The following is a 130,211-nucleotide window of genomic DNA, read 5'->3' on the forward strand; positions in this document are numbered from 1 at the left end:
CTAAAGAGTTTATAAAAGAAATGAAAATATGAAATATGGAAATAAATAATGTCGAGAAGTGGCAAAGAAGGTGTTTTGTAGTCTCTTTCGCTCCACAAGGTGGCAACTTTTACATAAGTCGGTTCCAAGGAACACCCAATCTGGTAAAGCAATCAAGCAAGGTCCAGTATTATTATTATTGATTGATCCTAAAACTGCTGTAGGCTTGATATCTAACAGGAGGTTTGGATCTATAGCCCATTTCCCAGCTAATTTAGTCTGCGTTGTGCCACTGCTGTGCAGTCGCATAGAATATGTTCTGCTGTTTCTTGTGCCTCTTTGCAGAGTCTACAGGAGTCGTTTTCTATCGCACGTATCTTTTTCATGTATTAATTAAGTTTACAGTGTCCTGTTGGTAGCTCAGTGTAAAGTTTTATGGTCCAGTAAAAACTATGGTTTTTAGGCCAATGTTCTGCCTACTGTGAGTAAAGATTTTATGTTTGGGCCAAAGCTGCCGAGCAAATAGGGAGATGGGCTCCCACACACTACGTTCCCACACACTACGTTAACTCCGAAATCTTTTCGTTAGTTAGCTGACTTGTAAGGGGATACCTGGTGTGCCCCTAATGTCAGTATTTGGAAGGGGACTACCAAAAAGAGTCAGCACGTGAGTTTTACAGTTGCGTTCTATGGTGCTATAACTAAGAATCATTGGAATGTGCCTAGTTTCAGGCATCTCAGCAATCTCATCACTTTCGAAAGCAAGGAAGTTTTTTTTCAAGTACATATTTGATAACCGCCTAGCTGTCAATGAAAATATTAGATTTTATAACTCAGAATTATCAATCAAGTAACCATCTAATCAGCGTTATTATCTGCAGCATCAACGTCCGATTACGTTTTCGAGTATTTGAGGTTTTACTACCTCTTCTTCTCTTCTTAATTGGTGGACGAGCGTCTCGCAATAATCCGCATCAAAGCGCAATTTTTTAACATCTCGCTAATTTGCGCCCACGCCCCAACGGAAGAGAAGGACGATGCGACCAAAGATTCCTTCTATGAGCGCTTGGAACGTTCCTTTGAGCGCTGCCCCCGCCACGACATAAAAATCGTGTTTGGCGACTTCAACGCCAGGGTGGGCAAGGAGGGAATTTTTGGTCCCACAGTCGGAAAATTCAGCCTGCACAACGAAACATCCGGTGACGGACAGGGGCTGATCGACTTCGCCGGGGCCCGAAACATGGTAGTCTGCAGCACCAGATTCCAGCATAAAAAGATACACCAAGCTACCTGGCTGTCTCCTGATCGAAAAACGCGAAACCAGATCGATCATGTTGTGATAGATGGAAGACACGCTTCTAGTGTATTAGATGTACGCACGATCCGAGGACCCAACATCGACTCGGATCATTACCTTGTGGCAGCCAAGCTGCGCACCCGCCTCTGTGCAGCAAAAAACGTACATCTACCTACGCAAAGAATGTTCGACATCGAAAAGCTGCAATCACAACAGACAGCCAGAAGATTCGCCACTCGACTCTCACTCCTGCTCTCGGAGAGCACTGCCCAACAAACCGGCATGCGCGAGCAATGGAGCAACATTTCTCGTTCCCTACGTACCGCCGCCGAAGAAGAAATCGGATTCCGGCGAGCCCGAAAAAACAATTGCTACGACGAGGAATGTCATGCTGCCGCAGAAAGAAAGGATGCCGCCTATAGAGCCACACTGCGTTCGGGCGCAACGCGAGGTATGTGGGATCGCTACAGAGAGCTGAAAAAGGAAGAGAGACGTATTATCCGACAGAAGAAACGAGAGGCCGAAATACGTGAGTGCGAGGAGCTTGAGATGCTGGCCAATAGGAACAACGCCCAACAATTTTACCAGAAAGTTCGGCGGCTTACAGAAGATTTTAAGACCGGGGCGTTGTCGTGTAAGAACAAAGAGGTTTTACTACCAGCTCTACTAAAATAAAAAGAAATAAAATAAAAATTTGAAATATTTATTTATTTATTCATTAAATAATCTAAAAGTTCAGTGGTTCTTGCAGACTATAATTAAAAGATTAATGCCAAAATATGCAATTGAAAATAAATTAAACCTATAATTTACTTATTTCGTTTTAATGCAGACAATGTGACATTTCCTAAAGTTTACAAAGAAATAGTTTAGTGATTACTTAGAAACTAGTTAAACAATTCATTTAGTAACACTTTGAAGTGGTACTTTGAGGAAGAATTTGATTTGCAAGCATATTAAGTTTACTCAAAGTGCTAAAAATCGGAACATAATTTGTTCTAACCATCCCTAACCAGAAAATATCACGATTTTGTAAGGTTCTCTGAGAAATATTAAAACTTATTTTCTCGAGTAGCAATGGGATGTGAATCGACCCACTTATCAAATCGAAAACGACAGTGAGGAAAGGAATAGTGGCCAAATACCGTGTGGACCACACCCTTTGCCTTAAGACCTGAGCAGATTTTAAGATGGCACCACCCGTTGCACTTATGGCACCTAACCGAGAATACTTTTGGTCCAGGGTTGGGTTCGAAACCAGCCCTGAAGAGAAATATTTGGAGCATAAATGCTATGTAGGATTGCTCCAGTGACGATAGATTGGGGGTGAGGTACGGTACACCAAGCAGGGCTAGTTTAAAAAACCGAGTCATTCCGGTAACGTAAAACCGGCTGTCATGGGAATGAAGAGAATAGTCCTTTTAGATTAATGAGCAAGCACCGATTTTTATAGGATGGAATTGGATCAATGAAAAGCAAAAACAAAGACTTTCTGGACACGATCAAGCCTACTAATATGGCAATACAACACCAAGATAAATAATTTCACCTCGATTGGAAAATATAGAGCCACGAATGCGGTAAAAAGTAGGTATAAGAGCACACTATCCATGGCAGTTGGTTCTACATTACCGGAACGAGCCGTATTTATGTAAGGCTAAGGAATGTCACGTCAGCAGAAATCGCCAAAAATTTATGGGGAATATTTATGTTGTTATAACAGCAAATTCTTATTAATATATGGCAAAAACAACTACACTAACAGAGCATCGTTCAAAATATTTTTCTTTTAGAACCTTGCTGACATTTTTTTAAAATAAAATTATTTGGTTAAATAAACCTATTCACCTATTCTTTGAAAACTCTAACAGGTTTGTTAGGCTCGTTCTGGAGACCCCAAAAAACTTAGTACCGTAACCAAACAATCATATTTTCTCTCAGTGCATTTCATTTTCCAGTTGCAAAATAAACAACAAACACATACCCATTAACGCACACAAAAGAAAATAAACTGAAATTTCTGCGTCAACTCTCCCAGCCCCGCCTGCATTTCCCCTGCAGGAAAATGCCTCTACGCTGAGACAAGCGCAGCCACCGCAACACTCGTAGTGCTATGCGACTACGTGGCCGTCAGCCAGAGGGAATTGGAGTTGCCGAAAATAGAGCGGCGCGTGCAAAGATAGGCAACCGTTGAGTGATAGTGACGCTCGGCAGCTAGCCAGACGGGGCCAACATACCAACAACAACGCCGGCAGCAACAGTGCTAGTTGAAGATGCAACGACACACAGGACCCCAACGAACAATACAAACAACAATAAAAGCAACAACAAAACACTGACATCGCGCATTGAACTACTTTCGATTTGATGCTGTTGATGGCATTTTTTTTTCTCTTGTGTTTCACATTTTTTTATTTTTTGTTGCATTTTTTGTCATTGTTATGCATTTTTTCTTGTTGTTACTTTTGGTAGATGATAGCGGCAGTGGCGTATGGCTATCGGGGAAATTTGGTGCTGCGGCTGTTTAGGTGAATAGATAGGGAGTAACTGTAGCTGCGGTTGATAGTTTTTGTTGTTGTTGATGGCGTTGAACTTGATCAGTTATGTGGGTACTTGGAAAATGTGTGAAAGTGAATGGGTGAGATAGCGGGTGAGTGTAAGCGCATACAAAAACGCAAATGTATGTGTGTACGGGTATGTACTGTCATGTGCTTCTAAGGGAGTGAGAAGGCGGAAATGTATTAGGAGAAGTGAGAATGCAATTGAATGATAAAACTAAGATAAGAAAAGGTTGATTTTATAATCCACTTGGAAGGTGTTAAAGTGTGACAAAATATGGGGATTTTAAATTAAGAATAGGAGAGCTGCTCGAACAATATTGGAATCTGCAAAAGCAACAACAACCAATGTTTCTTTCTATTATCCACCTCTTCTCAGCAGATTTGATTTTTTTTTTTGAAATTTGAAAAGTCGAGCCAATAAGCACCGAGAGATTTGGTAACTCCTAAAACACTCAGGCTAAAAAGTCTATTGTATTTAAAGGCAGCAGAGGTCGCGGTCGACCAAACAACACTTGGAGAAGGTCGATGTTGCGTGAACTAGCAGATGCCGACATCTCATGGGACGGTGCAAAAACAACAGTACAGAACCGTGCACGATGGAAGGATCTTGTCGAGGCCCTATGCTCCTCATAGGAATGATCAGGAAAAAAAATTTAAAGCTCTGGAAAATGAAACGGTAGATACTCAAGGAGAAAAGAAGATAAGTAACAGAAGGAAAAAGATAGGATAGTATAGAGGAATTGAGGTAGTTAGACCTGTGAGAATTTTCCAGATTCTTTGATACATCTGAAAATATCCTTCAGTTTGAGAGAACGAATTTTACTCATTCTCACGACATCGGAACCTAAAATTCATAGCCTTGCTCTAGTAAATGCGGGACACTCACAAAGAAAATGCTCAGTGCCATCCGCGCCTACTCTAAGCAAGACAGGCAAATCGGGTCCTCAATAATTGCAATGGTGGTCATTTGTTGACCCCGTGGATTGTGTCCTGTAATAATACCGACCATTTGACGCACGTCTTTTCTTCCAAGTTTTAGAAGAAAGTCCGTCCATTTGCTGTTCGGGCTAGTCACAAAATTCCTTGCAGTTCTGCGTCGTTCCAGAACGGATAATCGCTCTTTATGTAAATTTCACACATAATCGCTGATCCAATTCATGATTCTTGTAGAAGTGATTCCGATTACTGGCTCTGGTCCTTGTGGGAGAATCGCTGATTCACAGTTGGGCGATTCATCGGCAATTTCATTCCCTTGAACCCCGCAGTGTCTTAGGGCCCATATAAGTACGAGCTTATTCTGTCTTGCAACAGAATTAAGCTTCCTCTTACATTATTGAACAATCTTTGAGGTTTACTTTACGTTCTCCAGAGCCTCTAGTGTAGCCTGACTGTCACTAAAGACTCCAATCTGTTTTCCGCTCCATCTCCTCTCAATTATCCATTCTGCTACTTTCGGAATGGCAAAAATTTCCATTTGGAAAACAGTTGCCATTCCTCCCATAGCGTAGTGATACTTAGTACTCTCATTTAAGTACTATCCAGCGCCAGAACCTACTTCATTCTTGGACCCATCAGTAAAGAAAATATTCGTCAAACCTCCTTGAATGCACTCTGGATTACTTTATTGCTCACGCAATGGATATCTGACATAAAATTTTCTTCCTAAAGTCTAAATTTTCATGTCGAATTCTAAAGCCCCAACGGACTTCTAAAACCTGATCCTTCCACTGCCTGCCGCTGCAGCCGTCATTTCTTTAAGTTTTGAACCAAGCAATACTGGATCTTAGTTTAGATGCGATTAGATTGGTCATAGAGGGGCAATACACCTTGAAGTTGCGGCAAGAATTGTTTTAGGGCAGCAAACATCTATTACAGTTGTTACAAGTTTTCACTGAACCAAGTAATATTAAACAGCCTCGGAATGATTTTTAGTTCTAGTGATTTCAGCTACGGTGATCTTAGAAAGCGAAGTCTGGGCTGCATATTTACAAATTATTTGATTTTCCTACATTTGCTGGTTCCTACTTTTCATCTTAGTTAGTCTTGTTAGTTTCAAGGTAGTGCGAGGACACCTCGCAAGAATATCTGTAGTACCCATGTACCCATGTATTTACTTTGGCCGGTTATCCATAAATGGTGCACCCGCTGCTTGAACGCAACCTCTATTAGTAGTTGGAGACGGTCCGACGCAAGCTTGGACGTACACTCATGTGATTTCAAGGCTGTCTTAGGCATAGTTCTATGGCATGTACCTCAGCCTGCAAAAACTTAGTTACCTTGCCTTGCTGGTAAATAGGATCCTTCTAGTTTATATGCCACAAAAGCCATGCTAAGTATTGCAGCTGCCATATCCTTATATCATTTATGACGGTGATGATAAATGGTTTACTAGAGAGGGCTAGTTTATGACGGTCCTCAAGGTTCCGTGACTCAATTGGATCTATTTGGGAAGCAGGTCTTATAATTGGGAGGGAAATTTAACTTTGTAAATCTTCGGTTATTTCTTCTGCTGAAGAGTGAGGGGGAAGGGTTGTATTAGTTCTTTATCTTGTGCATTTTATCCAGAAATGAGTCTTTCCTGATTACGACATGCAGAGGAGGCAAGCTTAGAAGCATATCCAGAGTGGGAGTGGAAGTTGTCTGTTAATTATTGTCTGAAACTAAATTGTGGGTTTAAACTGGGCCCATACGGAGTTAAAAAAAATAATTCCCAAAATAATGAAACATAGAAGAGACCAAAGAATCAAAGTTAGCATAAAGACACTTCCAGTCTTTCGCATATCGCCCTATTCCAACTACAGCGGATATCACCACTTCTCAGGGAATAAAAATTTCCTGATCGTTTCTCAGCCCAATTCTATCAGACATCCGGACTTTGATTCAATTTTTTCCGACAACTTTTCTATTTATAATTTCTCGGAGATGCAGTTTTCGCATGCGATTTTTTTGTATCTTGTCTTGGAAGTGACGATTTTGAACCCCAGTGAGTTGAAGTCTAATATTTAGCCGTCTCCTGCTTATATCACCTGCAATCCCGCACAAGCGTAGAATTAAGCGCGAAGGCACCCATGCCTGGCTACTACTACAGATGAATACATCTCCTTCGTGAGGTTAATGTACTCATGAAAAATTGCTCAAATCTCAGCTTAGATGACGCTTGGCAATTGCGAAGAGAATCTTGAGAGTAGGCGTCGCATGTTAACCATAATTTTTAAAAGAATTTAACCTCCACTTTATTATACTAATTTAGTAGACTATAAAACCTCTTACTCCAAATTATGTTAAAAATTCTTTTTTTTTTAAGTTTGAAATTATAATCGAAATTTGTTGATTTTGTTTTTTTATTTGAATCTTAAATACATGGTTTTTGTAGAGGAATGCACTATATTTTCATAAAAAAGTAGTAAATTTAAATAAAAAACAAATAAAAAAATTAAAACTTGTCAATAAGTCCCTGCGCTATTTATATAATTGGCGCTAACACCCTTTTTGGGTGCTTGGCACAAATGAAGGGACCTACAGTTTCAAGCCGACTCCGAACGGCAGATATTTTTTATGAGGATGGCATTGCCTGCCAAGGGATGGCCGCTATTAGAAAAATGTTTTCCTTCATTTTGTTGTTTCACGGAGATTCGAGCATACATACCCCATATTCGGAATGGCAGTCACGCACCAACCACTTCGGCTACGGCGGACGCATTTAAAGTTTTGCTATCGATTCCGGAGCGCCCTTTGTTAATTGTTGAATAACTCGAAAAGTATTTGTCGGATTCACTTCAAATTTTTACACAATATTTTTGAGATATTAAACTTTAATAAAATGCAAAAACAAATCTTTTTTTTTTAATTCTGACTACCCCTAACCCCTTAAGGTTTTTTAAAAATTGTAGAACATTCTGGGTTTTATTGTTCCATAATTTATACGCAACACCGCCAAGTTGGTGTAGCCTTTTTCTGCCTAGTGCAGGACATTCACAAAGAATGTGTTCTGAAGCTTTCCACTTCATACAATCGACAGATGAATCGGCGGAGAGACCAATTTCGTTTAAGCGATATCTCAAACTACAGTGGCCTGTAAAGTAACCAGTTAAAAGTCTCAAGTCTACTATGCTGAGCGAAAGTAGCTTAACAGGAATTCCTCTTTCCGGCATGGGGAATTGTTGCGCTATACAGGGCCCGCTATGCGCGGGCATCAACTGTCTATTAGTTGGCTTAATGAAGTATTGTTTACAAGCGCGTGGAAGTAAGAAAATGAACAAAAGAAAATCAGTAATGGATTTCAAACGTAATAGTCGAATTGCATTATATTTGGTTGGAAAATCACAACCAACGATTGTTCCTGAGCTCGAGCACCTTAAAGCAAATAAAGTTTTTGTTTATCGCACCATTACTCGTTACAATGATACTGGTAGCATCGCGAAACCTCATGTAGGTTCTCATCAAAAGACTGCTACGTCACGTGAAATGGTTCAAAAAGTGAAGAAGCGACTTGAGCGAAATCCCCGACGAAGTGCCAATCAAATGGCGAAAGAGCTGAAAATATCTAACCGTAGTATCCGGCGCATACTGAAAAATCAAATCAAATCTCAAAGTGAAGCCTTACAAAATCCAAAAAGCGCGTGATCTCACACCAAAGCAGCAACAAGTCAGAATTGAGAGAGTGAAGGAGTTGCTTTGCTCGGCCGAAAGCTGTCAATTTCCGTGTTTCGAATATTGTGTTTTCTGACGAGAAAATTTTGCAAATTGAGCAATTCGTAAACTCCCAAAACGATAGGGTTTATTTAACCGATCATTCATACAAGAATTGGAGTCATCGATTGGCCACCAGTAGGCAGCATCCGCCACAGGTAATGGCTTGGGAGGCTGTAACCGCAGATGGGCGCTCGCCAATCGTTTGTTGAGCCTGGCGTCAAGGTAAATGCGGAATATTATCGGGAAAGTATTCTGGAGAATGATTTGAAGCCGTGGACAGACAAATATTTCGGTGGCAGACCATGGAAGTTTCAACAGGACTCAGCATCGTCTCACAAAGCTCGAGTGAACCAAGAATGGCTAAAAAACAACGTTCCGAACTTCATAACTTCCACACAACGGCTCTCAAATTCCCCAGACGCGAATCCGATAGATTATTCTCTTGAAGCCATTTTGGAGAGCAAAGTCTGAACTAAAAAGTTCACCAGTCTCAAGACGCTGAAAAAAAGCCATTCTCCACGAGTGGGCCAACATACTTGCAAGTCACATTCGGCATCTTGCGACTCGTTTCTGGACAGTCTCAAGGTCATAGTCAAGGCAAAAGGTGGTCATATCGAGCAAAAATAAATTGATTCTTAATTTTGTATTATTTTCACACATGTTTTACTTTGAATTGAATAACAGTATTTTCCAAACGAAATTTATGGCCTTCTTAATTGGTCACACTTCGAGTGTCCGACCCTATAGTTATTTAACGCAATGCCTAATTATTCTCTAGAACAAGTTCCACTTTAGTGGAGATTAATCCATACTGATTTTTATTAAAAAAAACAAATGATGCTTACCAGTTTGGTCCAACACCAGTTTTACTTTAGGTCCACTCTAGTTAATGTTGTTTACGAGTTTTTTTTTTATTTTTTAAATAATCTTAACACTAAAACTTTTACACTTCCAGTATTATCCACGAATTTTTGGCGCGTGTATCTTTGGTGAAACTGAGCAATAAGGAATTACTTAAGTATTTATACACATCTTTAGGAACCTTTTGTCATACGTTGGAAATATGATTTTTTTGAAATGAGAATTATTTTTAATTGAACTTTCTGAATAACGTATTTCTGTACAACTCACGCACTATAATTTTTTTTTAAGTATTTTTTTTAAAGGATGGTCTCGAATTTTATGTTTTTTTTGTTCAATGTATCTCACGAACCACATATGTAGGTATGTATATATCTTTTTGTATATATAAATTTTTATTTTGTTGGTATGTGTTAGAAAAATGTTGTAAATATGTTTAGCCAGCTTTCTTAGCACAAAGGTTGTTTTATCCGAGTACGCAACTGGAGGCACAGCTACTACTTTTGCGAAGTAGTTTGAATTTGTGTGTTTTTTTTTTTTATAAATTTCACTCAACGTTTTCGATCTAAGTATAGTTTTTACGATCACTTATACTCTTTTGAGACATTCCAAATTTAAATTTAAATATTCATTCAAAAATCCACACAACAATTAGTCACCGATATCTCACACGATCAATAAATAGCACCCCGAAACTGTGTATACCGATCGCAAGCGTGCGCATCAACGAACCAATTTGGAATGCAACAATCAAAAAGTGGACTCGAACTAAAGAACGAATATCTACTATACATGCACATGCATAGGTACATTTGTATATACATCAAGTATATGCGATACTAGCAGGAATCACAGAAGCAGCACATCCGTTAAACGATCGCAGCGATCTTGACAGTCGCCTGTGCTGCTGGTAGCTGGTGGCTGCTGGCACAACAGCAACCCCCCAAAGTGCGTGCGTGCGTGCGTGCAGTATTGGCACGCACCACGAGCAGACGGCGACGATCACATCAGTAGCAGCAGCCGCAGCAGCCACAGTCACCGCAATTGCATCCGCCGCGGCAGAAGCCACACAGTAGCAGTGATGGTGGCAATGCTCGCAGCAGCGTAATCCCCTAAACACGCAAACTTCTTCTGCTCGCTTGTTGCAATGCGTTTTCTAGGTCCGCCGACTAGAACAAATGCAGCAGCCGCCCAACATCCCTGTTTTCTTACTTTTACGACTCTGTGTATGCATTAGACACTTTGCCAAATACCAAAGTGCCAAAAATAGTCCAAAGCCATGGGCCAGACGTTGGACAGACATTTTTTCGTCTAGCTGGACGACGACGGACGTGGAAAAGAATGCGATTTGTCGTGCGCAATGGAAATAGCGGACTTTGGAATGTAGCAGCCAATAAAAGGAGGAAATTAACAGACACAAATTTTGCTGTAAAAATTTTGCGAAGAGACGAATTTCTTTTATTTGGAATAAAAATATATGCAGTAAACTGCGAGCATTGCCTTCTACTGTATGCTTCCAAGGAAATTTGGGCTAAAAGTAGGGACTATTTGGGCTAAAATTAGAGACTACATCTAAAGGTGAATAAATAAGGTGATGGCGGCGAAAAAACACCTACGAGATTTTAAGGACGGACAAACCCTGTTGACAAAACAATCTTCTATACGATATTTTTCATAAGATCTTCTACATGTACTTACATATACAGGGTCCAGCCTTCGAAGTGTAACCAATTAAAAAGGTCTTATATTTAGTTCGGAAAGTTACTTTTATTCAATTCAAAGTAAAAATTGTGTGAAATTAATACAAAATTAAGACTCATTGTACTTTTGCTCGATATGACCACACTTTCCCTTGACTATGGCCTTGAGACAGTCCAGAAACGAATCGCAAACTGAATGGATTAAAATTCGAATTGTTGGAGCATCTACCGCATTCACCAGATTTGGCCACTAGCGACTTCCATCTGTTTCCTGACCTAAAAATTCATGCGTGGAAAGCGTTTTTCATCAAATGATGAGGTCCAACAGCTGTGGAAGCGTATTTTGCAACCCTTCCAGATTTTCACTTCAGGGATGGAATTCATAAATTGGAATCTCGTTGGAACAAGTGTATTGATACTCAGGGAAACTATACTGAATAATAAAGTGTATTTCAATCCATAAAATTGTGTTTTTCTTATCCAACCACAAAACTTATTGAGCAACCTAGTATGTAAATGCTAATAATATAATGCACGTGTTCCACTTCTACATCGCCGATAGCTATGAGATCATCGCTCTTCTCCTCAACTTTCACCGCTCATTATTGTCCTTAGTTCGTTCACCTCAACTTATTTTCATAATTGACACAGACAACTTGTCATTGATGCAACTGCAGTTTGCTTATGATGTGCGTATGTATGTTTGTATGTAGTATCCATTTAATCACGTGACAACAACTATGACTTAAGCGGCAACCAGCGACTACATGTGCCCATATACACACATACATACATACATACATATGCATGTGCAGCGGTATAGTAACTATACAGTTTACGTATCCTGCAGTTCATTCACCTTCTTGTAGTCACCAGCTGAAAACAACAACACACACTAGTTTGTGCAATTAAAGGAAATCCAGAAAGAAAAACAATAGTCAGGATTAAGTGAAATTAATCACTGTTTTTTTTTTCTTAAACTATACTTGTATTGCTTTCTTTCTTCTACACTTTTTCATGCTTCAAATGGCAGCATAAACAGGAACAGGATAATGTAAGATGTCGAAGTCACGCAGGCGCAAAACGTGCATCGAAGAGTTCATTCACCTGAGAGTAAATTAAAAACAACCAAAATAAGCACCAGTTGACATGCGCGCGCAAATGAGATACAAGTAGACAACATCCGCGCACACACACACACACACACACCCGAATATTTGGAAGCCAAAATTTTGTGGGGAATGAAACGAAAAAGGAAATGCGATCAATAAAGCGCCAAGTACATATATTTGTATGTGTGTAAATGTATGCACAACGTGCAACATGCTGCCTCAACATCCGCATCTGCGCCCTAAATGCATAAAATCAAATACAACAGAACAACGAAACCACCACGTTCGCGACTCAAGATCAGTCACAAAAGTGTGTAGCAAAACAAATATTTAAAATCCAAAGTCTCACCAGACTTGCGTGACATATGTATATTGATTTCTTTTAACGCACACATACACATATACATAATTCTAAAACTGAGGAAAATTACTTACCCCACGCCACCTCATATCTGAAGGTGTGAATGATCCACCACCACCACCACTGACACCACCTTTGCTGTTACTCGCTCGATCGCCACAGACTCAAGCGCGATGTTGCTAAGCGCTCTTCAAATACTCACTCTTTGAAACACAGAAACACACAATCAAAAAGCCACGACTGTATTGCTGTTTTTTTTTTGCTTTGGTTTTAATTTTCAATCGAGTGTTTCAAAAACATGCATCCATTCTTCGGTTGGTCGTTGACAAGCGGCAACAGTTGCTCACTGCAGCAATCACTTTCGCCACATGTTGCTCTCAACTCATAAATTCGGCGCTTAAGTGATGCCGAGGTGGCAAAGCTGGTGAAAGAAACCCTAGGCTGGGTATGTAAGGGTGCTTTGTTGGCAGATCCAGCTTGTTATTGCTAACGATGCATATGATTTGTGACAATCTATTTGACAGACAGCTTCACTCAAGCTAAGCAATTAAAAGGCGAAAATGCGCAATAAGGGAAGTCGCATACGAGTACAGAGTAGCCGTGGAAGCTGGCGAATGGCTTCCCACATAACTCATTGAACTGATTTTGGAGGAGGAGGAAACTGTGGGTTAACATGATTAATATTGGAAATGTGAAAGGCGTAGTAAAGAGGTAGATGAATGGAGGAGGTTCGATATAGCAGTTTGCTGAGAATTTACGAATAGAATTATAAGTGTAGAAAGTACAGTCTGACCAAAGCGCAAATGAAGCGGAAGATATGGTTGTAGGGTGCTAACAAGTTAGATGAGGTCCGGTTAGTGAGCGAAGTGAATTGAAACTGGAAGATGTCAGAGGTTTAAAAAAACATTTCTTATTTGCAAGAATGTCATAATTAAGTATGCACAAATGACCAGCCGCTCGCCTTTTATGCTGCTTGAAAAGCCGATAGGGATATCTATAAAGGAGAGGGTAAAGTATTTTAACTTTTTTCCCCCTTTTTTATTTTTACACTTAAAAGAATGCCGCCAGGGTGTGCATACGTGCCTTCAGCACTACGCCCGTAAAAAACATTTTGGCAGAAGCGGGTCTACCAACATTAGAGGAAATAATACGCGAAATCCATGCTCGCTTGGTACCTAAAATAACATTTCCATCAGACTCAATTAAAAACAGCCAAAGTATTCCCTCTACCTTGCACCTAGTTCTTAAGAACGTAGAGAACTTAAATCTACCAGCGGAAAAATGGGCGTTTGGTACACGTCCTCAAAACGCAAATACTACCAGACATTGTATCTGCGTTCACCGCAGAAGCGACCACCATCCGCAGCACAATCATCATGGCGTTAAAGACCGCTTTCAAAGTCCTCATATGTACCAGCAGCTTGTCGGTCCTGAGAGCAGTCCAAAATCCAACCCATGCCTCGATTATATATACAGTAGACTCGCGGTTGAGGGAACCCCGGATTGAGGGAACTACTCGGTTGAGGGGACCACAAAAATTCTTTCATTGTGTACTCTGTAGAGGGAACCTTCAATGTAATAAGTACCGAGTAGAAGGAACCTCAAAATTTTTATGCAATTTCAGTTATTTTACAGTTATGTTACAAAGCGCATATGATTGGTATATACATATACATATATGCATAATGTGTACATTGTCCAGTGTAAAGCTATTTAGTTCGGTTCAGTGCGTTGAAGCAATTGTGCGAAATAAGATAGTGATAAAAAGATAAATTTACTTTTGCTAGTTAACTATGAAAGCGAAAAGGTTTTTACCCCTCAAAACAAAATCTCGACCATATCACGTATAAAAAATGGCAAAAGAAAGATTTTAAAAGCATCGACAGCGTGCAGCATTAAACGGAAGTCTCTGAAGAAGGGTGAGTTTGCTAATATGGAAACTAAGCTCGTATAAATGGTTCATCACTCAAAGAAGTCGATATATTCCAATATCTGGAAACCTTATTAAAGAAAAAGCTAAAGAACTGCATACAAAAATTTATGGAAATGGAAGAGGCTTTAACGCAAGTTCGGGCTGGCTAAATGGATTCAAGGCTAGATTTGGAATTAGATTGTTGAAAATTTGCGGTGAAAAACTTTCTTCTGATCAAGAAGCAGTGCCAGCATTCAAGGCAAAATTTTGGCGACTAAAAAATGAATTACAGTTGGATGAAAACCAGGTTTATAATGCTGACGAAACTGGATTATTTTGGAAATTACTGCCAGACAAAACATACGTTAGCCCAAATGAAAAAACTGCGTGTGGAAGAAAAAGTGAAAAGGCGCGAGTCACAGTTTTAGTGTGCACTAATGCAACTGGCAAACACAAATTAAAGCAATTAGTAATAGGTCAAGCCAAAAAACCACGATCATTCAGAAATTTTCAGCCTCCGTTAAACTTCTTCTTCTTCTTCTTAATTGGCGCGATAACCGCTTACGCGATTTTGGCCGAGTTTAACAAAGCGCGCCAGTCGTTTCTTTCTCGTGCTAACCGGCGCCAATTGGACACACCAAGTGAAGCCAAGTCCTTCTCCACCTGATCTTTCCAACGCAGAGGAGGCCTTCCTCTTCCTCTACTACCACCAGCTGGTACCGCATCGAATACTTTCAAAGCCGGAGCGTTTGTATCCATTCGGACGACATGACCCAGCCAACGTAGCCGCTGGATCTTTATTCGCTGCGCTATGTCTATGTCGTCGTAAAGCTCATACAGCTCATCGTTCCATCGTCTGCGATATTCGCCGTTGCCAACGTGCAAAGGTCCAAAAATCTTACGCAGAATCTTTCTCTCGAACACTCCAAGCGTCGCTTCATCGGATGTTGTCATCGTCCAAGCTTCTGCGCCATACGTCAGGACGGGCATGATGAGAGTCTTGTAGAGTGTTAGTTTTGTTCGTCGAGAGAGGACTTTACTGCTCAGTTGCCTACTTAGTCCGAAGTAGCACTTGTTGGCAAGAGAGATTCTACGTTGGATTTCAAGGCTGACATTGTTATCGGTGTTAATGCTGGTTCCTAAATAGACGAAGTCCTTTACAACCTCAAAATTATAACTGTCAACAGTGACGTGGGTGCCGATACGCGAGTGCGCCGACTGTTTGTTTGAAGACAGGAGGTACTTCGTTTTGTCCTCGTTCACCACCAGACCCATTCGCTTTGCCTCTTTATCCAGTTTGGAGAAGGCAGAACTAACAGCGCGGTTGTTAAGGCCAATGATGTCAATATCATCGGCATACGCCAACAATTGTACGCTCTTATAAAAAATTGTGCCTGAGCGATTAAGTTCTGCGGCTCGTACGATGCTCTCCAACATCAGGTTAAAGAAGTCACACGACAGCGAGTCACCCTGTCTGAAACCTCGTTTGGTATCAAACGGCTCGGAGAGGTCCTTCCCAATTCTGACGGCGCTGCTGGTGTTGAGCAACGTCATCTTACATAGCCGTATTAGTTTTGCGGGGATACCAAATTCAGACATCGCGGCATACAGGTAACTCCTTTCCGTACTGTCGAATGCAGCTTTGAAGTCGACGAAAAGGTGGTGTGTGTCGATTCTCCTTTCATGGGTCTTTTCCAAGATTTGGCGTATTGAGAATATTTGGTCGATGGTAGACTTTCCAGGTCTGAAGCCACACTGATAAGGTCCAATCAGTTGGTTGACGGTGGGCTTCAGCCTTTCACACAATACGCTCGCTAGAACCTTATAGGCGATATTTAGAAGACTAATCCCGCGGTAATTGGCACAAATTGCAGGATCACCCTTCTTATGGATTGGGCAGAGCACACTTAAATTCCAATCGGCAGGCATGCTTTCATCCGACCATATTATGCATAGGAGCTGATGCATGCACCTTACCAGCTCCTCGCCGCCATGTTTGAATAGCTCAGCCGGCAGTCCGTCGGCGCCCGCGGCTTTGTTGTTCTTTAGCCGTGATATTGCTATTCTCACCTCGTCATGGTCGGGTAACGGAACGACAATTCCGTCGTCAACGATTGGGGTATCGGGATCTTCACTTTCTCGGTGACATGCGCAGTTGTCACTGTTTAATAGGTTCGAGAAGTGTTCCCTCCATAATCTAAGATTGCTCTGTACGTCAGTCACCAGTTCGCCGTCTTTGTTCTTACAGGAAAACGCCCCGGTCTTGAAACCTTCTGTAAGCCGCCGAACTTTCTGGTAGAATTTTCGGGCGTTGTTCCTGTTGGCCAGCATCTCAAGCTCTTCGCACTCACGTATTTCGGCCTCTCGTTTCTTCTTTCGGATAATACGTCTCTCTTCCTTTTTCAGCTCTCTGTAGCGATCCCACATGGCTCGCGTTGCGCCCGATCGCAGCGTGGCTCTATAAGCGGCATCTTTTCTTTCTGCGGCAGCATGACATTCCTCGTCGTACCAATTGTTTTTTCGGGCTCGCCGGAATCCGATTTCTTCTTCGGCGGCGGTACGTAGGGAACGAGAAATGTTGCTCCATTGCTCGCGCATGCCGATTTGTTGGGCAGTGCTTTCGGAGAGCAGGAGTGAGAGTCGAGTGGCGAATCTTCTGGCTGTCTGTTGTGATTGCAGCTTTTCGATGTTAAACTACAGGTGCTCAAAAAGAGCATGGATGACTGCGGACATTTTCGAAGAATGGTTCCACAATTTCTTTGTACCAGAGGTAAATTAAATTATTGAATCATAACATAGGTAAATAATAAATTGAGCTAAATACATTTTTTTGTTTTTTAGGTTACCACATTCCTAATATAATACACGAGGGTCTACCAGTCAAAGCTGTTTTGATGTTAGAGTTATTAAAAACAGAATGTGGTTAAATTTTCGTTTTATATTTGCCACCAAATGTAACACCCCTTCTCCAGCCGATGGACCAGAATGTAATAAGGTTAACCAAGTTGCACTACAGAACAAATTTATTAAAATCAGCTATTGGTAAAGACGAAATAGCCGACTTAAAAAAAAAATTACTTTGAAAGATGCCATTTGATGTCGATGCCGACGTTATTAAAAAATGCTGGTGTCCATTACATGACTATAAACATCCGATAGACAATGATGAGTGAATCGAGATTGATGTGCCTCTCAGTGTTTTAAGACAGCAGATAGTTGCACAACATTCCGAATTAGAAGAATTACTCAATTTAACTGAAACTGCATTTCCACAGGTACAAAACACAATCATTACAGTTACACGTGCACTTAATATGCCATAATTTTTTTATTTTAGTCAAACCCAAGTGTCAACGAACTAAGAATATGGACAGGAATAGATGACAATTGCGCTAATGGTACTGAGGGCCTCTGATGAGGATGAGCATGACGAAATAAACGGCGACAAGTGTACAATAGAGGCAGCTGAAGCCATTAAAATTTTTGACAAAGCAATCCATTGGACCAAACACAATACGTTTCCACGACAGTCGGTTCTACGTTACCGAAACGACCCGGATCTATATCCGGCCAAGGACTGTCACTCCAGCAGCATTCAGCGTATGTAAGTATGGGGAATGTTTATGCTGCTACAACAACAACCAAACACAATACCAACTCGCTCGAACACATCATTTTTCTTAACAATATCAGGGATATTGCAGTGAAAAAATCACTGGAAGCTAAGAAAAAACAAAGTACTATATTGGACTTCTTTAAATAATAAGTATTAATAAAATATTTGTAATCCGCCCACTTCTGTACATGTATAGTTTCAATCTGAATTGAAGGGAAAGTTTGGGTTGAGGGGAATAACCCTTGCACGAATTAGTTCCCTCAACCCCGAGTCTACTGTATATATTATATATAATTGGCGCGTACACCCTTTTTGGATGTTTGGCCGAGCTCCTCCTCCTATTTGTTGTGTGCGTCTTGATGTTGTTCCACAAATGGAGGGACCTACAGTTTCAAGCCGACTCCGAACGGCAGATATTTTTATGAGGAGCTTTTTCATGGCAGAAATACACTCGGAGGTTTGCCATTGCCTGCCGAGGGGCGACCGCTATTAGAAACCACTTTGTCTTAATTTTGGTGTTGCACCGAGATTCGAGCCTGTGTTCTCTCTGTGAATTCCGAATGGAACCAACCCATTCGGCTACGGCGCACACTGGGGATTTAGCGGAAGAAAGTCAAATTTGCAACATACCACCTACGCAATGTTTAATGGTATTTCTAAATTCCAGAATAGAACCAACAATAAAATCAAAAAGAATTACTAAACTCCGACTTACAGTTTTTTTTTATAGATATGTCAAAAGTATAATTTTTTTATAGTATTGAACTGGTGGTTTTTTGTCTTTTTGCTTGAGCCGACTTCCAATTTTTTATTTTTCATTTAGGGTACGATATTTTTATATATTTTAGAAGAAGAAAGGCTGTAAAGCATTTGATTATCTATTTATAATTAATTTTACGAAAAAAAAAAATCATATTCCTTCATATTATCATTGCCAAAAAATAATCAGTGGCGCCTGGTGGCACCTGGTGGCACCTGCAATTGATTAAAACTGAAAGAGACGCTATTAAGCAACACGTTGATACTAGTTTCTGACCGTAGGTAAATGTAGCTCAACTTGCAGATCCAAGAATATGAAGGAATATGATTTTTTTTTTTCGTAAAATTAATTATAAATAGATAATCAAATGCTTTACAGCCTTTCTTCTTCTAAAATATATAAAAATATCGCCCATTGCTCTGTGAAAATCATATTCTAGGGATCAAAATAAGAAACTTTGCCGAAGGAACCATACCTCTAAAACGAATTCTGATGTCCCCCAATTTGGGTCGAACTTTTAGTTTCTCTTGTGGGGAGGCAAAAATATCGCCCATTGCACTGTGAAAATCATATTCTAGCGATCAAAATAAGAAACTTTGCCGAAGAAACCATACCTCTAAAACGAATTCTAATGTCCCTCAATTTGGGTCGAACTTTTTAGTTTCTTTTCTCATGTAAAGGTCAAAAATGGTGATACTTTGAAATTATTGTATTATATATGTATGTATAACCCCCCAGGGGAGTTCCAAGGGGTGTGCCACTGGCATGGGTGGATCGGCCGTCCAAAGTTAGTGGGGGTCGGTCATACATTTGGACTCGATTAGAGCACTCTAAATGGGTCAAAGTGGGATTTTTCATTCGACCCAAATTGGGAGACATCAGAATTCGTTTTAGAGGTATGGTTCCTTCGGCAAAGTTTCTTATTTTGATCCCTAGAATACGATTTTCACAGAGCAATGAGCGATTTTTAAATCGACCCGCCCTTATAGGTATATACCTATACAGAGTGCATAGGGTATTTAAGGGCATGCATATATGGGGCTACAACTTTCTGATAACATTATTTTTCTTTTCAGACAACTCAACTCAAGAAATGAAGAGACATGCAATTATCGTCGCTATATATGCAAATCTCACCGATTTAAAAGTCTCTCATTTTTTTAAGTACGCCCGTTTATCCGTTCATAAGAACCAAATTTTGACCAAGACCAAAAGATCAACCACAGAAATGACAGGTGGATACGTACCAATCCTATATGTAGAGGTTCCTGTTGTCATGTACACGAAGTTTCCAGCCACATCCATCGCTTCGAAAGCCATTTTTTTGCACAGTACTTCTTCACATAATTCACCAGGAATCCTTAGGAGCTTTTGCATTTTGTTTTAATTATTAATCTTAAAATAAAGAATTATACGACTTATTTACCATTTTTCAATTTTCAATATTTTTCAATGAAAATTTAGAGAAATATTGCTCTAACATTTCGTTATTATATGGAAATTTACTGCATAAACCAACTCTATTTTTATCGCCCAAACTATTCCGAAAACATGACTTTTTCACCGATAAATCTTACTATCCCTTCCCCTTGAATAGTGTATCATTAAATGAAGATGCCATATGTCTTTATTTTTACTTAGAGAGGCATTCCAAATAGAAACGTTGGAGGCCGTTTTTTCTCGAATTTTTCTTCGTTTGTTTTTTGGCTACGATGTTCTTGAAGCACAGACTCCCCAACTGCCGCTGAATTCTTGATATTTCAAAGTTATTTAGCTTCGGCAGAGGGAAGCCAGTTTCTTTTAAGGAGTGCAGCGAAATAATCTGAGATTCGTAGTTAGATCGTGATTTGATTATTAGAGGTCAAGGGCTCTTGATAAGCTGCGGTGTATTGCTGCTGTGGGGAAGAGTTTCTTTATCATTTCCAAGTACACGAATTGTCTATAAATTTATTTCATGAGTCTGTTGGATATTCTAGCGATTTAGTGAAAGTAACGAAATAATAAAATTATTATCCTCATTATTGGGAAGCCTAAAATACTATAAGTATCTATATGGTTCAAGAATCTTCTAAGCCTCCTTGCGATACCTCAAAATGTATGAACGAATTTACGATATTTGGTTCATTCCGCTGACAAGCAGGAATTGCCGATGGTAACGATTGCCAAGTAAAAGGGAACATTAGACGCATTTTCTATATCTAGGTATCAAAAATAATGAACAAAGCTGGAATACAATTAAAAGTCCGATAATCACCTCCAGTAATGATTTCTTTGAGTTTAACATAAATTCTAATCAACTGTTGTAATATAGCGGAGACCTATAAGTGAGGAATGTGCGTCAAATTTTTTCGAACAAAAAAAGGGACGATGAAAAAGACTCTGGTTTAACAGTTACATCCAGCAATTTAATGATGTGGGAATGAAAGAAAAATGTGATAAAATAGGGAACTATGCAAAAAGGAAAAGAGTGTTTATGAGTTTAAAATTAGGTCATTAAAATCAACTCATAACCTCAGCTGTATGTTGGGAAACAGCGAACAATTATTCAGCTCCTAAGAACACAAGAGACTGTTCGTAGTTATACAGGATGGCCCATCTGGCATTTGGAATTGAATTAGACTGTAAATAATAGACGGATAAAAACTTTTCAATTAATTTTTTTAATTGAAATTAGTGTCATCGCCATCGAGGTGGATAAATTCGCCTTGGTTGTCATTAAGCATGAACTACAATCTGATTCGAATGGAATTTCATGTATTTATTCATTTTTTAAATACTATATGAAGAGTTATAAAGGGTGATTTTTTAAGAGCTGTAGGAAAGTTTTTCAAAAAAACACACGTAAAATTCAGAAAAATGCATGAAATTTTTATTTAAATCGATAGTACAGTCCATATAATTTAATGTTTGAAGATTATTTCATGCAAATGTTGACCACGACTGCGTTTCAAATGGTCCATCCGCTTAGTCCAATTTTGGCATACTCTTTCCAATGTTTCGGCCGGTATCTCACATATAAATACTTTAATGTTGTCTCCCAATGCGTAAATTGAAGCAGGCTTGTCTGAATGAACACGAGCTTCAACATAGTCCCACAAAAAATAATCTAAAGGCGTTATATCGCACGATCTGGGTGGCCAATTGACAGGTCCCGAGCGTGAAATAAAATGTTCATCGAACTCGTCTCTCAACAAGTCCATTGTTACGCGTGCTGTGTGGCATGTGGCACCGTCTTGCTGAAACCACATGTCATGCAAGTCAAGCTCTTGCATTTTGGGTAAATAAAAATTGGATATCATTTCACGGTAGCGCTCACCATTCACAGTTACGTTACGATTCGCAGCTTCTTTGAAGAAGTACGGTCCAATGATAACTCCAGTCCATAAACCGCACCAAACTGTGACCTTTTCTGGATACATTGGTAGCTCTTGCAATTCTTCTGGCTGATCTTCACTCCAAAATCGACAATTCTGCTTATTTACGTACCCATTGATCCAAAAATGAGCTTCGTCGCTGAACACAATTTTTCGATAAAAAAGTGGATCTTCGGCCAACTTTCCAAGAGACCACTTACCAAAAATTCTGCGTTGCGGTAGATCGTTCGGCTTCAATTCTTGCACCAGCTGTATTTTGAAAGGCTTCACACCTAAATCCTTTCGCAAAATTTTCCACGTAGTTGAGTAACAGAGGCCCAATTGCTGCGAACGGCGACGAATCGATAATTGATGGTTACCATTAACACTGACCGATACAGCTGCGATATTTTCTTCAGTTCGCACTCTACGTAAGCGTGTTGGCGGTTTGATGTCCAATAATGTAAATTTGATTCTAAATTTAGTCACAATAGCTCGAATAGCCGCTTCAGTGGGTCGATTAAACTGACCATAAAATGGAAGAAGCGCGCGATAAACTTTCTTAACAGAACACGCATTTTTATAATTTTTATAATAAAATTCAATGATTTGCAAGCGTTGTTCGGTTGTAAGACGATTCATGATTAAATTATAGACCAAACTGAAGATGTTTGACAGTGAAACAAAACACGAAACGTGCGTCAGCTGTTTAAACCAACTGTTTAAAAAGATAATAGCTAAAAAATCACCCGTTAGTTTCGAGCTGGGGTCATCCGATAAAGTACTGCTCCCCATATTTGAAGTAAATCGGTTCATTAGAACTCGAGATATCTTTACCACAAATGGGGGGGACCTAGTGTTTCAAGCCGACTCCGAAGGGCAGATATTTTCACGAAGAGCTTCTTCATGGCGGAAATACACTCGAAGGCTTTGACATTGCCCACCGAGGGGCGGCCGCTGTTAGAAAAAAACTGCTGTAAAGTAAAGTAAGTAGTAAAAAAGTCGACAGTTCAAATCCCATTAAATGGACTACCCTATATATTAAATCCAATTCTGAAACCCCTAGATGAAAAAAAATTGTAAACATCTTTAGGATCTCTCTTTTATGTATGTAGTTGGATTTATTATTACTTTTTTCTTGCTTTCATAAGTTTTTAATGTACATATATAGTATTTTAATATATATATATGTATATATTAAATATTTCTATACACTATATATATGCTTATATACCATGTATGTGTATTTAAGTATATACGAATCATTTTTGAAAAGTGGAACATAATAAATTTGCTATTCAATATACATACAATTTTTTCATAAATTTTTCAAAAGTATGTCTTCTTGTAATGCTATTTTATTTATAGTTTCTTCCATTAATTACTTCCCCGTTAGCTATTCGAATATGAATTGATTTCATTTTTTTCTTACTTTGGAGAACAATAAAAATACATTTATATACTAAGAGTTTTTAATATAATGAATTATTTATTCATAATTGAATTATAGCTTATTTGACAAATAATAGGGTGTTTTCACACGTTCAGCTTTTTTTATATTTTTTCATGTTTTTAATTCATAAGTGAATGATATTAATTTTCAAATATGTGCGATTTTTTAAAACACTTGGTTTGGATGAAAAATTGTAGTCCTCCAATTTGGTGTTAGATATAAAATGGAAAAATAAAAAAATTAGACAGAAGTATAAATAATTAAAAAATATAATAAAATTAATGAAAGAAATAAATGGGCGATAAAATAATAATTCAATAAAATACAATAATATAAATTTAAATGAAATTTATTAGTGCCGTTTATGAGTATGGCATCTCAATTTAAAGCTATCACTGCATATTTTTATATGTAATATATGTATGTATGTAGATACAATTTCCGGAACCCTAATTGGACGTTATGGCTGCACTACGGTTATTTTTTTTGCAAATTTTTTTAGGTAGGAAAATATTTTATTATTTTTGTTTTTTTTTTTGTGAAAATAAGGTAAGGCAAAATTTTTTAGGCAGGAAAATATTTTTTTTTTTTTTATGAAAATAAATATTGTATGTAATATAATGGAAATACCAATCCCGAAATCAAACTCCTACAATTAACCCTTTGGGGACGAAGCCGCTCGATGGGCGAGCGTCGCTGAGAACGAAAGGTATTGGAGTGCGCAGTAAAGAAAATAAATACGTTGAACGTGATAAAAACTAAGGTTTTATTTAACACAAGAAACATTTTTCATAAAATCAAAAAATTATTAAGCATCTGCCAAACTGCCATCACCACTAAAGTTAAAATGCCTGAGTGGATTCCCTATTGCACGGATTTCACTTCCACTTGACGAAGTAATGCCGTCATCTTTCGTCTTATCAGATTCAAAGTAATATTCGTCAGAACTGTCACTATCTAACGTATCATCTCTAGAGGCTCGAAGGCTAAGCGTCGTGCGTAGGATAAAATATATAAAAGAAGCCTGCTGGTTCCTTTGTTATTGGCACTGAGAAACTGAATCGAAAAACTGAAATTCGTTCTGACTCTACCGTCGCCTTACAACGTAAGTTTACATTATAAGGAAGATAAGACTTCATCGCTAGTGGCTCCTAATGTCTTTGAATGAAAACGTGACTCTCTTCTTTATCGCTCAGAACGACAGACGTCGCGAGCCTTGCAGCTGCGAACTAATTTGGGCGGCTAGATGCTGGCACGCTTCCGGAACGGTAAAACGACTTGGGCGGCTATATGCCGTCACTCGTCCCCAAAGGGTTAAATGCAACTTTTTATGCATACACAGAACTGTTTCATATATCTCAGTGGTTCAATTTTTAATTCAAGTGAATTATATATTTTTATATTTTATAATCATATAAATATTATTTATGGATAAGTGTATTCGAAACCCGTATTTCTTCATTTTTTTTTTATATGTTATGGTCTCAAAATGTTTCGCATTCACATAAATAAAATACATTTTTTCAATTTTCGACGAATGCAAACAAATAAAATGTCGGTACATGTCCCGAAATTACGGGACTACATTGAAAAATCCCGTACCAAATAAATTTGTAAATATAAGCAAATAAAATTTCGGTGCCAGTCGCGAAATTCCGGGATTACGTTGAAAAATCAACAAATAAAATTTCGGTACTAATGCCGACACTTCGGGATCACGTTGAAAATGGAATCGCAATGGAATTGATCACAAACGTGAAAAATTACGAAACAGTTATCAAATTCATAAAAGATATGTTCACTTTCGATTGTGCATCAGACGTTAATAAGTCAACAACACTATGAGGCACCATCATCGATTTGACTTTTTCAAGACACATTACACTCGAAACACTCCCTTTTATTTCCTACTTTTCCTATCATCGTCCTATTCTCAACAGAGAAATGGTTCATTACCATGCACACAGGAAGAAGGCATATGCAAATACAAATTCATATACATATGCGCATATACATACATACATATATATGCTCACTCAAGTAGGAGAGAGCCAGATGTCGAACGTTGCCGAACGCGGGGGCCGATTGTGTCTCTTTGTCGTTCGTTCCGCGCTCTCGCTTGAAGTTCAAGCAAGATAACGACGCATGAGCAAGATAACGCCGCATTTTTTGGTGCGTGCAGCCAGTTACATCGAATTATAAGACGTTATCACTTCAATATGAACTAAATTTTCAACAATATACCCAACAGGTTTTAAAGTGAAACGTTCGTAACTGAAAAAAATCGAAAGAAAAAGTAATTAATTATAATATGTACTATAAACTGTGTGAATCATTCTGCATATACTCGTATAGTTGCGATAGATCGAATATGGAGCTACTCGTGTGACCTACGCATACTAAAGCCACGGGTTTAGGTTTCGTGCTGTCATTGGTTTATCTGACTTAGACTATCTAAAATGCACATATAAAATAGGGTTCCCGAATTTCGTTTACACATTTGCCCTCTATACAAAAGAAAGCGTGCGTACCTTGTCATTTTGTGTTGCCCAATTTTTCAGAATAAGAAACTTTGCCGAAGGAACCATACCTCTAAAACGAATTCTAATGTCCCCCAATTTGGGTCGAATTTTTTGGTTTCTTTTCTATAACTCACTTAAATTAATTTTTTCATTTACATACATATGCTCTGACTAAATAAATTTCTTAAGAGAAAAAATAGATATTATTATAAATAAATAATAAATATTATTATAAATAATTAAATATAAAAAAAACATAGCCATTTAGCGTATTTTTTAATGTAAAGGCCAAAAATGGTGATATTTTTAAATTGGGGGAAATCAGAATTCGTTTTAGAGGTATGGTTCCTTCGGCAAAGTTATTTTGATCCCTAGAATACGATTTTCACAGAGCAATGAGCGATTTTTAAATCGACCCGCTCTAATGTACGCGTACACTCTCTGAAGTTTTATCTCCACCTAAGCACTAATAGTAATGCGCCTAAAAGATGCAATATAAATGTAACAATGAATAGAGAAAATTCAAAGACTCAGTGGTAAAGTTTTGAAGCCCGAATAAATTTGAATATTCCAAAATCTTGGGGGGTCTTGAATTGATAATAGCGAAAGGTCTGGATTTTGGGTTTTTCTAGTAGCGTCGTCTTAGCTGAAAACTTTAACTATAGATCGTCTTGAAGGTTATAGTATTGATGGCATACAACGATTGGCTATGAAACTCAGACTACACTTGCAAAGCTTGAAAAACTGTGTTTTAAAAGATTTTAGATATAACTAATTAAAAACTTTGGACTAAAAGGACTTGGCTTCACTTCACAAATCAAAAATACAACTTTAAATTTAGAAAAAATAATAACACTTAATTTTTAAAGGGAAATCAAAATACCAATAAATTGTGCTGCCTTCTACGAAATAATATAGTTTAGTTTTTTGAGTAAATAATTATTATTCCAGCATCCTCTATTCCGACTACTGCATTTTGACACAGCATTTTTAAAGCTTACTTTCACAACATTGACTTTCATTTTAATCTAAAAATGAAACTGCATAAAATTCGTATTCTTAGCATCTTCCGCTGGTTGAACTGGCTTAAGGCACCTTTCTGGTCTAGAGACGTGAAAATTAAAGGCGTTGAAAATTGAAGAAAAACAACCGGTATTAATTGAAAATCGTTTTTATTCATTAGATCAATTCTTTATTTACAAAAAGAAAATTTTTTCAATGACAATAATAAAAAAATTGTTTTCCCTGACGTAACACATGCCACTAGCGTAACTGATTGGGCTGCTCAGGTACGTCTGAAAAAAAAAAATTCGGTCAATTACTCATCAGGAGATATGTCGCTATGGTGGGTAGCAGATTTACAAAAAAAAAATTTTTTCTAGATATTTTATCTGTTTATTGGAAAAACAAGAAAAATGATTTTTTCACGTTCTCGCTCTTAAAAAAATAAAGAAAAATTTATTATAAACTTATTTATAATTCTGCTACCCGCGAGAGCCACAAGTCTACTCCATAACATAAAATTCAAATCAATCGGCGTAGTACTTTTTGAGAAATTACCAACGCCAACTCGGAAAAAATAGTTTCGAGAAAAACACGGTTAACGCGCTTATACCTGGGCGTCGTACTCCAAACCGGTCTCGTTTTAAAGGACTGTAAGGTCTAAACTACAACGAATTTCAATATAAATATTTGCAATCATATTTTTGAAAGTATAAACTACCATAACATCAAAAAAATGGATTTTTTCGAAATTCTAGACCAGAAAGGTGCCTTAATAAACAAATAGCATATCAATTAAAAAACGATTCATTAAAGGCAAAATTCCATTGCAATAACCAAAAATTTACTTTTATTTGGGAAAAAGCGCAGGAATCCCGGTATTCGGAATGCTGTCTGCCGGTATTAGATGCCTTAATCAGTAGCTAAGTGATTAAATATTACTTTTTGGCTAACTATTCATTCGTTTAACGTTTTCTGGCGATCAAAATTTGAACGACAAATTTTTAGAATCTCACTACAGTTAATACAAATTTTAAAAAGCACAATTAACGGGTTAGTGAAATTAAATGGAAATGGAATTTTCACATATTTTTCTATTACCCGTAATAGCCGCATTCTTTCTGCAAACTGTACCCGCCGCCTTTAGGAAGCTTTCGCTACACTTCCATTTTCTCTGCATTATCCAAAATGCTTCGTACTGTGAAAAGAAATTTTAATTTCTTTTTTTTTGGCTTTTTTTTTTATTAGAATGTTTTTTGTTTAGGTTTTTTTCAGTTGTATGTGATTTTATTGAATTCAAACAAACTTATTTCAAATATGTATTAATGTATGTATGTACGTTTACATAATATAGCACTGTTGTTTTTTTAATAATTACTTTAAGTAAATGGTATAATAAAATATGTATGTATTTGTGTAGTTTATTGGAATATCATTTTTTTGTTTCGTCGTATTTGGATTAAATAACACTAACATCAGCATTCATTGTTGTCACTAAACTTAAGATGTTTTTTTTTATAATTCTTTTTAGTTCTTCTTGTTTTTTTTCTTCTAAGGTAGTTAATTTTTTTTATAAATATTTTTTATAGTTATTGTAGTATTAACTTCATTAAGAACTACTGCTTGCAACTTTTTGCATTTTTTTTTTTTTTTTTTTCATATATATTTATTTATTGTAATTTTATATACAATACATATAAGGTAGTTTACAGGATAAGAAGTAAGTGTGTGTATGTTTTTGTGTGTGCTTAGCATTTGAAAGGCAGTCGAACAACAGGGCGATTAGGGGGCCGAATAAAAGTGAAAAAGAAATGATTTTGTACAATTTTTGTGTTTTTGTTTTCATACAAAATATATGTTTAATATGCAATTAATGAAACCAAACCGCTTGAGTGCAAAAATTGAGAAAATTTAGACACAGCTCAGTTTTGCCTTAACCCTTTACCGCATATGAACCCTTATTTGGTATTGCAGTTTCGAACTATTTTAAATTATGTATTTAGCATTATTTACCATCAAATATATATTTAGCAATAATAAACCGTCTATGATTTTATGACATTTCGGTATAACCTCACTTTTGTACAAGTGGCTGAAAAAGCAGAATTGAAATGCGTGTGATTCATTTACAAAAAAACGATAAGAGTGTGAAACGTATGTGCTTTTTAACAAACAAAAATATTTTCACGGCGTCGATTAACTCATCTTTCTCGTCGGATAATAATTTTTGCGCTCTTCAACTGTTTTCTATACTTTACAACTAGTTTTTATACATCGTACCGTAACAAAAAAAAATTTAAAACGTTTTTATTATTTTTCTTTTAATATGTCTTATTGGTCATTAAATTAAGCTATTTTTCCACGGTATACACAAATATTTTTTTTTTCAATGCTTCATTAATTCATGCAGTAAAGGCTTAATTCGTTATTCTCTTGAAACGGCAATAGTTAGCGCATGACGAATTACAACAATAACGAACTCGGTTTAGATATTGTTATTTGATAAAATTTCACACAGTTGGTTTTTTACAAATAAAAGTTAAATTTATAAAAACAAAATATTTTGTAAACAATTTTATGCAACATTTGCCTTTCTTTTGGTTTTTGAAGTACTAAAAAAACTGTTTGGAAAATTTTCGAAAATTTTTTGTATTTATTTTCGAAAATTTTTACATTTTTTTTCGAAAAGTTTTAAAATTTGTATTCGAAACTTTTTTAAAATTTTTAAATTTTTTCGAATTTTTTTTTAATTTTACAAATTTTTTTTTAATTTTTTGAATTTAATTTCGAAATTTTGTTTTTATTTTTAAAATTTTTTCGAATTTTTTTTTATTTATCTACATTTTGCTTTTTATGATTTCAATATAAAAAAAATGTGGTTAGTAAACAATTAAAACTGCTGTGCTTCTGCCTCTACTGCCAACCTCCTCACACAATCGGTTTTTAAGAAAAAAATTAAATTTATAAAAATAAAATAATTTGTAAACAATATTATGCAACATTTGTCTTTCTTTTTTTTTTTGAAGTACTAAAAAAACTTTTTGAAAAATTTAAATTTCTTATTTGTTTTCGAAAATTTTTAAATTTTTTTTCGAATTTTTTTTTAATTTCCCAAATTTTTCGAAAAAATTTTAAAATTTTTAAGTTTATTTTCGAAAAATTTTTTAAATTTTTAAATGTATTTATGAAAATCTTCTTAAATTTCCTTTTTTTTCGAAAATGTGTTAAATTTTTTTTTTTTTTTTAATTTATTTTTGTTTTAAATCTTTTAAATTTATGTTTTTTTTTTATTTTTTTAATTTTATTTTTTTTTTACTTATATTTTGCTTTTTACTATTTCAATATAAAAAAAACATTGGTTAATAAATAATTAAAACTGCTGCGCTTCCGACTCTACCGCCAACCTCCTTTCCAATTCTGATCGTCCTACAATGCCTGTGTACTGCCGCCTTAAATATGCATACGTATAAGAGTTGCTGAATTTTATTTATATAGATTTTTACTTTGAAAAACTAACTTCTAAACAATTTTACAAATTTTGGAATCTTTGCTTTTCACAGTGCTGCAAATGAGATATTGCAAAATTTATACATATTTATAGATAAATTTAATTTTTTTTTAAATAATTCTTAATTAAAATTAATTTCAATTTAATTTTTAATTTTTTTTAATTTTACAATACATTTCTCTTATTGATGCGGGTAAAATGATAACGGCTCACTTGTTTACTTTTTTGCTTCTTTGTGTTATTTCTTACATTTTTTTCTTATTTTACACTGCGTGTTTCTTTTTTACTCTAATTGTATGTTGCTGTTATAAAAATGTTTCGTTATTTACGGCAATTAATTACAAATTTGATTAATCACCAACGCAGTGCTTAGTATTTTTTAATTAATTTTTTTATTATTTTTTGTTTTCTTTTAAGGTATGAAGGAATAGAATAACGCATATTTTTTGCCACTACACTTTCATATTTGTTTTGGTGGCCCCATTCAATTGCAAATTCCATAAAATAAGTTACGAATTGAGAAATTTCTAATTTTATGAAAAAAAGTTATTACATTTTTTTTTTATTTCCAATTTAAATTCATTTTTTACTCAAAATTTAAGCAGAGTGCTAAAAACTTTCAAGACACATAATTAAAGAAAAATATTAAATTAATTTCCAGTGTAAAGATACTCAGATATTAAGCAGTTTCTACTGCTCGTGAAAAATTTCAATAAAAAAATGTTTCAATTCTAAAATTTCGCACAGTTGTATTATATAAAAATATACAAATTAAAAAAGTTTCTAGTTGAGTAAAAAATTTACATTAAATTTTTTCTAATTTTCTGTGCAAACGATTGACAAATTCAAAAAGAGTTTATAAATGTCAAAAAGGTGGACTCGATGGAGCGGTATTACTCAGTTGCTCGAAAAATATTGAGCTCATGAATAGCCATCACCTGTTCATAAAAATCTTCTACACACTTTGTTTTTAATTTAATTTTTTAATACACATGGAATATTTGTAAATAAATTAAAAAATGTGGAGCAAAATCTATTGATTTAGGATTTAATATTTCCTTTGTTTTTTTTTTTTTTTTATTTCATTTTCATATAAATTTATTGAATAAAATTAAAAAATCTGCCATACAATTTAAACATTTTTAAATGGGAATGAAATTTTAATTTTAAAGTTCACTAAATTTTTTTTTTTTTTTGTAATTTTTGTTAGGAATTTGGTTGAAGTTCGATGAAGTATGGCGTAAGGAAAAATAAAAATAATTTTGAATGAATTAAAATCTTAATACTTTGCATACATTTATGTTTTATTTTTTATAAACTTCGTTCGGTTTAATGTAAAAAGCGAAAAATGACACACAAAATGCGACTAATGCATACATACAAGGTGGCGCAAAATTAATCACCCAGTTGGAAAATTTACGCATTTTGGAACAACATTAAGACGCACGCCACAAATAGAAGAAAGAGCTCGGCCAAGCACCTAGCAGAATTGTACGCGCCAATTATTTATTAATTTTTTTTATTGGAAAATTTACGTAAACCATTTTCGACACTTGTGAACTAGACAGCTGCAGTACACAAGCAGATAAGCAACGCGCAAAGGGCAAAATAAAGATTTCCATCACTCAAATCGTTTTTTTTTTGTTTCTTAATAAAAAAGTTTTTGAAAAGCAAACTTAGATGATTAATTTTGGCATCTTGTATTTAAGAATGGCTTTTAGTTAGAATTCGTTGTGTTAATAATTTTGTATTTCAGCGACAAATCAGTGGAGATATGAAACACTCACTCACTAAGCTAGCATAGAAGCCTATAAAGGATTTATGGTGAAAGAACTTTTTGCAAATACTCATATTTTGCTTGCCATACCATTGATGCGCAGGAAATAAATATTTATTCATATGCAGGCGTTTCTACAGCGTTTTATCGCGAAACCAGCAGTTCGAAACAATTTCTTACTGAACGAACCAAGGCGCATTCATTAAGGGGTTACATGGGTTTCGTGGGTTCAAAAAATCGATTTTTTTTGTCTTATTAATTTCTACAACATCTCATGAATATTGTCCTAAATTTTCAAGTCGATCCGAATAATAGTTTCGGAGATACAACATTTGGAAGGTGTGCGCTCCAAGCCACTTTTATTGCTACTCAAAACTTTAAACGCGGAACCGTGTTTTCAAAGTTGGTTGTCAAATGTTCTCGAAAACTACTCAACCGATCTTGATAAAATTTTGCACAGGTGTTCGAGATACAATTTACTCGTGCTTGAACTAAGAACTTTGTTGTTTTTTTTTTCAATTACAACTATTTAACAAAAAACCAAATGTCCAGCAAATTTGACCGAAATTTTCTTTTTTTTTTTTTTTAAATGTCTGCCAAAATTCCAATTTTTACTTTTTTTTCTTTCTTTCGATCAAGCACGAGTTTATGGTCTTAATTAAAACACTTAATTTTTTTTCATTTTTGATGATCCTGTCAGGAGTTATGCGGACAACGCGGACGCACCTTTTTTCGAGGGATCACCGAAAATGACGTCACAATGGAGGAGTTTTAATTTTTTTTTTTGAAAATTTCAGAAACTATTCTTTAAATATGTATCTATAAGACAGAAAAAATTTGAATTAAACAAATAATTTTATACATAGAAAAAAAAATTTTGAAAATAGGCCTTTTTTACCCGACGAAACCCATGTAACCCCTTAAAGGTAGTGGCACTAGACCAACAACAATGTTTTGATGTTTGAGCAAAGCAAAGTATTGGGAAACTAGAAAACAAATAGTGAATTCGCCTTGTTTCATGCTGAGCTGACAGCCAAAAGCAAAAAAAAAATAATCAGCACTGTTGGTAAACCTTTAAAAGATTCAACTTGGAACGAACTGCTGAATTTTTTATTTTCGAATGCTGCCAAAAGACAAATTTTATAGAATTTCAGGCGTGATTGTTTGCATTTCATTAGGTAGTGATATTATACATAGGTATGTGTGTGCATGTGTGCAGCTCGTACTTGCCTTACAAATACATTTATAAAGAATTTATTTATATTTATAAAAATGAAAAATACGAAAATTAAGCGTGAAGCAAATTGCTTAAGAAATATACAAACCAATCTTGTGGCGAATTGTGAAAAAAAATATTGTATTTGAAATCTGAGATCTCTAAATTTTTTTTTGCATAAATTTGGAAAATTTTTCTAGCATAAATATTTTTTTTTTTTTTCATTACTGTTAAAGTGCTCTTCCACATATTACTCTAACTGCACTCGTATATATGCATGTGTGTTTATAAAATTGATTTATTATATTATTTTGCATGTATAGTATGTATGTATGTTGCTGTAATTTTCACCAATTAAAGCAGCACTACAAAATATTATAAAGAGTAGAAGTACCCCATAAGAGCAAGTGTTCGGTATCGAATATCAACAGTTTAGCGGGCAACCGGACCGGCAGCCAAGTGAATTTCCTTGCCTTTGTATTAGGCCAATTATGCTTTCAACTCTTCCCTTCATTTCAACATCGCCAGCCAAAACTTCCAAATTAGTTAGAATTTTTCAGCTCAAGCTGCTGTTGATACTTTTCAAACTTCAAAAAACGCGAGCCTTGCTTTCATTCGTATCCTCCTCGCATCTCACATTAATTTACTCTAAGCATTGGTTTTAAATCGACTCAGTGATTTATTTAAAATATATTTTATACTAATTCTAAATTCTTGTGGTTTTTTCTTGTTTTTATGTACTTTAAAAATATAAACAAATTTCATAAAAGGAAAAGTAGTTCGCAAATCACAATACATTTAAAGTATACACATGTAAATTATAGTGTAAAGTGTGTAGGTGTGTTTTAGTAGTATATATGTATATATATATATATTTTTTTTTTGTGGTGTTGTTGCTTGCTATATATTTCTATGCATATTGCAGAGAAAATGGTTATTGAATATGTGAAGTTGATGGACGTTGCTTTATGAAGCAATTTTTTTTTGTTTGCTTTGATTTGCGCATTGTTTCTGATTTTTGATTCTTTGCTGTTGGATGCGTCTAATATTTTTGGTTTACCATATCTAAAAGAAAAATACAAATAAGATTAAGTACAAAAGCGTTTGAATTAAGAAAGCAGCAAATAAAACATGTGGCAAGTTGTATATGTGTATACAAGTATGTATGTGTGTATATATGGGTGTATGTGTATATGTTGTATTTTTGGTAAAAAGAAACAATTCGGCTGTGCTTTTCAAATAAATAAAGATTTTTTGTTTGTATAGTGTATTATTTCTTGTTGAAGATGAAGGGATGAATGAATTTTATTAAAAATCGTTTCGAATACAAAAAAAATGTGACGCGTTGCCGAAATTCGACATATTTGTGGAATGCCTAGAAATGCATGTCTGTATATGCTCATATGTAGCTAATATTGCGTGTTTTAGTTGAATTTGTATATTTTCTTTTCTCACAACAACAAGCTCCGTTAAGCGTAATTTAGTGGTTAAGAATGAATTTTTGTGAGAATACGTAACCTCAAGCAAACAAAAATTAAAAAAATTAATGTTGAAAAAAAAACGAATTAAAAAAATTTATTTTTGCAAAAATAAATAAATGTTTGACAAAAAACAGAATTCAAAAATAAATTATTTAAAAAAAAATTAATTAAAAAAATAAATAAATGTTTGAAAAAAGGAATTAAAAAAGAAAAACAATTATTAAAACAAAAATGAAAAACTATTGTAAAACCTAAAAAAATTAATGCGGAAAAAAAAGAACTAAAAAATATTTATTTTTGAAAAAATAAATGTTTGAAAAAAATGTAATTAAAGAAAACAATTATTTAAAAAAAAATTAATTACAAAAAGAATTAAAAAATTATTTTTTGAAAAAAAAAAATAAATGAAAAAAAAGTAATTAAAACAATTTACTTTTGAAAAAGTAAATCTTAAAAAAAAACCGAATAAAAAAATTTTTTTTTTAAATTAATAAAAAAAATATTTAAAAATTATCTTTGAAAAAATAAATAAATGTTTGAAGCAAAAGAATTCAAAAAAATAAAATATGTTCAAAAAAATTATTTTTTAAAAAAATAACTAATGGTTGAAAGAAAAGAATTTAAAAAAATATGTACATTTAAAAAAAATTAATTTAAAAAACAGAGATTAAAAACAGTATTTTTGAAAACAAAAATTAAAAAAACTATTTAAAATAATTAATTTACAAAAAAACAAGAATTAAAAAAAAATTATTTTTGAAAAAATAAATAAATGTTTGAAAAAAAAGTTAAAAAAAAAATATTAAATTATTAAATACTAAATTGTTAAAAAGATAAATTAAATATTCAAAAAATAAATAAATGTTTGAAAAAAACGAATTAAAAAAAATTAAAACAAAAAGAATTACAAAATAAAGGATTAAAAAAAGTTATTTTTAAAAAAATTAATAAATGTTTGAAAAAAAAAAGGAATTGTGTGAATGTTAGTGTAATATTTAATGAAAAACAAATATTTATGTACTCATTTGTAGTCGAAGTAAATTATTTCAATATTCAGTTTCGATTGGATATGATTTACAAAATATTGAATGACATGATATTATTTCCACTTCAAATTAAAAAATCGGCATTGTTTTAAAATTTCGAAAATCGCTTAGTAATATGATTTTAGCCCAACTAGGAAAGGGTAGACACTTGCCGACTCTAAGCGACCTAGTGAAATGTTTTCCTAAAATGAACTGAATAATATAAAATAACAATTTTTAAAAGTTCGAAAATTTTCGCATATCAAAATCATTTAAATCTGATGAAAAAAATGGAAGATGCTTAGTGTTAGAAAATATTAGCTAAAAATAACACTTATGTGCAATCTTCGAAAATTTTCGAACATACAATTTGTTTCAAATTCAAGCAATCAACCACAAGAAAGCACTAAAATATATGCGTTTGGCAGTGAAACATTGCACATGTAATTTCGAAAATTTTCGAAAACACAATAATACCTTGTCTACAAAATATTCTTCCAATTGTTTTGTTTAACTAAATTAAGCAGTAAAAATTAAACAGGTTTACGATCTTCGAAACTTTTCGAACATTATACCTTGCAAGCAGATTGATGGAAATAGTGTGAAATATTAAAAAAAAAAACAGTAAAAAGTGAACAAACAAATTTATAAATCGAAGTCCTTAAAAATTTTAAACACATTGAGTAATTATGATTTTTTTTATGATTTATTGGAGCTTAAATACCTTCAGACAATGAAGAATGAATTAACGTAACCATACATTCAAAGTAATTTTTTTGCGATACACGATTTATTCACAAAATGTACAATACATATATATTGTATAACGCTATTATAATATTTTAAATATACCATATATGTATGTGGTAGTAATAGCTAAAAAAACTAGAAATTTATATATTTTTTTTTTGTTTACGATGGAATGAGCCAATGGACACATGTAGTGGCACAATTGAATAACGTAGAAATTTCTTAATTATGTAAATATGTATTGTATGTGCATATGTATGAGTGGATACATAATAAATACATATTTTTTTGAATAAAATTAATTGACAATACTATTTTTTGCTACAGAATGGCGGATGGTTTTTATGAGAAGCTTTTTCATGACAGAAAATCGTACTCGGAGATGTGGCGTTATTGCCTGCCTGCCGAGGAGCGACTGCTATTAGAAACAAATTTTGTCTATAATTTAATACTTCATATATGTGTGTCGAATAGTTAATATATTGGAAAACAAAAACTTGCAACTATTAAAAAGATTTTTTTTAGTCCTAATTTTTTTGTATACGCCTTGACTTGGGAATCATTCCACTGAAGTGAAGTTGAATAGTAAGTAATATATTAAAATATATATTTTTTTCAATAATATAGCTTAAGCCTAATGCGTAATCATAAAAATGTTTAATTTTTAAAAATAAGTAGATGAATCATTCAAAGTTAACATTTTAAAGAACAAGAAAATGTTTACATACAAACTACTTCACATCAATGGCCTAACCAAATGGATTACATATAATACTGACATATGCATTATTCATAACCCTGTACACAAAGTTTTGGACCGTTTACGCCCAAACGCCCGAAAACACCCGCCCGAATCCACACGCCCGAATGTATATTTCCCCGAATTGACAGTTTCCCGAATTTTTTTGCCCGAACGTCTTCGCCCGAACCCATTTGCCCGAATCCTTTTACCCGAAAAGAAAAAAAAATTTAAAATAATTAAGAATTAGTATACACTTGAAGTACATGCAAGAAAAGAACAAAAGAGTGCTATTCCTTTATTTATTCATAACAAATGTTGTCAAAATTCTTGTGTCAAATTCATCAGTCAGTCATTCGTTCTTAATTATTCATAAAAATGGAAGAAATTGAGGAAGTGGGACAACTTGTCGGAAAAAAATTAATAATCGGAGGATACATTTATGTCAGATCCAAGCCGTTGAAAAATAATCAATTCTATTGGGACTGTCAATTGGTTCGAAGAAAAGAATGCAAAGCGCGGGCAATTACATTGCAGACAGTTTCTGAGTTAATAGTTTTAAAAGGCCCTAAAAAATCTCCTCATGAACATCCGCCCAATCAGGATACAGCGAAAGCGGAATTAGTGAAGGTTAATTTAAAACGAGTCGCGGAAGATCATCCGGAATGCCCTCCAGCACAAGTACAAAGTTTTGTTTATTTCTATTTTTGTTATATTTTTTCCCTCTTTTGGTTTTTTATACTCCCTTTATATTTGCTACATGTGGTTTAATTTTCAACAGATTTTACGCGATAATCTCTCTACTTTGAAACCTGGTGTTTTGGCCAAACTACCAGAGCGTGAAAATCTTAAGAAATCTTTGAGACGAGAAAGAAGACGTGCACTGCCCCCAAATCCAAAAAGTTTGGAGGAAATAGACGAGTTACCTCAGCGTTATCAAAAAACATTGGCAAGCGATCGCTTCCTTTTTTATGATTCTCGGGACGATGAGAATTTTGGTGAAGGTCGCGTATTCGCTTTTACAACTCGCAATAATTTGGAACGTCTTGCTAACAGTGACTCCTGGTTTCTCGATGGCACCTTTAAAGTTTCACCTTCCATTTTTACTCAAATATTCACCGTCATTGGCAAAGTGATAAAGCCCAGCAATCAAGGAGAAGAGCCAACCGTCATTGCTTTCCCTTTTGTGTTTGCTCTATTATCGTCGAAGGAAACTAAACAATATGAGGCAGTTTTGAGAGCAATAGATTCTGCAGCTTTATCAACTGGAATACACGGTTGTAGACCCCAGAGAATTGTTTCCGATTTTGAAATACCTATTATAAATGCTTGTCGTTTAGTGTACTCGGAGACTACAATAAGATGTTGCTTTTTTCATCTTGGACAGGCGATGTACAGAAAAATACAGAACGAAGGATTACAAATTAACTACAACGACCCCAACGACGACACGATACGAAAACAAACTCACATGATTTTAAGTCTGGCATTTGTTCCTCCGTCTGATGTCATTGATGCTTTTGAGGAATTGTCAGATGAAGTTTCGGACGATTTATTGGAGGTTTTAGATTACTTTGACCGCACGTACGTTCGCGGACGAAGAGGTCAAGGTCGACGTCGTGCTGTGCCACCCCGCTACCCTCCCGAATTGTGGAATCAGTATGAAGCTACCCTCCAAGGACTTCATCGGACAAATAACGTAAGCGAAGGGTGGCACAACCGCTTTCGGTTGATGGTGAATAAAAACCATCCAGATTTATATGCATTTTTGACGCAAATACAGAAAGAACAACAAGACACTGAAACGAGCCTCACAGAGCTGAGTCTTGGACGCAAAGTTAGAGCGACACCACGTCAAACCTGGATATCACTCCAAAAACGATTACGCACAATAACGGAAGAATACCAAAGATATAAAGAAGAAAACAAAATTTTGGAATACTTAACTAATTTAGCATACAACATTCAAATATCCTAAATTCACACAATTCAATTTCTTTCACACCATGCCATATAATTAAAACTTGTTTACAAAATTTTGAATTTTAATTATTTATTAACATTTTTATATAAAATTTATTTTTATTTTTTCGGGCATTTTTCGGGCATTTTTCGGGAAAATTAATAAGATTCGGGTATTCGTATTCGGGCAAATTTATTCGGGTAAATTATTTTCGGGTGATTGGGTTTCGGGTGAATGCCCATTCGGGCATGTGTTTTCGGGATTTTGACCTGGAATCGTTTTGGACATACACACACACAAATTGTTTTAAATACTGAAATTTAATTAGTGCAATAGACCAGCTTGACATATATTTTTTTAAAACATGTAAATGTGGGAGAACTAAAATCTAAAAATTATGTACTTGCCCTGGCCACAATTAATTCGTACCCCTACGATTTTTTCTCACATACACCCCGTTGCAAAAGTATAGGCACACCACAATTTTTTATGAAAAATATAATTCGTACTACAAGGTGGCGCAAAATTAATCATCCGATTTTATTTCTGAATAACTTTTTTACTAAATAATATTTTACTTAATATGACTGACGTACGACGCCATATGCAACAATTTTTAAAACTTCCTATAGGATGATTAATTTTGTGCCACTTTGTGCAACGAAAAAAACTTTGCAAAAATTTTTAATCTTCCTATAGGATGATTAATTTTACGCCACTTTGTGCAGCACAAAACATAAAACACATAGAGACTAAAATTTTGTACATAGTTTCTCAAAATTTTTAAAAACTTTTTAAAATTGCATCAAAATATTCAATTTCTTAACCAGAATTTTGGTATAACAAAGAGAAAGTTTCAAGAGACCAAAAAACACCGTTGGAAGAAGTTAAATAGTCGTTACATTTGGCAAAAATCCTAGCGTCGTTTTGGAGCAAAATAGATGGCAGAAAGGTCTACAATTCTCATACCATTCATACAATTTTTTTACAAATGGATCCAAAAGGCAGACGGAGTAGGAGCGGCTGTCTTTTGTGCGCAATTTGATCTCCAAAAATCTTTCAGACTCCCTAATTACTGAATTCTATGTAATTACTGAAATCTATGCCACCAACAAAAGCAGCTAAATTAGCTCTGGCATATTAACTCCTCTTAATACCTGATACCCGGCCGCCGTAGCCGAATGGGTTGGTGCGCGACTACCATTCGGAATTCACAGAGAGAACGTCGGTTCGAAACTCGGTGAAAACACCAAAATTAAGAAAAAAAACATGTTTCTAATAGCGGTCGCCCCTCGGCAGGCAATGGCAAACCTCCGAGTGTATTCCGCCATGAAAAAGCTCCTCATAAAAATATCTACCGTTCGGAGTCGGCTTGAAACTGTAGGTCCCTCCATTTGTGGAACAACATCAAGGCGCACACCACAAATACGAGGAGGAGCTCGGCCAAACACCCAAAAAGGGTGTACGCGCCAATTATATATATATATATAATAACTGATACCCAACTAATAAAGCAATTATGCCTCCTTGCACTAACTCAGAATGTGTGCAACAGTGCAGAAGCAAAGTGGATGAACTCTTCGGAAATGGGCAGGTCACTATCTACTGGATACCAGGACACAAAGGAATAGAAGAAATGAGAGGGCAGATGAGCTCGCTAAGGTATTCGCTTGCCGAGATTGAGCACGTCAGGCGCCTTTCTGAAAACGGAACTAAATGAGAAACTAACTCTAACTAAATTATGCCATGCTAACAAAACTAAATTATGCCATGGACTTGGAATACGAAAATTGCAAGCTTTATTTTATCACTGCCTAAGAAAGGCTGCAAAATATACTGACAGGACACTGTCGCACTCCACATGGCACAGCCAAAATGGGATTAGTTCAGAGTAATGCGTATAGCACGAGGCGACTGCGAGAGGTACTTTGGAACATCTACTGCCCTGCTCTATGTAGGACTCGACAAAAATGTGCCTAGGTTAGGTTAGACTTGGCAGCTGCACATAGAGACAGCGATGCCACTTAGACCACGAAATGGATCCGTTGGAAGCCGCAGGGGGTGGGCTACATTTCCCTTTCCTTTTGAACCATCCTGAGCTTTTCACAAAGCGTAAAAGGTTGTTGATGCCTAAAGTGTATAGATTATCTATATTCATTCGCTTCCTACTTCTTCCGCTTCCTGATTCCGGCTAGAGCCGGGCATGTGCAAAAAAGGTGTTGAATTGTTTCCAACTTCTCCTCATTCCTGCAGCTACGACAGAAATCATGTATGTAAATGTCTAATCTCCTTGCATGATTTCCCATGAGACAATGCCTAGTGAGGGCTGCTACTAGGGTCCTAATTTGTGGTCTACTTAATTTGTTTCAAATATTCGTGGACAGACGTAGATTTAGCCTTGGCTATGTTTGCCTAGCAATTTCACATGTATTGGCACTAATCCATCTTTGATTGTGCCTAGGATTAACATATTTTTTATCCTTGAAGGGTGAAATTGCGGACAAAAGGCTGAACGGCTTGTTAAAACGCGCGAAGACGTGCATTAAGAATTACGTAAAATAATATCTTCGACTTCAAATGCATAGCACTGGCAACACAATGGACACTAGAGGTCTTAGTAAGATCTTTTTACAGATCAGCCAGGGCATTGTAATATCAAAATTCCAACTTGTACTAAAATTCAATGGGCTATAAAACTGCAAACTGCTCCACACCAGCAGCGCCGTCAGAATTGAAAAGGACCTCTCCGAGCCGTTTGCTACCAAACGAGGTTTCAGACAGGGTGACTCGCTGTCGTGTGACTTCTTTAACCTGATGTTGGAGAGCATCGTACGAGCCGCAGAACTTAATCGCTCAGGCACAATATTTTATAAGAGCGTACAATTGTTGGCGTATGCCGATGATATTGACATCATCGGCCTTAACAACCGCGCTGTTAGTTCTGCCTTCTCCACACTGGATAAAGAGGATAAGCGAATGGGTCTGGTGGTGAACGAGGACAAAACGAAGTACCTCCTGTCTTCAAACAAACAGTCGGCGCACTCGCGTATCGGCACCCACGTCACTGTTGACAGTTATAATTTTGAGGTTGTAAAAGACTTCGTGTATTTAGGAACCAGCATTAACACCGATAACAATGTCAGCCTTGAAATCCAACGTAGAATCTCTCTTGCCAACAAGTGCTACTTTGGACTAAGTAGGCAACTGAGCAGTAAAGTCCTCTCTCGACGAACAAAACTAACACTCGTACAAGGCTCTCATCATGCCCTTCCTAACGTATGGCGCAGAAGCTTGGACGATGACAACATCCGATGAAGCGACGCTTAGAGTGTTTGAGAGAAAGATTCTGCGTAAGATTTTTGGACCTTTTCACGTTGGCATAGGCGAATATCGCAGACGATGGAACGATGAGCTGTATGAGCTTTACGACGACATAGACATAGCGCAGCAAATAAAGATCCAGCGGCTACGTTGGCTGGGTCATGTCGTCCGAATGGATACAAACGCTCCGGCTTTGCAAGTATTCGATGCGGTACCAGCTGGTGGTGGTAGAGGAAGAGGAAGGCCTCCTCTGCGTTGGAAAGATCAGGTGGAGAAGGACTTGGCTTCACTTGGTGAGTCCAATTGGCGCCGGTTAGCACGAGAAAGAAAAGACTGGCGCGCTTTGTTAAACTCGGCCAAAATCGCGTAAGCGGTTATCGCGCCAATTAAGAAGAAGAAGATAAAACTGCATACAGTATAATTCCTCTTAACCGGCTTCGCATTAACCGGTCGACGGATTAACCGGCCTGTTTACAACAGCCGAGCGCAATGCAATATTTTCCAAGAAATTCACCGGCGAGGCGATGCGGCTGGGATTTCCCCGATATTACGGGGAAGTAAACTATAAACGATGTTAGATAGGATTTTGTCGTTTGTATCCGTTGTACGAGAAAAAAACCGATTTGCGAAGTCGTCGATGAAGCTTTGTGGATCTGGTTTCTTCAGGAACGTCGAAGAGGTACACCGATTGGCCGCCCAATTTTGAAAGAAAAAGCTTTGGCTATCCACCAGAAGATTAATATTGGAGGTGACTTTGTGGCAAGTGGTGGTTAGCTTAATCGATGGAAGAAGCCACACGGAATTCATTTCGCACATGTAAGTGGAGAAAAAATGTCTGCTGATACTTCTGGTGCGACAGAATTCAAGACTAAGTTTGGTGAAATGGTTAAAACAGAGGAAATATCTCCAGAACAAGTCTATAATATAGACGAGACCGGGCTAAACATTAAAATGTTACCAGAAGCAACTTTTCTAGGCAGTCATGAACAGTCTGCCTCTGGCTTCAAAAAGAACAAAGAACGTATTACAGTGGCCGTTTGTTCGAATGCAGGAGGGACTCATAAAATTCCTCTTTTCATTATTGGCAATTCTGCTAAACCACAGGCATTCAAAAACTTGAATCCATCTTCCCTTCCGGTTTATTATAAGTCACAAAAATCAGCGTGGATGAATTCAGACTTATTTAAAGAGTGGTTTATTTTGGAGTTTGTTCCAAAAGTCAAAAAACATTTAAAAAGTGTAAACTTGCCTATTAAAGCAATTCTTGTGTTAGATAATGCTCCAACCCATCCTCATGACTGCGCTGTAGATGACATAAAATTAGTTTATCATCCTCCTAATGTGACAAGCTTAGTGCAACCAATGGACCAAGGAGTGATCAAAAGCTTAAAAAGACGATACAGGCGTAAACTTGTTTCTGAAATCCTGCAACATTCGGAGAGTGAAGACAAAGGTCTTAGAAGTCATCAAAAGTATCAATATCAAGGACGTTATCTATATGTTAGCTACAGCATTTCAAGAAATGCCCTCTTCAACGTTTGTTAAGTCTTGGAGAAAACTTTGGTCAGATGTTGAGAATCTAATTGTGATCTCGAATATTGCAGGGACTGAAGAAGAAGAAAACAAATCTACTTTACAAGACCTTCAAAAGTTATCGGGTAACGAATCATTACAGGCAGAAGATGTGGAAAATTGGATGATAAACTGTGACGAACACCTTGAAAATGAATTTTTGAATGATGACGAAATCATAGATTTAGCAAACAAAGAACAAGAGGAAGGTGATGACGTTGAGGAGGAGAAAACAGTTTCTCATGAAGAAGCCAAAAATGTGATGGAAATTGCATTGAAATACATTGAGCAGCAACATGAGTCAACAGCATTAGACGTTTTGGTGATTAGAAAATGGAGGGATGTCGCATTCAGAAATTCACTGAAGGTTATAAAACAGAAGAAAATCACAGACTTTTTCAAAAAATAATTATTACACTTATATTTTATTGATGTAACACATTAACATATGTAAATATGAAATACATAAATATGTAAAAAATGTTTCTCCATTTTTTTATATGTATGTATACAATATATTATACAAGTACACTTCGGATTAACCGGCCAAAACGGCAACCGGCCAAGTATGCAGTCCCGAGGTGACCGGTTAAGAGGAATTGTACTGTACTCAAAAAAAGATTGGAAATTCTAAAATACAAAAATACAAATTAAAAAAAAAAAAAAATTATTTTAATTTCAGTAAAACTTTCAACTGTTTTTAATTTTTACAATTTCTAGACTTTTTTTTTTTAAATCGTATTTTTGTATTAAAAAAAAATTAATTTTGTACGAAGTTTGAAACTTTGCATTATATGGATTTTGCTGTAACATGAACTATATTTTATAAAAAAAATTAAGGTGTGTTTATAACTTTGCAACGTGCTGTATGTGAGAATAAATCATGAGGGTGAGAATAAGTGACTACGACAAGTAAGTCTAAGCAACGCCTGTGTATGTATGCGTTAGTCGCTTTCGGTGTGTTAGTACCGGTGGTGAAACACTTTTTGGCCGGATGGTCATTAACGCTTTAAAATTATGGTATTTTTTTAGATATGATGCATGCTTTTATGAAAAAATCGCCACCCCAATTGTTTTTTGCAATGATTTTAATTAATTTTAATTGCCTTTTTAAAATACAACAAATATGAGTAAATATTTTCGTTTTTTTGTTTTTTGTTTTTCAAAAACAGCAATCGAATATTTTATATATAATAGGAAGGTAATTAATTAATAATTAAATATTTGCCTATTGGTATTTAAATATAAATTTAGTGAACGGCTTAGTTTTTATTTATTTTTAATACATTTTAGTGTTTAGTGACTTGTATAGGGGTGTACGTGTGTGGTTGTATGTGTGTGTGTGTGTGAGCTGATATAAAAGGATCAAAAAATGGAGCAGTTGTTATTTCGATTTCAATTTTTTTTATTTTAGTTGGTTTTCCTTTAGGTTGCGCAGGCCGTGCATGCTTTGTCCATACGTTTTGTTTGCTTTTCTCCTCTCTCTCTCTCTCTCTCTCTTCTTAACTGTTTGCTGTCATTCGTCAAGTAATACCACCATCATTGTTAGCAATATATAAGTAGTTTGTAGTTAATAGTAATTATGATCTTTTTTAACATCATCATTTTCAAAACCTTGAAAATGTTCATCAGCTTCATTATTAATATTCTTTATTATTATAATTTTTTTCAGTTTTTTTTTTTTTTTTTTTTTCAAGTTAACCACTAAATTAGTTTTATTTGTCTTATATACCTGGCGTATATGTCGGCTGTTCTGTAGCATTGAGCGATGTATTCTCCGTTGCGGCGGCTACTGGTGCGCCTGTGAACGGATTCACGCCAGTGCCACCGGCAGCTTGTGGTGGCGGTGGCATCGCGAAAGCGGGTTGCTGCTGTCCACCGGCGCCACCAACGCCTGGTTGTTGAGTTTTTGGACCGGGGCCTAAGTTAACATCATCCAAATCGGCATCCTCCTGCAGATGAAAAAAAAACAAAAGCAAAAGAGAAAAATAATTAAAGATTTCATATTTTTTTTGTATAATACAATTATAGGGTACAGAGCGAATAAAAAGTGAGCTATGATTGAGTGTAGAAATGAAAGTGATATTTGAAGAGAAAACAGGCTTAAATGTGAGACTGCGCAAGGACGACAAAATAATGGTCGTACGAGTATGTAAGTCGACAAAGACAAGTATTCGAAAGCAAACAAATTTTGGTTTTTAATTTACGAAGACGAAATTAAACTGAAAAAATAGGTAATTTTTATAATAACATAAACATATGAACAGTAAAAAAGAAATCGTTATGCGGATGTGTTATACAATTTTTCAATTATTAATAATTAATAACTGAGTCTACAACATCAAAATACAAGTACGCCTAGTTATCTTTTTGCACTAATTTATTTTACACGAGAACTTGATTTGACACGAGTTAAATTTTTGTTTACACGAATTGTTTTGTTTTAACACGATTTTGAATATTTTACGAATTTTTCTTGAATCTCATAGAGGAAATAGAGTAAGATAGTCTCAAGAAAAATCTCTGAGACTCGGTAGATTTTGCGCTCGCCATTTAATAATTTATTTCTTATAAATATTTAATAAATTAAAATGTGTAAGCACGAAAAAAACTCTCACCTCTAGCACTTTCAAATTTTTAATTTTTTTTTTTTTTGCTTTAAAAATTCATTTATTGTGTTGACAACTAAGTAATTGCGGATTTTTTTTTTAGAAAATTAAAGACAATTTTTCCAAGGAACTAAATAACTTTATTCTGTAATGTATTGCCCATTTTGATCAATGACCTTTTGCCATCTGTCAGGCAGCATCATAATCCCACGTTCATAAAACTTATGGTTTTTATTAGCAAAAAACTGAATCAGGTACGATTTGACATCATCATCATTATTGAGATGTTTACCATTCAAGGAGTTTTGTTAAGATCGAAACAAAAAGTAATCAGATGGTGCAAGGTTTAGGACTATATGATGGATGTAATAAAACATCGAACCCAGCTAGAGTAATTTTTGCCGAGTGGCCAAAGATGTGTGTGGCCTTGCTTTGTCGTGATAGAATCCTTTTTCGATTTGTCAATTCGGGCCGCTTTTCTTCAACTGCATTGTTTAATTTCGTTAGTTGTTCAATGAAGACATCAGAATTGATCGCTCGGTAATCCCACCAAACTGATAGCAAAACCTTCTTTTTATGTATATCAGCTTTTGTTGTTGTTTGAGTTGGTGTACCTGGCCTGCTCTACGATCTTTTCCGCTTGATATTGTTGTAAATAACCCATTTTTCATCGCCAGTTATCAGTCGTTTTAAAAATGTATCATTTTCATTTGTCGAATATAACTCAAAAAGTAGTCAAGATATCAACTCACATTTGGCAGGGATATTCTATAACTTTTTGGCCTTTTAATATTTGGCCTCAAAAATTATATTAATTATCACTAAAAATATTGTTTGGATTAATTTGTTTATAAGAAAAATCATAATTTTTTTTACTTTTCACTTCAAATTTTCTTTTTTTTCGATAAAAATAGATAACTGCAAAGCGGAATAATTTGTTTTAATGAAAAATTATTGACTGGTCGATTTCAGTTGATTACAAGAGGCTGTACATTCCACGGCGCAAATTAACGGGTAACATAGGGCAGAATTTTCAAGAAATCGATATTCCGAAAGTATAGTATCTTAAGAATATATAGTGTGAAATTTTCAAGCGGAAATTCCCAATATTATGGCTTCTACAGTCCATTAACTAGGTAGAGAGCGGTCCGCGCGCTTCTGTACCTCAAACTTTAAACTCGTGAAACCACTTTTTCCGGCACGGACTGCATGATAACTCATTCAGTTTTTAATATTTTTTGATGCGGTTTTTTTTTTCTAAATATTCGAAAGTGTTTTCTCTATAGATTTAATTTTTGATGTTTTTATTAAAAAATTTTATAAACATAATTAAAGCTTGACATTTATGACGTAAAACGCATACTGTTTTTTTAAATGCCGTAAATTGCAACATTTTTTGAAATTCAAAAGTCCTGCTCGACTGATTATAACTAAAATTTATTTTACAAGAATTTCTTTACTTTTTACAGATCCATCAACATTTCAAGGAGAAATGATGCAGACCGTGGAGCAACTTTTTTTTCATTGTACTTTGGGTGACGTGATTTTTTATATTCTAATTTTTGTAAAGAAAAATTAGAATAAATTCTTTTATAAAGTTTAAGTACTAATAAACAATGTATAGCATTTTTTATATTTATTTCTATTGTTATTCCATCTAAAAACAGTTTTTCTTTTAGCGCATTTTTGGCGCTGCTGGCCCCCTGAAAGGAGCCACGTTTGAGCAGATGTAGCGCCGCCATTTGTTTTTTTTTTTTTATTGAAAAAAATTTCTGTACACTCACTTAAGCATAAATATTAATAGTTAATTTATTTTATGATAATAAATACTTTCAGTTTTTCGCAAAAAATAACTGAAAAACTCGTTGTCTGGAGGAGCTGTCTTTAAAAAGGAGTGAACTTTAAAAAGAATTTTTTAATACTATTTTCACCTAATTCTATTTACGCGAATTTATTGAGCACGTAACTACCGTGTAAAAAGAGAATTAGGTGTATATGCATATGTACAAGGTGGCGCAAAATTAATCACCCTCTCGGAAGATGTACAATTTTTACAAGCGGCTGCCGTATGTCATTCATTTGTGTCGCTTGTGAATAAAGTGGATAGCTGCCGCAAGCAATGGAGAGCATAAAGACCAAAAGAAAGATTTCCATAACTTCAAACTATTTTTTTTTTCTAGTTAGGAAAAAAAATTATTCAAAAACAAACTTGGATGATTAATTTTAATTAATTTATTTATATATTTATATATAGACACATGAACAAAACGTAGGTATATGTAAATATCCCTCTTTTTTATGTTGTTTAAAAAATATAGAAAATGCCAGTATCTCATTAGATAAAAATGTCTTTATTTGAACTTAAGGAACCATAATAAATTGGGTTTTTTGGTATTACTCATGCCGCAAATGTGTGAAAAATGTATATACGCACATACATATATGCATAGAATTTTAACAATTACTGCTCTGAGAGATAGAAGGTACTTGGTAGAACTGGCAGTCGGTCTCTAAACCAACTCACTTAGACCGTTGCCAATCCATTGTGAAGGTACTTAGTACCAAGCAATTTTCCATCAGAAAACTTATCTTGAAAAATGTGGCATATTTTTAGGCGCAAAATTTATTTTCGATGCCAGTTTAAAAGTGTTCTCGAAAGTCTAAAAATGTTCCGAATTTTTCGAAACAATCTGACACATTTTAAAACTTTTGTAATTGAGCTTTGAAAATTAAGCGTTACAAATTTCAACAAGAAAAATATGTAAATTAACCTAAATTTCTGTAAGGGCATTTCTTGTGTATAAAATCAAAAATTATAACATATGACTGAGGTAAGAGATAAATCGTTCTACAAAAGTGGTATTGAAATGTTTGAGCGGCGTCTGAATGATTAGAAATTACGTTGATGAATAAAACTAATTTTGAACAAAAAAAAAAAGCAAAACGTGTTTTCTTTGTTAAGCCCGGGACTTTTCAGCCCATGTGTTATAAGTATAGAAAATAAGATATGGACTGCATATGAAAAGAGCAAAATTTAAAGGAGATTTAATTGAAGGCATGAAAAATCAAAATTTTCGAAAATATGATATATTGAGAGTAAACTACAGAGCACATTTTAGATCAAAAATTGTAATGCATTAAGGGATTATATATATACAGTTAAAATTTTCAAAAAACCGATTTTTTTTTCAATTTTTTTTTTTCTTAATGTACATATATTTAAGAATACACACAGAAAATTTAATATCGTTCCGGTGAATATTTTCGAAGTTACGCGCAAATTTGAAAAGGCGTTTCAGAGTGGTTGTAAAGTGCTTTTCAAACTTTTAACGCGTTTTTCTCAAAATGTATTTTCACAGTCGGTGACCAGCATTACTCGAAAACGGCTAAACCGATTAGTCTCAAATTTTAACACGAGCTGCTTAAATATATTTTTTAGTAATCGAAGATTTTTTCTTACCGATAAATATTTTTTTTTACAAAAAATGTTAGGCCGAAATTTTGGTCAAAAATCGTTTTTTTTTTTGAGAAACCGGCATTTTGTAAAAAAAAATATTTTACTTATTCCTTCGATTAATTACTAGATTTAGCATAACTTAAACAAAATCTGTTTGGTTTTTAATTTCAGAGGATCCAGTTCAGAGACACAGTGGCCTTCGCAAAACGTCTGTTTTGAAAAGAGCTACCGGAGATCAGCTGTAGCTCCTTTCCAAATAAATATTTTTACTAATACCTCAGTCTTAAAATATAGTTAAAAGATAACATAATATGGGTAAAAATTTTGAGGTCAATAGACTTAAAAGTTTTCTCAGAAAAAATTCTGGAAAATAGGCTTTTTTTCGGCCTTAGAAAATTCTAGCACATAGTCGTGAGTACGCTGGGACCAAGCATCGGAATAAAGTGCCTATAAACGTATGTTTTCTCGAATTTGAAAAAAAAAGCCCAAAGTTTACTTTCACTCTGGCAAAATACATTATCACTCAATCATACTGTTGGACTGAAGCGATCCCTAAAGTAGTAAGTAAAATACTCAATTGTCAAAAGGATCTGCGGTATCCGATTTTTAAACGCATTGATACTGGGTACCGAAAAGTACTTGAAGGACTTAGTGCTGCACATAAAATTAAAATTGTGATTATTTTCGAGTTGCTTCCTCTCCAAATTGAAGACCTTGGAGCCATTCAAAATCAACAGCTAATGCGAAATAAAGTACCCGATTTTTTATTTTCTTTTTTTACCGTCCACTACTTTTTGTTTATAACAATAAAAAACCACAAGCATACAGACGACTACGATAACTACAACTTTATTTTACAAGAATTTTTTTTTTTTACTTTTAACAGATTAATCAACATTTCAAAGAGAAATGATGCAGACCGTGGAGCAACTTTGTTTTCATTGTACTTTGGGTCACGTGATTTTTTATAAACTAATTTTTGTAAAGATATAATTTAAAAAAAAAATTTATAAAGTTTAAGTACTAATAAACAATGTATAACATTTTTTTATATTTATTTCTATTGTGTTCCTTTCTAAAAACAGTTTTTCTTTTAGCTCATTTTTGGCGCTGCTGGACGTATGTAACCCCTTAAAAAAATTATAAAATTTAACTAAAGCAATATTTTTTATAATTTAATGAATACAAATTACTTTATTTTATTTTAAATGATATTATTATTAAAAGAAAAAAAATCTGAAATAAATTTTCTAAACGGGCATGAGCATCGGACTACATCCTTAAAGAGATTCTTATCATCATTGGGCCTGCTTTTACTTGCTCTATTTACTTTTCAAAATAACCGAAATCTTTTTATTTTATTATTTATTTATTCAAATTATACGTAGCAAAAAAAACGGATAAGAGTAATCAAAAGACCCCGCTCTTTTCCAATAACAGGTGTTACAGGTGAATGGATTGCGCTATCGAAAGACGATTTTTTATGGCCGGAATTGGATGGACAACGTTTATTTTCAACAAGACGGCGCTACGTGCCACACAGGTAACGAAACCATTGATCTTTTACGGGAAAAGTTTCCGGACCGTGTTAGCTCTCGAAGAGGTGATCACAATTGGCCACCGAGATCTTGTGATTTAACACCTTGGGTCTTTTTTCTTTGGGGCCACGTGAAAGAGAAGATCTACGTCAACAGCCCAGGGTCGATTCCAGACCTCAAACCTGGAATTCGTGAGGCTATCGAGGACACAGGGCAGCCACTTCGCAATTCGGTTATGGAAAGTTTCATGAAAAGTATATTGTCCTGTAAGCGTGGTCGTGGTGGTCATTTGCCTGATGTTATTTTCCACTATTAACGGCATACCTTCCTCTTTATAATAAAATAAACATCCGATCATTCATATAAAAAAATAGCATTTTTCTTTGAATATCAAAATAACACCTCTTATTAAAAACCCCTTTAAATAACGATAACAAAAAAATCCTCTTCGATTTCTCTCAAATTTTGCACAAACAAATCATGACTGACGGAAATGGATTTAAAAATAATTGCGAAAATTTGTCCACAGAAAAAAAAGTAACTAAAAGATTAGAAAAATTGCACTCAAATGCTTTCCAAACCCTTATATGTAATTATGTAATTTATAAGAGTTTAATTTTATTGAGCAATTTTTTTTTCTATCAAATTCTATTTTGTTTTTTTTTTTTTTTTAATTTGGTAAACAGTCATAACTTCTGAAGCTTCATTTCGTTATCATATCTTATTTAAAACGTAATTTTTCAATCTAGTCTTAGTGGAAAAAATTCTTGGAATATAGCACAAAATTTTGAAAATTGAAGAGTAGAGCACTTTAAAAAATTATTTTGTGGGAAAAATTATGACGACAATCGAACTAAAATACTGTCGGAGATATAAACTTTGCAACGATACCTCATTTATGCAAAGTGATTTAAAAATTTTTGATTCATACCACGCTTTAGTGCTTCTTTTTAGAGGCTCTTTTGATTTTTGTCACCTCGACAAATTTTGTGAAAAAAATTTCTATGTTTTTGAAGTGCATTTCCGGCAGTTTAAGCACGAATTTAGCGCTTGCGCAAAATTTTAGCGAAATCAAAAACAGTGTTTTTTTGTGTGTTATCCTTATTTACTTTATGCGCTTAGCCCAGAACCTTTCGATTGCCTTTAAGGAGATCCGGTGGTCTAGAAATTTCAAGAAATCGATTTTTTGTTTTTTCGATATTTCGAATGTATAGCATAATAAAAATATACTGTGAAAGTTTCATGCGGAAATTCCCAATATTATAGCTTCTACAGCCCATTAATTAAGCGGTCCGCGCACTCCTGTACCTTAAACTTTAAACTCATTTATCTCGAAACGACTTTTTTCGGCCTGGTGTTGTCAAAAAAACTTTTCAACCGTCTGAAACTTTAATATGTTGTTCACAACATCAATAGCTATCGCCCGCACTAGAATCATATTATTATTTCAATTATTTCGTATTTTTTTTATTAAAAAACTAAAACCCCGCTTTTTAGAGTCAATTTTTTTCACCCGGGACATAGCTACAGTCACACACAGTTTCGTATTTTTTTTTTTTTTTTTTTTTTTTTATTAAAAAACTAAAACCCCGCTTTTTAGAGTCAATTTTTTTTTTTTTTTTTTTTTTCACCCGGGACATAGCTACAGTCACGGCTGGCGAAAATCCTCCACTGAACCCGCCCAGAGGGTGCCGGCTGGTAATAGGTACCACAGTAGTCCTGAAATAGGAGATACCTAGCTAAGTTAATTATACAAAGTTTGGTGTTCGCTACTCCTCAATAGTACAACATCATTCGGAGTATCTTTAGCATGGTCGGGGGTAAAGGGCTGGATCAAGGTGTAATGCGACCCGTGCCGAGGATCTGTCAGGCTGGGGGCCCTTTTCAAAAATAACTCAGTCGTAAACGGAGCTTACGGATACCTGGCGCCCTCCGTAATAGCTAGCCTTACCTACGTACCTGGAGCTATGCGTAGGCGGACTTCTCCTTCTCCAACACTCGTGGGTCCAAAATGAATATTGACAAATTTAATAATAAAAATTCTAGGGAGACCGGTTCCTCCGCTAAAGGACCGGAAGGAGCTTCCAGCTCTGCAAAAAGGGCAGCGTCCTTGACAAGCCTCTCTTCAGCCCCAATTGCGACTGAGGCCAAGCCTAGTCAAAATTCGGGGGCTAACAAATCTACGGCTGGTAATTTGGTCCAGCCAAACAAGCAACTGTTGCGACAACCGAAAGTTGGTCGCCAAGATGAGGTGACTGCGACCTCAGTCAGCGCTAAAAGCAGTTCTCAGGTCCAGAAATGGCCTACAATAAAAATTTCCGACCCGTCAAAAGCTGGGTACCAGGAAAGGCGCAATGCGGCCAGGTTACTCACTAGAGTACACTCAACGCCACCAGCTGGGGAAGAACTCACTAAGGAGTTGCAAGAAGCGATCGAGTGGGCGAAGGCGGTACTACCCAATTTCCAGATTGAGCGTCCGGTGCATCCGGACATATCTAAGCGTCAGAGGTCAGCCGAGGGGGACAGCTCGCAGGCGAAGAAAATGAGGTTGCACAATGTCACGCCACACAAGTCTTTTGCGGAGGTTGCAAAAAACCGCATCATAATAGGCGTTGTAGACGAAAACGACCCTGAAGGAAAAATCCCCAAGAACCAGTGGAAATGGGTGAATGCTGCGCTGACGAAAGTAGCGATGGAAGTTATGACCAGCAACCCTGGGCCTCCTCCTTCCTGTACAGATGCAGGGTGGTATCAGGGGCAAATAAAGATAGTTGCTTGCGACGACGAAAGGTCGGTGCAGCTTTACAGGATTGCCATCTCTAAAGTTGGTGAAGTATATCCCGGTGCCAAGCTGGCGGTGGTCGAGAAGAAGGAAATTCCGTCTCGTCCAAGAGCAAGAGCTTGGTTACCAACTACTCCATCAGAGCCTGAGGATATCATGCAGCTGCTAAGAGCATGCAATCCTAATCTTCCAGCTGACAAATGGAAATTTGTCAAGTCTTTTGAGGAGAAGTCAACCACCGAGGTGGAGTCGAAAAGAGCCACTATGCAAGTCATGCTACTGCTGACTGAGGACTCACTAGAGCCATTGGCGAAGAGCGATGGCGAAGTCAATTATGGCTTCTGTAAGATTAAAATCAGGACATACAGAAGCGACATGTTAGGCCAGCTTGCTGATGATGAAGAGTCGTCTAGCGAGATGGACGTGCACGAAAAGGAGTCAATAGGCGATGTCGACAGTATTGGACACGCTTCTTCTGGGGCGGATTTGACAGAAGACTTTGCTAACCTGTTGTCGGAGAAAGAGCTCCTGGGTGAGGTAGACGCAGACGTAACCAATGAGGCTCCTTCAAATAAATCTGCACCACAGTAAAGCAGCTACAGCAGCCCTTGTTGAACTAATGGCGGTAGAAAATCCTGACATTGTCCTCATTCAGGAGCCATGGGTGAGACAAGGGCGCATATGCGGATTGAGGGCTCCGCACTACAAGCTTTATGCTGCCAGCTGTGCAGGTAAAAGTAGGACATGCGTATTAGCTAAATCTAAACTTAACGTTTTCTTAATCCCAAAATATAGCAATGAAGACTTCACGACGGTAAGCTGGGAAGCAGGTGACATCGAATTTCGTATGGCGTCGATGTACTTGGCCCACGAAGAACCCGTACCACCACAACTGTTGGTGGATTTGATAACGGACAGTGAAACCTCCAAAAGCAGACTAATACTGGGTGGTGACGTGAATGCACACCACTCTGTATGGGGAAGCTCGGATATCAACGAACGTGGTGAGTTACTTTTCAATTACATTTTATGTACTAAATTGCTGTTATGTAATCGTGGGAACGATCCTACTTTTATAATCAGGAATCGTCAGGAAGTTCTTGACATCACCCTAGTCTCAGATTGTTTAATAGATAAGGTGGTTCAATGGAGAGTATTAGAGAAGCACTCCTTCTCAGACCATCGCTATATTGAATTAATATTAGAAGAAGAAATCCCTCAACCTACTAGCTTTAGGAACTACAGGAAGACCAACTGGCAGATGTATAATTACGAGTTGGAGAGAAATCTTCCCGAAATTCCCCCTTACTATCCAGAAAACGAGGAAGAATTAGATAAGCTAGTCAATCTGTTCTCCGGAACATGTTGCAAAGCGCTAAATAAGTCTTGCCCTCTTGTCAGGCACAAGGGGAAGACAAAACCCCCATGGTGGTCCTCAGAACTTAGCCTTCATAAGAGTGTATGTAGAACACTATTTAATAAGGCGAAATACTCTAATTCGGAAGACGATTGGGACTTCTATTATGAGCAACTCAAAGTCTATAAAAAAGAGTTGAGGAAAGCAAAAAGATCTTCATGGAGGTCGTTCTGTGAGGATATAGAAACTACAGCGGAAGCTTCTCGCTTAAGGAAGGTCTTGGCTAGATCAACGACATCTATTGGCTTTTTACAGAAGCCAGACAACGGCTGGACGACTTCTACCAAGGAGTCGCTAAGTTTACTATTAGATACTCACTTTCCGGGGAGCTCTGAAGTCTATAACTCGGGTCCTACCCGAACTTGCAACCCCAGAGTATCAGAATTTCAGATTAACTCAGATATCTCAGACATAATCAATGGAACTAATATTACTTGGGCTATAGGAAATTTTAAGCCGTATAAATCGCCAGGCCCTGATGGGATAATACCGGCACAACTTCAGCAGCCTCTGGCTCATATCACAAGGTGGTTAGTAACCATTTTCAAAAGTACTCTTCAGTTAAATCACATTCCCTCAGCATGGAGGGAGGTTAAGGTCATCTTTATCCCGAAGGCAGGTAGAAGCTCGCATACCAAACCTAAGGATTTCAGACCGATTAGTCTATCATCCTTTCTACTGAAAACATTAGAAAAGCTGATCGACTCAGTTATCAGGTACAGCGTACCCCACTCACGTATTTCCAAATCGCAACATGCCTACTGTAAAGGAAAATCTACAGAGACGGCCCTAAACTCACTGGTCACATCAATTGAAAGCTCATTTGAAGTTAAAGATTATTCACTGGCAGCCTTTTTAGATATCGAAGGAGCTTTTAACAATATCCTGCCTAAGGTCATAACGAACACGCTGTCAGACCTGCGCATCTCCGGAACCTTTGTGAATTTCATTGAACAGTTGCTTACGAGCAGGTTCGTGAATTCGACGTTGGGCTCTTCGGTGATGCGCAGATCTGTCTGTAGAGGTACTCCTCAAGGCGGGGTGCTTTCTCCTCTTCTGTGGAATCTAGCTATGAACAAGTTGTTGCTGGATCTGGAGGAGAGGAGAATTAAGGTTGTGGCCTACGCGGACGATGTAGCTATATTAATAAGGGGGAAGTTTCCAGACACCCTCTGCAGTCTAATGCAAAGAACCTTAAAATATGTGAATACTTGGGCCAAAACATGTGGTTTGAGCCTGAATGCGGCCAAAACGGAACTAGTGTTGTTTACAAGGAAATATAAAATTCCCGACTGCCGGCCTCTGACACTCAACGGAACTCTTTTGCTGGTCGGTGAAAAGGCCAGGTACTTAGGTTTAACCCTTGACAGGAAACTTTCATGGAAGCTGAATGTTCAGGAAAGAATAAAGAAGGCTGCTACGGCGCTTTATTCCTGTAAGAGAACTGTAGGCTTAAAATGGGGACTAGCCCCCAAAATAGTTCACTGGCTATATACGGCCATTGTCAGACCAATTATGACCTACGGAGTCCTGGTCTGGTGGCCATCCCTTGATAAGAAAACTTCCATTAAGAAACTAGATAGTATTCAGAGGGCGGCAAGCCTCAGTATCACTGGGGCGCTCAAAACAACGCCAACTTCGGCTCTAAGCGTTATGTTGCATCTACTACCAATTGACCTATATTGCAGACAGCTGGCCGCCAAAACGGCTCTAAGATTGAGGGAATCATCGATGCTCAAGACAAACAAATGGGGACACTCGCGCATACTTGGGATGTTTCCAGGTATTCCTAATACCACCGACTTTTGTGACTCGGTGAATACATACCTAGACAGGCCTTATACAGTCCATTTTCCATCCAGAGAGGACTGGGTGAATGGGTTAACAAACAACGAAAACGTGGTTAGTATATATACGGACGGCTCAAAACTCAATGATCAAGTGGGAGGTGGTGTATATTCGGAAACTATTTTCGCCAATTTATCCTTTCGCTTACCTGATCATTGTAGCGTATTCCAGGCCGAAATCCTGGCAATCTCAGAAAGCCTTTTAATGCTAAATAAAAGCGTAGTCACTGTTAGAGATATCTTCATTTATTCCGATAGTCAGGCAGCTCTGAAATCGCTTCTATCAAGCAAACACTCGTCGAAGACAGTAAAGGAGTGTTACAAATTATTAACAACACTTGCACAGTACTTTTCTATTAATCTACTCTGGGTGCCAGGACACAGTAACATTATAGGTAACTGTAAGGCAGATGAGTTAGCTAGATTAGGCTCCTCGCTCCAAATTAGTCAGGACAGGCTTGACATACCTATGCCCCTGGCAACATGTAAACTTTTGATAGACAGATACACCATTAGTGCTGCTAACTCCAACTGGAGGCAGTTAAACACCTGCGCTATAAGTAGGCTAGCGTGGCCCGAATGGAACATGGGTCGAACTAAGAGTCTACTTAAGTTAGGCAGGAGGGATCTAAGGATTGTAGTAGGTGTCCTATCTGGGCACTGTCTAATAGGAAGACATGCCAGTAGATTAGGGGCACCATCTAATGGCTATTGTAGAAGCTGTCAAGATATAGAGGAGGTAGAGACAATCGAACACCTTCTATGCGGGTGCATGGCTCTGTGTAGAAGGCGGTGGAGATTGCTCGGTTTCGCTTATCTGGACAGCATTGCAGATGTTGCAAATCTCAAACTATCTAGTATAGCTAGCTTTTTAAAGGCCACACAATGGTTTAGAGAGGACCAAGTTGAGTAGGATAGGACAGTTCCGGTGGTATCACAAGGGGCCTCTAACTGGCCTAGGTGCGTCGTAGGACAGCCACTTCACCTAACCTAACCTAACCTAGCTACAGTCACACTGATTAATAATTTTTGTGGTTCTTGTGTTTCAGATAAATAGAAGAACCAAAATGGACAACACCGTCCAGGTCCAATTTTTGGGGAGGGTCACTTTCAGCGCCATTTGTGAAATTATTAAAATGAAATTTTTTTTTCATTTTTGTATGTAAAAGAAGTTAAATAAAAAGACTAAAAAACTTTAATATCGTTTTTAACTTTTTTTATTATAAAAAAATCCTGAAAATACCCCAAATTTTGGCTCTAAGCTACCAGGACCCGTTGTTTTTTTTTTTTTTTAGAAAATTAAACATTTTTAGGAACTTTCGTAACAGAAAAATTTGGATTTTTCATGAAAATGTTGTTGTGGTTTTTCCTTTTTGTTTGTTTTTCTGCTCACAAAAATCAGTCTTACTCTCGAACCGGACTTTCGAATGCCTTCTAAACTCTTTCAAACTTTTAACGAACTCATGAAACAGTTTTTGTCGAAATTTTAAGCGCAGGAGTCCACTGCATATTTTCCACATATTCTTAGGGGACCATTTAAAAAAATAGGTCCATGTAGTACAAATTTAATTTAGTCTTCTTCAAAGGAGGAATTTTAGAGTACATGCAAAAATATTTTTATTTCGAAAAAAAAAAAATTTATTTCGAAAAAGAAATTAGTTTTAGGTAGGTAGGTGATATTAAAAACTTTCTTAAATCGCAATGAGTAAGAATTCTAAATTGAATGACCTTTAAAAGCTTTTCAAGCAAACAATTTTCAATTTGTGAAAATTATGAAAACGAATTTGACATTCAGAATTTATTAAGGAATATTTTTGTATTTATTTATTTATGAATTAGAATTTAAGGAATATTTTATTTATTTATATACTAGTGACATATCTATAAATAGTAATATTAAAATTACAAGACACACTAGCGACAAGGACTATCGGCTTACAATTCTTTTGCCATAAAAGCGACCCATTCCAAAAGCCACACAAGCCACAAGTATCAATAAATATTAAGGCTTATTTTTGTATTTTTGGAATATTTTGGCGTTAAAAATTCTAAAAATAAAAAAATGTTTTTACGCACGACTGTTCGTTGCATAATAATTTTCGTTCCCCAAAATTTAACTTCGGACATCTTAAAATAAATTGATCTTTTTTTTCATATTCCTAAATTTATGCCAATGAATATTCAATGAAATTCATTTTTATAACTAAACAAAATTTTCATCCTTTGTAACACGATTTTTTTTTTAATTATTATTTTCATATTGCAATATTCGCACGCATCAACATGCCAAGGCGGCATACAGACTTCATTGATTTTCACATTGCATCTTTTAGGCGCACGTTTTATTTATTCTCTGGATGAAGACTCAGGAAGTCGCATACTTAACTAAGTCGCATATTAATTTAGAATTTTCAAAATGTAAATTTGAATTATCATTTGTTGAATATTACAGTGTTTTAAAATGAAAATTTGGCAAATAGTATTAATTTTGAATTATTTATTTTTATTAATATATTTTTGTACAACGGAATTTATTTATAATTTTCTAGGTACAAATACTGTGGTTTAAAAATCAAAATCCTACATTTTGGTTCCATTACGGTGGAGTTGATTGTTGCTAATTATGATTTAAAAACAAACAAAAAAAAACATAATTTTAGTTTACACTAAGATACAAAATTATAGAAATGATAATGACGAAAACAACGAATTACGAACGTAATGACAAGTGGGATATATAACTCAATGGGAAACATTCACAGACACTGAGAATTTATAGGTACATGCAGGATATTTCAGCAAGAGATTTCACTATATTTTACATGCTTCAAGCTCATAACATTTCCTTTAACATTTGGAAAATTAAACGATTGAATTTTTTTTTTTTTTTTTTTTTTTGGGGGGTTTTTTTTCGAAGTAATCCGAGCTTACTACGTTCTCTGAGCTTGTTCTTACTACTGACAGGATATTTGTCGCGTAATGGGAATATTGAATAGTCGAACTAACGCACGGCATGCCGTTACTATTGGGAAATTCACAAAATTAAGGCAATCAGCGCAAATACAACGATGAAGACACTTTGTGCACTCAATGGATTAGTTCGTTTTATGCAAGTGAGTATGCGGATGTGTATATTTGAACGCGGTTGATGGGTTTAAGTCCACGGCCAGCAATCCGGAGCAAATGAAAAAGTTGCGGTTTAGCAGTATTGGAATTTGTAGTGACCGTCAAGCTGCACTGAAAGCCCTCGCTAACCCACGCTGCTCTTCGATGTTAGTCGGTGAATGTACGACAAAACTGAATAGTGTTGCAAATCACAAAAAAGTTAAGTCTTATTGGGTGTCTGGACATTCTGGTATTACATGGAACGAGTAAGCTGATAAACGGGCTAATGAAGGCTCTGCAAGTATGGCACTAGGCCCTAGACACCCGTTTCTAGGTGTCAATTCTGCATCGATTCAACTATGGATTGTCGACTTCATGAGGTCTACCCATAGAGGACGTTGGTCTGGGTTGAACTCGTGCAGAGTTGCCAAGTGCTTAGTGAAAGAACCAAACAGGAAAAGAGCTAAAACTCAGCAGAAAGGACCTGAGAGTACTGGTGGGTGTAATCACAGGGCACAATGCATTATTCTGTCATGAGGATGACGACACTGCAGAGGCGTTTTCCATAATCAGACTTAGGATAGTGGGTTGCGACATACTGAGTATGGATAAAGTTCATACTCTTCCTCTTCCGGATCTCTTAAGATTCATCAATGAATCCAAGAGATTTGTGGAAGAGTGACCTCGAACTACCACCCACAATCTTTCCTATCCCTCTATTCTTTCTACTGAAATCCACCGGGTGTAGTATAGAGTTATTCAATAGGTGCGCTTCAACTTTTTTTCGATAGGGAGGGCGAACGACGCAATATTTTTTATTTTTCGCTTGTCATTTGTAAACTTCATTAGTATACATTTCATCATGGAACGCTACACACTTGAGCAACGATTGCAAATCGTGCAAATTTTTTATGAAAATAATCGTTCTGTTGCTGCTACTTTAAGAGCATTACGGCCATTTTACGGTCCATTTAACAAGCCGTCCCGTTTTGGGGTTATGTGAAGTCATTGGTCTACAGTAACAAGCCGGCGACGATTTTTGAGCTCAGAGCCAATATTGAACGCGAAATTGCTGGAATTTCGGCCGATTTATGCAAAACAGTGGTCGAAAATTGGGTTCAACGATTGGACTTTGTAAAACGTGCACGCGGTGGTCATGCAAAAGAAATCGAATTTCATACTTAAATGTATATGTTCAAACTCGATAATAAAAAAAAAAATTAGTTAAAAAGTCAAACCGTTTGTGTTTTATTCAAAAAAGTTCAAAAGTTGAAGCCCTCTTACTGAAAAACGCTTTATTTGGTAGGTAGGCAGGTGAAATGATTGAAGTACCACTCTGGCACTCCCCAAGTAGCACTAGAGCGCCATTTAGATACCATTGTGAAACTTCCAACAGGCAGACATCCACAGTCATCCATAGCTGTTGATGTAATGGAGAAGATGTGATGGGATTTAGGTTGGTGCACTACTGCCACAGGCTGTCGAAGAAAGCAGTACTTAATGACCTTAATCGTCTGGCTATCAAGCCCGGACATTTATAGAGAAAGTGCTCAACAGTTTCCTTCTCTGAAAGGTCCCCACAGCTTCTGCAATGGGGGTTAAATGGTAAACCTAGCTTTTTCTCGAGTGAACCAATGACCGTTAAACACGGTAAATGAATTTGGAAATTGAATGACGTGGAGTTCCAAGGATTTTCTGAGTCATTTGTCCATAGTACTGGAGCCACAGGGTTTTCGAAATAGCACATGAAGATATGAAGTTCTATCTTTACTGCGCTTTCCTGAGATCTTACTTTTTTTTGTTACTCCTATCACTTTTTTTCAATACTTTGCTTTGACAATCAAAAGTACAAAGTACAAAAAGTACAAAGTACAAAAAAAAAAAAAAAACAAAACGGTTACAAGCCGTTGCCTCGATGTAAAATATATTAGTACAGTATAGGGTGCATATGTAGGTATCATATGTGCGAACTTTTCACAAAACAACTTAAGTGAACTTGGCATTTTCTAACTGTTAATCACTAAATTACTGGGTTTTAGCAAGATGTAAATAGTTAATGACTGAAAAATTTAACTTAGGAGTATATTTTAATAAAAATATAATATATAAAATTTATGTGAGACTTATTAATCTAAATTTATTAATCTAAAACCTGTTAAATCCATATAAGTTGCTTTGGCAAAAGTACACAAATACACCTGTGAATAACGTGTGAGTGCCAGAGATACAATGGTTACAATGATAAAAATATGATAACAATGAATAATGAACAATGAATAAGATCACTCCCACCAATGTTCCGTGTAATATTAAATGGAAAAAGGAACATTTATGAGTCCACCATTTAGTCGTAGTCCAACATCAAACCATACAACAAAGCTTTCCACAAAGGAGACAAAATTAAAAACGAAAAAAGGCAAAAATAAAAATCAATGCTTGGCAGAGCCTTTTGAACAAGCAGCCATGATTTCAAAATTAGAGGGTAGAGTAGTTAAGCAATTATTAGACAAAAGTACAAATTTAACTACGTTTCAACTACATTCATATTTATTTTACAAAAGTTAGGATGAATATATTTGGATTACTTACATTATGCGCTGTGGCCTGTATCCTATTTGTTGAATTATCACTAGGTTCTCTATCCCCTTCGCCACGCTACAACATGAGTTTTCGAATCGAAATCAAATCGAACGTATTTTTTTACGAGAAAGTTGAGCATGAGCCAAAAAAAAACAAATAAACGAACGAGGGTAAACGAATAATAATACAATAATAATAAGTATACAATAAATAAAAAACTATATCAATATAAAAAAGGAACTAGAGGGCATAGAATCATAGAACAGAATAGAAGAGTGAGGAAAAGTGAAAGCAGCAGGTGTGTGGGAGTAGTGGTAAATTGGTTTGTGGATTAGGCAGTGGTAGTGAAGTGGGGATTGAGTGTGACAATTGCAAGCGTGTGCGGGTGTGCAAAGCGCAGCGAACACCAAAGTGTAGAGGAAGAGTTAAAGAGTGGGGCGGCAAAAGTTATTTACAATGAAAAAAAATTTAAAAAGCAAAATTAGGTGCTCAAAAGGATGGCAAAATGAATTGATGAACAAAAAGATACGCATTGGTGAGTGAAAGTTGGCAGAAGGCAAATGTCGCAAAATTTTTTGCCATATTGAGGATCTAACTAGAATCGGCAATATATGAAAATTTGCTTGTGTATGCAAAAACAAGCAAGCAACTTCAAAAGTTACAATCAATTATTGAAGATGATTGAATTTCTAACTAATTTTTTTTTTTGTTTTTGTTACAGAAAGGCATGAATGGTTACCCAAAGCAAAGGAAATTTGATGATTTTCGTCAAGTGCTGTGAACTCTGGATATTTTTGGGAAAATGTGGAGAAACAATCTCGGTTGTGTGATAATTTGTGAAAAAAAATACAACAACGAGCAATTGCATGTAATTTCATATTATATTAATTGTGAAACAAATTAGAAAAAATTATAATAATTTTAATTTTTTATTTACTTTTTTATCTGTTTTTTTATTAAATTTTGTATTTTTGTTTAATTTTTTCATTTTTTATGTTGTAATTGAAATTTAATTTTTCACTTTTTGGTGATATTTAAAATTTTTTTCTTTTTTTGCGAAATTAAAAAAAAATACAACGAGCAATTTAATGAATTTTTATATGAAATGTGAAATAAGTTAGAAAAAAGTACAACAATAATTTTAATGTTTTTATTTATTTTTTTAGCTATATTTTTATAAATTTTATTTTTGTTGTAATTGAAACTTTTTTCAACTTTTTGATAAATTTGTTTAATTTTTTTTTTCTTTCTTATTTTGCGTAATTCTGTATTCTATTTTCTTTGTTGTTATTTTTAGTTTTCCTCTTTTTTTACTTTTTTTCTCTTTTTTATTTGTTGTTTTTATTTTGTTCAATTTTTTTTTATTTGTATATTTTTATATTTTTTAATTTTTTATATTTTTTATATTTTTTATATTTTTTATATTTTTTATATTTTTATATTTTTTATATTTTTTTATATTTCTTTATATTTTTTATATTTTTTAAATCTTTTATATTTTTTATATATTTTTAAATTCTTTATATTTTTTATATATTTGTAGGTATTTTTTTCATATATTTTATATTTTTTCATATTTTTTCATATTTTATCATATTTTTTATATTTTTCATACTTTTTTATATTTCTTTATTTTATTTTTTATATTTCTTTATTTTAATTTTTATATTTCTTTATTTCATTTTTTATATTTTTATATTTCTAATATTTTTTTATATATTTTAATATTTCTTTATTTTATTTTTATATTCTTTCATATTTTCTCATATTTTTTATATTTTGTTCTATTTCTTTTTTTTATACTTTTTCATATTTTTATATTTTTCATATTTTTTCTTATTTTTTAATATTGTTTCATATATTTATTTTACATCATAGTTTTTATATTGCTTTATTTTTGTTATATTTTTTCATATTCTTTCATATTTTTTAAATTTGTTTATATTTTTTCTTTATTTTATTTTTTTATATTTTTTTATATTTTTTCTTTATTTTATTCTTTATATTCTTCATATTCTTTCATATTTTTTATATTCTTTTATATCTTTTATTTATTTTATTTTCTTTTTATATGTTTTTATTTTATTTTTTACAGTTTGTCATATTCTTTCATATTTTTTCTTTATTTTTTTTATTTTTTTATTTTTTTTATATATTTTTTTATTTTATTTTTTATATTTTTTATTGTATTTTCTATATATTTTTATTTAATTTTCTATATATTTTTATTTTACTTTTTATATATTATATTTTTATTTTATTTTAATTTTTTAATTTTTATCTTTTATATATTTTTATTTTTGTTTTATATTATATATATTTATTATTATTTTTTTATTTTAGTTTTTTATAAATTGTTTTCATTTAATTTTTTATATTATATGTATGTATATATAATCTGTAAGCGTGCGATTTTTCTGTGATATTAATGCTAAATATTAAAAACAAAAGGGCTCGGAATGTAATTTAAAAATACCTAAAGCATTTATGTACATAAATTAAAAAAAAAAATCTAGAGAAACAAAAACATCTAAACAAACATTAAAAAGTAATTTATAAAAAAACGACTTAAAAATTAAACCAGAAAATAAAATAATTGTATGTAAAAATTTCAGTTTATAACTTAAAATAAAATCAATAGGTTCGAAATGCAGAAAGGGTACTTTATTATATCCAAGTATTAGCAAGACGCTCTTTAGCATGAGTTGTTTTAATATTTATTTATAATTTTTTTCCAGTTAAAAAAACTTATAATTACTCTTTAATTTAATTTATTTTTTCTTTTTTCGCAACAATGCTCATTATATTTTCCATGCAAAGGATTTTAACTCTTAATAAAGAAATATAAACCTTAAATATATTTAGAGTGGATAAAAAGTTTTCATTTTTTCAAAATGAATAAACAAATTAAATAAAAGATTAATTTTTGATTTCAAAGAAAAATTATTGGTACGAGATGGTTCCAAAATTTAATAATGCATCTAATTACTTAAAAAAACATAAAAAACGAAAAAACGCACACTTTTAAAATCGATATATAATATAAATAGTAGCCATGGGACTCTGGAACTCCAAAATGTTCAAACAAAAAAAAACACAATTAGTAAGAATGATCTCAAAGGAACCAAGTGACTTTAATATTCACTGCAGACAATTAATTTAAAAAAAATCTAGTGAACAGAATGCCGCTAGAAAAATGGAAAAAAGGTCAACAGCATTTTATATTTACACGCATACATATAACGTGGCGGATATTTTATTATTAGCAAAATTATGTGCCAAATTTTTTTTTCTTCTTCTAGTAACCAATATTTTTGCGCCTAGCAATGTTGTCAACAATGTTAAAAATACAAATAAGACATTTTTCCATGGCTATTTCAAGCAGAAATTTGGATGTTGCATATTTTTAGGAGTACTATTTACCAATTTAGTATGTTCGGGTCTAAAATAAATACCGAATTGCTTCGGGCCATTTATTGCTTCGGCAAGCAGCTGCCCAAATAATAATTTTTGCGAAACGAGCTATAAACAAAGTTTGACATTTTATGAGTTAATTTTTTCAATACTGGATCAGATGTTGAAAACGCGGATGGCTTCAAAAATAAAGGTATACTTTTTTTACTTAACAGTTTCAACAAGTTTTTTATCAATAAATTATTGCAGAGGAAATTCTCTATTAATTAGCTCGGACCTGTTATTAATTTTAACCTAATATATGCTGGCATTTGCGCTATATTTCAGCATTTCAGATCATTAGCTTGATATTTCGCACGTACATGAATATAATTTTTTTCCATACATTTTTATAAAAACTAAAAAAAAATGCATACATTTTTATAAAAAGTTTAAAAAAATTTAAAAACTTTTCCGTAAATTTACTAATTAGGTGCTAAATTTATGAAATTGTATACTGATATTTCACTTTTATAATCTTTTAACATCTACGTTTTAGACTCTGTTCATTACTTTGCTGTAGATTAAAATATCTAAAAGTTTCTTATCCTGACTTTACTTACATTTTACAATTCTTTGAAAATTCATAGAACTCGGGCAAGTCCCGAAATTCACTTCCGAGTAAATTTGTGGCATTTCATTTACATTGAAATTCACTCGGAAGTGAATTACAGAGACACTCTATTGAGGCGCCTGAAAATATGCTAAGCACCCTTGTACTGCATTCCAAATCTGCCTAGAGAATAAATATCTCTAAAGTCAGATAATTACAGAACATAAAACCTACGAAATAAAACAAAAATCTTCCCTAAACTTATTTATTGTAATAAAAGCAAAATTTTAATAAAAGCAAAATTTTCTTTAAACTAATTTTTATTGTAATAAAAACAAAATTTTAATTAAACAAAAATTTTCTCTAAACAAATTTTTATGGTAATAAAAACAAAGTTTTAATAAAACAAAAAATTTCCCTAACCTAATTTTTATTGTAACAAAAACAAAATTTTAATATCTAAAAATTTTGCCTAAACTAATTTTTATTGTAATAAAAGCAAAATTTTAATAAAACAAAATTGTAATAAAATTAATAATTTTCTCTAAATTATCTTTTATTGTAATAAAAACAAAATTTTAAACAAAAATTTTCCCTATGGTAATAAAAACAAAGTTTTAATAAAACAAACTTTTCCCCTAAACAAAATTTTATTTTATTTGAGATTTTATTTCTCATGATAATTCATTCCAAGCCCTTTTGACGCAAATAAAACGCAAACCAACCAAAACTCAACTCTAAACTTTTGCAGATTAATTTAAATGTATTTAAAAAATCTTATATTTTTTACTGATTACCTTCAGAACGTTGCGACAGCACCCAGAATGCACTAGAAAAACATTCAGTAAAGTACCGGTGAGTGCAAATAAATAGAAATTTGTACTACTGAATGAGGAAATTCAACAAAAAAAAAAAACCCAGAAATACTGTGTGCACCGATAGCTTTAAAAATTTCACTTACCTGCCGCAGTTTCACATGAGACGAAGCTCTTCATACGAAGAGCGAATGTGGTAAAGTGGGCAATGAGTTTGGAGAGGGGAAATAGGGCAAGCAAACACGCGAGTTAAGGTGTAATTTGTAATAAAAATTAATTAGTTGCGAAATAACTAATTGCATGCAAACTCGTGGAGCAATCAATGTCATCAACAAGTAACGAAAATCAAGTAACAAAATCAAGTAACAAAACCAATTATATGAACTTATTGAAAGGAAAAATAACAGAAAACAGGAACAGAAAAAAGAACTAGAATTCATTAGCATGACAGGCAGTGAATAGCGCGCAAAAGCACCACAAAAATCATCAAAAATTAAGACTTGAGCGCTGTTGAGTTGTGATGGGGTAAGATAGTTAGCAAAAGCAGTGTTCAAGTTGCACGACTGAAGGATAGGTATGTCAATTCGTTGCAATTTATGGTTTTCCAATGATGTTAGAAGGTAATTGCTGGCACTCACAATTGAGCACATTTGAGAAAATCTGACTTGCGCCACCAGCCAACGCTTAATATGACACAATTAATAGCGTAGAGAGGAATGCAATGCAATGTATGGAATAGTCAATAAAAATTGAGGTTAGTATGCGCATACGACATGCAGATGTTGATGACAGTTTTAAGTGTACGAACAAATCGAGCAAGTTATTTGCACTGGCGTCTACGATTTAATGATTATAAATCGGAAATGGTAGAGTTGACTTTTTCTCAAATGGGTGAATGACAGTAGATGCAGTAAATAGCATTTTCTTCGAGTTACAAACGCATTTGTCGTCACATTATTTGGTGTGCACATACATTTTTGATACCTGTTTTCTTTGTTTTTTTTTTTAGATACATAGTTTCCTTTCTTTTGCCTTATAAGATTCCTAGCACTTTTTCTTGTGTTTTTTTTTTTTCTTTTTTTTTTCAAAACACCAACCGCATCAGAGCAAAGTATAAATGTGAGGAATGCGAAAAGGAAGCACTAACATAGAATTCTTTACAGACTAATCTTCATTACTTACATTCAAGTGTGCATACTGATCGTGCGATTCGTTCGCTGGTGGCTTAAATTTGCCACAACAGAAGTTGCAGCAGCAACAACAGCAGCAGCAACAGCAACAGCCAGTCAAAATAGTGCAGCAAATAACAAGCGCCTGAAAGCGAAAAAGAAATCGTATTACAAAATGTATCAGAAAAGATATTTAGAATTACAAAACTAACAAATACTTTCAGAACAAGCTAATATGAGTATTTTTTTACTTTTTTTACATTTTTTTCAAAATTCATTTTCTCAGCAACAATTTCAATTGAGCCAAATTTTTAATTTTTTTTTTCTGAAAGTTATTCACTAATTTTGTTTTTCAAAGAATTATCCTCTGCTTTTGCATTGTCTCGCACCTTCACCGCCGGGGATGTCACAACAAAGTAGGCATTTACATTTTCTTCGCCAAATTGTTCAGCAATGTAGAGACCCAATGAACCATAATTATCGTAAATATTACGCTTCGTCTGATCGCTCAATATAGAATGAGCGCGATTCACTTCCTTGAACTGTGAAAACAAAAAAAAAAAATGGTAAAAAGAAAGATGAATAAAGGAATAAAATACGTATACCAGTTGGCGCAAAATGAATCACCCTATCGAAAGCTGTATAATTTTTGCAAATGGCGTCGTACATCAAACATATTTGACGCTTGTGCACTAGACAGCTGATAACTAAAGGTAAAATAAAAATTGCCATAACTCAAAATCATTTTTTTATTTTATTTAGTAAGAAAGTGAATCAAAAACCAAATTGGATGATTAATTTTGCGCCTTGTATAACAACCAAAATAAAAATTATATTATTTGGTTTGCAGTATTTTTATACATATGTATTTCATTTTGAATACGAAGAAAACAAATGCATTTTAATAAAAAAAAATTTCTGAAAAATTAAATTTTTGGATGATTAATTTTGCGTCTTGTACAATCAACATAAAACGGATATTATTTAGTTTGCAGTATTTTAATACATTTCGAATACGAGGAAGACAAATGCATTTAAATACAAATTTTTTTTTTTTGAAAAATATTTTTTTTTAATTTAAATAAAATTTTTTTCCATATCGAAATTTTGAATCCTTCGATCAAATACTAGCTTATCTGATAGTTCATCTAAATCCATTCGATTTTGAGATAAAATACTGCAACTATTTACATACATACATATACATGTATGTACTTATAAGGGAGAAGCCTTATGCCAGAAGCACGGGTGTGTAAATTTTCTAATTCTAAGTTAATGTTGTTGTTGGTGTTGTAGTTGCTGTTGGTGTAGTAGCTGTTGTTGTTGTTGGTGTAGTAGCTGTGGTTGTTGTAGTCGTACTAGTTGTTGTTGTTGCCGTAGTTGTGGTTGTTGTTGTATCACTTCACTAGGGGCCCCTGACAATGCGGCGTAGTCTCCGATCTTCATCGTCTCACTCATTCAACGGTAGGATCTGGTAACGTGCCAACGTCCACAGATTGGAACCAGAGGATTCTTAGTTAATGGGTTGACTTGATTAATCTTTGGGCGCTCTATGATATACCGAAACCAAGAATACCATGCGCACGAGTAAACTACAAATAATTTGTTTATGTCTGAAACCAAACCTTCCAATTTGCATAGGGCAAAAATTCTTCAAACTTGATTTTCCCAACATTTACATTTTTACACATTCATGTTTCTGGCATAGGAGGAACGATATGCATTCCCAGTTATTACACCGAATTTTTAATTACAATATTATTTAAAATAAAATAAATATTCTTTACAATAAAATAAAAATTCTCCAATTACTTTAAATAATATATTTAAATATATTATTCTTATGAAAAACAATTTCAGTTTTATTAACAAACAAAAAATGTATTTTACGACAAAATGGCATGTTGTTTTTGTTATAGCAGCATAAACATTCGTTACTCGTTCCGGTAATGCAGAGCCGACTGTCGTGGGAACGAAACCTATGCCTTCAAAGAGACTGCTTCATACATACACATTGCATTTACGCACACCTATCGACAAAAATAACACCAGGCTCCCCTTGTGATTATACATTTTTGCATTTAATTTTAACTAATTTTCAAAAAAAAAATAGTTCATTCTTTAACAAAAGTAATATGAATCAAGGTTTCAGACTTAGTACGAAATTCAGCAAAATACATTAAATTTCCATCAAAATTTCTAACTTCTTAATGAACATTTTAGAAAACTTTTCAAACCATTCAATTTTAATCATAATTTTTTCAAAAATAACGCTGATTTTGGACGCTTTTTTTTGTGTGCGGCGTTGAACTTTACCTCCATATAAAAATGTGTTTTATATATAAATATATTTTTTATTAAAAATGTGTTTTATAAATAAATATGTTTTTTATGAAAAATGTGTTTTATATATAAATATGTTTTTTATAAAAAAATTGTTTTATATGGAAGAAAATGCAAAAACACCAATAATAAAAAAATGGTTAAAAATCAAAGCGATTTTTTGTTAACACTAAAATTGAAAACTAGTTAAAACTAACTAAATTGAAAACATTAAATTTCGAAATTTATAAGACAAGAGATGTGTGGATTTTTTGCCGACGAGTGTGGATATGCATGTACATTAGGCCGGGTCGATTTGTGGGGAGGCAAAAAAATCGCCCATTGCTCTATGAAAATCATATTCTAGGGATCAAAATAAGAAACTTTGCCGAAGGAACCATACCTCTAAAACGAGTTCTGATGTCCACCAATTTGGGTCGAACTTTTTAGTTTCTTTTCTCATGTAAAGGCCAAAAATGGTGATATTTTGAAATGATTGTATGGGGCACCCCCCAGGGGAGTTCCAGGGGGTGTACCATTGGCATGGGTGGATCGGCCGTCCAAAGTTAGTGGGGGTCGGTCATACATTTGGACTCGATTGGAGCACTCTAAATGGGTCAATGTGGGATTTTTCCTTAGACCCAAATGGGGGGACATCAGAATTTCTTATTTTGATCCCTAGAATACGATTTTCACAGAGCAATGAGCGATTTTTAAATCGACCCGCCCTAATGCACATATTTGTAAGTTCATATATCTCGTATACTTTTTATTACATATTCATATTATATAATTTTTTAGCTCCTTTTTGGATGCACTCACCTTGTCGGCGGCATCGGTATTATTTGGATTTTTATCTGGATGGTATTTCAGTGCTAGTTTTCTGTAAGTCTTCTTAATATCATCAGCCGTGGCTGTTTTAGGAAGTCCCAATATTTGATAAAGAGAATCGCCCGAAGTACTGGAAAGAAGAGGAAAAACATATTAGATTAACGAGAATAAAAATAATAATTAATATTTATAAAAATTACAAAATATGTAAAAAAATATTCGGGACAATCGATTATATGGGCCGGCCCATAGATAGGTTTATTTATTAAATATTTGGTTATTTTGACTGATGATAATTTCGCAATAGAAATAAAGATTTATTGCCAGCCAGTATTTTATCCTCAAAAAAAAAATCAAATTAATTGCCGCATTTTCGTATCAGTAGCCCGGATGTGAGGAACCAGTGATTTTCCAAAGGGAAGACACAGACATTTTGATTTAATAAAAAAAAAATGTATTAAAAAATTATTTTGATGCGGACTTTGGAGTGATGGCATCATACGGCTATTTTTCAGAAAATGATGTTTGAAATTAAGAAGAAGAACGATAACCACTGCAATGAGACTGATATTGAGGAAACAGATATTAGTATGACCCGCAATGCGGCACAATTCTTCAAGCAATCGATATTTGGCGCGGTAAAGTTGGTGATCGTGGTTTTTGTTGTAAGTGTAGTGTAAATCACCGGTCGTCTTTGTCTACTTCATCTAATGGTAGGCCCAGAAAACTTGCCGTTTCGACCGGTTGGATCCAGTGGTAGAGGGGTGTTAGATGGGGCATGTGAAACGGTAGTTAGTGTCGTGCGGGGTGCCTTCACATGCCGGACATAAGTTTAGTATGTCGGGGTCAATACTGGATAACCTGCTACAGTATTCAGAACGTAATTGTGCCAAGGTTACGCGCGACTTTCGGGGAGTTGGAGCTCTTCGACTGCAATTGGTGGTGGTTGGACTCCGATGACGGCATTCGGGGGTCGGTAGCTTAAGATGGTGGTAAGGGTCTCCCGATGAGTGTCGTTTATTGCCTGTCGAAACACTGTCCAGTCCAGTAGTTGTCTATTCGTTTTATCCTGGATCACGTCGGCGTAGTTTAATAGGCATCTCCTGACGTGCCTGGGAGGCGGCTCTGGCTCAAGCAGGTGTCTGCAATGGTGAAACATGCGGTAGCACCTACTACTACTTCCTGAGCAGTTTGTTGTGCTCCATTACACCACATTGTGAAGGTGTTGAAGAGCGGACATCGGGAGGCAATCCGTCGCTGTCCGAATGGCAATATTTTGGCATGTCTGGAGCTTTATCCACTGCGTGTCGCTGGTTTAAGGCGACCAGACAAGCACAACATAGTTTAGAACCGGCCGGCAAGCGCTTCTGGACTTTAGTGGCAATTGCGGTTGTGTGCGCAGAGAAGGAGAGCAAACTGTCAAAGGTTGCACTCAAAATTTTGGGATTGTTAACAGTCGGAATTGGAGTATCATCGACTTTTACCTAAGTTGCAGTTAGACCTCCTTTGTCCAGGTGGTTAAGAGGGTCGCCGTAGACTTTGTGGGGAAAGTTGGAAATTCCTCGCAGTGAAAAACCGAGAAAGGACGGTGAGGTAGGTGTTCACTATGGCGCACAGGCCATCAATGTCATTGCCCAACGCCATTAACATACAGTAATCAGCGTATGAAACCAGGGACACGCTCTCTAGTGGTTGGGGGAGCTTCGATACAAAGAAGTTGAACAGCAAGGGTGAGAGGGCATCGCCCCGCAAAACACCTTGGTGCTCGTGTTATCAGCCGCTTTGGTAATGTCTATTTGTAACTTCGGAGCGCCGATTAGCCCCATTTTGGCTTCTTTATGCTTGTTCGAAAGATTGATTATACGCAGATAAATAAGAAATAATTCAGGTCCCTAAGCTGACTGACGTCTAAGCCATGTTATGTGACAGACCACAAACCGTCAACAAGGTGTTGGAAAATATGCTTGATAAGAGGAAGTGCCACTGTGAAGACAGCCGTGGTAGTCACATCACAGAAGCTTGCACTTCAGTTAAAGACTTGGAATATAGTTAAGGACTTGCTTGAATTGCGATGAATATAAAAATTTATTTTTTGAATTTAATTTTAGGGTAGTTCTTGACACTATGTTAATACTGGACTGACTGCCAACATATTTGACAATCGTATTTACCTTCTGCTCAAATATGAACGAGACGGTATCAATAAAACGGTCCGCGGATGACATATGGCAAAAATAAATTTTTTGTTTTTGGTAGGACTGTTATAAGCTTACATGGCAAATTTCAGCGTGATATGTCACATAGTTTGTTTTCTGTGCTACTGTAAACAAGTCAAGCTCGAGTGTGTTCTTCGAATTTAACGATGGAAATTCAAAGAATTTGTTTGAAATTTTGTTATTCCAACAAAATTTCGACTTCAGACGCCTTAAAAATGTTGCAGACAACCTATGGGGACTCTGCTCTATCGCGTGCACGTGTTTTCCAGTGGTACAAATCGTTCAAAGAAGGCCGTACATCGGTTGAAAACTTGCCTCATGAACGTCGTCCAGCGACATCAGTAAACGACGAAAACATCGGAAAAGTAAAGGAAACTGTGCTTGATAATCGCACAAATCGCTAAATCGGTTAACGCTGAATATTATTTAGACGTTTTAAAGCGTTTGCGCGAGAACATTCGTCTTAAAAGGAAGGAATTGTGGGACAACAAGTCATGGTTCTTGCATCACGATAATGCACCAGCTCACACATCACGTCTTGTTCGCGATTATTTGAACAAAAATAATGTTAATATCGTTCCGCAAGCACCGTATTCGCCTGATATGGCTCCATGTGACTTTTTCCTGTTTCCCAAGCTCAAGTTGCCGCTCCGTGGAAAACATTTTGAGACAATTGAAGTCAGAAAAGAGAATTCGAAGAACACACTCGAGCTTGACTTGTTTACAGTAGCACAGAAAACAAACTATGTGACTATCACGCTGAAATTTGCCATGTAAGCTTATAACAGTCTACCAAAAAACAAAAAAATTATTTTTGCCATATGTCATCCGCGGACCGTTTTATTGATACCGTCTCGCTCATATTTGAGTAGAAGGTATACTTCTACCTCATCTTACCGTTTTAGGTACACTACTTGTATATTAGTTTCTCTGTTTGCTGTTTAGGAAAAACATGTTTATCTTTTGTTATTCTTAAAATACATATGTCTGATTTATTCAGCCCTGCATGATTATACTTACAATTTACTTAACTATTTTTATTTATTATTTGTGAATTAAATCATTCTTTAACTCTTTCCAATAATGCCATAAGAAAATACAGAGAAATAAAGGATTTTTAACGCACATACATTGAACACAAGAGCTTCAAATTAATGGTCAAATAAACTAATTAGCAGCAATCGCCTCTTTTAGAAAATTAGTTTGCATAACTTACCAACTTCCAGCCACTATACAGTTTATTTATAATATGCAGCAATTACAAAAAAAAATACAGTGCACTCGCGATAACTCGAACTAATTAAAACAGGCGCTGTTCGATTTATCGAATTTGTTCGACTTATCAATTGAGTGTGCTATGTTAAAAAAACAGTCATCGATATCGATTTTTTTCAATTAAATTTATTTATTTATTTACATATGGATATGAACATGAATATGTTTAAAATAATTAATTCGTTTCAATATTTTTCATCAAATATTTGGCAGTCTTTGTGTCAGTTACACAAAAAAAGTCAGCTTTAACAGAAAAGTTAGGCCGAAAAGAAAGTTGTAATGTGTGTTTTTCTTTTCTTGCCTGCAGCAATGTTGTAGAGTGTTAACCTTTGCGGGGCTTACTTGTTCAGTTGTGGCCCACTGAATTACCTTATTGATAGAGCTAACTGCCTCCTCAGATGATATCCGCTCACATGTCTCAGTTGTGTTGTTAAACTCAGACTCAGAATCACTAGTTTCAATTATTACTTCTGTGTCGGTAAATTCGGCACCATCATTCCATTTGTTAACATCATAAAGCGTAAATTCGACCTGTAAATTATGTTTTTCATGTTATGTTCTTTCAAGATGAGTCCACTTATTGGGTAATTCTTTTTTCTTTGGGACAGAAACCATTTGTATAAAGCGGCTTTCATTTTAGGAAACTCAGAAGCTTTTAAAGTTCTCCTCTTCCCAGGACCCAAAATCGTGTTGTTTACTGCTTTTAAAATTGCCTTGTCTTTCTTTTTTATAAGACTTATGGTGGACTTGGCTACCCCATATTCCTTCGCTAGAGAAGTAACACTACATCCACGTTTAATTTTGTTAAGGACTTCAGCCCTCTCTTTTAATGTTAAACACTTCAACCTTTTACGATCCATTACTCACATGCACTGATACACTACAAATGACAAATTTAAAGCAATTTGGTCAATGCAAGATGTTGTTCCCAGAAAACTAACGGGATATTAACGTCGAAATATTCATATGGACAATACACTAGTATACATATAATTTATATACATATACTATTACATATGTATGTATGTACAAAATGTACATGTTTGAAAAGAATGTGTGTACAAATAAATTTGTTTTTTTGTTCGAGTTATAGCGCTTTAATATTGTTCGAGTTACAAACTAGTCAATAGGGAAAAAAATGTGTTCGAGTTAGCACGTCGTTCGACTTAGCGGCTATTCGAGTTACCGCGAGTGCACTGTATTTGCATACATATACGCCTATATGCATATGAATGAATGAATGTGTGTGTGAGTGTGTGTGTGTGTGTGTATGTGTGTGTGTATGTGTGTGCTCCCAAACAAAACAAACGCCCTGCATGTGCTTGACTTTCAGCATAGCTTTTTGCGCTTTGAAAGGTACATAAACAACATAGGCATAACCACATAGACATATAAACATGGATCAAAATACATTATATATAGAGTAAACAAAGCGAAAAAATGCAGAATTACAAACAAATCCATGTAAGAGTAAAATCGTATGGAAAAAATTTATTTGCCCAAGCATCAACAGAGAAGCAGATATGGTGCATGGTGGAACGGCAGCTGGGAGACCGCGGAGTTGATTAACCGCAAAAGCCGCAAAGACTCTAAGCAAAGGGTGAAAAGAGCTAACGATCACGCTTGAAAACACGCTCTCTACAGAGCCTATTTGAGATATAAATAATTTTTAATCAAACATTTCTTGTTTTATAGACAAACAGTCACTAAAAATCCTCATGTTTATCTCATTCAAACAAAAAATGGTAGTAACTCAAATGCACTTTAGTTGGAAAAATTTCACGATTTGTCATTTTATAAGGAATTGCATTATTTTTATTACTTGACACAATTTCTTTCGGGCTATCGTTTAGAGCAGCCGTTCCCAAATTGGTCTTCACGACGCCCTGGCGCGAAATGGATATACTACAACTGGCTGGTTAGCGTTTGAAACGAAGTTGCTATGGTGAAAAGAAAAATAGAACTGGGGCAAAAAAGTACTGAAAGTAAAAATTCATGGCTAAGCTTGCAATATAACATTACTTCAATATGACATTAGGTATCCATTTTACAACGGATTCTTTAGGCAGTCTGTATCAAACCGACTGCATAAGAAATCCATTCAAATCAACACACCATCATTTACATCTTCAATAGTGAATCAGCAGCAATTTACAAGAACATCGTGCCCCCAATACTACAGCTTTGAACATTTTTTTATCGTTTGATACAACGTACCTAATTGAAAATAGTTGCTTTGCAGTTGCAGTAATTAAACCGCAAGATCAAAAAGCAATGGTCGTTGGCACTATTTTGGATAATGCAGCAGGTTAAACTCCTACTTATCCAGAAATGACCCCGACATATCAACACTAAATACCTTTTCACATACCCCATCAAACCCACTTTTCTAACACCTCTCTCCCTCTGGACCCAAAACCTGTCGAAACAGCAAGTTTCCTGGGTCAACCGTTAGATGAGCTAGACGAAGACGACCGGTGATTACACTGCACTTACAGCACAAAGTTACTGCTACAACAACAACATCAAAAATCAATGGTAAAAAAGAAATACTTATAACTAAGCAAAATTTTAAGCTCGATTTGAGAATTTATGAACAAAAAAGCAAGCTTATCCTTCTCATTGATAACACAAATCTATAAAATTTACTGTTCTTTTTATATGAGGCTATTTTCCCATGTAACTTTGTACGCTTAATAAGGTTCTGAGACCCAAAGGTGCCCATCACGTTATAGTTCTAAGAAAATTGGAGGGTAAAAACACCGAAAAATATGTGCCCCTTTTTACCCCTCTTTTTTTAAAACTATGCCTTGCTAGACCCTTATATACCGTAGACCCAACCTAAACTCACATTAAAGCTTGTACTTTACACTAACATAATAACCAGGTTTCAAAAATAAACGATTTAGAATAAATAGCATAAAAATATATCGGAAACTCCTTCTCACGATTCTACGATTTCACAATTTACGGTTCTACGTTTCCGGAACGACCCGTACTTATATCCGGCCAAGGACTGAGCCTCCAGCAGCTAAAATGCTGCTAAAACCACAATAAGAATAATAACAACAAAAACAACACCAAATACAAAAAACAATAACAACAACAATATCGGAAACCTATCTCATATCAGAAACAAAGAGATCTAGATCTGTGTTATGAATAATAAGATAACAGTTCCATTTTTTGAGAATTATATTTTAATAAAAAATAAAACGATTCTCCTGTCTAATATAGCCTAATCAGATATTAGTACATTCTTTTGTATTCCCGTCGTAAAAAAAATTAATTTTACAAGGGAAGTACCAGTTCTAAAAAGGTTGGGAAACCCTAGAGTAATAAATTGTATTTTGTTTTGTCTCAAAAAATTGGCCAACACGGCATTAGCCATGCTTATCAGCGCTAAACATTTGATATATTGCCTAATTTTAGCGTAAGTGAGCACCTAATCATACATACATACAAATGAACACGACCCATAAAAGAGGTATAATAGCATACAAGCGCCACGAGACAGTAAAAGTTCACGCTAACCGTACACGTAAAAAGTCAGCGCACAAAGATGGCGAGCATAGTAGTGAAGAGTCGTTGGAAACGGTTTAAAATGTGCGCTAGAAAATTAAAAAAAAATTGTTCAAAATTGTTATGTGGTTAGGTTGTTGTAAAAGCTTAGAAATTTCTCCAAAAAATATGAAATGGTATCACTAATGTGGGATTCATTAGTTAAATATGAGAACATTTCTGACTCTTCATGAATATGTTTTTCTAATTAAAGACGTGTACACTACAGCCCCATAACTTTGTAGCTATCGAAAAAGATCCTATTTTCCAAATATAATATCTTTCAGCAGCACTAACTGTTCACCAAAAGCCGCAGCACGTCAATATGATTGTCTCTTACCATTATCGAGCGCTTACTGACAGTTCGGTAGTCAGTCATATAGTGATTTGTAAAGCGTCCCACTCAGTACCATTTCACAATCGAGCTTTATTCTGGCACTGTGCCAAAAAACCCCAATTTCATGAAAATTACTAACATACACTACACTCGAAGTGTAACCAACTTCAGACCGATCGCGCAGCTGTCTGTTAATTGGCTAAATGAGTATTGTTTACAAGTGTGCGGAAGCATTTGGCCGGGGGTAAACGCGAAAAAAGAAATTCAGTAATGGATTTCAAAAAGATCCTATTATATAATAGTGTGATTGCATTATATTTGGAAGGAAAATCACAACCAGCGATTGTTCGTGAGCTCGAGCACCTTAAAGTAAAAAAAGTTTTTATTTATCGCACCATTACTCGTATTATAATGATACTGGTAGCATCGCGAAACGTCATGGAGGTGTTCATCAAAAGACTGCAACGTCACGTGAAATGGTTCAAAAAGTGACGAAGCGACTTGAGCGAAATCCCCGACGGAGGGCCAATTAAATGGCGAGAGAACTGAAAATATCTGACCGTAGAATCCGCCGGATACTTAAATCAAATCTCAAAGTCAAGCCTTACAAAATCCCAAAAGGGCGGGATCTCGCACCAAAGCAGCAAGAAATCAGACTTGAGAGAGCGAAGGAGTCGCTTCGCTTGGCCGAAAGCGGTCAATTTCCGAACATTGTGTTTTCTGACGAGAAAAATTTTCAAATTGAGCAATTCGTAAACTCCCAAAACGATAGGGTTTATTTGAACGGAGACAGCACCGGCCACAGGTAATGGCTTGGGCCGCTGTAACCGCAGATGGGCGCTCTCCAATCGAGCCTGGCGTCAAGGTAAATGCGAAATATTATCGGGAAAGTATTCTGGAAGTTGCTTTGAAGCCATGGGCAGACAAACATTTCGGTGGCATATCATGGACGTTTCAACAGGACTCGGCATCGTCTCACAAAGCTCGCTAAAAATCAAGAATTGCTAAATAACAATGTTCCGAACTTAATAACATCCACACAATGGCTCTCAAATTCACCAGATGCGAATCCGATGGACTATTGGGCCATTTTGGAGAGCAAAGTCCGAACTAAAAGGTTCACCAGCCTCGAGGCGCTGAGAAAACCCATTTTCCGCAAGTGGACCAAAATACCTGCAAGTCACATTCGGGCAGCTTGCGATTCGTTTCTGGACCTTCTCAAGGTCATAGTCAAGGCAAAAGGTAGTCACATGGAGCAAAAGTAAATTGATTCTTAATTTTGTATTATTTTCACACATTTTTTACTTTGAATTGAATAAAAGTAATTTTCCAAACTAAATATATGGCCTTTTTAATTGGTTACACCTCGACTCCCGGACCCTGTACTATACTTTATTTAGCTTTTAAATACGCTCTAATATATAAACTAATTTGTGCGCTGACATTTCATGTCTAGTGTACATAAGAACGTGTATTTGTATGTACTGAGACAAAAGTAGACACAAGTGAAGTCTCTCATGACTCACTTTCGAACAGGCATTGCAAGGCTATAATGTTTTGGAATGTGTTTGCACACAAAAGTAAATAAATTAAAAGAAAACTATAAAAAGTAAATTTGCTTATCGATGTTAGGAGAGCAGCCGACAACAACTTGCCTGGGTATAATAGAAAATACCTATGAAAATAATTAGTAAAATTCTAAGAATTAATACACTGAAAATAAAGAATGCATTGCGCCACTCGCTGTCACAATAATGCAAAGTTGAAGCGGAAGAGTTGCAAATGGCAGCGACCGCAGCAACGGCAAAAGTATTGCATTTTTTTCTTTTTCTTCGCAGTTGTACGCTAGAACACGCTACGTGGTGACGGCATTGATGACAATGGCCATATTGGCACCGCCTTCTTTTTCCTGCCTTCTATTCCGCGAACCCACGACCTTGCTGTAAGCATAGCATTGACACTGAAACAGGCGCCGTTGGTGTGCAGAAAGAGAGACATTGCAATGACAGAAAACGGCATGCGTGTGCACAATATATTCCAGCGAGAGCAATTTTATTTTATTTTCGAAGGGTTTCCAGATGTGCCCCTAAATTATACGAGTATGTAGATTGTTAATTCTGTAAAAATAGAATGAAGATTCGAAATAAGAATCTTAAACGAAAAAATTAAACTCCGTTGCTTTACGCACATTCCATACCCGCTTTTCCCACTTAAAAGTGTGGTCTAACACAAACTAGGTGGCTAAAACATGTTGCATGACTGTTAAGGATTTAAAACCTTCCAAAGTCGGTTGTGCTGTCAAATAACTTCAAAAAACCTCTACTGGGCGTCAAATGAAAAACGTCTAAATAGTCTAAATGGTCTAAACTAGCGAATTGAGAAAGAAGCTCATCAGCTTTTCACAAAAGATAAAAGGTTTGGGAAATGTTATACGCGTTTACATCAACAAACAGTATCATGAGGCGTGCACACCCAACAGGTGCACCGCTATCCACTAATCATTAAATTGCATATATGTATTACTCACTAAAGGAGTACATCACCTCTCGGATGCATAAAAAAATATGATAATGGTAACCCAATGGGCATACATATGTATATGTATGTACGTAGGTACAAACACATAGAACCCTACATATGCGTGCATTGAATTAATCGCACTTTATCAAAGGTCACATGATTATGTGGATTTTGAGTGGTAAAATACTGCTCAAGGCCATGGACAAGCCACTTCAAACAAGTAGTATATGCACGTCACATGTGTAGGTACATCAATAAAATCCTCTATTTCTGTGGACTTTCAATAGAGAAAACAATATAAGGCAAATTCTATACCACAGTGAACAATTTCATAATTGTCTGTCAATGTTTGCATTATTCTTAGTAGAATAATTACTTGCATATGCAAGTGCGATTATTTATATTCCTAAAGGGGTATTTTTGGAGGGGCGAGTCATAAGGGACTACTGCTTACACGAAATATTTTGCTGGTATTTGTGCTATTTTCGTGGACAAATTGATGCGCGCACTGAACAGCGATAAGCCAACACAGAGCAATAATTGTTTAGACGCTAATCTCAACGTTTATATTTTAGTTGCTTTTTTATTACTCATACCGTTGCGGCGATAGCGTGGACAAGAATATTGGCCGGAAAGTAGTATTAAAACGTGTAGGTATAAATATGTAGAACAAAAAAAAGCGAACCGCTTTTGTGATAGCTAAATTAGTGCAAATATTTCATGCGATTAGGTATCAAACAGTGAGAGATACGTTCAATGATTAAAAAAGTTGAAAGCAATTTAAACTAGCAGAATGTTATTAGCTGTCAAGAGAATCTTAGATTATATATTCAAAATAGTTTACAAAATTAATCACTTTTTTCGATTCTTACAGAATTGGTTTTTAATTCGTACATATTAGCAGCAATTAATGAAAATTGTAATCAGCACATTTATTAAAAAAAAAAAAATAATTGCTCCAGCCCGTCATGCATTTCCCACCCTCATTTGCTTAGCGTATCACGATTTTTACAAATGCCAAGGTTGCCCATTCATACTACATTCGCTTTGCACTCTTGCCACGATGCCCGTCGTCCATAATATTATTCTATTTTCATTTTTCCGCTTTCTTACTTCGTGGTACTATTTTCCAACCATATTATATGCTTTCCCAAACTACCATTAACTTCACACGGTTATTATGCTTGTTGTTGTTGCTATGAAAGCCTTCGGAATTTTCTGCTTTGACTTTTTTTTTGCAACACGCATCAGCGCTATCGCCACCACCAACCAATCGGTCGACCACCCACCCACCCGATCACCCATTCAATTCCCAGTTAGCTAGTCAGCCAGCGCCAGCTTGTCAACAGTCATCTTCTGCCAACAAACGTTTTTAACCGCACATTCATATGGAAAATCAATTAAAGTCGACGTCGGCGCCGACTTTCGTAGCGCTCAAGAAAGTTCACTACCTCAGCTCTGCTCTCTGCAGCATTGCGCTTGGGCTGCTCTTTTTTTGCCTTTTCTTTTATTGTGGCCGCAAACAGCAGCTGCAAATTTAAAGCGTACTTCTTTTCAATTCTCTTTTCATTTTTTTCACTACATCCGCATCGTCGCAAATTTGTAGCTGCAACTGCGTCGCCGCCCACCAAAGTCAAATACTTAGCGAAACAATCACTTTTTTAACACATTGTTCTTAAGTTGCTGCATCGGTCGCGGTCGTGGTCGCAGCCGCAATCGCTGCCATTGCTGTTACTTCCCCATTTCTCTACTTACGACAATTTTCTTTTCTCTCCCATGCCACCAGCACTCATTTTGTTCTGTCGTTAGTTTTTTTCTTGCGCTTGCAAAAACTTTAATTCCACAGATATTAAACAATTTATATTGTTTAATATGTTGACCACGTTTTAAAGTAATACACTCTTTGGTATAATGTTGATTCACGCGAATTTCCGAATGGAATTTGAATTCTTTGTATATTTTCTGCACTTATGGCTGGCTGCGAGTGATTCTATTTTATCGTTCGCCTGCGCCCTGCGTTTGACAAGAGTGTAACCAGATCAAACCATTCTTGAGAAACAAAAAAAAGTGTTGCTGTACCTTGAGAAAGGGCTAATTGCTTCTTAATGTATTTCTGAATGGAATTAATATATATATTATAGAAGCATATAAACCAATGAGCCATTTAAACGAATCCTATGCAGGACTCAGATCTGGTTCATTTATTAAAAAAAAAAAAAAACTAAATGTATTTATTCCTACGTCTGTAATCATCGAAGAGATAAACAGTGTCTCAATTTGTCATTTCAAAAACACCGGAATGATAACTCTTTTATGAAGAAAAAAATCCTACGTTTATTTTGGAAGCTTTTGGATAGTATAACTCGTTTTATATAAAAAATTGATTCTAAAATGCATACAATATTTAATATATAAAATTAAATATTCATCATTAACAATATTTTTAGCGTGAGCGATCTTCAACCACGCTTCAAAAACAAACCCATTTCAGATCAACAACGGCTACGTTATCTCCGGTAATCCTGCGAGGAACTCTATTTAAAAAAATTATAATCAATTATCATTATACTCCATGTAAATTAATTAGGATAATCTCTGAATTTTATTGGTGGGCGAAACCCTAGACCCCCTTGAGTCTAGCACGTACTTTTTATATATCTATTTTCCATTGCATTTCATTTTGCATGAATTTTAATATTTTCTAGAAACTTCTCTTTTTGATGTCAATTAGAAGTAGTAGGGTTGCAATATTGATTTCTTTCTATTAAATTAATCTCTAAACTGTCAACTTTTGTTTGAGTTACTCTGGACTGCCAATCTTTGCTTATAGATTTTGACATTCTGGGTACCAAAAGCAGAAACGAAATACATTACTCATGCTATTTTCGCTCTACTTCTTCTACTTGTTTAATAATATGTTCACATATAAGTAGGTGATCTACTTTTTCGTGCTTAACTCCCAATCCATACAAAATTTCTCTCCCAAAATCGGAGATTGTAAAATAATCCTAGATCATAACCATACTTTTGACATACAACCCTGTGTCTTCTGTGTAATAAGAAAAACGTCAAAGTAAAAACTAAATAAAATGGATGCCGGCAAAGAGAACAGGTTTGTAGACATAATTCTAATAAAATGATTGTTAGGTATTATTATATGCATTAATATAACAGAAAAAAAGTGTGTGTCCATAAATGTGTGTCATCTTATTACTTATAATAAAATGTAATATCGAATTTCGAATGCGTATTGCTGCCATCATTTTTTGGAACCTCAGTAAACGTCATTTACGGATTTCCTTCAACTGTGTATTATTAGCATTGAATTGCGTAATTAAGTTAGCTATTCCTTCTCCTTGTTTTTCCTTCATATCGTTAAATATAATTAAACAAACCAAAAACACCGAAATATTCCACCAAAATAATTTCAATGAAGACAAACTTTCACAACAGTATTGACAGCTGATAGTCAATTTTGCAGGTAATCTGCCATATGTGAACGAGTAGAATAATTTTGTGGATTTATTGGCAATTAAAGCATATGTGAACGTACTTTAAAGTGCTTTGGTTTGCACACACTTCCACGACTGAAAATTTAGTAAAACTTATATGTATTAAAAACAGCTCAAACAATAGTTTCTTGTCATTATACATACTAAAAGTTAGCGAAGAAATGCAAAGTTAATAATGTAGAACGAAAAAATGTAAAATTTGATGAGCGAATTGCGGGTTTTATAACTTTTAACCCAAGTTACTCAGAAATTATGAGGTTTTGTACGAGAAAAGTGGTACTACTTCCCTACTACCCCTCTTACACATAAAAGCACTCGATTCGAGTGCCAATCCAAAAAGACATTCTGAAATTAATTTTATTTAATTAAATACAAGATAAATAAAATTTTAGTCATACATATTGAAAGTATAAATTTAATTTATTTTGCCTCTGGCCCACCCTGTTGAGCCAAGCCGAAAAGAACGCCGTTCCAATTAACTTAAACGGCATCTGCTACCAGCTGTCACTATAGTCAACCAGCAATGCGCTATCGTCCAAATGTCAGAAGTTTCACGTGTTTACGGCTTTCACAAGTGCTTTTCTTGATTCTCAAATTATTTAGTTTTTTGAAATAATATTAAAAAAATGGGTAAAATCAAGAAAGAGCCTGTTGACCTAGATACCACAGTTATTTCCGAGGCAAATGTTACAGTCAAAGAAGAAGATACTTATGACGATAAGCTAAAGTATGTGAATAGTATTTCCAAGCCAATGGCTTCACGCAAATTGGCCAAAAAGTGCTATAAACTTATTAAGAAAGCGATGAAACACAAAACGTATCTGCGTAATGGCCTGAAGGATGTACAAACACGTTTACGCAAAGGCGAAACTGGGTGAGCGAGTCTAATGAAAATAAAAAATAAAGATTCAGATAAAATTATTATAACATTCTGAATTTGCTTGATTGTTGGTTATATGTAATTGTATTGATATATTTTTACTTACAGCATTTGCATTTTTGCTGGCGATGTGACGCCCATCGATATCATTTGTCACTTGCCAGCCGTTTGTGAGGAGAAGGGCATACCCTATGCGTACACACCAAGTCGGTCTGATTTAGGAGCTGCTATGGGTGTGAAACGTGGCACCGTGGCTTTGTTGATCCGTGAACATAACGACTATCAAGATCTGTACGATGAGCTGAAACAGGATATATCCAGCTTGGGGGTGCCTATTTAAAGCAAACTGCTTTTCGTGCTCACTGTAGGTTAAGAGATTTCCTATGTCTTTATATTGATAAGTTAAATAAAATAAGAAAGTATATAAAAAAAACTATAGTTGTTTTGATTAGAAGAAAATATAAATAATATATATAAATCTCCAATATATTAGAAGCTGCTCATTTAAGGTGTGCAACGTAGCATCGTAGTCCCTCTGTTGAAATTATAAAATGCCTTGTTTTTTTGGTTGTCCCTGCGGGATCTTTTTTATTTGCAAATTTGCAGTTTTTTTCCTTTTGCTTAATTTTTGTTATAATTATATTCTTTTACTAAAATTACAGAAATCCATATAAATAGTATTTTGTAGCTATTCTTACATTTTTTTAATTATTTATTTTTTGTTTTTGTTTTATTTAAATGTTTCATAATGTTATAAGTAATTGTATTTTTTTTTTGTTCAATATTTGCATTTTATATGTACGTGTATATACTAGTATTCTTCCTTGATCTAAAACTTTTACATGTACACTCTGCTTGTATTTTTTTCTTTTGTTTTGTTTTTTTATTTATTTATATGCATTAGCGTTTTAAATTTTATAACTAGACACAATATTTAATATAGCATTTTCTTCTTAAAAAACTCGCATCCAAAAGCCATTCTCCATAGTTTAATTTGAAGGGTACGAACTTGCCGTTCTTTGCTCGGAAGTATTTTTTGTTTTTTACATTTTAAATGAAAATTTCAGAAATATTTTCTGTTTGGTGTTTTTTAACAACTGCACCAAAAAACTAAATGATTTAAAAAAGGTTTAAGGAGTTTTCTTTGCAAATTATGATTTCACATTTGTTGCGCCACAATTGCGTTTTTTTTTTAATGCCTAGATTGAAAATTAAAGAGCGTTAATTTAAAGTTTTTTGGAATATTTGCCTTAAAATTTTGTAATATTGGATATTTTTTTAAAAGGGTCTCATTTGAATGTCTTTCTTGAGCCTAGCGGGATGTATTTCTTTAGTTATATTTTTTGTGGATTTTGTATTTTTCGGATATACTCACTTCCAAATGAGGAAACTAGTAATTGAAAATAAAAAGGAAACAAAAATTTTTATTAAACAAAATTGTTTATTCAAAAAAAAAAAATATTAACAAAAAAAGAAAAATTAATTAAAAAAATTAAAAAAAAGTTTATTAAAAAAAAATATAGTTTATTAAAAACTTATTAAAAACAAAAATTATAATTTATTAAAAATTTATTAAAAAAAATTATAAAATATTCTTCCGTATATCCTATGAATTTACCTTTCACATAACTTAATTTCTTTAATTCATGTGTTGATAGTGCCTAATAATCGTTTCCAGAAAATTAACTCTCTAATAGCTTAACTTTTGTAGTAAAAAAATAATCTTATTAGAGTAGTGAGCCGTAAGCCCTGGCAGCTAGTGCTCCTTTTTTATTGTAAAATAATAATTTATTGTTATTTTCCAAATATTAAATAAATAAATAAATAAATTTCTTAAAAAAATTATTATTAAAAAAAAAAATTTTTGATTAAAAACAAAATTTTATTAAAAACAAAATTTGTTAAAAAAAAATTTATTAAAAAAAACTTTTAATTATCAGATTCAGTATTTAGCAGCTTTTGAATAAATGTTTGTAAAAGGATCTTTTGGATTTAAAATATTCGTTATGAAAGAATGATGCAAAAATTTATGATAAAAAGTCTGAAATGCACAAGAATGTACATACTTTTTTTAATATAAATTTTTATTAATGAAAATTTCCGTGTTTGTTTTTATTTAATTTTAAATTGAAAATATCGTTAAGAGCTGTAAATGTAGGATATAATTTTTTTTGCAAAAAAAATACTATTTAATAGACATTTTACACCGCATATTTCTTGAATTTAAGCCCCCCATTTTTCTAATTGTACGCTTTGCCATAAACAAGTGTGAGAGTTTCAAATTTCATAATAAAAACAAAAAAAAATTAGTGGCATATTCTGGTAGTTTCAAAAATCTAAATGCTTTCTTTCTTGAATTTTGTAAAATATCAGCTTAAACGGTGTTCACATCCTTCCACACGAAATCCTGCTGAAATCTGATATGGCTCTTTTAATGTTAAAATTTTGAAAAAATGAATTCTTGAATATTTCTAGTGGAAAAAATCAAACGTCCATCCTGGCACTTGCGAAAAAAAAAATCTAAAAAGAATGATTTTTAAATTTGTGATTTTTTTTAAGTCAATTAAATCGTTTAATATTGGAAATTTGTGATATTTTTAAGTGAATTTTATCGTGTAATAATGGAAACGTATAAAAGCCGATTTTAGAAATTTTGTTCCACAAAAAAAAATTAATTCTACTAAAAATGTTGTTGTTGTTGTAGCAGCATAAACATTCCCCATACATATATGCCGGGAAATATTGCTAAAGTGATAGTCCTTTTTCGGATATAAATCTGATTCGTTCCGGTTACGTAGAAACGGCTGTAGTGGGACCGATTATACTAAAAATCGATTTATTTAACCAATGAATTTTTCATGCGAAGTGGACATGTTTTTATTTTTGTTTTTTAGTTATTTTTTATTTTTTTAAATTTTTTTTAATTAGTATTAACGTTAGTCAATTTGGCGGGGGGAAATGCATAAAAGCTTGCAAACAGCAGTTTCGCTCTCAAAAAAAAAAAAAATCTTTTTAGCCGCAGTTTTTAAATTTTTTTTTGTATTTTTTTTTTTCTTGTTTAATCAGTTTCACTACCCTTCCCCTTTCAACACTCACTGCTCTTCACTCGATGCGTTTTGTTTTTTTTTGTATTCTTTTCTTTTGTATTTTAATGTTTCATTTATTTGTTTAATTTCCTTCTTACTTCAAGCAAATGACAATAATTTTAAAAATCTTTAAATTTTTGTTGTATTTTTGCTTTTAATAATAATAATAAGAGTTATACTTTTTATAATTAATTAATTAATTAATAATAATGTAAGAAATTGTAATAAAGAACGCATTTAATTAGAATAATAATAATTATAAAAAATTATAGATCGTATTTTTATAAATGTATTTTTTTAATTAAATTAATTATAATCAATGCATGTATTGGTGTTCTTGCTACATATATACGTTATTATAATATTTATAATAATTAAAGTATGCGTGTGTGTGTGTGTATGTGAGTGTGCTACTTATACCTGTGCTTGTTGTTGTGTGTGTATGGGTACGTGTGGTTTGTCCAATACAAAAACAAAAAATAGCGTTCAGCGCGTTTGGCGAAATTCGCTGCACATTTGAAATAAGAAAATAAAATTTAATATTATTACATTTATAATTAATTATATATTTATATAGAACGTAGTTTTTAATGTATTTATCATTTCATTTAAATTTTATATAAGTATACATTTTTTTTTTGTTTTGTTTTCATATGCACATTCGCATACTAACATATTTTTTTGCTTGCATTTTCTGTTTATTTTGTTTTTGTAACTAGTCGCTAAAATCTTTTCCTTTTACAAATTCAAGTTAAACAATAATTTGCTTATTCATTTTCATTTTTGTTTTTTTTTTGTAATTTTTATAATTCATAATCTTTTACGCCATTACTGTCTTAGTAATATTTTTTTAGTTTATTTCTTGAAAACTTTTATGAAAATTTACGCTAAACTTATGTGTAATCATTTATAAATTTTACAGCAGTTTTCTCTTTGCTTAATTTTTGTTTGTGTTAAGTGTTAAATTTCTGTATTTCTTTTTGCAGTTTTTTTCTGTTTCACTTTTTGTTTTGTTTTACATTTTTTTGTTTTTGGTAATTTTTTTGTTTTTCTTGTAATTTTTTTAAATCTAAGCTTTTCCAAATGACGACACGTTAAAAACTTACACATATACATTTTTTGCTCACGTAAAACGTAAATATTCTCATTTGCTGTTATCTTTAGTTAAATGTAAGTATGTATTTGAAATAGTATTTTTGTTGTATATATAGGCTTATAATTTATTTTAAATTTTATATTACACACTTAGCATTCGTAAATTATTTTCTATTATGCAAGTTTTTTTTTTTCTTTATATATATTTATGCAATATTGAAATCGTTTGCTCTACTGCTAAAAAATTTCGAATCGTTTCTGTCTTCACTACTTTTTTACATTTTTTTGGGGTTTTTTATGGTTTTTTTTTTTATCAAATTATGCTTATATCTTACATGTATTTTTTGTAATATTCTGAGTAGTTACTTGCAAATAAATATTAAACTATTTTTTTATTTAAATTAAAAATTAAATTTTTTTTTTGGATTTTTTATTCACAATTAGGATTTTGCAATTTCTTTACTCAATTAGTATATTTTTTTTGTTTCTTTGCTTTTCATTGTATGCACATCATCAAGTAGGCAGGCAAGGCATTGGCGCAACGAGCGAAGGGTAAGGAAGTAAATTGAACTATTTGATTGCTATCAAATTGAAAATTGCAATCATTAAACATTGATTTTAGGAAAAGAGTGCATAAATTCGAATTGCATTGTTTCTACTAGGCAAATTTTACTTCGCACATTCCAATTTTTGATTAAAGAAACTCTTTGGGTAGCAATGAAAACGGCATAGGGCAGTTAATACATTCCCATGGCCGACAACGTTACCGAAATGACTCGGGTTTTTCTCGACCAAAGGCCCTGTCTATGGAACCGTTTATCAGGGTAGTTCACAATTCAAGTTCAAACAATCTGGCTCCAAGGCATTTGAAAATCATCATGACAGCACAGCAACATATAATGTATGGGTATATTTGTCAGCATAATTTGCCAGGCCATTTACACTTAGTTGTGAATTCCCCTAATGATAAAAACGCAACTTCTTTTTTTATTTTTGGAAAATTAATTTGAAAAATGTTCGAAAAAAAAATCAAAAAGACAAAACCACCTAAGATGGCATAAATTTTTAATGTATGAAAAAAAAGAAAAATGAATTCAAATTAACTACTTATGGAGGTTAGGTAGTATTGACATATGTATGTGTGACATAAATTTCGGTCCTTCACTGTCCTTGTGTAGTGCTTTAACCACCCGTTTAATTGTCCCACTGTCGCTGAGCTTTTTAGCAGACATAAACGATGTATATTTTGTTACAGATTTAAATTTTAAAGAATTCTAAGAAAATGATGCGATGAAAAGGGTAAAAAAAATATTAATATAAATATAACTAAAAAAGCTTGAGATCATGGAAAGATATATAAAATCTTGCAAACATTCTTTAATTAAGTAAAAAAAAAGCAAATCAATAAAAAAAGAAAATCTATAAAAAAAAGAACATCAATAAAAAAAAAAAAACAAATCAATGAAAAAAAGCAAAGCAATAAAAATAAGAAAACCAATAGAAAAATGAAAAATTTAAGCAAATTAATAAAAAAAAATGACCAAAAAGGGAAATTTAAGAAAAAAATCATCAAAGAAAAAAGGCAAATTAATAAAAAAATATCAAAGAAAAAAGGCAAATTAATAAAAAAAATCAAAGAAAAAAGGCAAATTAATAAAAACATCACCAGAAAAAAAGGAAAATTAATAAAAAAAAAATCAAAGAAAAAAGGAAAATTAATAAAAAAAATCAAAGAAAAAAGGAAAATTAATAAAAAAAAATCAAAGAAAAAAAGCAAATTAATAAAAAAAGTTACCAGAAAAAAGACGAATTAATAAAAAAAAAATCACAAAACAAAAGAAAATTAATTAAAAAAATCACCAAAAAAGACAAATTAATAAAAAAAAATCACCAAAAAAAGGCAAATTAATAAAACAAAAATCACCAAAAAAAAGGCAAATTAATAAAAAAAAAACCATCACTAAAAATAGGCAAATTATTAAAAAATCACCAGAAAAGAGGCTAATTAATAAAAAAAATTACCAAAAAAACGAAATTTAATAAAAAAAAAATTTCTGGTGAGGCAAATTAATAACAAAAAATCAAAGAAAAAAGGCAAATTAATAAAAAATAAAAAAAGGCCAACTAATAAAAAGAAATAATAATAATAAAAAATAACAATAATAAAAAATTTATAATTGCAAAAAAGCAAGCAAGCGCCAGAAATGCAGAGGAACTAATAATAGATTTCTCATTTTGAAAAAAAAAAAAAAACAAAAAAAATATATATATATACATATATGCTAAATTTGAAACTACCTCTTTTCCATCGAATCTTAAGAAAAATAGAGTATTATAAATTACAACAAAAACGAAACCCCTTCATGCTTAAAAAAATGAAATGAATGCAAAAATGAAAAACCTTGCACCTTTTTAAGCTGACGACCAGTGATGGAAAAATGTTCAACTATTAAAGTAATTCAAAACTGCTATTTTACCACATTCGAGTCGAAATGAGAGTGGATTTGCGCGTTCCCACGACAGTCGGTTCTACGTTACCCGAACCGGAACGACCCATATATTTATATGTATGGGGGATGTTTTTGCTGCTACAACAACAGCGGATTTGCGAAAAAATGGCGGTCGGTCGCACGATCCTATCTGCCATTCATTCTACAGGGACCACAACCAGTCGTATAGAGTTATTCTTGTAACAGTTTATAACATTCGCCATATATTTTTGGGGCATACCGCTGGCATGTCAATGCTCAGCCAAATAATTTCTGCAACATTTCGTCGAACTCACGTTCAACGTTGCCGGAACGAGCAGCAGCAGCATTCCTTAGAAAATGAATGTGTATTTGTTGTTGTAACAATACAAGAAATTCTGCATAAATGTTTTTGAAATGCTATTGAACTGTCCGCACTTTATCGGATATAAATTGTGGAGTTGTTCCGGTAACATAGAGCAGCCTATCATGGGAATGAAAAATTTATAGGTAATATATTTTTTTGCTGTTACAATAATAACCAACCACTGTACCATTCCTACGACAGGTGGTCTTATTTCACCGAAACGACTCGAATTTATATCCCTTTAAGGTCTGTTACCGCAGCAACAACATCTTAGAAAATAATGAGTCATCAGAGGGACAACTACTACCCCCCGTTACCTCCCCCCACCCATAACTCGTTAGCCTTTCTTCCTTAATTGCCTCGAATCGTACAAACAATGCATACACATTCGCTGAGTGTGTTTTCGTGTGTGTGTGTGTGTGTGTGTGTGTCGTCATCGTGCTAAATTAATTTAAATATAATATTTACTTAATTATCTCACATACAATACGTACATATACACTATTACATACTATGCATATTTCACATTGTTTATATTTATAAATACATCAATATATATATATATTTATATATATATATATATAAATGTTGATATATAAGTCAACATGCATTGTTGTGGTAGATCCTCGCAGTTAGGTTGAGGAATGGAAAGAGAGAGTGAGAAGTGAAGTGCAAAACCTTTGACTAACCTCTCTCTTAACCTCAATTTCATCTACCTATACAATTTGCATACATACTTTGATACAATTTCTATTTTTTTATTCGTTTTTGTGTGTTTTTTTTTTCTTTTCTTATATTCTTGTTATTATTCATTCAATTATACATATATGTATATATACACATATGTATGCAATATATAATATTTTAAACTACAAACTAGGCATTATTATTTATATTTATATATGTATTTTTAAATCAAAAGGGCAGCGGGTGTGTGTTTGCAAAATGTCACCGGAGGCAGGCAGTGCAGTGCATGAGGTGAGGTGTTGCGTTACCCTGTGTCTAACAGTCGATTCGGACAAATTAGGGGTAAGAACTGCTGGAATTGACGAAAAACAAAAAAAAAAAAAAACAATCCTTTGCGCTTATGAGTGTTTCAATTCTGAAAATGAAATTTCTTCTTAAGCACACCGTGCTTTTACGCTCACACATTACCAGAATTTCGTCCATACACAATTTCATGCTTCCTCTCCTTAGATTGGCTTTTTACAATTAAATTAATTAATAAACTTAATACCCGCATTCATTTAAAAGGCGGCAAACTAAACTTAAAATTAATAATAAAAAAAATACATACATATACAATAGAAAAATAGTATGAGATGGAGGGAAGATGAGCGTGTGTGTGTGTTATGAAAAAGAGCAAGGATTACTTGAGTACACTACTAAAAATGCTAGGAAGGCAACCATAATGGCTTTAAATGCGTTCAATTCTCAGGGAAGCAAGGAACTAAAGGTACGTGAATGGTGAAATGCGAAAAGAGGCGAATGGTTGGAAGAGTTTGGACTGCAATGAGGTAGGAAAAAAATGTATAGGCAAGCTCCAACAATATCTGAGTTGTCACATTAATAATTAATGTATGTTTCTAGCTTAAAACTGTCGAATTTTAACTGTGCATAATTTGAGGTTAAGTTGAATTAATGTCGTTTTTGCCAAAATGTCAGCTAAAATTAAATGTGCATAAGAAATTTATTTTACATAAAATTAACGGAAGGTTAGCAGGTGACACTTTCGATTTAAAATTAGTCAAATGAAAGTTGAGCTTTTTAACGCTACGTTGGACACCATTTTTAAAACCTTCGGTTGGGCACCCGGGTGTGGCCTATTTCGTTCTGTGCGAGGATCCTTTTTAAAAGGAATCGTTAGAAAATTAAATTTTAGAAAGCTACCTGGTAGCTCAAGTCGTTAGCTATAAGGGAAATATGCTAAATTCACGTCCAAAGTCGAGAAAGGCTGACCAAGCCCGGGTGCCCAACGGAGGGTTAAAGTAAGAAATTCGAAATTGAAGTTAAAAAAGTTAATTTGAATTTTCGTAAAAAATTAATTGAAGTAAAAAATTCGAAATTGAAGTTAAAAAAGTTAATTTGAATTTTGAAATTAATTTTCGAGCAAATAAAATTATTTTCGTAAGCAATTTAAAATTTCATTCAAAATTTAAATTTGAATTACGCACTCAAAAATGTATTTATTTCTTACAGGCCACATCATTTTTAAAAAATTTATATAGCTTTTTTTAGCAGCCTGCATATGCAAATATTCGCAAATCTACGCGCCAAACCGCAATTTATTTTCGTGCAATTTAAAATTCAATTCAAATTTTATTTGAATTACGCAATTGAAATTTCTTTTTTTCTTTCTAAATTTATATAGTTTTGTTTTGTAGCAGCGAAAAAAATTCGAAAATCAATTTTTAAATAAACCTGCATAAGCAAATATTCGCAAATCTACGCACCAAACCGCAAATTATTTTCGAAACACACATTACATTCAATTTACAAAATTTAAGTTCTCTTCTTAATAAATATTTACTGGAAAATTGAATTGTGATGCTCTTAAATTATTTGCGAAATGATAAAGCGAAATTGAAATTTTAGAAAGTAACTTTTTAGTTCCGTTCAATTTCGATACAAAAAATGTAATATATTTTTAGCGCTTTTCAGGCAGTTTTTGAGTGATGAAATTTGAATGTAAAGTCCGACCGAAACAAGTTAGTTTTTAAATGCCATCGCTTTTTTGCAGTTCGCGATTTAGAAATAACCCACCTCCAGCATTACATTTAGGTGCACTTCTTATCGTTATTGTGGTCACCACTCTACCAGCATAGTCTACAATATTCATTTACATATTTTCACCTGCGCACCGCACTGACTGCCCAAAAACATTTGCACTAGTACACGCGTCGCATCCTCATGCACTATTACAGCATTACGCCCATGGTGCTGTGCAACGAATATCGCCTACGACTCATAAACAAACCAATGCTTCACTCAAACACAACAACGAAAAAATTTCACTACCGCCATTATTTGAAAAAGCAAGAAGGAAGAAAAGCGTGGCCATGATTAAGCAGCGGCAAGGCAAATCAACTTATTGAAAATAATTGTAGAATCCATTCGTGCCTTGACCTAGTTCACGTATGGCCGCAAAGAGGTCCTTTTCCACTTCAATGCTACCACCACCACCAGTGCCAGCGCCCCCAACACTACCGGCATTACCACCAGCGCCACCACTAGTTGGTGTTGATGACACTCCGCTAGTCGGCGGCTCGGCATGGTGCGGTGGATGATGATGATGGAAATTGTTATGGTGTTGTTGTTGTTGTTGCTGCTGTACTGCATGATGCTGTTGTTGCTGATGGTGTTGCTGTTGCTGCTGCTGATGATGCTGCTGTTGTTGTTGCTGTTGCTGCTGGTGATGTTGACCTTGGCTAAGCACTGCTGCATATGTGGTACTGTTGCGATTATCGGCATTGTTGTTGTGATAATGCACCTGATGATTATTAACAAGCGGTGCATCGCCAGCGCCACTATTGCTGCCACTAATATTGCCACTGGCACCAATACCTCCGCCTCCAGCACCACCACCACCGCCACCACCCAACTGATGGTCGCGCATAAATAAGTCCAATTCATATTTCTTCGCTGTCGCTGCGGACGAGCCATAAATGTCATAATTGTTGAACATCTTTTGAAATGAGCTACTGTTGCTGCCGCCACTCGTTTGCTGTTGCTGTTGTTGCTGCTGCTGCTGTGGTGGAGGCTGCTGTTGCTGTTGCTCTAATCCAGTGGTCGTTGTAATTGTGTTATTCGGCACCGAACTGGGCGCTGAACTGGTTGTTGAATTCGTTTGGAACAGCGCTTCGATCAGATTACTTGCACTCGTGTTCAGACCGGCTAGAATGTCAGTGGTGCCACCGGTAAGTATGTTGTCAGGCGGTGGCAAAAGATGCCCGCCAGCATTGCCGCTGCCGCCGCCGCTTGTCCCGGTATGGCCGCCTATGTTATTGTAGCTGTTGTGACTGCTACTGTGGCCGTGGCTGTGGCTTTGGCTGTTGGCGCTAGCACTACCGCTATTGCCGCTTGCATTGATGCTGTTGCTTAAATTATTGCTCAGACTACCGTTGCCCATTGCTTGACGCCGATATAAGGGCACACTTGAGCCACCGCTCAGCATACTGTCATCGCCGCCACCCAGCAAATAGTCTTTGCTATTCAACAAGGAATCTAAGGGAATTGCAAATGTATTAGTAAAATATGTTTTATAAGAAAAACAATTAAAATGGGAGTGAAAAGAATAGACGGATACAAACAGAATAAATATATATAATTTTCTGTCTTAGGATAATCATTTCAAAATTATTTAACATTTTTTATTATGAAAATGTAACCGAGAGAACTATTTTCATAAATGATTTTACGCTTGAGCGCCTAATTAGTGCATACGTATTGAATTTTTGAACCAAGCAATAACATAACCTCAATTTTGAATTTCGAAAACTAAGTTTGAATTTTATTTTGCATGAAGTGAACAAAATGCGCAGCAGCTTCTACTTGACCTAATATTTTTTTTTAAATTCACATTCAAATTAAGGGAGAAATGCTGCAATATTTCGGTTATTTTTCCAAAAATGCTAACTAATTGTGTAAGTAGGTAAATTATTTGACATTTTAAAAACACTCAAATTCAATTTTCTTTTTCAACTAATTATTCAAACTGGGTGTACGCGCCAATTATATAAAGGGTTTTCGAACCAATAACAGGTGTTATTGGTGAATGGATTGCGCTATCGAGAGATGATTAACGATTTTTTATGGTCGGAATTGGATGGTATTGATCTGGACAACGTTTATTTTCAACAAGACGGCGCTTCGTGCTACACAAGCAACGAAACCAAACCGTTGATCTTTTACGGGAAAAGTTTCCGGATCGTGTTAGCTCTCGCAGAGGTGATCACAATTGGCCACCAAGATCTTGTGATTTAACACCTTCGGACTTTTTTCTTTGGGCCACGTGAAAGGGAAGGTCTACGCCAACAGCCCAGGGTCGATTCCAGACCTCAAACCTGGAATTCGTGAGGCTATCGAGGACATAGGGCAGTCACTTCGCAATTCGGTTATGGGAAGTTTCATGAAAAGGATATTGTCCTGTAAGCGTGGTCGTGGTCGTCATTTGCCTGATGTTAGGTTAGGTTAGGTTGAAGCGGTTGTCTTGTGGGACACACTCAGGCTCATAGCCCATTGTGATGCCGCGTGGGGGAGCTTTCCCTATTTCTCCTAAAACCATTGTGCGCTTTTCAAAAATTTTAGAAGATCTCCTATTTCTGTGGAACTGAGATCTTCCAATTCGTTAAAAAATTGTTTGCCTAGAAAAGCAAATCTCCGTCTGGATAGAGTAGGACAATGGCACAGAAGGTGCAAGATTGTCTCCTCCTCTTCCTCATCAAGACAACTTCTACAGAAGTCGTGTGCTTGCACACCCATCCTTTGGGCGTGCCTACCTATTAGACAATGTCCCGTTATGACTGAAATCAGTGTGCTAAGATTGTGTTTATTTTGGCTTAGCAAATATTCTGTGCGTTTAGCACTAAGAGTCGGTCACAGTTGATGGGCGATTTTGCAGGTGGCTTCATTGCGCCATCTTTCGTTTGCTTTCCTTACGATTTCTTCAAGGATAAGTAGCTTACATGTTTGTAAGGGAATGCCTATGTCATTGTCTATGCACTCATCGGTCAACTTGGTGCCGAGTCTCGCTAGTTCATCGGCTCTACAGTTACCCTCAATGTCGCGATGGCCAGGAACCATTATTATCCTTAGGCGAAATGACTCAGCCATCTCGTTAAGAGATGTGCGGCATTTCATGGCTACCTTGGAGGTTGTCGATTGTTTTGTGAGGGATTTTATCGCCGCCTGGCTGTCAGTGAAAATGTAGATGTCATTTCCGGATATCGCATCACACTGTACCAGTGTCGCGGCTTTCGTTATCGCCATCAGTTCGGCCTGAAAGACACTACAGTAGTTGGGGAGCCGAAAACTGAAGGAGATCCCCATATGCACTATTAACGGCATACCTTCCTCTTTATAATAAAATAAACATATATATTAGGGTGGTCCAAAAATGCATGGAAGTAAAAGTAATATAAAATATTGTTTTTCGATTTTTTCTTAGATGTTCGTTTTATGGGGGCTTTTTGGGGTTCTATAAAAAATAGTTAATACAAAAAAAATTAATTATTTCATAATTGGTTGTTATTCCCTGACCAATTATGAAGAGAAACTGAGGTATCCGGTTAAAATATATTCATTTTCCAGGTTTTTACATGAAATCTACGAAAAAGTATTTTTTTCCCATGCAAAATACATGGGATGTTTCAAAGCCCCGGCGGCACCATTAAATATGGTCTGATTAAAAAAAAAAAAATACGGGTCTTTTTATTTTTCATTCTTTACTATTTTGGGGGGCGGCAGCATACAAATTTTTTTTGGACCACCCTAATATATATATACATATATATAAAGAATAGCATTTTTCTTTGAATATCAAAATAACACCTCTTATTAAAAACCCCTTTATAATGATAAAAAAAAAAATTCCCCTATAGCTAATTTCGAATTTTGAAAATTTGCGTCAAAACTTGAAATATTTTAATTTAAATTTCAAAATTGTAGCCGTGAAATCTGCCAAAACAAATTTATTTGAAATAGATTCACATCGTTTCTGATTAGCTGTCAACTACTGCAGATATTTCAAAATCTTATTTCGTAAGTTCATAAAATTTTTAAAGCCTCGAAAAAACTGTAGTGAATTTAATTTTGAATTATTAAACTAATTTTTTTATTAATATTTAAATTTCGAATTCATACTGAATTGATTAAAAAATATTGCTGACTTTAAGTTTAGAAACTCGTTGGCAACTTTCAAATTTAAATAAGTTTTAGAAATATTATTTTTTCAACTTTAGCTGCTAAGGCTATTGGCTAAATTTTAGAAATAAATGTTACGTTTCAAACGAAAAACGCGACTAACACAAATTTTCCAAATACAAATTTTTGAGTTTATTTACATTATCAGGACTATTTTTTTGAATTGAAAGGCCTGTACTGGCAGTTAACCAGTTTTACAAATTTTCATCGAAAAAAAGTTCGTTAAAAACACATTTTTTCGAAAATCATGCTCTTTTAGAAAAACAAAAAAAACCAACAACAATTTAGTGTTTTCAAATGGAAATATTCAACAAAGCTAAAACAACGAATTTGCAGTTAAGGGTTTACAAATAACGGTTTACTCACTTCCTCCCAAGAAACTACCACCAACTGGCGGCTGCTGCTGCTGTGGTGGCTGTTGCCCATGCATGTGCTGTTGTTGTTGTTGCTGCTGATGTTGCATAGGCGCAAACATCGGTCCCTTCTGCATATTGTTCAACAGCGGTTGCTGCAAAGCCGAAACCAAAATATTTCCACCACCCAAATCACCTGCGCTGCCGCCACCGAAGCTTGAAAACAGTTTCATTTGCTGCTGCGGTGGTGGTGGCTCATGATTACCCAATCCACCGGACGCCGATGTGCTAGTGCTGACCAAAGAGGTTGTCGATGTGTTGGGCGCCAGCAGAAAGTCGCCACCATTCATTAGACTGTTGTTGTTGCCACCTCGACTACCCGTGTTGCTGAAGAGGTTGCGTAATATTGGCTGTGCGTTGTTACCATTCAACAGCGTGTTGAAGGCCAAATCGATTTGCTGATTAAAATTGATGCCATCCAATTGCGCTGTATCGTCTGTTGGCGGCGGCAGCAAAGAGGGTGGCGGTGGCGGCTGCGGTGGTCCTTGTTGATTACCCAGAGCAGCGGCTGCTAGTGGGTTCATTGGGTATGAGTGATGCATACCACCGCCAATCAAGCTGTTGCGCTGCTGCTGCTGTTGTTGTTGCTGCTGCTGCATTGGGGGCTGTGGTCCCACGCCGCTGTTGCCGCCGCCCATCAAAGCGGGAAGCATATATTGCTGCATAAGGTCGCGTGGCAGCAACTGATTGACGTTCAGATGTGGCGGCGGCGGTGGGGGCTGCATTTGCGGCCCACGCGCGTTCATCTGTTGGACATGTTGTTGCTGCTGTTGTTGCTGGTTTAACATATTTAACACTTGTCCAAGACCTTCGGTGAATTTGTTAACCGCTTCCTGGCCGTGTGTCTCGAGCAACTTTAGGCACCACTTGTACTGCGATTCCTTCGGTTCGAATGCCATGTCGTAGATGCTCATATTGGGTGGCAGTAGCGCCGCATACTCTTGCGGCTGCGGGAAACGGGGCGCTGATGGCGACTGCTGTTTGTTGTTTCCTGGTGCTGGGGGTTGCAACGCTCCGGGTGGTTGGAAGAGATTATTAGCACCACCACTGCCACCTCCTGCTCCGCTGCCGCCTAAATTCAGTTGAGGCATATGCACATTGTTGAGAAACTGAAAGTCCTTGTTATCCTTACTCAGCGCCGAGATGTTATTCACACCGCCAAAGAAGTTTGTCGCTGACTGCGGCCCTCCAGCCTGAGCATTGCCGCCTTGCCCTCGCTGCATATATGGATCGAGTGGACTTATGGGTCCATTCGGCATGCCGCCGCCCAAATTGCGTTGATTCAACAATTGTAATTGGCTTGGTGGTGGAGGCGGCGCGTTGCCACCAACATACGCCCCAAAAGTGCCGTGTGGTGGAGGCGCCTGCTGTTGTGGGCCACCAGGAGCGGCATGTGGTCCATAGCCCTTTTTCGCCAAATAGCCCATGTCATTCGAGTTGGCGCGTAGCTGTTGTGCATTAGGCGGTGGTGGCTGTAGCGGTACACTTCCACCACGCATGCCCGCACCCGCTTGTTGCTGTTGCTGCGTGTTTGGAAGTGGTGGACCCAATGGACGTACTCCTCCACCGGCACCCACATTGTTTGGTGGTGGTTGAGGCGGCATCTGCGATTGCTTGTTAGGTAATGCGCTCCAAGGATTCGATTGTGGCGGCGGCCCCCAAAGGCTTGCGTTGGGGTTCTGTGATTGCGGTGGTCCTTGTGGTTGTGCGCCCGGCGGTGGGTAGTTGCCGCCTGCGCCACCGCCCCCTGGTGGACCACCACGTAATTGTTGTTGTGCTTGTTGCCACGGCATATATTGTGCGGCGAATTGAGATGGTGGCGCACCAGCAGTACCAGGTGGAGGCGGTTGTGGCAAATGTACGGCGGATGGTGGCGGCGGTGGCCCCCGCATGTTATACTGCTGCCCCAACGGTCCCGGCGGTGGCGGCCCTGGCTGTTGTTGTCCACCCGGTGGATGTGGTCCTAACGTGCGCATATTCATGTGGTTGGGGCCGTGAGTTGGACCAGGGAAGTGATGTCCACCAGCACCACCCTTGCCAGCGCCCATGCTCTGATTCATCATGACTGCCGCTGCGGCGGCTGCATTGTAGGCTGCTGCAGCAGCTGGATGCTGTGCGTACATCTGCATTTGCATTTGTTGTTGGTGGTTGGCAGCGGCGGCCATGGCGGCATGATGCGGCTGCATTTGTGCACCGCCTGGACCGCCACCACCACCAGCGGCTGCTGCTGCGGCCAACATACCGGCAGCGTGTGGCGGCAACGGACCGCCTGGATGATGTGGTCCCGCTCCGGGATGCGGCCCGCCGTGGTGATTGTTTGCATTAACGCCAGCCGCGCCCATCAAGTACATAGCCGTTTGATCACGCAAATACGCTTCCGGTTGCATTGCGCGCGGTATAAATTCGGGCGCCAGAGGATTCAGCACATAGCCGCGCTTTAGCTCTACACCGTCCAATTGTGAACGCAGGTATGACCACGTAATGCCAAATAATGATTTGTTCTCGTCACATATTTCGATAAAACGCTCCCACACTTTGCGACAACGACCTATCGAACAGAGCGCCACTGGATCGCCAACAACAGCGACCAAACTTTGTGCGCGTGTAATCGCCGTATTTAGCAGCTTAGAATTGCTCAAGAAACCAAAGTCGGTATCTTCTGCTGGCACGCTACCAAGTGCGCCCATATGACCGCCCATGGCGGGATGCATACCGCCAGGCCCGACAAGGGCGTTCATCATTTGCGGCAAGCATGTGGCGCGTGTGCGTACGGTGGAAAGGAAGACAGCACGAAATTGTTTGCCCTGCACGTTGAGTACACGCTCCACTGATATGCCGCCCATGCGACGCTTACGCAGTTCCGAACGTATCCGAAACACCTGATCGGCGTAGGGCGTCATTATACCGATGCTGGCATCGTTCACTTTACCCCAAGCAATGGGCCATTTACGCCGCAGCTCGGATACTCGCTCCACCACCTCATAGACTTCTGCGTTGTTATAAAATGCTGTTGAATTCTTATCCTGTACATCTTCACCACGCGTTGTAAAAAACGTAAGCGGATAAAAGCGTTCGTGACGCGGCTGCTTACCGGAAGCAATCAATTTTTGCTCATAAAACAGTTCGGATGTAAATTTAATGATTGCCTCATGAGCGCGATAATTTTCACAAAGCAAAATTTTACATGGAAAATTTGATGGGTAATGATCGTAGAGCCGTTCGAGTAGTGAGATGTGCAGTTTTCGTTCCTTTGCAAAGGCGGAGAACAATTCGGGACTCATTTGCATGTGATCACCGGCCAAAACGATACGTGTGCTGTCGTTGGCAAGAGCCAAAGGCATTATAGCCTCGCATTCCATGGCCTGCGCGGCTTCGTCGAGAAAGATGTGAGTGAAATAACCTTTGGGCAAGCCCAGATTGGCCAGCTCCATGGAAATACTTAGTGTTACTACAACGATTCGATGTTTTTTGATGTCTTCGACAGACGGACGTCGAAAATTTCCCGCGCCATCTGTTATGCAGTACTGCAAACGGGAAGAGGAGAGGTGAAGAAGAGAGTTTAGTAAAATGTTTGAAAAAAGGAATATTTGAGTATTAAAAACTTAACAGCTTTAAAAAAGGCGTATAGTTCAAGCACATTAACTAAGTTTCGGCAGTTTGTAAGCAAAACACAAACAAATTAAGTTAGTACATTCCCAGGGCAGACGGTTCTACGTTACCAGAATGACTCAGGTTTTTTTCGACCAAGGGCTGGCTCCCCAGCTTGCACTGCGACCTCATGGTCTTTTGTCGCCTCTATTCGTCACAGTACCTCATCCGGACCCTGTTCTCTTATTAAACTTCAGATAGAGCTGGGTTGGACTGAGCGCATGTGCCTTTCTACTGGCTGCAAATAGCCGGGATGTCTCACCCTTCTTCACGCTAAAGCGCTGTATTTTAGGAGAAGGTGCATTGGAGTCACCTGGGATGGCTCACAGAAACGACAAGAGTCAGTTTACCATATCCCGATCATGTGCAGATGATTGCGCAATGGCCTGTGGGATCGCCCGTGAGCATTCTCAATTTATCCTTAGGGAGAGTTATGAGTTTTTTAAACCTCTTTTGGCTGTATGATTTTTGTATGCTTGGAATTTTAGTCACACATTTTTTCAACGCTTAAAAAAATAGCTGTCGACTTTAAACTTCTACTAGAAGCTCTGAGGTATTAATTGCCACATTTCGTATTTAGGATTTAGTCTCAGGAGAAATATTCTATTGATCCCACTTCTGATTCATCATTAAAACTCTTGCATTTATTTAGCACTACTTCAACTACAATTACCAATAATTGATTTCTAAGTCTGAGGAACCCTAATTTAGTTCATTTTATATTCATTGTAAATCGACCGTGAAATCATTCAAGGTACCGCCACTAAACCAACTCATCTAATATCACTTATTCTTAGTCGGAAATCGTAGGCAACCAAACGCCTCATAGGTTTACTGTTTGATGACTTTGATGACAACACTGACACCTTAAACGCGTGGAATATTCGCGTCATCTTTAGCTTTGTTTGTTTCCCTTTCGGGGAATATTAAATTACTTTAAGCTGAAACGAATGTCTTTGCCACACTTTTCCCTCTCCCTTTTCCTTAATAATTTACATACTTCTAACTATGAGAACTGCTTTAAAGCTTTCACTCCGCACTCACCTTTTGCACTACGCTGTTCACAGTGGCTACCCAACGTTTGTGGTAGTATACACGCAACGGTGTTGCTTCTTCTAAGCCTTGCTCGATCCACGGATGAAGATACTCTTTGATGTACAAATCGGCCGCCGAATTCGAGTGCGTACAAATTAAAATCTTAGCTTCGGGCTGCGTCAATAGCTGCTTGATCGCTTGCGCCAGCGTGTATGTTTTGCCCGTGCCGAAGGGCCCTATCAGCAGGATGGGCGGTAGCTTGATTCCCAGTGATGTAGTGATCGCATTCACTGCCTCGCGCTGTTTCGCATTTAATTTCGGTTCACATGCATCGGACCACTGCTTTTTCGGTGTCCACGGTATGTTCGGTTCGATTTCGGTGGCAGGAAATATGATCTTGAAATCGGTTATCTTATCCACGGCATTGTGCCATTCGCAGTAGGGCAAGCGATTCAACTGAAATTGTATGTCCACTTCAATTTCTGTTTCGGCCTTTAAGCTCATGCCCTCCACACATTTGGCAGACAATTTTAGATAAATCACGTTTTTGCCTTTGTCCTCGATAGTTGCCTCGTAAATATTGCGTTTTCTGTCCTTCAGTGTGTGCATCTCCTCGGGTGCACTTATATAAACACTGGAGCAATTCGAAAGTATTAAACGTCCGGCGGATGTATCTTCCGAAATGTCTTTCCCAAGCCGCATTAGGGCAAATAGTTCACCCGTCAGCGAGAATTTGGCTGTGGTGGTGGCCATACCCGCTGGTGTCAGTATATAAGTGGATGTCACAGTCAGTTTGGTGCGCACATTGTAGCGTGCGATTTGCTCGTAACGTGCAATCTCCTCCACATACAGCAGTTCGTGTATGCGCGAACGGTAATTATGCTGCGTGAGACGCTTCTCGACAATGGTCGATTGCGTCAGCGTGAAAGTTTGCGCACGTGGGCAAGGATAGCGTTCCAGCATTTCTTTTTCATGCTTCAGATCATTGAGATAGGCTTCAGTCTTCAGGTGTGTGCCAATTGTGGTTTCGAATTTTACTAAATTCGTATTGGATACATCCCAACGCGTTACCGAACTATTGATGATGTCGCGCTTTATCTCCTCGATTCTTTCGGCGTCGCCGACGGGCACAACATCGACACAAAGTTGTTGCACAAGTAATGGTTCGTTGCCCAGATCGAAACATACCGTTTGCCGGAAAGTGCCATAGATATCTGTGTGGAATTCTATAGTCACTCTATGCTCCAGCATTGTCGTTTGTGCATCTGTTGCTACGCCGATATGCCCGGACAGCGTTGTATCGGTAAACTCTATAGCTAACTTCGTCACATCTTTTTCGCCTGATGACACTTTATGAGTTGCAGACACCCATTCTTGGTTGGATTTCAGATCGAAAATCGGCGCATGGCCGTCCACTTTAATGCCAGTGATGGCGAAATGGTTGCGATGCGCATCCTGCAGCAATGCAACGGCACGCAGCACACGCGCTGATTTCAACACGAAAATCCACTCACGCTTGGAGCTCTTCGAACTGATGCTCGTTACTAGCTCTTGTTCGCAACGCACCTCTACACCATCAACCTTCTCGCACATAATGCGCTCAGGCGCTGTAGCTTGTATCCAGCGATCTAATATTTGTTCTGTGTATGATTTGCCATAGAGCTCCTTTTCGCTGGCCTTTTGCAGACGCATTCGTCGATACTCGAAGCGCTCCTTCCACTCATTCAACTCATCCTGCCCGTGCGCTTCAACGCATTGATTGCCGTAATGGCACGTTTGTGATTCTTGGTACGCTTCGCACAAACTATATGAATCCAGCGTGAAGCCACGGGGTGGTGGCCGCCATTTCCAGTCGCGTCCTACCAAAGCGATTAGAGCAAAGTAAAGTTAAAATAAGCGTACGAATTAATTGGAAAAAGCATGCGATCTTACCTTCGTACGACATGATGACATTTTGATGGCGTTCTGTTTGGCAATGTTGCCGCAACTCGTTACGTGTCTCAAAACTAATAGCACAGTAAGAACAGTAGGTGGCATTGTCATTATCTTCAGCAGCTGTACCAGCAGTGGGCATGCCGTGCTTGCCGCCTGTTACTTTTATCGCAGCCAATAGATCGGTTGTTTTTTGCAGTATTGTTGTGGAATTGCCACTTCCACTGCCACTGCCACTACTGCTACTACTGCTTATACTACTGCTGCCACCACCGCTACCTATGGAGCCATTATGTTGACCAGGACCTACGATATTAGTTGAGTTATTACCCCCATTACCACGACCATCTCCCCCACCGCGATCGCCACCACCTTCGCGCGCTTTCTTCAGTCCTTTGTTACTTAGCAATTTACTGTATTTGTCCAACGGCAGATTATTGGTAGCCCAATGATCGAGTTTCGTGTCCAATATGGACATTTCGTCTTCAAGCCGAGACTGTGAGATCTTCTGAGTGGACTTGTGCCCATTTATCATTTGAATAATGGATTTGTAGCGTTCGAGTGTTTTGGAAATGTCTAAAAAACTTTGCTGACCACTCAATTCGCCAATCCACTCGCGCAGCAGTTGCTCAGCTTCCTATAAACCAAAATAAAGAAAAGGTGACAATTTAAAATTTTTAAATTCGTGAGACACAAAGCGCAACTTACATTATATTTTTTCAGCTTGCAGAGCGCATGTACGAGCCACCGGCGCGCACGTGATACACTTGCCAAGCAATCCGCCGACTGATCGGCGAGCAATGCCAACACCTTGCGCGCATCTGCAAGGCACTGCTCGTAACGACTCAGCTCCAGCATGCATTCGCACCGTCCCAAAAGGCAGGCGATTTGCCGATCTTTTTGTGAACGCGCCAATGCTGTGCTATTGCTATTCACGGAGCTGTTATTACTGTTGGCGGTGGCAATTGTGATGGCGGTGGCAGCTGCCGAAATTTGAGCTAATATTTGGTCGTAGAGCGAAACGGCACGCGACCAGTTGCGCCGCCGCACCATATCGTGTGCTTGCATTTCTTTTTCGGTCATTTTTCTCTTTAGTATTTATCGTTTCTTTTTTATAGCAATTATTATGGTTTTATGCTGTTATTGGTAGTGTGTTTTTGTTATTGTGCACTGACGTGTATTCAGAGATATATGGATGTAATTGATGTGTTGATTATAATACAAACCTATTTTACAATATTGTTAAATTTATTGTTGTCGGATTAATAATAAAGTTCTGATGCTGCATCCATTTCCTACTTAATTACGACATCTTGAAATGCTTATCTTTACACTGCAAATATAAGAAATGTGGAATCGGATAGATTATTAAAAGTTACAATTATGCAAATAAAAATTTGAATAACATTGAGAGATGTTCGCATTGATTTACTAATATAATTAAGTATCTATGTGGTCGTCGTTTGTTCTTTTTTATGCAACATTTTTACTCTTAGCCACAGAACACGTCAAGGCACATTTGTGGCCATAAAAGACGTATTTTGGTGCTTAGACAGCAACAACTTAGCGCAGACCGGCGCACTAATGCCAGCGTCCATATATATCGAAGCGGTGAGTAAAGGCCGGGAATTTAATGGTGAAATACGCACTAATTTGTGCCCACTCAGCTGGCGCCTGTATTCTGGTTTAACCTTCCTCAGCTATATCCATAGGAGATATAACCCAAACACACACTTCTAATGGAATTATTACGGAACATTTTTACAGGGCAAATATTTTTAAGTTTTAGTTTTCTATTAGACCTCTTCAAATTTCTGTTTGTGGGCCCATCATTCACTTGACCGCGTTTCCACTTTTAATAACTGGTAGCAATTGCCAAACAACGCACGTATGCACTGTTTTTCTGCTCACTTATTCAATCTATAGAAGCCTAATGTGTACTTCAATATTATTTTATTTTAATATATATTTATTTGACTCTTTGTAGAACCACATATAGCACCACTTCTTTCGCCACAATTGACTCTTACATATCTTTCAATTGTGGTCACCATTTCTACGTTTTTTTCACAGCTCATAATTTCTGCTCTACCATCTTTCATTATTTTGCTTTGTTTGGGCATTCGTAGTGGTAATTGTTTTTTTTTTTTAGTTCTCAACATTTTTCGTATTCTTTCTTTATACATTTGTTGATTTGCCTTTTTTGTTTTTCTTTTGAACTAGACGATTTCTCCATGTAGTCTAATTCTCGTTCTTGTCTTTTACTCACTCTCGCCGCATACGGCTCTCATCTGCTTACGGTAATATTTCGTAGCTCTTTTTTCGTCTCAACTCTTTCTGCTCGTTCACTTCCCCAAGGCGACCTTATTTTCACTATTTCAACTAAATAACACAATTTTTTTACAACTTTCTTGATTTCTTGTTTTTATCGTATTTCTAATTGGTTTCATGATACATTTTTTGTGGTTTTATATTTTTTTAAGCTAAAAAAAATTCAGAATATATCATACCGTCCTCTATGGTTGAACAAATTTGTAGAAATCGTTCGGTGTCGTGTGCGAAATTGAATGTTGCCATATGGCATAAATGAATTCATAGTTTTTACGTGAAACTTTAATGGGGAAAACTTAGCGTTGGGAAAATATATTTAGATTTTTTTCTTTCCCACATTGAGATATCGAAGGTCAAAGATCAATTTTACGCATTTTAAAAACATCGATGTATTGAAAAATACTTCAAAGTTTACAAGTTTACACGTACACCGATGGTGAGGTAATTATAAGAATTTTGAAGTAAATACTTTCTAAAGCTTTGAGAAAATTCAGTTTTATGGCAAAATACGATATCACACAAACCGATTTTTTTTTTTTTAATTTGCCCCTTAATTCGAAAGATCAAATGTCTACTTTGCTTTCGGCTGCACTAACTTTACTACACTATACACAGCGTTGCCACGACAGTCACTTCTACGTGACCGGAACGACCCGGTTTGAATTTTCAAAATTAACTGTACTAATAATAAATATGTGAAAATGAAAAATATACGACTGCATATATTACATTATTAATATGGGCAATAAAAGCGAAGCATAATCGGAGTTTCACTGATAAGGGTTATTTGTTTGAAGCGAGACCAAATGCCACCTACGTTCCCACGACAGTCGGTTCTACGAAACCGGAGCGACCCGGATTTATAGCCGGCCAAGGACTGTCACTTCAGCAGCATTCCCCGTACATATATGGGGAATGTTTATGCTAGTACAACAACAACAACAACCACCTACGCAAAAAGGAGGAATATTGTGGATGGCGAAGATGAAATTGAACAGATAAGGGATTCTTAGATAAACGGTCAAAGTCAAAATATTATATGGTATTTCAAATGAAAGATAATTTAATATACTAACATTACGTTAAAGTTAATTTGAAAAAAAAAAATCGCTTTATCTCACTTTTTTACATGTTTGCATACAAATTTTAATTTCTCGAAATCTTACAAAAACATCAGAAGTATTTACACCAAAAGAAAGTTTTTTGATGATACACTTCGTTTCGTATACTGTTAAATAGTTTTCGAAATATTGTATGCGTAAAATTGACTCGGATTATTTTGTTTTTGTTGTTGTAGCATCATAAACATTCCCCATACTTACATACATACTTTTTAAATAGGAATTGGGACTACTTAGAGAGTGAACCACCACTATTTTAGTTTAACTATTTTCTACAGATGGTGAATCACTTCTAGCTAGAGGTAGGATTATTTTCGAATAATATTCGAATAAACATTATTCGAATAAAACGAATAATACTATTCGTTTCAAATAATTCGAATAGTTCATTATTCGAATAGTAAACTATTCGAATAGTGAGGTATTCGAATACCTTACTATTCGAATACCTCACTATATATTCATTTACATCAGGGAGAAAATGCTTTTAAAAATATAAAAATTACATTGGCCCTTCTTATGGTGCATGCACTTGTACATAAACCGATTAGTCCGCTAATCTAAATAAATATTTACCAAAAATATTCGAATAGTGAATTATTCGAATAGTGATGTATTCGAATAGTAAGGTATTCGAATAGTGAGGTATTCGAATAGTGAGGTATTCGAATAGCATTATTCGAATAAACGAATAAATATTATTCGAATTACGAATACCTCTCGAATAAAAGATTTTATTATTCGAATAATTTTTATTCGAATAGTCCCACCCCTACTTCTAGCCCGCTTTGTAGGAAAAAAATAATGTTTTGTTGTCCCAATCATAATATATATTGTTATAAAAGTAAAATTTAGCCTTTGCCATATGGTATTTTTTATTAGAAACAGTAAATTTTTAAATTCATTAAAATTATTTTTGACGAAAGAAACAAAATAAGCTGCTCTAGTAACACCTCCTTATATGAATTCGCCTTGGGTTAAACTTCGATTTCGAAAAAAACAAGATTATTACCAAAATATTCGAAGCTACTAAATTCTATTTTCCCCAAAGGAAGAAAATTTTAAGAAAGATCAAAATGTAGTTTGCAAATCTTGTAATCCGTTCGATTGGCACTTTTGTAAATATATATTTTGCTTAACATCTGGCATCCCCATGTGACCAAAGAATGTGGCGAGCTAGGAAACGGCAACAAATTGTGCGAAAAGGCAAGTCGTTGCAAACCGGAGAATCATTCTCCTATTTCAGACATTTCGTTTTTCATTCGACTTTTATCTTGTTATGCGTTTTCGGTAGACAAAATGAAATGTGACTTAGAAATTTATTCTGAATCTATCGTTTTCAATTTGCGATCACTTCCATCTGTTAATTTTCTTTTCACGCTTTTTTAGTCAGTTATGAAAAAAGGTTATCCGCTCAAAATATTTTCCTATTTGCAATGCGTTTCTGGCACTTTTCACGCACATCAAAATTTTTTCACACTGATATGACCGCTCGGGTTACAATTGGCAATAAATTTTTCACATATTTGTTGTATGCATAACACATTTTCACTAATGCTTTTTTTCGCTTTTTAAAGAGGATTTGTTTGTTTCTCAGCTGCTTACCTTTTCAACTCAAAATAAATTGTTTTTATAACATATTTTTACATTTTTATTGGATGAAACAAATTGAAAATCTCTACTACGAAAAGTGAACGCGCAGCACCTAAAAGTCAAGGTGCTGCCGTACCGGTAAAAATGAATAAGAGCGTAAAGAAGCAGTTTCCTCAAGTTTAAGTTTTGAATAATTTAAAACTGGTAGCAAGAGTGGAGGATAAACAGAAAATTTTACGATTTAGACACCAAATTAATAAAAAATAAATATTTGCTAGTACCTAATTAATTGACCTTGCTTTAAAAGTTTCTTATCTGTCAAGCAGTTTGCAATTAATGAAATTTCGCGTTATTATGCAAAAACAGTTTTTGTTTAGATTGTGCAAATATTTATATCTACATGCTGACTTCACGGTGGAGAGAATACGAAAGGTATGGCCAACTTCAGACCGTTAAGCGGCGCTCAGCGATTTTGAAGGAATCAGTTGACAGCTGTTTCTTTACAACAAAAGTGGGCAAAGGCTGCAATTGTGTTGGCCATATAAAAAATTCAACACAGCCAGTAACAATGTTATATTAGATTAGATTAGATTCGTGGTTTGCACCCTGACCGCATGGTCTTTTGCGTCCTCTACTCATCACACTACCTCATCCTGACCCAATTCCCTTATTAATACCAATGGTATTTCGTTGCAGTTTGAACTGCAATGCCTGATTATATTCAGTTAATCTCACTTTACTCATTTTGTTTTATGTCATACAGCGTCTCTGTCTCTCTCTCTCTACGACGTAACAAGCAAAGTTACTCTCTCAATTTTGTTTCGGCTGGGCAAACTTTGTAGTTTTTCAATCTTGTGTTGTCTTATATTCTTTCCATTTTTTGCTTACACTGGCAACCACTGTCGTTAGTGTTCGAAAAGAGTATGGCAGCTGTCAACTCTTTGCCCGAACAGCTGTCAATGTTGATTTACTCTCCATGCCTTCCCCTTTTTGTAAATTTTATTGTGTGCTCATTTTCCATAGTAACTGTCAAAATTTCGTTAATCAACAAAGGGTAGGAGACATGAAGGAGAAGTTGTCGGCATTTTTGTTTTGACGGCAAGTTCACTGATTAGGCACAGAGTTGTTATTTACAGAGTTTTGCTGCCATTGGATAGCGACTAATTGGAATAAAACGTATTGAAAAATGTAAAAAGTGTTTTCTTGTGAATATTATTTAATAGAAAATTTCTCTTTTTTTCTTATTTTATAATATTCTCGTTCCTTGTATATATACATATGTATGTGTATTTTAGCTCAATTCGGTAAAGGGGAAGCATGAATTAAATGAAAAGGAAGCATAAAACAGCGGTTTTGCACAACAAATTTTTCATTGCTGTATTTATTAGGTGCGTGTAGCGAATTTGCAGTTTTGTAAATGAAAGAAATTTGTAAAAACTATTAAATATTACTTTGATCGCTTTGTCAGTCACCGGTGACTGACACTACATGACTACTTTTATCTTTTTATTTTGCGTAAAAATGCATCGAAATAAATAAAAATATTTTTATGCTTAAATATTCTATTAAATAAAACCTAAAAATATTTTTTTTTATGACACTTTACTAAAAACCCCGTTGGCGTTCAAAGTGATATTTAAAATAAATAAATAATTGGCGCGTACACTTCTGTTAGGTGTTTGGCCGAGCTCCTCCTCCTATTTGTGGTGTGCGTCTTGATGTTGTTCCGCAAATGGAGGGACCTATAGTTTCAAGCCGACTCCGAACGGCAGATATTTTTATGAGGAGCTTTTTCATGGAAGAAATACAGGTTTGCCATTGCCTACCGAGTGGCGACCGCTATTAGAAAAATGTTTTTATTAATTTTGCTTTCACCGAGATTCGAACCAACGACCTCTCTGTGAATTCCGAATGGTAGTAGTGATATTTACTAATTTATAAAATGAAGTCTTACTGTGTCTCTTACTGCTCTTTAGGAACAACTAATCACATCGCTGCTTGCGGCCACTCAATTAACGGTAAATGCCATCAAGTAAAATATGCTTACATACATATATGTATGAACAATTATTTGTCAATCTAGTTGTGGGCCCTCCTACTTATGGTTGCGATTATTTTAAAGAAATTACTAGAATTTAAATAAATAGTGCATCAATGGATCTCACAGGTATTAATTAATTTATAACTAAAGAAAATAAATATTAAAATACACTATCCTTTTTCTTGCATATGTAGCTCGTAACACATTAATCCTTCCGATCACGCCGCTTGCCATTAATAATTGCGTTTTCGATTTTGATGGTAGCGATTTTGATCCAGACGATAATACTTCATTAACACCCTTGCTTCGTCGGCTTACGGCTACACCAAAATTGCTTACACCAAAATCGTTCCTACTCACTGCGGCGACGTCGCCTGCAACCGCAGCAGTAGCAAGAGCGCAAGCAGTGACGCCGACAATCATTAATGGCCGACTCGCACCACCCCAGTTGCCACAACAATGCAGCAATTCGCCACAGCGTCGGGGTTTTCGCCGTTTGCCTTCGCCATGTACAACCGCGGGAAGTATCCCCATACGTGTTGAGGTGCCAACGCAGCACAACCTCGGGGCAGAGAGTAAAAGTAATAGCTGTAGAAACAATAGTAGTAGTAAAAGCAATTCGAACGCCAGCAATTTAGCTGCGCGACGTCGCTGCCGGCAGCTACGTTTGCAGGAGCTGCAACGTCGTTATGCAGTGCCTTTTGAAGTGCATGCCGTACCGAAGCCACTGAGTCCGCGTGTGGGTTATTTGTTGCGGCGTGTAGGCATGATCCGGTATAGATCGTTGTTTCAAATGGAAGAAGTGGATTTTGTAGTGTTTCGTACGCTGAGCGAACGAGATTTGCAAACACTGGGTATTGCGGATGCAAACGATCGTGAAGAGATTTTTAAAGCTGTGCTGTTAGCAGATGTGCTGATTTTGGAATTGGTTTAACAATGAATGTAGGACGCATAATGATGTTGAAATGTATAAACGACTTGTATTTGGGCGGTAGTGGGACTATCAAAAATTAAAAGTCAGTTAAAAAATGTATTATCGATTTATGTATTTAAATGTATTTGTAGTCTCAACAGTTTTTTGTATTAGAGAATTAGTTAATTATTGTCACATTAGCTAATTCCAATTACTTTTGGTTATGTAATCCAAAATTATTTTAAATGTTGAATGTAATAAATTTTTAAAATAAGTTTTCGTCTGTTATTCTCAGATTGTCTGTTATTCTAGAGATTACCGCGAGATACCGCGCGCTCTGGGAGCCATGGGCTGAGACGACAGTAAGGGGCAGATTTGTTCTTGCTAATCGTTACCGCTATTTAACTATGGCGTTATTTAATCTGAGAAAGGGCCGAACTAACGTAGAGAAAGATGCTCACACATACACGCGATATTGTAGGTGGAGTAGAGTTGGAGAAAGCTGCTATCATAGTTTTTTTTCTCATTATCGACATTTTTGCAACTCTACTCTGCTCTACCGAAAAACGAAGCCCAGCGGGGAATATGCCAGCATTTTACTAATTATAGGGTTGTTCAATAGGTGCGCTTCAACTTTTTTCCGATAGGGAGGGCGAACGACGCAATATTTTTTATTTTTCGCTTGTCATTTGTAAACTTCATTAGTATACATTTCATCATGGAACGCTACACACTTGAGCAACGATTGCAAATCGTGCAAATTTTTTATGAAAATAATCGTTCTGTTGCTGCTACTTTAAGGGGGGGTCACAAAATCGAAATTTTTTTTCTTCACTCATCTTATAGTAAATCATTTCAAGAATGTTGTGTCAAAATTTTAAGTGGATCGGAGCAGAACTCTCAAAGTTATAGCCTTTGTAGGCACTCTACCTCGAATGCGGAGCATCGATAATTTTTCAGAGTCATTTTTTCCGCGTTTTTCCCGAAACGACTTCTTAAAAGTCGGTGCCAATCACAACTCCGAAACTATTCAACCGATTCTTTTCAAATTTGGCACACGTTTTCTAAATCAAAAATACCTCCCCCCCACACTGTTTTTTTTATTTTTTTTTTAAGGTTGTTTTTCACTTACAAATATGGCGAAATTTTTCGCCAAAAATGCTCGTTTTACGTTTTTTTGCCACCAAAACTACAAAAATGAAAAAAAAAGACCTTACGTCATACTTTAACTGAAAAATTCGACTTTTTTAGTTTCAGATGATTCTACGACGAATGCCGATTGGCCCCGCAGAGCACCTCTCGAAAAACATATCCCCAAAAAAACTCTATCATGGGCTTATTTGTCAATATTTTATTATTAATATTTTTTAAAAACTTATTGAAAAGATGTACAATAACATGCAACTGATTTTATTAAAGTATCTTAAGCCATATTTCTGTAAAAAATTCAAAAAAAAGTGTTTTTTTTAGCGCTAAACCCTACCACCCCCTTAAGAGCATTACGGCCATTTTACGGTCCATTTAACAAGCCGTCCCGTTTTGGGGTTATGTGAAGTCATTGGTCTACAGTAACAAGCCGGCGACGATTTGTGAGCTCAGAGCCAAAATTGAACGCGAAAAGTCTGGAATTTCGGCCGATTTATGCAAAAGAATGGTCGAAAATTGGGTTCAACGATTGGACTTCGTAAAACGTGCACGCGGTGGTCATTCAAAAGGAATCGAATTTCATACTTAAATGTATATGTTCAAATTCGATAATAAAAAAAAAATTAGTTAAAAAAGTCAAACCGTTTGTGTTTTATTCAAAAAAGTTCAAAAGTTGAAGCGCTCTTACTGAAAAACCCTATATAACACTAACATACAAAATACAACAAAACACACAAATAATTGGCCGTGAAATGTCTGTGCCAGCAATTGAAGCACTCTATTTGCTGTTGTTGTTGTAGCAGCATACACATTCCCCACATATATACGGGGAATGCTGCTGGAGTGACAGTCCTTGGTCGGATATAAATCCGGGTCGTTCCGCTTACGAAGAACCGACTGTCGTGGGAACGATTTAGTTTGCTGTAAAAAAGACTGCCAGTAAGGTTTTCAACATACCAAAACAGAAAAATGTCAGGGGCCCATCTAATGCTGACCAAGTTGCTGAAGCGCTAAAGCAAGAAAAATATTGGTATTAGTATTGCTGCTACAACAACAATAACAAGAAAAGTTCTATTTGCGAAAAGTACACATAAACTTCCAACACTACCGCAAACTCGAACAGGCGATTCATCAAAATCTAAAAAATTAAGGGGGATTAAAAACTTGCAGAGCAGACGCAATAATCGTTTACAGGAAGGTATTGTTTTTGTTGTAATAAATATAATAGGACATATTTTACAAATCCTTTTTTTTTTCTAGATTAATTCTGTATTCCGGCAGCGTCCACAGCAGCTGAAAGAACCTTTAAGAAAGCTGTACAAAAAATGACGGATAGAGGCTACCGCCTAAAACCGGAGATTTTGCAACATTAAGTGTTTCTCGGAAAAATTGTGAATAATTAAAAAAACATTTCAAAAAATTTCTTTATTACTTGCAAGAAGCATTATAAATTTGTATATTCAAGTTAAATATAAGCATTTTTTATGTTCCCAATTTATTCCCAAGCGAGAAAATCTTTGCGGAGTTTAATAGTCCGGTTCTCAAAATTAAAAAAAAACACCGATGTTTCTTCTATTTTGCAGTTAAAAAACCTGAAGGAAGTGTAGGCTTGGGCTCCATATGTAGAAGCCCACGCAAGTGGGAAAGTCCCTGGTCGCCATTCACTTGGGAGCGTTCAGGACGATTATTCTGCATGTGGTCCAAACAGCTCACAATTTGAGGGCTTCGTCCAAGTATCCTCTCGAGCTAATGTGAGAAGGCGAAGCGACCCAGAATATCTATGTAGCTATGAGCTGGGTTTGGGACCAGCCTCGAGTGAGATTTACCTACACTGATAACGACCACTGCGAACGAACGAAGGATTACACTTTAAAGGCATGCTCCTGGAATGTCCGGTCCCTGAATGGGGAAGGTGTTCCTGCCCGGCTGGTTGATATTCTCCTAAGAGCAAAGGCTGACATCAGTATCATTCAAGAGATGCGATGGATGGGGCAAGACAAGAAAAACTTAGGATCTTGCGACGTCTACTATAGCTGCCATGTAAAGGAGCGCGAATTAGTTGTTGGATTTGTTGTGGGAGAAAAACTTCATACTTACATTTATTCCATTGGACGAGCGTCTTGCGAGATTCTTTAACCTCTCGTTCATTTGCGCCTCCGCTCCGACGGAAGAGATGAACGATGCGACCAAAGATTTCTTCTATGAACGCTTGGAACGTTCCTGTGATCGCTGCCCCCGCTACTACATAAAAATCGTGCTTGCCGACTTCAATACCAGGGTGGGCAAGGAGGGAATTTTCGACGAGGCGTCACTTGGAGTGTTTGAGAGAGAGATTCTGCGAAGATTTTTGGGCCTTGCACGTTGAGTATCGAAGGCGATGGCACAATGAGCTGCATGAGCTTTATGGCGACATAGACATAGCACAGCGACCAAAAATCCAGCGGCTACGTTGGTTGAGTCATGTCGTTCGAATGGATACAAACGCTCCGGCTCTGAAAGTATTCGATGCGGTACCAGCTGGTGGTAGTAGAGGAAGAAGAAGGCCTCCTCTGCGTTGGAAATATCAGGTAGAGAAGGACTTGGCCTCACTTAGTGTCTCAAACTGGCGTCGGTTAGCACGAGAAAGAAAGACTGGCGCGCTTTGTTAAACTTGGCCAAAATCGGGTAAGCGGTTATCGCGCCAATCAAGAAGAAGAAGAAGAAACGAATATTTTAGAATTTTCAGGTTTAATTTTAAAGAAATGTTTTTCTTGCTTACCTTTAACTGATTACTAATTAAAATCCATAAAAATGTAATAATTTGCATAAAAACCTATTCGCTTAAGGCTTCATTATCAGCCCAGCGAAGAGTTCAAGAAACTCTAAGCCAAAACATTCTATCAAATTTTGTTCATGTTTTATTTGTCATCTTTTATCTACCTTTCTGACCAAGAACAAAAAAAAAAAGAAAAAAGAAAAAAAAATTTTTTTAAATTATGAATTGCTCAAAGCCTTTTATTTTTGGTTTTAAATCGTTTGTTGTTATTTTTGTTCTGTTTAATGTTCTTTTATTTTTTATTTATTTTTTGCGTTACCTTTTGCGCCTTTCAGTAACTTGTTTTTTAATTTGTTTATTTATTTTGCTGTAAAATTTTAAATTTCAATCACTCACCGCTTCAACAAACGCCCGACAGAGCAAAAGCAAAAAATATTGAAAATAATTAAAGTCTAAACAAAAAAAAATAATATTAGAATTAACAAAATCACAAAAGCGTGTAGAACAAGTTTTACCTATACGCGTACAAGTAGTCGCGCCGAATCCAGTCTGGTTGGATTTAAATCCGCCAGATTCGCTGACGCCATACATTTGCTTACATTGCACACAGCCAAACACACACACACACACGCATATGCACATAGGTGCAAATTTATTTGCTTTTGTATTCACTTGTGTGTATAGGAGCAGTTTTTATAATGATTACAATTGGAAATGTGTAAGGCTTGTTGTTGTTATTGTTATTTAAGAAAGGAGTCAATGACAAGGTAAAAATTCAATCCGAACGAGAATTAGAGAATTAGATGTCACGGACTAATTGAAATCCAATGTAGATACGAGTAAAAAACGAAAGAAAAAAATGTATGCTGATGAAACCAGGCGCAGTGCCTGGCTATTGGATTTCTGAGACGAAATGAATAATAAAAATTATCAATCTGTAGACGGTATGCACATACATCTGCATATGTTACATATGAAACGGCAAGTAGGCTCCGCTGGGAGTGCGCATTTTATTCAAATTAGTTGTTTGTTGACGGTACTTTTCCCACATTCGGCTATGCTCTCGGACTTGCTCATTGGGTTAGTTTAGTTTCGTTAAAGGTTAGTTTACAGTGGCGGCTCACTTAACATTTAGGCATGGATGCTCGTTTTGGTGCCACATTTGGCTAAACTATTCCGCCTTGAACCAACCAGTATCCCTCCAGAATCTCATCCTTTCTCTTAAGTCGACGTCAGCCACATGAAGTACACATGGAGTCAGCTAAAAATGAAGTTTTAAGTTGCTGAAGAATGTTTCAGCACAATGCGGGCCAGTAACAGAGAAGAGGAGAGATCATTTCTTCCTTCTCATCCTTTTCGCGGTTTCTACAGCATCTTCTAAAAGACCCCCCAGCATTCCTGCATGCTTGTGAGCTAAGCAGTATCCATGAAGCAGTAGATATGACCTGTCTTTTCAGGTACGGTACACTAGACAGTGCTAGTTTACTGGAGCGGCAGCCCTTGGTCGGTAAAAACCTGAGTCATTCCGATAACGTAGAACTGGCGGCCATGGGAATGAACAAAGGAGGTCAAACTGCAACTTGAGTTAAAAGCCGACGACACACCAATACCGACTGTTAACAACCCCAAAATCTTACGAGTTACGTCCGTCAGTTTGCTCTCCTTCTCTGCGCACGCAACCGCCATTGCCACTAAGGTCTAGAATCGCAACAAGGTCCTCAGATCGCTTGCTGGCAGCACTTGTGGCAAAGGCAAAAAAATGTTGCTATTGACATTTAAGGCAATTGGTCGGCCGGTTCTAAACTATTCTGCGTCTAGTGCTGCTACTAGTGATTCCCAGTGGACGAAGCTTCAGACTTGCCGAAACACTGCAATTCGGACGCCGCCGCCCAGCCACAGAACGACAATTACTGGACCGGACAGTGTACAGACAGACAATAAACGACATTCATCGGGAGACACTTACCACTATCTTAAGCTCCCGACCCCCGAATGCAGTTACCGGAGTACAACCACCATCCATTGCAGACGAAGAGCTCCAGCTTCCCCGAGAGTTCTATACTACCTACACACACTACTTCGAAGTCCAAGTAGATTACTCTGTACGGCGTATTCTGGTTAGAGGAAATTTCATTTTAGAATTGCGTTAACGGCATACTTCAAGAAACAGCCGTGACTGCTCAATGTTTGGGTTAAATAGTGGTCTACGTTACTGTGTCTTCTGATCAGCCGTTGGCTAATTTTGGGGATAAGTCTATAGGTCCAAGTCATAGCTCCAATAGGAGCAGCATATAAGATGACGGAATCCATCACCTTTGCGGGAGGTGTCGTCTTGCCTCTTGCGGTCCGCCTATGTTTGGAAAGATTCTTGTAAGAACACCGTTGAATCCCACTGCTTTAGAACCCACAGTTGCTAAATGTTGCTTAAAGCAGAGCCCTGTATCAATAATTAGGCCTAGATACTTTATTGCCTCTTGCGACAGTATTTTGTGGCCACCTATCCGCAGTTTCATGAACTCTTTTTTTTCTTTGCGCAGTTGTGCTGCCAATTTCCGCCCCGCTGCAGAGAGCCATAGTTGGCTTTTAGCTGTTGCATCATTGTACTTCTCCTGCAGGTGGTCTTGTCCGTGCGCACGAGAGCGATGTCATCGGCATAGCGTACCAGTGTTGCTTTATCGGGCAATCTTGAGCTAAGCACTCCACAGTGAGGGTCCAAGGACTGATCTTTGAGGGTCGCCGAGTGACATGTGTCTTTGGACCTTCATTCGTTTCCTATTGCAAAATTCTATCCCTAAAGTAGCTTCGTATTATGCGTATTAGATATCCAGTGTCTGCTTTGTCCCAACTTACCTTGCAAGCTCTTCTGTGATTTTGCCAAAAAGTCTTCCTCAAAAAGTCTTCCTCAAAAAGTCTTATAAAAAGTCTTTGTCTTCGTTATTTCTTGTCATCCACAGGAGGACGTTGCCTAAGCCTGAGTTGTATTCGAAGATAATCTTATTATTTATATATATCACAATGATAGCTTAAGAGCAAGAGAGCGCCCAACATTGTTAGAGAGAAATAACATAGCTGTTTACAGTAACATAATGCAACTCGTACTGGTCCTAGCAGAAATGCATAGGTAACAGTGAGCATAGCGAAAAGCGATTCTAAGTTGTTTCCTTAAATTTTGCCAACAAACATAACTCAAAAAGTCACCCAGTCTTCGTTATTGTCTTTGTCTTCGTTATTTCTTGTCACTTTGTACTTTTTTAGTAATTTATATGGATAAAAAAACGCAGGACGTTGCCTAAGTTTGTGTTTTATTCGACGATAATCTAATACGAATATTACAGTGATAGCTTAAAAGCGAAGGAGAGCCTAACATAGGGAACTGTTAGGGAGAAATAACATAGCTGTTAGAGTAACATAATGCAACTGCATACTGCTCCTAGCAGAAATGCATAGGTAGTGCGCACAAAAACAATGTCCGTAGTCTTCTGGCTAGGCTATTTGGCTTATTTCCAGCTTTTATTCGCTAATTTTTCTATTGTTGTAACATGACTGTAACAGAGTTGACAGAAATTTGGTACGAAAATGATAATAATAAAATAGTGGCGTAGAGCCGTAAAAACACTTTTAAAATGCGCTGTAGTGTTAACAGATGCGATGTGTGCTATAAGACAAACATATTTACATAATCGTCTATAAGATAATTTTTACTTACTCATTTAAATGTAAAGTGTTTTCTAATTGTCTAATTTAATTTTCAAACATTTGTACATTTCGTACTGCATCCATTATTCTCAGAAACATACATTTAATTAAATAAATCGTCTCTCCATTTTCCCCTTTTTATCTCAATTAAAAACCCACTGCGTAATTGTTAACTTCAACGCTGAGATTCTGGTATTACGAGTACTTCTAAACACTTAATTAGTATTCAAATCAGCTACGAAATGAAATAAAATTGTTCAGCTGATTTTATATATTAATTTTATCGATATACATATTTATATTTATATTTTCTTTAATTTTTGTTTTCGCAGTTACTTTGTTATTGGGTAGAAGAAACGACCTTGACCATGGCTTTGAGTTACTTTGATTGCCATTTACTTAGTAAATGCAACGAGCTTACAATCGCAAACGGATAACGAAAAAATAAATAAATTATTTCAATCGTTTAAAAATTTAGCACAAAATCGCATGTATGCAAGTATGCATGCACGTACACAGGTATTTTAAAATGTAATTGTAATAGCCTTCATTCCATTTTAAATGGGAGAACTGGTTTAAGCAAAGTGTTCATAGATTTGTGGGCCATTGCCTTTAATTTAGTCAGAAAGTTTTATTGAAAAGATTTTTTCTTAACGTTTTTGTTTTCCGAGCATTGAATTCGTTTGTATTACTTACAACTAATCGATTAAATATGCAGGCACTTATACTTGTTTTTACTTTTAAAAGTTAATAGAGCAATGAACGAATAAGATATGCCGATTAACTGATTTTGTTGAGAAAAATATTTAAGACGCAAACCGCGAATAGGAGCAGGAGCTTGGCCAAACTCCCAACCAAAGGGCGTAGGCGCCAATTATATAGGTACTTTTTATATTTTGGTTAAGCTAAAAACTTCGCTCTATTTTGAGAGAGGCAAAATACCTTTGAGCTGCGTTTCTTCGATTTCTTCTACAGGGTGAACAAAAGTAGTGAGAACAACGTTTAAAGACACCAAAAGCGCGCATGTATTAAGTTAGAATACATACAGTTAGAATTTTCAAAAAATCGATTTTTTTAGTTTATTTTATTAATGTAGATATATTTAAGAATACACACAGAAAATTTAATATCGTTCCGGTGCATATTTTTGAAGTTACATGCAAATTTGAAAAGGCGCTTCAGAGTGCTTGTAAAGTGTTTTTCAAACTTTAAACGCGTTTTTCTCAAAATGGTGTTTTCAAAGTCGGTGACCAACATTACTCGAAAGCGCCTAAACCTATTAGTCTCCAATTTTAACACGAGCTTCTTAAATATAGTTTTTAGTAATATATTTAATCGAAGATTTTTTCTCACCGATAAATATTTTTTTTATAAACAATGTAAAGCCGAAATTCTGTTCAAAAATCTTTTTTTTAGAAACCGCCATTTTGTCAAAAAAAATTATTTTCCTTATTCCTTCGATTAATTACTAGATTTAACATTACTTTAACGAAATCTATTTGGCTTTTTAATTTCAGAGGATCCAGTTCAGGGATATAGTGGTCAACGCAAAACCGCAGATCAGCTGTAGCTCCTTTCCAAATAAATATTTTTACTTATACTAAGTGTAAGGTTATTTTACCTTTATATAACCGAAAAAGAAAACGCACGTTTCCACTGCTCGGTTGCTTTATTTCAACTAACTGTACATATTAAAACTAAGAATAACGGCTGAGCCAAAATGTACATGGCCAACTATGATTCTTACAAATCATGGCTTGCTATGATTCTTACAAACATTTTGCTGTGATTCTTACACTAAGTCTTAAAATACAGTTAAAAGATAAAATAATATGTGGACAGATTGTTAGTTCAATAAATTTAAAAGTTTTCTTAGAACAAATTCTGGAAAATTCACTTTTCTTTTCGGCCTTCAAACTGTATATAACCCCTTAAGATAACTGTAAAATTCAAAGCTAGTACAATTCTATTTTAAACTTAGTTATCAGTCATTTAGCGAAAAAGAATGGACTTTTCAACATTCTATTCTTGGTCATAGGGCATTAGAGGTTCAAAATTGGCGCAAAGAAAAATTTTCCCGACGCTTGCACAACATTTGATTTACTTTGAAAGCCAGAGTTTGTGCTCGGACACACACGAGTTTGGAGTCGCTAAAGCAATCAGTGCCTCATGAGCGATATCTAATTTCGCTAAAAGAGTTGCGATGGTGCGAAGGGAGGCCACTTTGAAGACGATTCAAACACAAATTAGTACTTCATCGTACCAAAAAAAACATAATTCTATGTTGTTTCCTTAAATTTTGCCGATACAACCCTGTGGGTGTAGGTGCCAACTACATATTTTTTATATTTTATAAATTTTATGCATAAAATAATATATTTTTAAAATATAGTATATGGTGGAGTCAATACCTGGTATCTAAAGAATATTATAACGAATATTGAGAAGAAGAAAAGAAATAAAAATTACTTAGTCATTTTAATTAGTCGATTTATTAATGCTAGGTTGCTAAGCTGTATTTGTTTATTCTCTAGCGATTCAAGAAAGAGAAAGTGAGAAATATGATTACAGGCTTTTACGACGCTTGAGCCCTTCTTCCGCGATTTCATTCTCTTCCAGAAACCTCAATAACGTATGACAACTCTCTTAATTTCCGATTTCTCTTTACCGAACTTTAAATCCTATTACTTTATTACAGTCTAACTGTCTGGGAAAATAGCGAGTCGGTAGAAGACTAGCAATCGTTTCGAATGTTAAGATCTCTGGTCCGAATCTGAAAGTTATCGCTTTTACTGCTTATATCTCTAACTTCGAGTGATTCATGGCTGGGGTTTCTTTTGCCCTATTTTAGTTCAATCTCTCATAAGAATTAAGGAGCAGTAATTCCTTCTAGCATTCAATTCAGCTTTGGTTCTATACATTTTTTCTCCTTCTGATCGTTGTTTATACCAGCTTGCTGGTCTCTAAATGTTTCTTTTATTGCCTTCCCCCAAACAAAGGGTCTTTCAAAAGGTGCGTCTAGATGTTGTTTGAAAATAAAAAATGTAAAAATTGAAATTCTCTCAGGTTTCATTAAATTTTATTCAAAATATGGTTCTTAACAATTCTATGTGAAAAATGGCATCACGTCTACAGGTAAAATCTACCAAAAAGTTGATTCATGAATGCCTAACAGTTGAGCAACATCGGGATGCCCAAGGTTGAGGGTTGTTCAGCAACACTTTGCGCTACAGCGGCAAAATTCTTAAGAGAACGCTCAGTTTTTGGTCTGCCAGTCCTTTTTCTATCTTCGACAAAACCAGTTTTTTGAAATTTTTTTCACCAACTAAAAAAAAATTTAATTGGCATCTAGGCGTCACTTTTGAAATACCTTTTATGTATCTACTACTGTAAAGGTACATCAATAAAATGGGTTCCGCTCTGGCTCTTAAATTTTACGAGTCAAAATTTATAAGGCAATCCTCATATCAGTAACCAGTGAAAAAGGTTTTTTTTTTGACATTCTCGATATTACCGACATTTTCTTCAGTATCAAAAATGCTTGAATGGAACCGACGAAACCAAAATTGCACATACTTAGCTGCAACGGTATCGGCACCACGAACACCATTCACAATTTCAGCGGCCTGACTTGCATTTTTGCCTTTATCAAAGAAAAACTGTAAAATTTATCGAATTTCCTCTTTGTTGACTTGCATTGTTAACACCCTGTAATGGAACAAACAAAAAATAGCAAAAGAGTTTTTTAGTGTGAAATGTGAACTTGACAACGAGCATAAACTTTAAGTTGTTTGATCGATACTTTATTTCGTAAAGTCTTAACATTTCATTTTCAAAATTTCATGAAGTAGATCGTATCCCTGTATTGGCGCATGGGAATGGCACGGTTAAATGAAAATTGAGTTGCCCAAGTACGAGTTGAGAGTTGATGTTAAGACAGTGATTGCAGATATATTTTAACAGTAGAATGCGCCCTCTCCATTTGTAGTTTCTGTTTTAACAACAGACGGATGTTGTAGATGAGGGGGGATGTATGCCGATGCCGATATTTAAAATAAGATCAGTTTTGGTGACAGTTTTCGTACATGATCTTCCTTCAATGCTGCATTATTGAATAAAATATTTTTAATTTTTTGACGTGATAACGTCTTATAATTCGATTTAACAGGCTGCACGCACGAAAAAATGTGTCGTTACCTTGCTCATTAGTGTTACCTTGCTCATTGCCGTTACCTTGAATGAACTGCAAGCGAAAGCGCGGAGCGAACGACAAAGCAAACGAACGGCAACGTTCGACATCTTGCTCTCTCCTACTTAAGTGAGCGTATATGTGTATGTATATGCGCATATGTACATATATATTATAAATTCACGTATTTGTATTTGCATATGCCTTCTTATTGATTATTATTAATTTGATTTACTTGAAGAATTTAAAATAAAACCAAGTTTGTTAATAATACCTGTTGTTTTAATGTTATTATTATTTTTTTACGTGATAACGTCTTATAATTCTATGTAGCCGGCTACACGCACCAAAAATTGCGTCGTTATCTTGCTCATGCGTCGTTACCTTGTTTGAACAGCATGTTATGTTATGTTATGTTATGTTATGTTATGTTATGTTATATTATGTTATGTTATGTTATGTTATGTTATGTTATGTAATGTTATGTTATGTTATGTTATGTTATGTTATGTTATGTTATGTTATGTTATGTTATGTTATGTTATGTTATGTTATGTTATGTTATGTTATGTTATGTTATGTTATGTTATGTTATGTTATGTTATGTTATGTTATGTTATGTTATGTAATGTTATGTTATGTTATGTTATGTTATGTTATGTTATGTTATGTTATGTTATGTTATGTTATGTTATGTTATGTTATGTTATGTTATGTTATGTTATGTTATGTTATGTTATGTTATGTTATGTTATGTTATGTTATGTTATGTTATGTTATGTTATGTTATGTTATGTTATGTTATGTTATGTTATGTTATGTTATGTTATGTTATGTTATGTTATGTTATGTTATGTTATGTTATGTTATGTTATGTTATGTTATGTAATGTTATGTTATGTTATGTTATGTTATGTTATGTTATGTTATGTTATGTTATGTTATGTTATGTTATGTTATGTTATGTTATGTTATGTTATGTTATGTTATGTTATGTTATGTTATGTTATGTTATGTTATGTTATGTTATGTTATGTTATGTTATGTTCTGTTATGTTAGGTTATGTTATGTTATGTTATGTTATGTTATGTTATGTTATGTTATGTTATGTTATGTTATGTTATGTTATGTTATGTTATGTTATGTTATGTTATGTTATGTTATGTTATGTTATGTTATGTTATGTTATGTTATGTTATGTTATGTTATGTTATGTTATGTTATGTTATGTTATGTTATGTTATGTTATGTTCTGTTATGTTAGGTTATGTTATGTTATGTTATGTTATGTTATGTTATGTTATGTTATGTTATGTTATGTTATGTTATGTTATGTTATGTTATGTTATGTTATGTTATGTTATGTTATGTTATGTTATGTTATGTTATGTTATGTTATGTTATGTTATGTTAATGTTGACTCATTCTCTATATCCATACAAAATATCTATCAAACAAATAAAATTAAAATTTTCTTTTGAAAAATGCAACCATTCAATCAATATTTTCTTATGACGTTATCACGTTAAACTATCGTCAGTAAACCGACTTTACAGAAAACCTCTTTTTTTTTTTAATTTTTAATTTAAAATCCTTGTCGTTAGTGGTACGTTTCTTTTTTTATTTATTCAACAATTCTATTGTTATTTAAGCTTTTAAAAAATAATGTTAGGGTAGTATAAGTAAATATTACCTTTGCAATTAAATGTCGTTAACCAGTTTTATTTTCTTGAAAATAAGCATAATTTGCAATATTACCAGATATAGGTATGTACATGTGTAATGTTGACAAAATAAGCAAACTACACTTTTGCAAGCAAAAGCATATTTTTAGCACTCATCAACGAACCTATTTCGCGCGGTCTAAGTGGCATAGCTGTCTCTATGTGTAATGCGGCTGAAAACCTAACCTAACCTAACCTACTAATGAATAACCTACTTACATTAAAAACAAAAAGTAGCTCCAGTACAAGGACTTTGTCTAGAAAATACATATATACAAGCATTTATTCTACAAATAAAGGAGAAATAATGTTTCCTCTTTTATTTGCTTAGTTACAGCGCTGGCTGCGCCTGAAAATGTCTTATAAGAAATGTTTACATTTGTAAAATGGCTAATACTGTTAACATAATATAACATTTTCTATA

General features: G+C 35.5%; 4 protein-coding genes across 9 annotated transcripts; 2 read left to right on the forward strand and 2 right to left on the reverse strand.

The window, feature by feature from the left end:
* Window positions 1-30,496: 30,496 nt before the first annotated feature.
* LOC129240108 (dnaJ homolog subfamily C member 5 homolog) lies at window positions 30,497-84,934 on the reverse strand. Of its 5 annotated transcripts, none has more exons than XM_054875622.1 (7): window positions 84,676-84,934; window positions 73,003-73,141; window positions 70,248-70,400; window positions 69,872-70,003; window positions 63,878-63,943; window positions 46,266-46,485; window positions 30,497-34,747 (listed from the first exon to the last, which is right to left on the reverse strand). In XM_054875622.1, exons 1-7 carry the CDS (start codon window positions 84,711-84,713, stop codon window positions 34,725-34,727), a joined length of 771 nt encoding a protein of 256 aa, XP_054731597.1. In that variant the 5' UTR covers window positions 84,714-84,934; the 3' UTR covers window positions 30,497-34,724. The 5 variants fall into 5 exon arrangements, with proteins under 5 accessions (XP_054731597.1, XP_054731596.1, XP_054731599.1 ...); XM_054875621.1 differs by lacking the exon at window positions 30,497-34,747 and adding an exon at window positions 45,695-46,147; XM_054875624.1 differs by lacking the exons at window positions 30,497-34,747; window positions 63,878-63,943 and adding an exon at window positions 45,701-46,147.
* Window positions 84,935-86,961: 2,027 nt separating this feature from the next.
* Window positions 86,962-87,743, forward strand: LOC129241047 (H/ACA ribonucleoprotein complex subunit 2-like protein). The gene is made up of 2 exons (XM_054877185.1): window positions 86,962-87,306; window positions 87,421-87,743. The coding sequence occupies exons 1-2, from the start codon at window positions 87,059-87,061 to the stop codon at window positions 87,650-87,652; spliced, it is 480 nt and encodes a 159-aa protein (XP_054733160.1). The 5' UTR covers window positions 86,962-87,058; the 3' UTR covers window positions 87,653-87,743.
* An 8,933-nt stretch (window positions 87,744-96,676) lies between these two features.
* On the reverse strand, window positions 96,677-113,414 carry LOC129240651 (probable helicase with zinc finger domain). Of its 2 annotated transcripts, none has more exons than XM_054876581.1 (6): window positions 113,335-113,414; window positions 108,986-109,610; window positions 108,278-108,914; window positions 106,355-108,204; window positions 101,616-105,186; window positions 96,677-98,552 (listed from the first exon to the last, which is right to left on the reverse strand). In XM_054876581.1, the coding sequence occupies exons 2-6, from the start codon at window positions 109,358-109,360 to the stop codon at window positions 97,417-97,419; spliced, it is 7,569 nt and encodes a 2,522-aa protein (XP_054732556.1). In that variant the 5' UTR covers window positions 109,361-109,610; window positions 113,335-113,414; the 3' UTR covers window positions 96,677-97,416. The 2 variants fall into 2 exon arrangements, with proteins under 2 accessions (XP_054732556.1, XP_054732557.1); XM_054876582.1 differs by having other exon boundaries at window positions 113,192-113,375.
* A 1,908-nt stretch (window positions 113,415-115,322) lies between these two features.
* On the forward strand, window positions 115,323-116,510 carry LOC129241201 (uncharacterized). The gene is made up of 3 exons (XM_054877415.1): window positions 115,323-115,340; window positions 115,406-115,489; window positions 115,558-116,510. Exons 2-3 carry the CDS (start codon window positions 115,477-115,479, stop codon window positions 116,295-116,297), a joined length of 753 nt encoding a protein of 250 aa, XP_054733390.1. The 5' UTR covers window positions 115,323-115,340; window positions 115,406-115,476; the 3' UTR covers window positions 116,298-116,510.
* Window positions 116,511-130,211: the final 13,701 nt, after the last annotated feature.

The sequence above is a fragment of the Anastrepha obliqua genome, chromosome 3 (genome assembly GCF_027943255.1).
Source record: "Anastrepha obliqua isolate idAnaObli1 chromosome 3, idAnaObli1_1.0, whole genome shotgun sequence".
Lineage (NCBI taxonomy): Eukaryota > Metazoa > Arthropoda > Insecta > Diptera > Tephritidae > Anastrepha > Anastrepha obliqua.

What these genes read in the sequence shown, in the direction of transcription:
- LOC129241047 (XM_054877185.1), top strand. Translation starts at nt 87,059, where the DNA reads ATGGGTAAAATCAAGAAAGAGCCTGTTGACCTAGATACCACAGTTATT. An exon ending in TTACGCAAAGGCGAAACTGG is followed by an intron (nt 87,307 to 87,420) that starts GTGAGCGAGTCT and finishes TTTTACTTACAG; the next exon opens with CATTTGCATTTTTGCTGGCG.
- LOC129240651 (XM_054876581.1), bottom strand. Translation starts at nt 109,360, where the DNA reads ATGACCGAAAAAGAAATGCAAGCACACGATATGGTGCGGCGGCGCAAC. An exon ending in TGTCATCATGTCGTACGAAG is followed by an intron (nt 108,205 to 108,277) that starts GTAAGATCGCAT and finishes TCGCTTTGGTAG; the next exon opens with GACGCGACTGGAAATGGCGG. An exon ending in TGAACAGCGTAGTGCAAAAG is followed by an intron (nt 105,187 to 106,354) that starts GTGAGTGCGGAG and finishes TCCCGTTTGCAG; the next exon opens with TACTGCATAACAGATGGCGC.
- LOC129240108 (XM_054875621.1), bottom strand. Translation starts at nt 84,713, where the DNA reads ATGAGTGCTGGTGGCATGGGAGAGAAAAGAAAATTGTC. An exon ending in ATCAGTATGCACACTTGAAT is followed by an intron (nt 63,944 to 69,871) that starts GTAAGTAATGAA and finishes CTCATGTTGTAG; the next exon opens with CGTGGCGAAGGGGATAGAGA. An exon ending in ACAGCCGACATATACGCCAG is followed by an intron (nt 46,148 to 46,265) that starts GTATATAAGACA and finishes AACATTTTCAAG; the next exon opens with GTTTTGAAAATGATGATGTT.